Here is a 144,179-nt window from a genome sequence, read left to right as displayed (position 1 = left end):
AGATCACTGCTCGGGTTGGGCTGGGTATCGGTCAGCAGGTGGTGAGCAATTGTATCCTCTCCCCTTGTTATTTCACTAAACATTATTATCATTGGTGGTAGCAGTAGTGGTTTTGTATTATACCTTAGTTGCGGGACTGCTCTTATCTCAACCCGTGGGAGTTACATTCTTTTGATTCTCCTCCCCATCCCTCCGGGAGCGGGGGGAGGAAGAAAGGGGGGGAGTGAGCGAGCGGCTGCGTGGTTCCGAGTTACCGGCTGGGCTCAAACCACGACACCACCCTATGGTTTTACCTGCAGGATCACAGAGAAGACATGAGAAAGTGGGACAGAAAACCTACCTCAGTTCTGGAGCAACGGGTGCGTGAATTGAAAAGGAAAACAACGGTCAAGGACGATCCTCACACGAAAGTTCCTACTCCAGTCTTTGGTGAGCAGCTTCCCAGATGGAGTGGAAGAGCTGATTTTACTCCAACTCCTATGATAAGGTATTCTAATCCCTTTGTACAAAAAGTAAGTGGAGAATCTTATGATCGTGATTAGAGGGGCCCTGCCTCCAGCCAGGTGGAGGAGAGGGACAATCGGGTTTACTGGACTGTGTGGATCAGATGGCCTGGCACATCAGTCCCACAGGAGTATAAGTGGTGAGCAATTGTATTCTCTCCCCTTGTTATTTCCCTTATCATTAGTATTAGTGGTGGTAGGAGTAGTAGTTTTGTATTATACCTTAGTTACTGGACTGTTCTTATCTCAACCCATGGGAGTTACATTCTTTCGATTCTCCTCCCCATCCCTCTGGGAGCGGGGGAAGGAACAAGGTGGGGAGTGAGCGAGCAGCTGCATGGTTCTGAGTTACTGGCTGGGCTTAAACCATGACAACTAACTTCTTAATTAAACTCAACTGACTGTGCTCCTTAATTTTCTTAGCATAAAACATGGTTTCCAAACCCTTTACCTTCCCTCTCACCATCTTCTCCAAAGCTTTTCCCAAGTATCACCACCCTCTAAATTTTGAGCATCCATTAAGGACAGAGGACCCCAGCAACAGTCAGAAACTCACAATACTCTCTTTATACCTGACTGTCCATTTATAAATTCAAGAATCACAACAGTCTTTGGCTTCAGTTTCACCAGAGTAAGTGATTAAAATAAAGAAAATGCAAACTATTCAAGCCTTCCAAAACAAGCACAGTATATAAAGCCATTGTCTGCCGAATTTACCTTCCTAAAAAGAAAGGTTTATGTGCAGCTGTGTCCTTTTAAATTAGAACAGTAGGACTCTAACAGGCCTCCTAAGACTGCAGGTGTCGATTTAAAACCATTCTATTGTGGATCTGGAAATAAATCACACATGACAGTGATGGACCTTTAGCTTCCCTTTAACTAGAAATCACACCATGCCTCTACTATACAGACAGCAGAATGTATTACAGGCCCAGTTTTAATTCCAGCTATAGCAACAGCTTCCTTTCCTAGAACACTGCCTGGATTTGTCTTTTATAGCTCTTCGTAAGTGGTTTAATAGATAACTAAGCTTTTTAGTCCCAACTTGGGCAGCAGGGAGACCTTGGGTCTTTAAGGACAAAGGTCTGTAACATGTCCTTACTCTACCCTGAGCCCAGAAGGGACACAAGAAGACTAAGAAAACTCCTAAAGGCAACAATAACAGTACTTTTCTCCCTTCCAAGCAACCAAAATTTAACAGCGAGGCTCTTCTCTCAGTTCTTAAGCTAAGGAGCAACTCCCACACCTTTTATTCATCCCTCTGTACACCTATCTGCCCCATACTTTCCTTTAGGCACTGCAGCCCTGTTTGCCTGGGCACCCCCTTCTACCCTGCCATGCACTGTCTGGATACACACAGGTGCAAGTTACTTCATTGTGATTGTGTCAACACATTTGAGGAAACCTGTAGAAGACATTCTTTTGTTCAGAAGGCATGAAGAGCTTTGGACAGGGCCTTGACTTTTAGTCAAGCAATAGTTACTTTACTCAACCTGGTGAAAGGTTTGTAAATAAACAAAGCAAAAAAGACCAACCCATGCATAAAGACATTATTAAACTCTTAACTTTTGCAGTTCTAGCAGAATAGATACTGTGCCAAATAGTTAACTATTTAACTACACAATAAATTTGAACCAGAGAAACTTTACCATACACAACAGTTTCAGCTCCACCAGCAATTATAACAAACATTAGCTAGCAGTAATTTACCTTTGTCTCTGACATTTCTGCCACAATCTCATCTTCTTTAAACACCCAGATGTCAAAATTCTCAGAGTCAACAAGAAGCTAGGGGGGAAAAAAAAGTTTACCTTAAAAATAGTTATTCAAGCTAAGGAAATAAAAAGGACATACACCAGGGCCCAGGGGGCAAAGAAATATCCCAAATCATAAAATCATAGAATAGTTAGGGTTGGAAAGGACCTTAAGATCATCTAGTTCCAACCCCCCTGCCACAGGCAGGAACCAGCAACAGAGAGGTCTTAACAGCTATATGAAAAGTTGCCAGTGGAACAAAAGATACCCTTTGTCAAGACACCATTTCAGAAGTCTCCCATTGATCAAGTATTAGTTATACCTTGTTTTGTTAAGCTAGATTCTACAAAAGCATAGTGAAATATCTGGGGTAGGAATGAGAAAAGATACTTAGGTACACCAGGGCTATGCTCTTTTCTTACTGTAAAAGATTCGGCGTTCTAATTCCTAACTGCAATTTTACACATCAAAAATACTACATTGCCTGTGTTGAAACAGGAGACCTGCAGCTCAGTTCTGACTTGTACTACATGGGTTCAGAGAAACAGCAACTCAGTTACTAGCCTGAGCTGTTACTGAACAAACAGCTGGGAGGATTAAAAAAAAAAAAAAACAAAAACAAAAAAACAAAAAACAAAACAAAACAAAAAACCCAAAAACAAACACCAAAAAACTCCCACAAAAACAAAACCAAAAAACCCCCAAAAACCTCAAAACTAATGAATCCAAGTATCAAACCATCACTGCTCCTCCAACCAAAATGGTGACTGCACTACTGAAAGCATGGGTAAAATGTGCTTTAACTCAGCGTGAATGATTATACAAATAAGACATCAGCACTAAGTTAGGTCTTCTGCATTCTTATTCTTTATTGTTTCTTACATCTTTGTTCTTTTCCTGTCTCCTAGTTAAGCAGGTAGATGTTAACTGAAAAGGAGCTCCGTGGAAGAGCACTTTCTAAACATGGTGACAAGTCACGGCTTCTATTTTGCAAATTGAGAAACCAAGGAACAGATCTGCTTAGTGCCTTGCCCATAAAGTCAGCCATCAAATCAACAACAAGCAGAATTATAAATCAAAGTTTAAAACCTGGTGTCCTGGGTTCAGCTATAGCAGTCATTTTTCTCCTTCTTAGTAGCTGGTGCAGTGCTGTGTTTTTAACTTTCAGCCTGGGAACAACACTGATAACACTGATGTTTTTAGTTGTTGCTAAGTAATGTTTACTCCGACCAAGGACTTTCTTAGTCTCATGCTCTGCCAGGAAGGAGGGAAAGCCGGGAGGAAGCAGAGACAGGACACCTGACCCAAACTAGCCAAAGGGGTATTCCATACCATGGCACGTCATGGCCAGTACATAAACCGGGGGGAGTTACCCGGAAGGGCTAGATCACTGCTCGGGTCGGGCTGGGTATCGGTCGGTGGGTGGTGAGCAATTGTATCCTCTCCCCTTGTTATTTCCCTTATCATTAGTATTATTAGTGGTAGTAGTAGCGGTTTTGTATTATACCTTAGGCTTAGTTACTGGACTGCTCTTATCTCAACCTGTGGGAGTTACATTCTTCTGATTCTCCTCCCCATCCCTCCGGGAGCGGGGGGAGGAAGAAGGTGGGGGGAGTGAGCAAGGGGCTGTGTGGTTCTGAGTTACCGGCTGGGCTCAAACCATGACACCTGGAAGTACCTTTCCCCTCGGAACCGATGAGTCTTAAATCTTTACTTGGCAGAATAGACACAAATCCGTATCAAAGTGATTTTTTTAAAAGATTAAAGGCTTTTTGTTTCTTCCAAAGTAAAGATGCTTCAAATTATGACAAACTAAATTACACCAAGCTAAGGTTACTGTAGCTATTGAAATAATTTACAACAAATAACATATGTAAGAGGTACAGATTTCTTGACAGGTTGCAACCACCACCAAAAAGTGACCAGCTAAAAGCATGGAATCCTGAAACAGTTACTGGTGATTCTGCATTTCCCAGAGGCGCCTAGAAGATGGGTTTTAATTTAGTTTGATTCAACTCATCCACCTCAGTGCCTTTCATTCCACTGGACTGGAATTTGAAAAAGCAGGGAAAAAGTTTTTTCCCAAAAGTCTTTGGCAAGAGAGGAAGTAACCTGTATCAATCTAAAATCACAAGGAAGACAGTGACTACAACAAATTAGTTTTGTTTGCTACTAAATGACAGAAGTATATTCATGCAGTTTTAAAATCAGTCCATTTTAAATGTAGACATGTTTTTACTGGGACAGTAAGAACAGAAATGAAGCTAGCACACCCATTTATCAGATAACACACAAAGTGATAAACAACTTAATAAGATATTTCTGTGCATTTTCTCAGAGCTTCAATTTTAAACCACTTTAAACCAGAGGCATTTTCACCCAAAAAAAAAAAAAACCACAAAAAAAAAAACACCAAACCAAAAAACAAACAAAAAAACCCCACACCTAGATAATTAAGATTAAGATAATTAAGAACCCTAAAAAAAAAAATATCAGCAAATGCATGCTGGGCTTTCTGGCAGGGTACATTAGTTGGATAACACATCCAACTCTGCTTAGCTCAAAGCAGCATCACATTACACCAACCACTGAGAATGAACCTTTCTCAAGGAGAATAGAAAAACAAACAAACCACGCCACACTTAGAAGCACAAGTGCAAAACATCTACAATTAGTGCCACAGATCAGTTTCCTGGCTTCTGAATCTTTATACACTGTCTCCACTTTCTATAACCACCTCTCAGCACATTAAAAAAACAAAATACACCCTAAGACATGCAGAAATTGGTTGGAAAACCTGAAGTTTTTTCACTCTTTAAGACCCCAATCAAGCAAAGGGTCTGTATTAGTAACACATAAGAGATGCAGAGGCCCTTTACATGCCACTATAAATATTACACAGTCCAAGTAAACATTCAAAATGATTCTGGGGGAACTAAACAGAAAAGCTTAAGTAATTATGATTAAAATTGAAAGATGACAAGTAAGTATTTTTAGCATGGTGATTTAACATCATATTTACTTGTATCTGATATATACTAGGAAGCCATCACTTTCCTTGAAGATTCATATTTATAAGCACAATTCTTCAATTCACTCAGGACAGAAGAACATTTACAACAGAGAATGCCATACAAATTCACAACTTCATCCATCCCTTGCAGCCTGTGTGATCAGAATGGCAGCTGTTTCCTACTTACCAGCAAGATGCTTGTTACAAGTTATTTTCATTTTAAATCAGAAAAGCAAAGAATATTCTATGATTCTATATTTCATTTCTTCATGTCACTATGAAGAAAGAGAACTGGATGTGAAGATGGATTTCTTGATTTCACCAAAGCAAGGCAGTAATGCTGTAAAGACCCCAGCTATGCCTAGTTTTACACACCCTGAGTAGTGCCAGAGACCAGTGCTGCTCCCTAGACATGGGCTGAGCATTTGTGCATGTCTGCTGGACCAGAGGCTGAAAAAGGCACAATTTCCATGCAGGGATCACTTCAACTGGTAATGTAAGTCGGTCATATTGAAAAATCCATGGTTTTTTATTATCATTTCACAAGACCATGCAAACAGCTGAATTCACATATAACTGGTTACAAACCTGTTTTGCCATCACCATCAAAGTCACACAGTGCTAATGAATGAACGTTGTCTCCAGTAACCTAAAATAAGACAGTCCTTGATACTGATGATCAGTGTCAGAAGCTAAACTAATTTCATGATCTCAAAAGCAACAGAACAATTGACATAGCCAACATTCAAGCAACACCTGAATGCACTGAATACATGACCAAAATACAGTTTAAGGTCTGAGATAAATTAAGAAAGATGAACAGCCAAATTTTTATAATAATAAAAAATTCAAGAGAAATTAGTGCAATTGAAAGAATCTTGTAATAGCATCAAAAGCATTATGTGTAGCCTTACTGTCCAAAAAAAGGTCATTTCCTTCAAAAATCAAAGCCCTGCAGAGCAGTTTCCACCAATAATAGCAAGTGGAGAGGAAATATTTCCCAGCTTCCCAAGAACTATTGCATTGGCTTCATCTGAAACCTACAGAGAAATAGCAAAGGAAAAAGAAACAGCAGACAATGACACGTCAGAGTACACAAATCAAAGAGAGCTTTCAACATTATCACTATCAGTTTAGCTGAGGTCTGAATGCCTATTACATTTTCTAAATTTTGTTAGGCGATGTGACACATTATGAAAGTTTGCTCTTGCACACTGTTCTGCTGACAGACAGGGTACGCCACAAAGTGACCACACACTAGCTGTATAATATGCAGAGTTTATTAAACAAGCACACTAAAGCCAATAAGCACACTAAAAGCAAGTACACTAATGTGACTTAGGTAAATACCTCTATATATATAGTGGACGAGTACAATAAGGCAAATCAGAGATATATAAGTACCGAAGAAAGTTAGCAATGCATTAAATCATTACTGCATAGAAAGAACAGAGATTAAGAAGAAATACATCACTAATTACCACTGAATCATCATCTAGGCCCACACTTCCGGCTGGGAAGCCCCGTTGCAGCCGATGCCAGGAGTCTCAGGTAATTGGAAAAATTCCTACACGGTGCATCCACCCATAGGTGAGGCTTCTCTCATGGCCACAAGAGGGTCCCACTTTTATACCCTTAAAAAAACAACTGGCTTTATGCCAGATCTCTAATTGTTTACTCATGGGACCGTGCAGTTTGTCATGATCTCACCGTTGTCCACTCTGAGAGCATTGGCCAGGCGCCCCAGTGCGGCCAAGTATGAAGGTCATAGAACAGCTGCACACCTATGTTTTCCTGCCTCTTTCCGACAAACAGTCACAATGAACATAAATATATATACTCTGCCGAATACACTGTGGTGAACATTATGTCTCTCAGTCATGAGAGGGAATCGACTCTCAGCTAGGTTCCCATCCATTACACACATGCATATACAGACATACATCACATTCATACTTTTCTTTTGAAATATTCTAAAGGCAAAGTATTATCAATCATAGAAAGGTTTGGGTTGAAGGGACTTTTAAAGCTCATCTAGTCCCAACCCCCTGCCATGGGGGCAGGGGCACCTTCCACTAGACCAGGTATATAACTAACTCATGCAAAGAACAGAAGCATAATTCATTGACAAAATAATGTAAAAACTGTCATCTTTAGAATGGAAAGAAAAAAATCCAGACAGTTAAATTAACTTGCCTCTCTCTAAAACAGATTTGAGTTGTTATATACATCATAAGCTAACAAGTTTGTGTTCCAATCAGAAGACAATCATAACCAAGCTGAGGGTTCAGCACTCCCAAAGCAAGACAACTGATCCCTTGATTAATGTTGAGAAATGTCCGAGTCTTGGTTACTTTGCACCATTTGGTTTGTGCTTGTTCTCTGCCCACGGGCATGAGGATTATGAATAAAATCCTGTAGTAACAAAGATATAAATATTATCACAAAGCATGTATGTGTTTGTATACAAACACTAAAAACTACTGTTTGGGTAATAACTGTGAAGGGGAAGAAGGGCATTCACTCAAACAAAACAAGGACAAAAGATTGGGGGTTTTGCTGACAATACTGTTTCTGACAATTACGCTTCAGTTTTAAACTATACCAAAAAAAGGGAAATGGCAGGAAAAACTCTGCTCTGGCCAGCTGGGTTATGCCACCATCATTGTGCTTCTGAAAACAGCCACTGAGAACTCTTCAGAGGAAGGCAAAACAAGCAAACTAAAGGGAGCATCAACAAACTTAGCAAATTATGGCCAGCTAGTAACAGTGTTCCCAAAACCCCCCAGACATTTAAGACAAATTACCTGGTATCCATAACTTCCACCTGTTAGTGAACATGGTTAATATAAAGAGGGGCCTGTGATAAGTAAGTTTTTGTTCTCACTGACCAACATTCACTCACTGCAATTGTTTGGAGGGGATCACAGGATATCATTAAATACTTAACAGCCTTTGCTGGCTGTACAATCCATCTCTCAAACAAGCCCTTGTTTACACCATTCCTAAAGGCTCCAAAATAAAATTACTAATAACATCCCAGATGACCTATGCTTGTATTTACAGCAACTTAAATGCCGCTGTGGGTTTATGCTTCAGCCTATGTTTGGTTTTAGTTGGGCTGCATTAAACTGAACCCTCTGTTGTTTATATTTCAAACCCAAACAGAGCGCACACAACGTTTCCTGCTCCCGCAAGGTATCACCTACAGAACCTTCACACCTTGCCTTAAACCCATGGCTCCAAAACATCCCACTGTCCGGTAGAAAACGGGAGAGTTTCCCCAACAGCCTGGGTTACCCGTTATTAGCTGCTGCCACCACCCCGCTGCCACAGAGCGGAGCTCCGGGCACCGGTGCCTTGTGGGCAGCCCCAGCCCGGCGGACAGAGAAGGGAAGCAGGACGCCCCCCGGCCCGGCTCTACACAGGAGGCTGCAGGCCTCAACGCGGGTCTCTGCCGCGGCCAACACCGCGGCCGCCTTGCCTCGGCCGCACCCCGCACTCTCGCTCCGGGCGCCGTGCGGAGGGACCCCGCGGCCGAGCAACCCCCAAGAAGGGCCGGTCCCCCTCAGCTCGACTGGGCTGAGGAGCCCCCGTGCCGGGAGGGAGGGGAGGCAGGCCACGCCGTTACCTTGCCTGTTTGCGTGGTGGCTGCCAGGCAGGGATGTGTTACATCATACCGGCCCAGCACCACCATACGGGACAGAATCTTGTGGCTGAGCTTGAGCTTGAACTTGAACAGGAACACAAATGCCTAACTCGAGCTCCGCCGGGACCGCACACTGCACGCGCGCGCACGCCACCGCGGGGGGGCGCTGTGGTGTTAGGGGCAGTCGGGGATGAGGCAAATAGAGGGCGTTGGGGGGTAACTGGGGAAGGTGAGGTGGGACTGGGGGGCAGTTGGAAGTGCAGGCTGTCACTTGGGGGTGCAGGGGGGCAGTTGAGGGAGCTCGGGGTCAGTTGGGGGAGCTGGGGGGCAGTTGGAGGTGCAGGGGGACAGTTGGGGATGCAGGTGGTCAATTGGAGGTGTAGGACTGGGGGGGCAGTTGCAGAGGTCAAGGGAGCTGGGGGTCAATTGGGGAAGCTGGGGGTCAGTTGGAAGTGAAGGGGTCAGTTGGGGGAGCTGGGGGGCAGTTGGGGGTGCAGGGGGTCAGTTGGGGCTGCAGGGGGTCAGTTGGGGGAGCTGGGGGTCAGTTAGAGATGAAGGGGGTCAGCTGGGGGAGCTGGAGGTCAGTTGGGGGTGCAGGGGGTCAGTTGGGGGAGCTGGGGGGCAGTTGGGGCTGCAGGGGGTCAGTTGGGGGAGCTGGGGGTCAGTTAGAGATGAAGGGGGTCAGCTGGGGGAGCTGGAGGTCAGTTGGGGGTGCAGGGGGTCAGCTGGGGGAGCTGGGGGGCAGTTGGAGGTGCTGGGGGGCAGTTGGAGGTGTAGGACTGGGGGGTGGTTGCAGAGGTCAGGGGAGCTGGGGGGCAGCTGGGGGGTAGCGGGGGAGCTGGGGGCAGGAGGGCAGAGGCAATTGCCCCCTGGGCAGCCACAGCAGCCCTCAACACTGGCACCACCATCCCACAGGGTCAGCACCCAGCTGGGGCCATGGAGTGTCCCCTCCCTGTCCCCAGCCCCCTGCCCAGCCCTCGCTGCCCCCTGGCTGCTGTGCTCCCTGTTGCTCACACCTCCACTAGTAGCCCAGTGCTTGGTTGTAAACCAACAATATCTGGAACCAAGGAGCAGCAAGCCAGTACAACCAGACCCGGTGCCAGACCCCATCCCGGCATGGATTTCGGTACACAGACCCTTAAGGGTCTCCAGGGTTCCCTCTCCCTGTCCACAGGCTGGATAGGGAAACCCTGGCTCAGGGTCATGACTTTCAAAATTCTGAAATTATTTTGGGTTTAAGAAATAATTTTAACCTAATAACCTTCACGAGTGCCATAAATTCACTGCAATCTCTGACCAGTTACTGAATCCAGCACTTGCCATTCACTGGCACGTCATCACCCCCATCCCAGCAAGAGGCAGGTTTGGAGAAGGATGCGCTGGGACAACAGCCCTTCCCTGCAGAGGCCACTGGCTTGAGGCAATGATTCATTTGTTTCTAGGAAAGCTGGCAGACACATCCCAATTGGCATTTACTTGTGCATCAGCCAAGCCCTGGATGACAGCAGTGTCCCTGCCCTGTATATGAAGGAAGGTTCTCACAGACGGTGCTTGCGTGGAGATCATGTGACTCCAAATGTGACAACTACTTTTTTCTTCTTTTTTTTTTTAATTGTTTTTACCAAGTTTTCCTGGCAGCTCTATCAACATGCCATTATTGTGGATAACGAGGCAGCAATTGCATGTGGCATATTAAAGAGGGCTTTTTTTCCCTCTTTGTGAATCTGTTTTAGGCAAGCACAGGTCTCAGTGCAGCCTCCCCATGGGTATCTCCTGCTGGGTCCCAGTTTGGGTACCGGAGCACAAAGGCAAAGCAGCTGCGTGAACAACAAGGTGTTGCTCAAGCCCTTCCAGGGAATATCTCCAGCTGCCCTCCCAGAGCATCACTCTGCTGGGCTCTGCAATCCCAACCGAGCAAAATGGGGAAAAAACTGAGCTCAGAGCCCTATGACTAGTGTTTGCTCTTTTCTAGCTCCCAGGTGAATATAACTTTCTATATATCGTATCATTTAATATAATACAATATGATATAATAAATGATATCAATATAATCAAATATGCTTGGTACCGGTTGCTGGCTCTCTAGGCAGGTTGCATGGAGACTCTGGCCATGACAGCACAACAGGTAGGAGGATCATCACCCACTCAGGAGACTTCAAATCTAACCAAAAATTCATGATGCCTTTATCTGCCTGGCAGGGGAGTGCTGAGGAGCACTCAGATACTGCATTTGGGAAAATGTTGGCAAAAATAATCATCACCAGCCCTCCAGGAGGGGATAACATGGCTGGAAGGAGTAGGGAGGGATGAGAAATTGCATCTGCGCACCTAAATACTTCTGAAAATGAAGACTGAGCCCATCTGAGCAGCAGCAAACCAGCTTTGCTACCTGCAGGGGCTTTTCTCTTTCCCCATCCCAGGTTTGCTGCCTGAGCCAGAGCAGCATTTCTCCCCCCATCCCATGAACATCCCTTGGATGGGAGATGCTTTCCAATGGGGATGGGAAGAGCCACTACGTGAATCGTTCCCTGGATAGACAACCACAGTCTCTGGATCTGTCCTGGTTTCAGCTGTAACAGTTATTTTTCTCCTTCCTAGTAGCTGGTGCAGTGCTCTGTTTTGGCTTTAGTCTAAGAACAATGCTGATAACACACCGATGTTTCTAGTTGTTGCTAAGTAATGCTCATCCCAATCAAGGACTTCTCAGTCTCTCATGCTCTGCCAGTGAGGAGGGGCACGAGAAGCCGGGAGGAAGCAGAGACAGGACACCTGACCCAAACTAGCCAAAGGGGTATTCCATACCACAGCACGTCATGCCCAGTATAGAAACTGGGGGGAGTCACCTGGAAGGCCCAGATCGCTGCTCGGGTTGGGCTGGATATCGGTCGACAGGTGGTGAGCAATTGTATTGGGCATCACTTGGGTTTATTGATTTTGCCTTTCCCTTTTAGTTTTATATTCTCTCCCCTTGTTATTTCCCTTATCATTATTATTATTAGAGGTAGTAGTAGTGGTTTTGTATTATACTTTAGTTACTGGACTGTTCTTATCTCAACCCGTGGGATTTACATTCTTTTGATTCTCCTCTCCATCCTGCCTGGAGGGGGGGGGAAGGGGGGAGTGAGCAAGTGGCTGTGTGGTGCTGAGTTACCAGATGGGCTTAAACCATGACAGGATCTCAGGAGCAAGGCTATGAAGACATCAAGGAAAATATCACATCCTTTATTTCACACCTTTATACTAAGGGGGTTGGTGTTTTCTTTGCAAGCTTGGGCAAGTGTCTACTCAACATCCCAGGGGATTACTCATCCCCTCAACTCTTGGCTTCTAATTAGCAACTAAAGGGGAATAAAATAATTAAATACGCCCAAGGTAATGATACTTGGAAGCTTCAGGTCACGTTTCAGCCAGGGGAGGTGGCAGGTTGGAGCAGTCTGTTCGAAGTCCATGGGAACCTGAAAGATGCAAAAGGGAAGGGAAGATGGGGGGGGGGGAAGAAAAAAAAAGAAAAAGAAGAAAATCCAAATTGTAGACTGGGAAAGCATTAGAGTTGTGAGTTAAAATGATGCCTAGAGTTAAGGTGATGCTTAAAGCCTGTCTGTGCAGGTGCCAGCAGTGCTGGGCAAGGTGGGGGACATCTAAGGACCCCCTTTCCCCAGGAAGATCTGCAGGGATGCTGGGTAGCCCCTGGCCACCAGTGCTCTGCTCTCACAGGTGGGGGACAAGGTAAATTAGAGCACTTTTATTTCCCAGCCAAAGCTTGGTTGGTCCTCACCCCCTTCCTCCCCTTGGGGGCTGCAATTCTGCCCTCATTAGACCTTGAAGTAATTCCCATTAACATTTATGAGAATTTCATGATCAAAAGAGGAATCAGCCCTTTCATCTTCCAGACATGACTGAATACACATTACCCAGCCCCAAAACCCTGTACCGCTGAGCAGGAGCTCCTGCCTTGTGCTGGGGTCCCTCAGGATGCACACCCCAAAACCAGGGGGAGCGTGCAGGGTCAGACTCACCCTCCTGGACCCAATTGCAGAGTATTGGCTCAGCATTTCTTCCTTTCCCTTCCCCCTAAGAATAAATAACTAGCAAATCACTGCCTTCTCCATGCTGTTTTTTCAAGGGGAAGGTGATATTGATAGCTTATTTCCAGATTAGAAATATGGAATAAATTTCAAGCCCTTGCCCAGAGCCATAGGACGAGCCAGCGGCTGAACCCAGCTCAGAAACCTGGATTTGGGAGTCCCAGCCCTAGTGCAGCTGGCTGGGTTGCAAGGTGGCTCCCAAACAGCCCACATCAAAGCATGCTGCATGCAGGGTTGTGAAAGCGTTGCAGGATTGCATACAGTGCAACTCCTGCTTAATGAAAATCTGCTCATCCCCTTCCTGCTGCCAGCGAGCCCTGGCTGGAGGTGTGTTTCTATTGCTACAGATGTGATGGTGGGCCACCAAAGCCCACCAAGGAGGGCATTCACCCAGCTTAATGGAGACACACCATGTCTTTGCCGATGGCTGAGCATCTGGAGAAGCACCAGCTGGGATATATTTTCCCAGTGCTGCAACTGAGGTGGAGGCAGGGGTTTGGTAGGAAAGCAGGCAGCTTCCAGGGAAGGAGCAAGGAGGGAAAGCAGATGATGGGCTTAGCTCATGTCTGCCACTGAGTCCAGAACAAGTCTCTGCTCAGTTTTCTGGGAAGAAAAAAAAAAAAAAGAAGCCTCCACAGCATGAGGTCACCCCACTGATCTGGTTTCACTCTCAAATGGGTTCCAAGGCTTTGCCTATGTACATGGGGAGCAGTTGGGAATGGCTTCCCAGGGCAGGCAAGTGGTAATTCACCCTCTTCTTCCTCTGCCAAAGGGCTGGTAAGCACTGGCAAAAAAAAAAAAAAAAAAAAATTATGTCAGCACCTATTTCCTGTGTTTTAAACACTTGTTTATCATCAGCAAATAACAACCCTGGATACCTGTCAAGTCAAAGCTAAGCTGCTTTCTAAGCAGTGATTGCTCCTGTGGCTTCCTGCTGGCTTTCATCATTTGGGGTGAGCTGGGTGTTTGCTGGGTGCTAGAGTCATTAGCACCCTGCCCAGCAAGCAGCAGGCAATGTGAGGGGCAGTATACCCCCAGGGACTGTCCCCCAGGGTCTCCATGCTGTGCCCACCCTGGTTTCATAGCTCCCTGCCATCCCTGCCCATGGTCCATACCCACTGGAGCCATGGTGCTTTGCCACACAGCTGCAGGGGATGTTGTATCCAGGTGAAGGACAGGTCACCAAACCCAGCACTGCTTGAGAGGGGATGACAAGCATGGAGCAAGTACTTTGGGGAGACATGTGCCCTTAAAGAGGGGAAAGGGGGACCTGTAGTTGTCTGCAGGTTCCCCTGAAGGCAATGTGTTGTGGTGGCTGCAGAAAATCATGGGCAACCAGAGGCAGAAACAGGTTCATCACATGCCACTGCATGACCATGGGTGACTGGAGCCACACATCCTTCAGCAGGGAGTCAGGGCAGACCTGTGCCAGGTCACCTCCTCAGGAGCCTTCCTCCTCACCTACCTGGCACCAGCCTTGAGTCACTGTCAGTCACCGGCACCAACCCCAGCACCGTCCTGTGGCTTTCAGCAACTGGGTCTAGGCATCCCGGGTGTCGCAGGTGCCTGTCGCAGGGATAGGTACCTCCAACACATCTTCCTGAAGGTTGTCAGCCTCCTTCATTCCTTTCTGGGGAGCCCTGTCCCTGCCATGCTCTGCAGAGCCATCACCCTGGCTCAGCCATCACCACCCCACTGGCAAGCGTCACCTCTGGCTCTGCCTTGAGCACTGGAGTATCCTGCTGACTCACCCCAGTTAATTTGCCTGGCAGTCTCAGAGTGATTGCCACAGATGTGCTGGGGGACAGAGCCAGGAATCCCACACAGGGGACACAGCAGCCAAGGGGTTATAGCTCAGGCATGGCAAGGGCTGGCAGATGATTGCTGCACAAGGTAAATCATAGAATCACATAATAGTTTGGGTTGGAAGGGACCTTAAAGCTTATCCAGTTCCAACCCCCTGCCATGGGCAGGGACACCTTCCACTAGACCAGGTTGCTCCAAGCTGCATCCAACCTGGCCTTGAACACTGCCAGGGATGGGGCAGCCACAGCTTCTCTGGGCAATCTGTTCCAGTGCCTCACTACCCTCATAGTGAATGTATGTGAATAGTAAATGATGGGGAACCCCTAGGCTCTCCCAGCAAATGGAGGGCAGGAGCCAGATGGTGAACTGGGGCTTGCAGGGCCTTGTAACTGGGGGTATTTAAACAACGGGAAGGTCTCCCCAGGGTCCCAGCTCTGCAGCACATCATCTCAATTAACAGCTGCTCCTGGAGGTGGCCCGGCTGATGTGTGTCCAATTGACAACCCACTGCTCCAGCCCTATTCCAAATTAATTACAGAATGGACAAGGAGCAATACAAGACCCCCCCAGAGCCCTGACCTCAAGTCCCGCATTACCTGGAAGATGCATTTTTTCCTTTGTGCAAAGGAAGGAAGGAAAGAAGGGAAAAGGGGGTACGAGCTGAGAATAGGTGCCGGAGAGCTTTTCCTCCACCCCGTCCTTTCATGGCAGAGATTGCACAGTGCAGCCAACGTTGTTCTGTTCCCCCAGCGTGGACTTCTCCTTCCTCCCCCCAGGCTGGAGGAGAAGGACCGCTTTGAAGGGGCCACCTGTCCCTGCATCCCTGGGCCACCACCAGCTGGAGACAGGAGCAATCTGCCAGCACCATGGCTTTGCCTGGGTGCCAAGGGTGCCAGGCAGTGCTGGAAGACACAGCAGACAGTGGCATTGCTGTTCCCCATGCATCCATCACAACTCAGCTGGAAGCATTTCCCTGGGTATTTCCCACACTGTGGGAGTGCTCAGGTGGTTATTTCAGGAGCAGAGCACATGCAGGACCCCAAGGAGGTGTCCCACCTCTGCTGTGACATCTGCAGTACAGGGGGCTGTAGCTGGGGCTGGTGAGTGGCCACTTGCATGTGTTCTCCAGCAGGTTTGTGTTTCCCTGCTCCCATGGGGGCGACTGACACCCTTGGCACTCACCTGATCCCTGGCACCATCCCCTGCCATCACATCCCAATGCATCAGCAGCAGCGTGACCGCAGGGCTGGCATGCCAGGGCACCAAGGAGCTGCTGCCAGGGCGGAGGAGGCAAAGGAAGGGGCCCATTGGCTCTGCCTTCCTCAGGCTTTTACACACCGATTTCTCACCCTGGCCTGGCAGGGCTGGAAGAGACGCTGAGTCAGGGCACTGGCACTGCTCCCCACCAGGTCACCCAACAAGCTCCCGACATGCCAAGACATCTGGGTGGTAAAAATACTCCCTGGCCCTGTGTTTCTGCTGGATTAGCATTGCCTCCAACAAACTGCCTTAGCCAAGCACCACAGGCAAAAACCCAGCCAAGATAAAACCCCCAAAGCAAAGCAGTTTCTAAGCATGGGGCAGCTGGGATGGGGTACCACTAACACACAAAAACCCCAGGGGTGAGGAGGAAGGATGCTCCAGGGCTGGCAATGCTCCTGGCCATGGGGCAGACCCTCCCTGCACCCAAAATCTCAGAAAGCATAATCTTTTTCACACATTCCACCCCAAACCCTCACTGCTCTTTTGAGTGGGTGGGTAAAACCCGCTGGAGGAGTTGACCAGGGTGATGGCAGCTCGCCCACAACCCTCCTCCCTGCACACCCGGCTAATGGAGCATGGAAATTAATCCAGACGAGTGGGATGGAGTACCACAGCCGGGAAGGAAACAGGGCCCCGAGGTGCCACGCATGGCGCCGAGGGGACGTGGGTGCTGCTGTCCTGGGGCGCTGGGAGGGCATGGAGGCTCTGGCTGAGCCAGTCCAACTTGTTGCTGCTCCCGGGAAGGGTGTCAGAGCCATGGGATGGGATCTGGGGCAGAGACTGCATCCCTGTCACCCCACTGTGCCGGCTCCCCATCACCCCACTGTGAAGAGACGACTGAGAGCTCCTGGCAGTGGTGGCCACCCTGGGATCAATGCATCCCCTTGAGACATCTTGGGGCTTTGCAGATTGGTTTTGGCAAAGAGCTTCCTTGAGCGAACCCTCCCAGCCCGTGGGAGTGGAGCAGTGCTCCCAGGACAGGTGCCATCTGTGTAATGAGAGCTGGCCGTTCTCGGCACACACACCCACACACCCACCCCCCAACATCTCAGCATCTCGGTGGTCCCAGACATCCCTCCCTGCTGTCACCAGCACCCCGGGGAGGGGACACATGGGAGCCGCAGGTGCTACCCGGGGAGTGAATCGGCAACGCCCGGGGCAGGCGCGAGCTGAGCCGTGCGTAGGCTGCGAGGGGCGGAGGTTTTGCACTCGCTCTCACCGGCCACGGATAAATAGGAGGCGGCGGCGAGTCCTCCTAAAGCTGCTCTTTTCGTAGCCCAGCATTTCCGACAGCCAGCACCCAGCCCAGGCAGATATGGACTCCCAGGACTGCCCTTGTGCCACCGGTAAGCCAGCGCTTCCCTTCGCATCGGGCTGCTGGAGCATCCTGGTGGGACTACTGGTGCTCCAGCCTCCTCCTCCATCCCTATTGCTCTCATCCTGGCCAGGCTGGCTGCTGAAATCCTCTCCCAGCATTGCAGTGTCACACCTGGAGCATCTCATTGGGAATGCTGTGACCTCTCCAGAGAGATAGCAATGTTCTCCATGCATCCCTCAGCCAGAACATCCCTGCTGAGCCCTGGGGATGTGGGGATCCCTTCCCACCACAGCCTCTCAACCCCTTTTTTTTTTCTTTTTCTCTGTGTTTTAGGTGGCACCTGCACTTGCGGGGACAACTGCAAATGCGCATCCTGCAAAAAAGGTAAGGGGGATCCCTGAGCTATACGGGGGGGGGGGGGGGGGGCAGAAACACTCATGGGGGGTTTCATTACACATCCCAGGACACGCCGAATCAAATCGGGCTCAGCATTGCCAGGGTTGAGTATATTCCTCCTGCATTTTTTTGCCCCCAAAGGAGCACAGGCTGATATCTACACACACCCCAGGCAATACCAGCCACCTAGTATAACCCAAACATTGGTGTACCCCTCACTGGCACCTTGGGCTCAGCACAAGGGGATGCCCTGAGAGGAAATCAGCACTGGAATTTCTTCCAGCTGCTTCTGATGTTGTCACCTCTGAGCAGAGCCATGTGTGGAGGGTTTGCTCAGAGAGGGGCTGGGGGATCATGCACCCTCCTGGTGCAAAAATGCCCCAGGAGATGCTGCCAGGATGGGGATGCTGCTAAAAGGGGAGCACCCAAGGGTTGGTGGGAGGTCTCCAGATCAGCCATCCCCCACGGGACCCCCCCCAAATCTCACCCTGAGACCCACCCAACTTCTTCCCCTCCACAGGCTGCTGCTCCTGCTGCCCGGCGGGATGTGCCAAGTGCGTGCAGGGCTGCATCTGCAAGGGGCCCCCCTCAGCCAAGTGCAGCTGCTGCAAATGATGACCCCCAGCTACACATCTGGGGGGGCCAAAGAAGAATAACCTTATTGTGTATGGGGAGTGTGTGTTTATATATGTGTTTGTTTGTCACTGATGTGTAATAAGCTACCTAAATAAAGTGATGTGTATATAAAGGTCTATAAGGAAGCTGGTACTTCTGTTGGATGGGGTGTTTCCCTGGGGAGCAGGAGGGCAGTGTGTTTGGGGGGTCATGGCAAAGAGCCTGTGTTATCTTTTTGCTTTCTTCTAATTTTGGCTCTGCCCTCCCTAGCAGCAGCTCTGACTCTTGTTTTAATACTTTCCCTGCACAACAAGGTAATTTACAGTTTGGGGTTTTCTTCTCCACCCTGCTGTTGCCCGAAGGCAAATCCCATGCTCTCTCCTCCACCAGACATCCTCAGGGCTAATGAGCAGCTCCTTAATACAAGCCCTCACCAACAGCAGATGGGGTGGTGGAGAAGCAGGTTTATTTTTTCCTCCTGGCAGTTTAGTTGAACTGGCAGGGAAGAACCACCCTGCTCATCCCTCTGCCAGCCTGGCAGGGTGCTTCTGTGGGGAGCTGTGGGTGACCTGGATGCCCATGATGTGGTGCAATACCTGCAATAGGGTGCTGTGCCTATGATGAGGGGCAATATCTGTGGTGGAGTGTGATACCCACAATGGGGTGGGATGGGATGGGATGCCCACACCAGGGTGCAATGTCTGTGATGGGTTGCAATGCCCATGCCAGGGTGCAATGCCCATGTTGGGGTGTGATGTTTGCCCTGTCTAAGCCAGGACACTGCACCCCAGGAGCCATGTGGCACTATGCTGCTTCCTAGGACACATGAGGGGTTCTGCCTGTCCTCACACTCCCCAAGCACAGCCTTTCATAGCCTCTTTATAGCTGCAAAACCTTTCTTGACCTACCTAGCTACTGCTGCCAGGACTCAGCTGGGGTTTGGCACAGCCAAGGGCACCCCTGCCCACTGGCTGCTTGCAATGCCAATCCCTGGGGATACTCCTTTGCTCCAAGAGGGCTCTTCCCCCAGGGTGTCCCCTGAGATGTCACCATCACCTTGCACTTCTGATGGGTGTGAGGCATATCCCTATGTAGGGCATGGCAGGCATGTCCCAGGCAGGGTGCAGCACCGGCTCTGTAGCTTCAAACTAAACTCCGTTCTGTAAATAGCAGGGTTCTCTTTGTTCCTTCCTACCCAGAGAGATTTAAGTGCCAACCGTGCAAAAGCATAGTTGGTGAGTCCACAACAAGCCTGAAAGAGAGGTTGCTAATGGGATTTATCCCCAAACATGTGGTTTGACCAGTGGGGCTGACAGCATCCTTCCAGCCTCACTGTCCCAGATGAGTTTGCATTGGTCCTGCCTCATGGCAGTGTGATGGAGAACATCTATCAGATGCTGTCCGAGCCCTGAGACCTGTGCTGGGCAGCTTGGGTTCCTCTGCTTGCTTTACAACTGCTACAAAACCAGAGCTGGACCTTGCACCCCTCTTACATGGGCACAGCCTTGGGATTAACTACTACTCCCTGCCAGCCCTGGGAAATGGGAGCACCAGCAATGATATGGGGGGACCCCAAGGTCTCCTGATGTCCACTGATGTCCAGCATGTGCCCTGCATCCTGGCATTTCAGCAAGCCCACAGCTCGGGGGAGATGGCTCATCCCTCCCTGTCCTGCTGCAGAGTGAGTTTATTATTCAGTGGAAATGCCCTAATTGGGAAACAGGGCATTTTCCAGGCTCTTTTCCCATCCCAGCTCCATACACAAGGTCCTGGGGGGACCTTCCCACTTGCAGTAATGGGGGCTGTCCTGGATTCAGCTGTAACAGTCATTTTTCTCCTTAGTAGCTGGTTCAGTGCTGTGTTTTTGATTTTAGTCTGGGAACAATGCTGATAACACACCGATGTTTTTAGTTGTTGCCAAGTAATGCTGTTGTGGTTTGAGCCCAGCCGGTAACTCGGAACCATGCAGCCGCTTGCTCACTCCCCCCCTTCTTCCTCCCCCTGCTCCCGGAGGGATGGGGAGGAGAATCAAAAGAATGTAACTCCCACGGGTTGAGATAAGAACAGTCGAGTAACTAAGGTATAATACAAAACCACTACTGCTACCACCAATGATAATAATGATTAGTGAAATAACAAGGGGAGAGGATACAATTGCTCACCACCCACCAACCGATACCCAGCCCGACCCGAGCAGTGATCTGGGCCTTCCGGGTAACTCCCCCCGGTTTATATACTGGGCATGACGTGCTGTGGCATGGAATACCCCTTTGGCTAGTTTGGGTCAGGTGTCCTGTCTCTGCTTCCTCCTGGCTTCCCCTCCTCCCTGGCAAAGCATGAGACTGAGAAAGTCCTTGGTCGGAGTAAACATTACTTAGCAACAACTAAAAACATCGGTGTTATCAGCGTTGTTCCCAGGCTGAAATTTAAAAAACACAGCATTGTACCAGCTACTAAGAAGGAGAAAAATGACTGCTATAGCTGAACCCAGGACAAATGCTTACTCTGATCAAGGACTTTTCAGTCAGTGAGGAGGGGCACAAGAAGCCGGGAGGAAGCAGAGACAGGACACCTGCCCCAAACTAGCCAAAGGGGTATTCCATACCACAGCATGTCATGCCCAGTACATAAACTGGGGGGAGTTACCTGGAAGGCCCAGATTGCTGCTCAGGTCAGGCTGGGTATCGGTTGGCGGGTGGTGAGCAATTGCACTTGTGTTTATTGTTTCCTTTTCCCTTTTTAGTTTTATATTCTCTCCCCTTATTTCCATCATCATCATCATCATCATCATTATTATTATTATTATCATCATCGGTGGTAGCAGTAGTGGTTTTGTATTATACCTTAGTTACTGGACTGTTCTTATCTCAACCCATGGGATTTACATTCTTTTGATTCTCCTCCCCATCCCTCCGAGAGCGGGGGGAGGAAGAAGGGGAGGAGTGAGCGAGTGGCTGCGTGGTTCTGAGTTACTGGCTGGGGTTAAACCATGACGGGGCACTCCCCTCCATTGCTGACGTGTGGGATTCCCAGAAATCTGGGAATTCTGCTTCTCTCACAATGTTGCCCCTGCACAATCACCCCCCACTTTCAGTACATCCCCATGTCAGGGCACACGTCCCCATTTTGGGTGCTGGGGGGCTCTCATTTCTTCAAGCATGGGTGCAGCAGAGACGGTCCCTGCTAGAGGGGGTGCCAGGGGACAGCACCGTGCTGGGAGGGAGTCCGGGAAGAGATTTCACAGCACCTGTTTATGTGTAGTGTCATGGTTTAAGCCCAGCTGGTAACTCAGAACCGCGCAGCTGCTCGCTCACTCCCCCCCCTTCTTCCTCCCCCCGCTCCCGGAGGGATGGGGAGGAGAACCGAAAGACTGTAACTAACTCCCACGGGTTGAGATAAGAGCAGTCCAGTAACTAAGGTATAATACAAAACCACTACTGCTACCACCAATGATAATAATAATGATAAGGGAAATAACAAGGGGAGAGGATACAATTGCTCACCACCCGCCGACCGATACCCAGCCCGACCCGAGCAGTGATCTGGGCCTTCCGGGTGACTCCCCCCAGTTTATATAGTGGGCATGACGTGCTGTGGTATGGAATACCCCTTTGGCTACTTTGGGTCAGGTGTCCTGTCTCTGCTTCCTCCCGGCTTCCCCTCCTCCCTGGCAGAGCATGAGACTGAGAAAGTCCTTGATCGGAGTAAACACCACTCAGCAACAACTAAAAACATCAGTGTTATCAGCGTTGTTCCCAGGCTGAAAGTTGAAAACACAGCACTGCACCAGCTACTAAGAAGGAGAAAAATGACTGCTACAGCTGAACCCAGGACAACTGCAATTAAGCAAACAAACAGCTTCAGGCATTGGTGCCACAGGGTGGACAGGAACCCGGCCTTTCTTTACGGTTTAAAAATTGGCAAACAGATGTTGACCCATCAATTTCTTTCCATGCCTGAGTGCCCCGTGCTGTTATTCGATAGAGATATACTGAGTAAATTACATGCATAAATTACGTTTAAAGAAAGGAAATTCAGATACATATTCCTGATGAAAAGGCTGTGGAGGTCTGAGTTTTTATGTTACAGAAACCAGACACGGAGCCAGATATACCAGAGAAAGTGGAGAAAAAAGTCACTCCACTAGTATGGGCTGCTGGAGCACCGGGACGATCATGAAATGCAGAAGCAATAACTATTCATCTGAAACCAAACGTCACACTGGTAAGACAGAAACAATATCCTATAAAACTGGAAGCAAGAAAAGACTAGAGCCTCTAATAGAAAATTTTGTCAAATACTTTGGGACAAAATGGACTATATTTGTACTTCACATGGTAACAGCCATTCTGGAACAGAAAAGCAGTCATTGGCTTTCCCCAAGCAGGCTGTTAAAATATCAGGCTGTGCTTTTAGACCAAGAGGACATAGAATTGAAACTAACCTTTAGAACCAGCAGTGGTTTTGACAACAGATCCAGAAGCAGGAAAGCTGACTCACAACTGTTTACAGACTATTGAGCAGGTGTATTCCAGTCATACTGACCTGCAAGATACATCCCTGAAGGATGTGGACTACAAACTGTTTGTGGATGGTAGCAGCTTTTATGAAAATGGAAACCGGAAAGCAGGATACGCTGTGGTAACCAAACATAAGATAATAGAGGCTAAAGCCCTGCATTCCCCCCCCCCCCCAACACATCAGAACAGAAAGCCGAGCTGATGGTGCTATTGAGACTTCTGGAATTGTCAGAAAGTCAAAATTTGCTTTTAAGGCACATCAATTTGATAACACTCCAGTGAATATTTTTAATCATGTTGCTGACAAAGCAGCCAAAGAAGCTGTGGGTGGGGACCTTTTATTAATATTGCCTCATAAGTATCAGTGCTTGGATAATGAATCAATGACTGAGGCTTTAAAGCTCCAAGTTCTGACTATGCAAATGGCTGGAATTATAAAAGTGTTATAAAGAAGTGTGAACCTTGTTTACCATGCTAAGAGACCCCCACCTGGAACAACTAAGGCAATTGTCCAGGAGACTATTGGCAAGTGGACTTTACAGAATTGCCACAGCACAATGGGCTCAGGTATACGTATATATAGGTACTAATAGATATGTTTTCTGGTTAGATAGATGGACCACTCGGTGGATAAAAAACTGGCTCAATGGCCGCACGCAAAGAGTTGTGGTAAATGGCTCGATGTCCAGTTGGAAACTGTAACGAGTGGTGTCCCTCAGGGATCGGTGTTGGGACCGGTCCTGTTCAACATCTTTGTCGGTGACATGGACAGTGGGATTGAGTGCGCCCTCAGCAAGTTTGCCGATGACACCAAGCTGTGTGGTTCGGTTGATACGCTGGAGGGAAGGGATGCCATCCAGAGGGACCTTGACACGCTTGTGAGGTGGGCCGATGCCAACCTTATGAAGTTTAACCAAGCCAAGTGTAAGGTCCTACATCTGGGTCGGGGCAACCCCAGGCACTGCTACAGGCTGGGCAGAGAAGAGATTCAGAGCAGCCCTGCAGAGAAGGACTTGGGGGTGTTGGTTGACGAGAAGCTTAACATGAGCCGGCAGTGTGCGCTTGCAGCCCAGAAAGCCAACCGTATCCTGGGCTGCATCAAAAGAAGCGTGGCCAGCAGGTCAAAGGAGGTGATCCTGCCCCTCTACTCTGCTCTTGTGAGACCTCACTTGGAGTACTGCGTAGTTCTGGTGTCCTCAACATAAAAAGGACATGGAGCTGTAGGAGCAAGTCCAGAGGAGGGCCACGAGGATGATAAGAGGGCTGGAGCACCTCCCATATGAAGACAGGCTGAGAAAGTTGGGGCTGTTCAGCCTGGAGAAGAGAAGGCTGCGTGGTGACCTCATAGCAGCCTTCCAGTATCTGAAGGGGGTCTACAAGGATGCTGGGGAGGGACTCTTCCTTAGGGACTGTAGTGGTAGGACAAGGGGTAATGGGTTCAAACTTAAACAGAGGAAGTTTAGATTAGATATAAGGAAGAAGTTCTTTAGAGTGAGGGTGGTGAAGCACTGGAATGGGTTGCCCAGGGAGGTTGTGGATGCTCCATCCCTGGCGGTGTTCAAGGCCAGGTTGGACAGAGCCTTGAGCCACATGGTTTAGGGCAAGGTGTCCCTGCCCATGGCAGGGGGGTTGGAACTAGATGATCTTAAGGTCCTTTCCAACCCTTACGATTCTATGATTCTATGATTCTATGATTCTGTGGTTGGCTGGAAGCTTTTCCTTGTCGCACCAATATGGCTCATGAAGTAGTAAAACATTTATTGAATCAAATAATACCCCGATATGGTGTACCAGCAGGCTTGTCCTTGGACAGAGGTCTGCATTTTGTTGCAGAAGTAGTTAGGAAGGTGGGAGAGTGTTTGGGAATCAAGCGAGATCTGCATACCCTATATAGACCTCAGGCTAGTGGGAAAGTGAAATGTATGAATGAGACACTCAAGTTACAATTAAAATATACAGCCAGGAAGGAATCATGTGAGTCCATATGAACTGATGTATGGGCAGCCTTACCAACTGCCTTTTATTCCTGGTAAAACAGGATCTCAGTCAATACCTGCTGGCACTGGGTAAAACTCTTAGCTCTGGTAATATCTTGGTAGGACATTACCCAGACTGTAGCTGGACAACGCAACTCCGGATTAAGGGACCCCAAACTGGCTATTGGAATGCTCCAGAAGGGAAAGGGTGATATTGACTGTGCAATAATACTGCTAGAAAGGCCCTTTCCCCCAGGATGGACTGGAACATGTACATTGAGTGCTGTACTCCCAGGTGCTATACAGGCATTACAGATTGAGGTATCCAGCCTATCCCAGGTAACATTGCAGAACCGTATGGCTCTTGGCACATACATAGACCAGAGTGGCAGAATATCCACAGATCTAGCAGAAATCTGGAAGCAGACAAAGATCTTACATCAGGCCGTTAGAGATGATACTAACTGGGGATTTGAAGAATTATGGCATGGACTTACTTCTTGGCTACTAAATTGGATATTGTTAGAAAACTTGTTTGTGATCATTATAGTAATAATTTGTGTCTGTATCCTTGCATGTATCATGATTCAATTTTGTAGTTGCTGCTCACGATGGTCTATTAGAATCAAATATGGGTAAAGGGTATAGAATGAGACTTACAGGATATATGTATATCCTGTAAGTCTCAAAGGGGGGAAATGTAACCTTAAATCTTAAACTAACAATAGTGTGTGTGCTTTTAACATAGTAGAATAGGCCAAACTGTTCTAACTTACTAACACGTAGAGAGAAAGGAATGTTCAGCTGATGGGGGAAGGAACATCATGGGACTGATAACAACTAGGGAGACTTTAAATAAGACCAAGGATGCCAGCCTTCAAGATAACAGAGTGGCGCCCAGCGTGGAGCGAGACTGGAACAGAACAGAAGCAAGGACATACCAACTGCTAACTCAGCACTAGGACCTTGTGAGCGTGCGCAAGCACTGAGGTCATTCAGTAAACACAGTGAGGAAGACTATCGGCGACCACCAGCGACCCCCACTCAGCAAGAAAGCGCATGTGCAATTAGGATGCAAATATTATAATTAGTTCACAGAAATCTCATGAATATGTAAATAGGTTCCTGGGAAAGCTGTGAATATGCATGAGTATGCTAAATATATAGCTGCTGCCGGCAAGTATTGGGTGCGCTCACCTTTGCGAAACGATTCGCGTGTGCGCCCAGCGCTGCAATAAAGAATGCTGCTTTCTAAAACTCCAAATCAAGTCTTAGAGAGTTTCTCTGACTGACTTTTACGGTAACAGTTTAAGTAGCTGCTGTGCTTGGGGGTTGAGTAGCTGCATTGTCTGTTGCTCTCGGGGTTTGAGTAGCTGCTGTGCTTATCACAAATACGATTAGACACACTCCCATCAGATCTGTCTTTATCTCAACCCTTCGTGCCCCATTTGGCTTAAACCACGACACCTGTGCATTCAGAGGGGCCCTAGGAGATGGTTGGTGTCAGGAAGGTGGCAGAGAGGCCACCAAGCCCCCAGCTGCCTCGCCAAGGCTGCGTGCTGCAGAAGCACTTGCAAGTCTCATCGCCCAGCAGACAGCCACAGACAGGCTGCAGATTTCCTTTAGAGGCTTATGTAAAGCTGTTACATCTTACCTAAAAGAAGGGAGATGTGTAAACACGTCAGAGATGTGATGAGAGAGTTTCTAAGGTCCACATCCCTTAACTCCATTTGCTGCATGTCAAAATACTAATTCATTCCACATCTCCGCTTTCTCCAATTGTGTTAAAACTGCTTCTGGCCACATTTCATTACCAGGATATTTATATTCTTGATTTACATGCCTAAACATGTACATTAAGGGTCAAATCCTGAATGAAAGCAATGAGACAACCTGGGCAAAGAAGATTGCAGGGTTCGATACTAGCATGTGCTAGTAACGGAAGGAAGAAAAATGTCTTCTGAGAACCTTTGTAGAGAGATATTTTTGGAGCACAAGGTTTCTACAGCTTTTGAAAAATTCACAACTATGACCACAAATAATATTTTTCATTCAGACTGCAGCAATGCAAAGAAACCAACAGCTAATGACAAACCCTAAAAAAAAACCAAGGTAGAAGGTTGTCCTCTTGCATTCGCTGTCCTGGCTCTGCAGTGGTTAAAAGGTCCCCACAGCTGTGCTGGCATCATCGATTAGGGTGAACAAGGAAGTGACAGGAAAAATAAAGCCACCTTAATTTCAAGCTCCATTAGAACTGAAGGACTGGGGGTGGGGGGTGTGTGGACGTGTGTGGAAATCAATGTTTGGCAAATGGGAAAGGACAAAACCTGCAAAAGGAAAAATGCATTTTCAGGCTAAGCTAATGCGAACAACGGATGGTGAACAGCACTTGAGGTTGCCCCTTTAAGGTTGTGTCAGCATTTCCATTTATAAACTCCGATTTTAGTTACACAGAAGTAGATTACCACAGGCTTTGGCTTAATTCTAGCAGATACCACAAAGTATAATCACAAATGGCAATATAAAATAGCAGTAAGAGCTCACGGGTTGAGTAATGCACCCTTTTGGTACCTGATGTCAGAGTAAGTGTGTTTAAATTACGAGTCATACACTTATGTACACATGAACAGAACATAGCTGGAGCAAGCATCCTGGGACCCAGATTCTAACGCTGATGCAGAAGTCAAAGCTGCTTTTGATACAAACCCTGTTTACCGCACTCTGGAAAACTTGAAAATATCCCAGCTACTTAATTTCAGTCTGTCTCAGTTGCCACTTGGACAGATTTCAGTCTAGCCTTCTGCCCTCATTTAGATAAAAGCTCTTACTTCTGTATCTTGACCTCCAGGGAACTACTCAGTCAATACTCTGAACATCTACACCCAGAAATCAAAACCAAGCCCTGGTATGCAACCTTTAATTTCAGTTCTGCCTAGACCAGAAGGGCAAGGTGAAACTGTTGTACAAATGAGGTAATTCAACAAAATTTTCCTTCAGTGTAACAGAGCCAGGGCTTCACCTCCAAGCAGATCAGCAATGTATACAAGGAGAGCTCATTTCCAGCATTCATTTCACAGATCTGCACAGAGCTGGACCAAGCCTTAAAAATGACAGCAGCACCATTTCTTAAAATTACACCATGCCTTTGGGCTTAGGCATTTCAAAACAAGCATGCAGGGGGGCTAAATCTAGTATTAAGCCATTGTGACATGTTCAAAACACAAAGCACAACATATACTGTAAAGTATAACGTATACTGTAGTCAGTCCAACTATCTTAGTAGGTATAAATCAGGCCTTGATCCTGCAAATAACCCCTACCAGGTACCCCAAAGCAGTTTACTAGAGCAGCACCAATCCTTTTGCCAACATCCATACACATAAACCAAACAGCACACATGCAAGAGCCAAGTCCTAGCTCGCATTACAATAGTGCAGCCTTGCCATATACTGGGAATAATTCCTCCTTTGGCTGCTATTACCGTGACTTGAGAGAGGTCTGCTACAACAGTGCTCACTAGAAGAGGACATTGTAGTTTGCATCTTTGGAAGAGTGAAGAAACACCTTTCAGAATGCCAATATTCTGTTCATATACACATACCCCATTTGCAGGATACCAGCTTGCATAAACAACCCTTACCTGGGATTTTTAAAAAAGCTACAAAGAAACAAACAAAAATCCCAACGTGAATTTCTGTGCTAAATATGGCATCAAGAACATCAAGAACCACTTGACTACCATATTCAACTTTGAGATTTTGCCAAAATAGGGCTTTTTGACAACTTGATCTTTATGAACTCTTCACATGGGAATTGTTATGAACTGGATTTCCTGCAACAAGTGTTTGTTGTGTTGCATGCACTTTAAGACCACCATCTTTGAAATGAGAGGAAAAATACAAAGTCCTATAATTTAATGGCAAGCCTAGATACTTTTTCATAATCTTCCCCGCCTACTGCTCTAGTGGGAAACATTTCCTGGACTCACAACCCTTTTATGTGCAAGAAATCTACATTTTACAACTGATAAATAATTCAGGTAATTAATTGAGCTGCAATTTGGTGCACTTCTTTTTAGTCAGCACTATGGATGGAGTACCATTTAAAAGAGGCTCTGTACAGAAAGTCCCTCTTGCTTGTTAACCCAAGCTGAGGCTTCTATTAAGGTGAATTCCTAGATTCTCTTAACACTTTCTGAATCCCACATCAGCATCCTGGGACTTCATGCCCTAGAATGCTCCCCTCTGGTTTTTCTTGCTGTGTTTTAGTCTAAGAAACAGGATATTTCCTGGAGTTCTCCTTCTGCAGTGCTGACTGCCATCATTTGATATATTAGACTCTAGCATATCTCTCTATGCTGCCCACATACAGGCTGCTAGAATAGACTTCGGCATAAGAAGGAACAGAGACAATAAGTAAATACTTTAGGTAAGCGTCAGGAAAACCTGGTTTCGATAATAGAGTAGCTCGCGAGGCAGAGTGAGGTTTAAAGCTTTATTCAAATAAAGGGAGATCCCCACCAGACACACCTGGTTCAGGGTTCTCAAATTTCCTTAGCATTAACACTATATTTATACCTATCCTGTCCATGGGGTCCCTCCCCCTTTTTCCTTTGTCTTAGATACTCGGGGGTTACAGCTACCCGGTCCGCCTATAATATAATTTTTCTATTCCGCTTGCACAAGCTGCAGGCTACCAAAAAGCGGAAATCCAGCAATGCTTAGTAGTCATATTGCCACATTGTCTGCAGAAGTTATTTTCTGTGGGTAAAAGAGTTTCTCGTGCTTATTCACTATTCCTGATATTTTTGGCAAGGCTACAGCTTTTCTCCACAGTAAGAAAGCTGGAGAAGCTCAAGCAAACTGTCAGAGAAATCACTGGATGCAAAGGAGTGATGTGTGAGCACGTGGCAGGAAGACTAGGGAGTGTTTTCATGCTGTAAAAGCTTTGACAGAATTTAAAAGTCAGCAGAAACCTAAAATTCATACAGTAAAGATTTAATCATATTTGTAACCTTCATATAACTGCAACAGTCAAAGGCTAAGCATTAGGTCTGTGCCTCTGGCTGTAAAGTATTTATGAACTGATAACACTGCCTGTTCAAACTGAAGCTGAGGGACACCACACATATAAGAATAACTGAAGTGTTAAAGAATCTACAAACTACTATGTTTCAGACAGGATTTAAGTATGTGCACTGAGCATCAGGAGAAGACAGGATGAGAAAGGACAGCTGAACCTACAACAGTAATGATAAACTGTGAACCAAGTTCATTAAGAATTTGAGAAGAAGTTTTTGTTGGTTGAAGAAAAAAAAAAAAGCAATGGTAATATTGGAAAGTGCAGTCTGCAGGCTTGATGCAGAACAGCCCTTCCCAACCCACAGAATTAGAGCCTGCCAGTATGTCTGTGTAAATACTGAGTAACAGCAGAGGAATGGTGAAGTCCTGTAAAACAATAAAGCAGATCCCTTCCTTATATCATGCTGCACTTTGCCTTCCAGGCTACAATGGGAGCAACTTATTGGAGGGAGAACTCTCCACAGTGTAAAGGGATAGCTACCTCTGACCAGAAACAAACACAACAAGCCTAAAGAAGCCTAATGAAATTAGCTAGGAAGAATGAAAACAAATCCCAACTATCATCAGAAAGTATAAATAACATAGGAAGAAGCTTTTGTTGCATATCTTCATCTAAAGCATCAAATCATTTAAGACCTACTTGGTTAACAGGGCTAATTAGAGGGCAATCAGCAGTGTATAGCACAAAGGTCCTATTACATAATTAAGAACAAAAACTTAACAAAAACTACTCAGAAAGGACAAGATCCTGTGGTTGATGACTGCATACAAGTTACTTGCAGCTAAAAGACCATTGTTAACATCAGCTAGACAGCTTGAGATGTGACTGCAGATATCCTCAGACAGAGCAGAGGATGAAGTTCTGCAAAGCAGTACCAAAATCCTTTCACCTGTTAACTGCAGAACAAACAGGGACAAAACATTTAAAACGACTCGATCTAAAATGGAGCACCCTGCCATGCTTCCCACTGCAAATCGGTTTTAGCTACTTTACTATGAAGGTTTTCCACATGTGGCCTGCAGAGAAGTTTTATTCAAAGCACTCATGTATTAGGCCTCAGACATGAGCAGTTAGAGTTAAGCTAAAGTGATCACTGATTAAATCACCAGTGTTAATCATGATTCAAAAGAGCAAGCAGGGAACTTGGATTTAAATGATTGATATTAATCCCATTTTTCATTTGTACTTTTTAGCTGTTTTCCTAAAGGAAGGGTTGAATCTCATTGGCTGATTTGGCCATTTAAACACATTGATTTGCAATTAGCCACTGTTTTACATTAGATCTCAAGCTTTACCTAAACAGGATACAATTGTATCTATATTCACAATATTAACTTACTTTTAAAAGCACAGAATTTATTCAGAATCTTAAACATTTTTATTAAGCTTGAAAACAATGAATGAGAAATGTCTTATTTACTAGATGACACACATGCTCTTCTTACATGTGCTTCATGTCAAGCTCCACTAGGATGGACTAGAATCCTATGAGAAATAGACCATATTAAAATGTTCAGTCAATTAAAATACCTTATATAAAGAAAAAACTACCCAGCTTGTATTTCAAAATGTTTGCATTTCAAATTGTCTCTATGAGACCAAAGAAATAATTAACTTTAGTAGCAAAAAGACAGGTTGAAAATGATGGCTAGACACAGAGGCATTTCAACACTTAAAACATGAAAACAGACCAATATTTAAGAAACTTTCCAGAATGCCTACGCAAGGTAAGTACCCAGTTCCCACAGAAATCACCCGGAGTTGAAATCAATGGGTCATACCAAATTTGCTTAAGCATGGCTGAAAATCTCTTGATTTCAGGTGGCATGCACTCCACAGCCTGCACTGCCAGCTCCTGGATCTGCCTGCAACCAGTCTGACAACAGCAGTGCCTGACAGCCATAGACCCCCCAGCCTCGGCACCCTTTCCCAGGTGGGATTTGCGGGGAGGAAAGCCACAAGACCAGTGGGGATGGATGTAGGCGCCCATGGAAGGTGCTGGCCTGGGATGTAGTTTTGCCTGTATTTGCTCCCACAAGGTGGCTGGAGGCTTTCTGGAGTATTTTCTATGGAAAAAACCTACTTTCTATGGAAAAACCCTACATTTTATGGAAACAGGAGCTGCTCTCAGCCTGCACACCCAGCTCAGAATAGCAGGAGGGTGATGGGAATAAACCCACTGCGAGAAGAGGCTGATGTGCTTTATCCAGCCCCTTGAAGAAAAAGCACAGTTCAGTTTGCAGAGGTGGTTTGAGTGAATGTGTCTCCCCTGGGCGTGCTGGGGAGCCAGGGCAGAGGTGCTCTGGGTGCACCCCCAGTGGGGTGCAACACCCCGGGGGGGTGTGCTCAGCACCGCTCTGCCTCTGCATGAGACAGGCTGACCTGTCCCCACGGCCCTGGGTGGTGCTGGCATGCAGAGAGGACGTGCGTTGTGTGCAGAGGACATGCATCCTGTGCAAAGAGTAAATAACACCTGTGCAGTGGGGACATGCACCGTATGCAGCAGGGAAATAGCACCATATCCTCAGGAGACGGGCACCCAGTGCACCAAGGGCAGAGGGGACAAGCACAGAGTGCAGAAGGGAAATATACCGTGTGCAGAGGGGACAAGGGCCCGGTGCAGAGGGGACAGCACCCAGTGCAGAGGGGATTGCACCCAGTGCACCCCGTGCACCCCGTTCCGAGGGGACCGCCCCCCCCCCCCCGCCGCTCGCAGGATCGGACTCTACGGGCGCGCAGCTGCCGGCTCGGTGCATCCCAGCGCTTCCCGAAGGATCTGCTGCCACCTGCCTGTCCCAGTGTGCCCGGATGATCCCGTGTTCCCCATCCCCCGGGGCACCAGCACCGGTCCCCGGGCAGCTCAGGACCCTCCTCCCGCTGGAAACCTGCCCCTGGAGCATGGACAGGCTCAGGGAGAGCTGGGGTGGCACGGACGCCCTGCCAGGACACCCATCCCACCAGGACACCCATCCCGCCAGGTTATGCATCCCACAAGGTTATCCATCCCACCAGGACACCCATCCTGCCAGGACACCCATCCTGCCAGGACATCCATCCCACTTAGACATCCATCCCACTAAGACATCCATCTCACCAGGGCATCCTGCCGGGGACCAGTGCACCCCTTGGTGTCCCTGCCCCAAACTCCAGTGCCACAAGTGCTCTCCCCCTGCTAATTTTGGGGATGAAGCTCCATGGAGGGTGTAACTGGGCATGCTGGGGCCAAGCCCAAATGCAGCACACTCCGAGGCATGGATCAGCCCGTGGCACAGGGAAAACATGCTTTCTACATGCCAGGTCTCAGCATACAGTCCTAAATACAACAGAAAGAGTTTAAACTACAGATTTGGAAAGAGCGCAGGCTCCAGGAGCCAGGCAGGCACCCAGCATTGGGAAAACTGGGGGGTTTTTGGTGATATTAGGCAGCTGCTGAACAACCAGCGAGTGTCACAGCACAGGGAGAACAACCTAACCACCATGGAGGGGGCACATTGGGGACTTGCACAGGTTTTTTTGCTGGAGAAGATGGCTGAGCTGGAATGGCTGTGAATCACCTTTGCCTCCTTGGAGACCTGAAGCAGGGCTGGTGGATCAGGCTGAGAGAGCTGGGCTTGTTCAGCCTGGAGAAGAGAAGGCGCTGGGGAGACCTTAGAGCAGCTTCCAGTGCCTAAAGGGGCTACAAGAAATCTGGAGAGGGGCTTTTGACAAGGGCCTGTAGGGACAGGACAAGGGGGAATGGCTTTAAACTGACAGAGGGGAGATTGAGATGAGATCTTAGGAAGAAGTTCTTCTCTGTGAGGGTGGCGAGGCCCTGGCACAGGTTGCCCAGAGAAGCTGTGGCTGCCCCATCCCTGGCAGTGTTCAAGGCCAGGTTGGACGGGGCTTGGAGTAACCTGGTCTAGTGGAAGGCGTCCCTGCCCTTGGCAAGGGGTTGGAACTGGATAAGCTTTAAGATCCCTTCCAACTCAAACCATTCTAGTATTCTATGATTCTAGGATTCTATGATTCTAGGATTCTATGATCTGAGGCAGTCCCCGCAGGGCTGTAATTTATGGCAGAAGTGCTTATGGGCTGCCACGCACTCTGGTGGGGTCCTAAATCTCCGCCACACATTAGAAATGGTCCTGCCCTGGGGGCCAGGGCATGGGTAGTCCCAGGCATTGAGGCAGGCATCTCCCCAGCGTTTTAGAGCCAGCTTGGGTGTTGTCGTGGTTTAAGCCCAGACAGTAACTTAGAACCACGCAGCCGCTCGCTCACTCACTCCCTCCCTTCATCCCTTCCCCCCCCCCCGCTCCTGGAGGGATGGGGAGGAGAATCGAAAGAATGTAAATCCCACGGGTTGAGATAAGAACAATCCAGTAACTAAGGTATAATACAAAACTACTACTACCACCAGCAATAATAATAATATTGGTAAGGGAAATTAAAGGACATTCTCAAGGCCTATGTATGGACCTGTCAGAAGCGGGATGCAGATGCCATATGACAGTTCATATACTGCCTTGATATAAATGAGAATGAAAGCAGAGAAGTCCCTGTGAAGAATTTGGTGTTAATTTAGCTATAAACTACTTGTATACACACATATATAAGTAGTTTGGAGAGTTGGACTCAAGGATCCTTACGGATCCCTGCCATTCAAGATATTCTATGATTTTATATTTTTATATATTATAAATTTTAATAGCTTATAGCAAGCTTAGTCCATAATGTCAACTGCCATAGATTCAAACTTCCTTTGCTAAAGAAATAAATGCATTCTAATGAAAAACAAATATTGACACGGGTCATAAAAAAACATACTGGAGATGAGAAAATATACTGAGAAGATCACCAAATATACCAGAATCACCATATCAAATTATAAGGCCTTGGGATCTGGCATAATTAAGACAGAAGAAAGCCTTCACATTTTGCTTAGGTAACCAGTAAAATAAAATAAAATGTGAGTATTACACAGCCCTATCCATTTTTTCATATGCCACAAGTCTTAGACCCCTTCCAGAGAATCAAGAGTTCCATTGCTTCTGGGCTTCAGAATCTACAATATGATTGCTCTTAAAGCAGAAAGGAAAATACCACAGAAATCAAAGAATTAACAGCAATAGTAAGTCTAAAGAAAAAAAGGGAAGATATGTACCAAGTTTAACACCACCAATTAGAAATACAACATCAGAAATTGGAACAAAGGAATGAAATGAGAGAAGACAAAGTGAACAATGCCAGTGGTTTAGAGCTCTTACTCTACGATCATGCAATAGATAAAGTCTCCAGAGTGCACCAATTTTTGGCGAAAGAGAGGGGTAAAATCACCTGGGGAGGATGAGAGAAGATAGCCAGATATGCTAGGAATTGCCAGAAGGTGAAGAGGTGCAAAGGCACAAGAAGAAATCCCATCTTCGAGAAGCCCTTTAGCTGCTCTGAGTAAATCAGTCCTCACACACAGTCACCCCTCTGTGTTCCCAGCCCAAGAGGGCTGAAGGCAGCCCCAACACGGAGGAGTACTGCTTGCACTGCGAGGAAACATCTCCTTGCCACGGGTCCCAAAGCACACACGTAGCCTGCTGGAAAGCCTATGGGCCTTAGAGAACAGGGGATTAAGTAGATCTGCCTGAAGACAGGAGACCACAGGGCTCCTAACGCTAGGATGAGACTAGACCAAGGTCCCATCCACCCAAAATGGATGGCACCAAATGCTTAAATAAAGCATACCATTAGATAAAACGGGTTATCTTCACACTCTTCCCTCCCTTTCCCTTCTGAAGTAGTTTAGGGCATACTACTGCAAAAAAGAAGAGATTACAACTCTTTTGACCCTCCTAACTTAGCCATCTGCCAGTAAGGAGAGAGAACATAAGCTTCAAAATGATTAACCAGCAACTCAGATTTATCTTCAATGCAACCCACAACATCAATTCCATAACCAGCTCTTAACTGAGTAATGAATACCACAGATTTCTTCATCATTAAGATATTCTACAAGGGCAGGCAACTATCATAAAGCAAAAATAGATGGGTCATATTAATTTCTAAGACATCTAGGGAGATGAGCAACATGAAAATTTACAAGATTAAATCACACTGGTAAAGCATATGCAAAGTTGCAAAGCAAAAGAAACATGGCAAAGTCAGTCTACCACCAAGACAAGGTTGTGACATCTGAGATAGATAGAGTGAAAGAAAAAGCTACACTCATCTCTTGTATTTTGACTTAAGTGCCCCCATTCCAACACCTCCAAATTGACAAGTGGTTCTACGTGTGTTCTTCCAATCAGACATATAAAAAGGTCTCAAAACTATAAGGGGGAGGTATCCCTGTGCAGTTCAGGTTTGCAAAGCCAGACAGGTCCACAAAGTCAGACAGTACGTACCTAGTTCCTCTTGACTTCAGCAAGAGATTGGAACTTACAGTACGTCTGCAAATCTGGTACTTAAATGCTGTTTCTGATTGCTAACAAACATCTTCCATCATCAAAAGCAGAACATATCTCCTGTACTCCCTCTAGCCAGTGAATTAAACACAGAGCAAGACTATTTCCACAAGTGTCTTCAAAGAGCTTTGAACCACAACACAAAAACAACAGTGTAACTCAGAAATGCCCCTACCTGGATATGTCAGTGTCCTTCGCAGGTTCAGGAGGCTCAAATGCAGTGGCTGCACTTAGACTCTCTAGACACTGAGAAATGTGAGATATATCGAGCCCTCTAGACCCAAGAAGCACAGACCTATAAGGAAGAAATTGTACAGGTATGAAATTAATATTGAACAGACAGAACTCTAAACCCAAATTCATTGCCAATATTTAGGTCAGCAGCTAGCCATGTACAGACAGTGCTCCCAGCTGTGTTACGAAAACAGCACAAAACCCCCAAACTTTGAACAGCCCTACATGTATCTCTAGCCATCTCAGCCCTGCTGAACTCTTTCTGCTGTTCCACCGCAGTACTGCACAACTGCCAAGTCCTTCCAGAGAGAAAAATTCTATAGCATGTTGGTAAATGTCTTCAGCAGCAGCCAGAACAAGGTACTGCACTTTCTGGCTTTAGTGCCCTGAATTCAGAACAATAGCTCCTCAGATACATCCTCCAATTACTATAGTGGGTTTTGAAAGCAGGAGAAAGGTGGTGGTGGGGGGGAACCAGCTCTGCAGTCATTCTGTTTCTCCCGGGCATGTCCTCCTGCCCGCGTTAGAAAACAAACCCATAAACAGCTTCTGCCCTCTGCAGAGTTTCCCATGCCGGTGCTCCATACTTAGGCCTTGTCGTGGTTTGAGCCCAGCCGGTAACTCAGAACCACACAGCCGCTCGCTCACTCCCCCCCCCCCCCCTTCTTCCTCCCCCCGCTCCCGGAGGGATGGGGAGGAGAACGGGAAGAATGTAACTCCCACGGGTTGAGATAAGAGCAGTCCCGCAACTAAGGAATAACACAAAACCACTACTGCTACCACCAATGATAATAACGATTAGTGAAATAACAAGGGGAGAGGATACAATTGCTCACCACCCGCCGACCGATACCCAGCCCGACCCGAGCAGTGATCTGGGCCTTCCGGGTAACTCCCCCGGTTTATATACTGGGCATGACGTGCTGTGGTATGGAATACCCCTTTGGCTAGTTTGGGTCAGGTGTCCTGTCTCTGCTTCCTCCCGGCTTCCCCTCCTCCCTGGCAAAGCATGAGACTGAGAAAGTCCTTGGTTGGAATAAACATTACTTAGCAACAACTAAAAACATCGGTGTTATCAGCGTTGTTCCCAGGCTGAAAGTTAAAAAACACAGCACTGCACCAGCTACTAAGCAGGAGAAAAATGACTGCTATAGCTGAACCCAGGACAGTATCCACCCCTTATTCCATACCATTCACGTCATGCTCAGATCCCACATCTCTCAGCACACCATCACCCCTGTCCCATATATACACATATATATACACCCACACCCACACACAGAGAAAGATATCGTTCCCTAGTCCATGGACCAATCCCTGTAAAATTGCTGAACTCATCCAGTCCATGATGTCAGGCTCCATCTCTTGTAATAGTCTTTCAGGGCAGGAGGGACGGTACATAGTGTTGGGTTGTTGCCTGCTGATGATACCGCCAAACTCGCCTGGTCACTGCTGGGCTCGTCTGGTTTCCTCAAAATTCATTCTTTGTTGAGGTGATGATCGGAGGGAAGTCAGGGTCAATGGCTGGTGACCTGAAGATATCTAGCTGGTGGGCTATAAAAGTGTTATAGAGCAGGCAACAGCGTACAATTGAGTTCATTGGCTGTTTTCCCCCAAAATCAAATCCCCTTGAGGTACACATCGGACTTCCCCATCTTCCCGCATTACCCACCAAGTATATCCAGGTCCCTGAGCAAAAGCAACCCCACGAGTGGGTTTGCCTTTACCTGAAGCAGGAATAACCCAGACTGTCTTCCCCAACAAATTCTTTATGTGCACCACAGGAACTTTATCCCCCTCTACAGTACGTAAAAGTTCTGATTGGGCTGGGCCAGCCCTGTTGGCAGATCCCCTACTGTTGACCAACCAGGTGGCTTTTGGTAAATGTGTATCCCAGTGTTTGAAAGTCCCACCACCCATTGCTCTCAGGGTAGTTTTTAACAGCCCATTGTACCGTTCGATTTTCCCAGAGGCTGGTGCATGGTAGGGGATGTGGTATACCCACTCAATGCCATGCTCTTTGGCCCAAGTGTCTATGAGGTTGTTCCGGAAATGAGTCCCATTGTCTGACTCAGTTCTCTCTGGGGTGCCGTGTCGCCACAAGACTTGTTTCTCAAGGCCCAGGATAGTGTTCCGGGCAGTGGCATGGGACACAGCGTATGTTTCCAGCCAGCCGGTGGTTGCTTCCACCATGGTAAGCACATAGCGCTTGCCCTGGCGGGTTGGTGGGAGTGTGATATAGTCAATCTGCCAGGCCTCCCCATATTTGTACTTCAGCCATCGTCCTCCATACCAGAGAGGCTTTAACCCCTTGGATTGCTTAATTGCAGCACATGTTTCACATTCGTGAATAACCTGGGCAATAGTGTCCATCGTTAAGTCCACCCCTCGATCACGAGCCCATCTATATGTTGCATCTCTGCCTTGATGGCCTGAGGTGTCATGGGCCCACCGGGCTAAAAATAATTCACCCTTATGTTGCCAATCCAAGTCCATCTGAGCCACTTTAATCTTAGCAGCTTTATCCACTTGCTGGTTATTCTGGTGTTCCTCAGTGGCCCGACTCTTGGGTACATGAGCATCTACGTGGCGTACCTTCACCACCAGGTTCTGCACCCGAGCAGCGATATCCTGCCACAATGGAGCAGCCCAGATGGGTTTACTTCTGCGTTGCCAGTTGCTCTGCTTCCATTGCTGCAACCACCCCCACAGGGCATTTGCCACCATCCATGAGTCAGTATAGAGATAAAGTACTGGCCATTTTTTCTCGTTCAGCAATGTCCAAGGCCAGCTGGATGGCTTTCGCCTCTGCAAACTGACTCAATTCACCCTCTCCTTCAGCAGTTTCTGCAACTTGTCTCAGGGGACTCCACACAGCTGCCTTCCATCTCCGATGCTTTCCCACAATACAGCAGGACCCATCAGTAAACAAGGCATATTGCTTTTCACTCTCTGACAGTTCATTATATGGTGGGGCCTCTTCAGCACGCGTCACCTCCTCTTCTGGTGACATCCCAAAATCTTTGCCCTCTGGCCAGTCCATGATGACTTCTAGAATTCCTGGACGACTGGGATTTCCTATTCGAGCTCGTTGTGTAATTAGTGCGGCCCACTTACTCCATGTAGCATCAGTTGCATGATGTGTAGAGGAGACCCTGCCTTTGAACATCCAGCCCAGCACAGGCAACCGGGGTGCCAGGAGGAGCTGCGCTTCAGTTCCAATCACTTCTGAGGCAGCTCGAACCCCTTCATAGGCTGCCAGTATCTCTTTTTCAGTGGGAGTGTAGCTGGCCTCGGATCCTTTATATCCCCGACTCCAAAAGCCAAGGGGTCGACCTCGAGTCTCCCCTGGAGCTTTCTGCCAGAGGCTCCAGGTAGGACCATTCTCCCCAGCTGCGGTATAGAGCACGTTTTTCACATCTGGCCCGGCCCGGACTGGTCCAAGGGCTACTGCATGAACTATTTCTCGTTTAATTTGTTCAAAGGCTTGTTGTTGCTCAGGGCCCCATTTGAAATCATTCTTCTTCCGGGTCACGTGGTAGAGAGGGCTTACAATCAGACTGTAATTTGGGATGTGCATTCTCCAGAACCCCACAACACCTAAGAAAGCTTGTATTTTCTTTCTTGTTAGTTGGTGGAGACATTGCTGTTATCTTGTTGATCACGTCTGTGGGGATCTGGCGGCGTCCATCTTGCCATTTTATTCCCAAAAATTGAATCTCCTGTGCAGGTCCCTTGACCTTATTCCGTTTTATGGCAAAACCGGCCTTCAGCAGGATTTGGATTATTTTCCTGCCTTTCTCAAAAACTTCTTCCGCTGTATCACCCCACACGATGATGTCATCAATGTATTGCAGGTGTTCTGGAGCTTGCCCCTGTTCCAGTGCAGTCTGGATCAATCCATGGCAGATGGTAGGGCTGTGTTTCCACCCCTGGGGCAGTCGGTTCCAAGTGTACTGGACGCCCCTCCAAGTGAAAGCAAACTGTGGCCTGCATTCTGCTGCCAAAGGGATTGAGAAAAATGCATTGGCAATGTCAATTGTGGCATACCACTTGGCTGCCTTTGACTCCAGTTCATACTGAAGTTCTAACATGTCCGGTACGGCAGCACTCAATGGTGGTGTGACTTCGTTCAGGCCACGATAGTCTACTGTTAATCTCCACTCTCCATTAGACTTTTGCACTGGCCATATGGGGCTATTAAAGGGTGAGCGGGTCCTGCTGATCACTCCTTGGCTCTCCAGTCTGCGGATCAGCTTATGGATGGGAATCAAGGAGTCTCGGTTGGTGCGATATTGCCGCCGGTGCACTGTTGTGGTCGCAATTGGCACTTGTTGTTCTTCGACCTTCAGCAACCCCACAACAGAAGGATCCTCTGAGAGACCGGGTAAGGTGGACAGCTGCTTAATTTCCTCTGTCTCCAAGGCAGCGATACCAAAAGCCCATCTATACCCTTTTGGGTCTTTGAAATACCCTCTCCTGAGATAGCCTATGCCAAGGATGCATGGAGCCCCTGGACCAGTTACAATGGGGTGCTTTTGCCACTTCCTCCCAGTCAGGCTGATTTCAGCTTCCAGCATAGTTGTACGCTTGGGATCCTCCTGTCACTCCAGAAATAGAAATGGGTTTCACCCCTTGATACCTTGATGGCATCAGAGTACACTGTGCACCGGTATCTACTAGAGCCTTATACTTCTGTGGGACTGATGTGCCAGGCCATCTGATCCACACAGTCCAGTAAACCCGATTATCCCTCTCCTCCACCTGGCTGGAGGCAGGGCCCCTCTAATAGTGATCACAAAATTCTCCACTTCTGTCTTGTAGAAAGGGATTAGTATTCCTTATCACAGGAGCTGGAGTAAAATCAGCTCTTTCGCTCCATCTGGGAAACTGCTCGCCAGAGACTGGAGCAGCAGCTTTCCTGGGAGGATCATCCTTGACCATTGTTCTCCTCTTCAGTTCACGCACCCGTTGCTCCAGAGCTGAAGTAGGTTTTCCATCCCACTTTCTCATGTCTTCTCCATGATCCGCAGGTAAAACCATAGGGTGGCCCGTGGCGTGTACCTCGTATATTTTCTTTCTCGAGCAGTAGGGTGCCTTCTGTTGATAGCTGAGACATGGGTTGGTACGCGTGGAGAGCTGGATAGATCGGATAAATCGTCTCTCAATTGTTTGAACTCCTGGGACAGTTTTTCCACAGCTGAAATGATGGAAGGGGTGAGATTGTCTTCGAACTCTCGGAGTTGACGAATCAGGAAATCCACTGTTGGTGATACTCCGTCATTCCAGGTCATTGATGCCAATGTGTGGGCATATGATGATGGCGCACTCCGTGTAAGTTTCCGCCACATGGGTCGTGTACATTCGACTTCATCTGGGTCTACGGATGTGTTCCTGGAATCCGGCCTACGATAGATCATCTCTATAATGGCTGATTCCCTCAGGGACTGGATGCCTTTCTCCATCGTGGTCCAGTTGGCTGAGCGATTCGTGATATCGTCTTTGTAGGGAAACCTTTCCTTCACAGCTGCCAGGAGCCGCCTCCAAAGACTGAGGGCTCGCTTCTCTCTTGCAATCGCTTTGTCAATTCCTCCTTCCTTAGCAAGTGATCCCAGCTGCTTGGCTTCCCTACCTTCTAGTTCATGACCGTCGGCCCCATTGTCCCAGCACCGGAGCAACCAGGTGACAATGTGCTCCCCTGGAAGACGGGTGAAATCTTTTCGCATATTCCGTAGTTCGGTTGAGGTCCGGGTCGAGAAGTGACCTCTTCTTCTTCTTCCTCTTCCTCTGACCCACGTAGTAGTAACTCTTGTTCAGGTGCTGTTGCATATAGTAATGGCACTGGGTCTTCATCTTTCTTCGCTTCGCGGGTTGCTCTTTGTGCCTTTCGTTTGCTTTTGCTTACAGGGGCAACAGACATTGTCACAAACTGGCCATTTGGTTTAGCTGCAGTGTTTGCCACTGTGGTTGGAGTGGCTGCAGTGTCTGCCACTAGGATTGGAGTGGTTGCAATGTCTATTGCTGGGGTTGGTGCAGCTGTTGTGCTTGGGAGTTGAGTAACACCAACAGCTGCATTATCTGTTGCTGTCGGGGTTTGAGTAGCTACTGTGCTTGTCACTGGGGTTGGTGTAGCTGCAGTGCTTGGAGTAGCCATATTGTCTGTTGCTGTCGGGGTTTGAATAGCTACTGTGCATGTCACTGGGGTTGGTGTAGCTGTGGTGCTTGGAGTAGCTATATTGTCTGTTGCTGTCGGGGTTTGAGTAGCTACTGTGCTTGTCACTGGGGTTGGTGTGGCTGCGGTGCTTGGAGTAGCCACATTGTCTGTTGCTGTCGGAGTTTGAGTAGCTGTTGTGCTTGTCACTGGGGTTGGTGTAACTGCTGTATTTGAAGTTGGAGTAGTTGCGTTGTCTGTTGTGGTCAGGGTTTGAGTAGCTGTTGTGCTTGTCACTGGAGTTGATGTAGCTGCTGTACTTGGAGTAGCTGTGTTGACTGTTGTGGTCAGGGTCTGAGTAGCTGCTTGTGCTTGTAGTTGGCATAGCTGCGTTGTCTGTTGCTTTGCCATCAGATCCAGAGACATTTTTTTCCCTTTGAAGGTGCTGGATAGTGTTGAGCAGGGCTCTGTAGGCATAGGCCAAGCCCCAGCACGTTGCCAAGATTTGTCCCTCTCTGGTATAACCAGGACGACAGCACACCTCGTTTAAGTGTTTTACTAGTTTTTCCGGATGTTGCACTTGTTCAGTGGTGAAGTTCCAAAGCACTGGAGGGGCCCACTGGCCTAGGTACTTGCCCATACTATCCCACACACCCTGCCACTCATAACTGTCCAGCCTCAGGGAAAATCTCCTGGTGGTCCTCCTATATCGTCGTCTAACCCTAGACCAGATTCGAACCTGATACTGCTGAATTTTTGACATTAAACGAAATAGGATGTTCCTATGACAGGATGGCCGTGGGTAAAACACACTCCGTATGTTTGCCAACATGCTGATCCCCAGCACAATCAGCAGGCAGGTTTCAAGGGTACTCAAAGGCCATCTAAAACCTTCAGAACTCTCAATTGCTGTTGCAAATAGGCTGGTGGGGGAACGGGGGGTGAAAGAGAATGCTTCCTTCGTAAGTTTACCCCCCGAGGAGGAAAAAAAAGATATGCAATTGCTAAAATATTTCATTATATACCTCCCAATGTATAGTGGTGATGGCCACGCTGGAAGCACAAACCAGACCAGTTTCATGATCAATGAGTCTATTGTATTACAAGTCATTACCATGAAGTACAGTGAAACAAGAACCTTAGCCCAGGCCCCCCAGCCGATAAACGCTAAAAACAGCAAATAGTGGCTGTAAATAAGGTACAACATGCTGAAACTCTGAGATCAAGCGCAACACGTCTGAGAGCCAAATAATCACCATTGTGACGAGTAGTAACAATGAATGCTTATCACAAATATGATTAAACACACTCTGGTCAGATCTGTCGTTATCTCAACCTTTCGTGCCCCACGTTGGGCGCCAAAAAGAACTGTCGTGGTTTGAGCCCAGCCGGTAACTCAGAACCACACAGCCGCTCGCTCACTCCCCCCCCCCCCCCCCCTTCTTCCTCCCCCGCTCCCGGAGGGATGGGGAGGAGAATGGGAAGAATGTAACTCCCACGCGTTGAGATAAGAGCAGTCCCGCAACTAAGGTATAACACAAAACCACTACTGCTACCACCAATGATAATAACGATTAGTGAAATAACAAGGGGAGAGGATACAATTGCTCACCAACCCGCCGACCGATACCCAGCCCGACCCGAGCAGTGATCTGGGCCTTCCGGGTAACTCCCCCCGGTTTATATACTGGGCATGACGTGCTGTGGTATGGAATACCCCTTTGGCTAGTTTGGGTCAGGTGTCCTGTCTCTGCTTCCTCCCGGCTTCCCCTCCTCCCTGGCAAAGCATGAGACTGAGAAAGTCCTTGGTTGGAATAAACATTACTTAGCAACAACTAAAAACATCGGTGTTATCAGCGTTGTTCCCAGGCTGAAAGTAAAAAACACAGCACTGCACCAGCTACTAAGCAGGAGAAAAATGACTGCTATAGCTGAACCCAGGACAGGCCTTAACATAGGCAGTCTCCTGGGAAGTGCGGGAGCACAGGCGCTCCCCAGCCTGCTGGATCTCCTGCAGGTCGAGTTCTACACGAGGCAGCTCAGAGATACCTTCTGCCTTGGCTGCAAGTTGTTCTGCCTGCTGGAGAAGCTCTCCAAAGCCTTCAGTATCTATCTCACTCAAGATGCATGAAAACCTTCAGAAAAAGAGAAAAGATTCTTGCTCAACTATAAACAGTTTCTATACCTATGGGAAAAAACAGACCAGCAAGAGCAAGTTCTCTAGAACAGGATACTCCTCTGCCCATCCTCCCCAAGCACTAAACAACAAGGAAATACTTTCAAGTGGTCTTAGACAGATTTGCCTTGCAGGACTACATTCTCAAGGCCTATGTATGGACCTGTCAGAAGCAGGATGCAGATGCCATATGACGGTTCATATACTGCCTTGATATAAATGAGAATGAAAGCAGAGAAGTCCCTGTGAAGAATTTGGTGTTAATTTAGCTATAAACTACTTGTATACACACATATATAAGTAGTTTGGAGAGTTGGACTCAAGGATCCTTACGGATCCCTGCCATTCAAGATATTCTATGATTTTATATTTTTATATATTATAAATGGAGACACATACATGTGCACGCATAGATATATATGTATGAGGGCTGAAAACATAACTTAAACATGAGGTTAAATTAACAGCAAAACACACAAGCATATACATGTACATAGACAGCCATAACTAACCATCTACGAAAAATGTGTTAATCCATGTCATTAACAGCCACGGTCAAAAGAAATAAGTGCATGTTGTTCCAATGTAGAAGATGTGTGTCTAACTGATGCATGCAGAAAGCTTTACCAGTGTTTGCGAGAATTGCTTGCACAGACCAAATGAGAGAACAGTTAAAGAATCTATAAGCATAAGGCAACAGCTGGAAGAGATGAGGTCATGTCATGGTTTAAGCCCAGCCGGTAACTCAGAACCACGCAGCCGCTCGCGCACTCCCCCCCCTTCTTCCCCCCCCCCCCCCCACTCCTGGAGGGATGGAGAGAATTGAAAGAATGTAACTCCCACGGGTTGAGATAAGAACAGCCCAGTAACTAAGGTACAATACAAAACCAATAATAATAATGATAAGGGAAATAACAAGGGGAGAGAATACAATTGCTCACCACCTGCTGACCGATACCCAGCCCGACCCGAGCAGCGATCTGGGCCTTCCAGGTAACTCCCCACAGCTTATATAGTGGGCATGACGTGCTGTGGTATGGAATACCCCTTTGGCTACTTTGGGTCAGGTGTCCTGTCTCTGCTTCCTCCCGACTTCCCCTCCTCCCTGGCGGAGCATGAGACTGAAAAGTCCTTGATCGGAGTAAGCATTACTTAGCAACAACTAAAAACATCGGTGTGTTATCAGCACTGTTCTCAGACTAAAGTCAAAAACACAGCACTGCACCAGCTACTAAGAAGGAGAAAAATAACTGCTACAGCTGAACGCAGGACAATATCCACTCCCTTATTCCATACCATTCACGTCATGCTCAGATCCCACATTTTTCAATATACCATCACTTTTGTCTCATATATATACACACACATGAAGAGAGAGAGATATAGAATCATAGAATCATAGAATAGTTAGGGTTAGAAAGGACCTTAAGATCATCTAGTTCCAACCCCCCTGCCATGGGCAGGGATGCCTCACCCTAGACCATGTCGCCCAAGGCTCTGTCCAACCTGGCCTTGAACACCACCAGGGATGGAGCATTCACCACTTCCTTGGGCAACCCATTCCAGTGCCTCACCACCCTCACAGAGAAGAACTACTTCCTGATATCTAACCTAAACTTCCCCTGTTTAAGTTTGAACCTGTTACCCCTTGTCTTATCACTACAGTCCCTAATGAAGAGTCCCTCCCCAGCAGCCTTGTAGGCCCCCTTCAGATACCGGAAGGCTGCTATGAGGTCTCCACGCAGCCTTCTCTTCTCCAGGCTGAACAGCCCCAACTTTCTCAGCCTGTCTTCATACGGGAGGTGCTCCAGCCCCCTTACCATCCTCGTGGCCCTCCTCTGGACTTGCTCCAACAGCTCCATGTCCTTTTTATGTTGAGGACCACCAGAACCGTACACAATACTCCAAGTGAGGTCTCACAAGAGCAGAGTAGAGGGGCAGGATCACCTCTTTCGACCTGCTCTGAATCTCTTCTCCACCCAACCTGTAACTGTGCCTGGGATTGCCCTGACCCAGGTGTAGGACCTTGCACTTGGCTTGGTTGAACTTCATGAGGTTGGCATTGGCCCACCTCACAAGCGTGTCAAGGTCCCTCTGGATGACATCCCTTCCCTCCAGCGTATCAACCGAACCACACAGCTTGGTGTCATCAGCAAACTTGCTGAGGGTGCACTCGATCCCACTGTCCATGTTGCCGACAAAGATGTTGAACAAGATTGGTCCCAACACCGATTCCTGAGGAACACCACTCGTTACTGCTTTCCAACTGGACATTGAGCTGTTGACCACAACTCTTTGCGTGCGGCCATCGAGCCAATTCTTTATCCACCGAGTGGTCCATCCATCAAATTGATGTCTCTCCAATTTAGAGATAAGGATGTCGTGTGGGACAGTGTCGAACGCTTTACACAAGTCCAGGTAGATGACGTCAACTGCTTTGCCCCTATCTATCCATCGGTTCCGTAGCCCCATCATAGAAGGCCACCAAATTGATCAGACAGGATATCCCTTAGTGAAGCCATGTTGGCTGTCACCAACCACCTCGTCGTTTTTTCATGTGCCTTAGCATGCTTTCCAGGAGAATCTGCTCCAAGATTTTGCCAGGCACAGAGGTGAGACTGACTGGTCTATAGTTCCCTGGGTCTTGCTCCTTTAGTTCACCTGCAGTAGTTCAGTTCACTCCACTGTGTTTGGAGTGGCTGCAGTGTCTGTCACTGGAGCTGGAGTGGTTGCAGTGTCTTTCGCTGGGGTTGGAGTGGCTGCAGTGTCTGTTGTTGGGGTTTGAGTAGCTGCTGTGCTTGTTGCTGGAGTTGGGGGAGCTGCTGTGCTTGGGGTTTGAGTAGCTGCGCTGTCTGTTGCTTTGCCATCAGATCCAGAGACATCTTTCTCCTGCTCCTTACAGGGCTCTGTAGGCATAGGCCAATCCCCAGCACGTTGCAGCGAGTTGTCTTCTCTGGTATTGCCAGGCCGACAGCACACCTTGTCTAAGTGTTCTGCTAATTTTTCTGGATTCTGCATTTGTTCAGGAGTGAAATTCCAAAGCACTGGAGGGGCCCACTGGCTTAAGTGCTTGCCCATACAATCCCACACACCCTGCCACTCATGACTGTCCAGCCTCAGGGAAGATCTCTTGGTGGTCCTCTTAGATCGTTGTTTAACCTTAGACAAGACCCGAGCCCAACCGTGCTTAGCTTTCGAGATCAGACGAAAAAGGGCGTTCTCAGGGTGGGATGGCCATGGGTAAAGCACATGCGGTATTTGTGGCAACATGCTGATTCCCAGCAAAAGCAGCAGGCAGGTTTCAAGGGTATCCAAAAGATATCCAAAACCTTTAGAATTCTCAAATGCTGCTGTAAACAGCCTGGTGGGGGAGCGGGGGGTGTGAGGGAATATCTCCTTCATAGGTTGACCCCCCGAGGAAAGGAAAAAGAAAGATGCGTAATTGCTAAAAAATTCCATTATATACCTCCCAAAGTATAGTGGTGATGACCACTCTGAGAACGCATGCCACACCAGTTTCATGATCAACGAGTCTATTGTATTACAAGTCATTACCATGAAGTACAGCGAAACAATAACCTTAGCCCAGGCCCCCCAGCCGATAAACACTAAAACAGCAAATACTGGCTGCAAGTAAGGTGTGACACGCTGAAACTCTGAGACCAAGCGCAAGAACTCTGAGAGCAAATAAATCAACATTGTAACGAGTGACTATTAATCCGAAACAATGAATGCTTATCACAAATATGATTAGACACACTCTGGTCAGATCTGTCGTTATCTCAACCCTTCGTGCCCCACGTTGGGTGCCAAAAAGAACTGTCGTGGTTTAAGCCCAGCCAGTAACTCAGAACCACGCAGCCGCTCGCTCACTCCCCCCCATTCTTCCCCCCGCTCCCGGGGGGATGAGGATGAGTATCAAAAGAATGTAAATCCCATGGGTTGAGATAAGAACAGTCCAGTAACTAAGGTACAATACAAAACTACTGCTGCTACCACCAGCAATAATAATAATGATAAGGGAAAAAACAAGGGGAGAGAACATAAAACCAAAAGGGGAAAAGGAAAAGAAAACAATAAACACAAGTGATGCCCAATACAATTGCTCACCACCCGCCGACCGATACCCAGCCCGACCCGAGCAGCGATCTGGGCCTTCCGGGTAACTCCCCCCGGTTTCTATACTGGGCATGATGTGCTGTGGTATGGAATACCCCTTTGGCTACTTTGGGTCAGGTGTCCTGTCCCTGCTTCCTCCTGGCTTCCCGTGCCCCTCCTCACCTGCAGAGCATGAGACTGAAAAAGTCCCTGATCAGAGCAAACATTACTTAGCAACAATTAAACCATCGGTGTGTTATCAGCGTTGTTCTCAGACTGAAGCCGAAAACACAGCACTGCACCAGCTACTATAGAAGGAGAAAAATAACTGTTACAGCTGAACCTAGGACAGGTGGTTTTATGTGCCTTAAGTGATGCTTGTGACTGGGAAAAAATGAAGTATCAGGAGATGATTTATGACAGCTTGGAAAAAAACCTTGTAGTTACTGAGGAAAATAAAAGAAACCCCCAGGAGCATTTGAAGAAAGCCATTTTTTGATGCTTGTCATCCTGCGTGCAAGGGGACACCCTTAGGAAAATCTGGATTTCTGTGTCGGGACAGGCTGGGATGTAATTTGACCAAGCGCATCCCAGCGAGGACAGTTTTCCATGCAGCTGCTTGCTTGCTTGCTTGCTGGCTGGCTGGCAGGGCCATGGATCGATGGACAGGGATGCACCCTGACCTCTTAGCAATTAGGGGTAGCGACTGCCCCTGGGCTTCGAGCTGCCTTAGGCATGGGAACTGCTTTTTACATGATTTCCCATGTATTTGGAAATAGAGACTATATTAACAGGGAGATCCATTCAGCTTTGTAGGAAAATCTTGGTATTGTATCTGCTTCCCTTGCTGGGTATCCCAAAACGGGATCTGAGGGGGTTGCTGCAGCCAGATCGTGGTGCTAGGGATTTCCTCTGCAGGAATAACTCTTCAGGCAGTGGGATATGGGGAGAGCAGGGCAAAGGGGAGGAGGGAGGTGTTTCTTGCTGCTGCTTGTTAAAACAAGCCTCAAGAAAGACAAAATACATGACCACCGTTACGAGGAGGGACTTTGGAGGTTTGATGGGTGATGTTCTGGAGCAGTGACGAGGTCCAGCCACCACCTCTTACAGAAGCAGGCTGTTAGATGTGCCCTTTTGGGGTTTCTGAAATTCCCAGTTCCCAGATCCTGCCCTAACAAGTCCTGGGTCCTCGGCAGTAGCCGCTCCAAGGCTTGTGTTAATGTCCTGCCTCTGCTATTATGGACATGTTCCCATGAGGGGACCAAACGCAGTGTATCCCTATATGCCTTCAGGACGCAATTCCACTGGTGACGGAGAGAGTACCTGCTGGCTACGGGCTTGTTTGCTCGTGTATTCGGCCATAGAAGAGAAAAGTGAGGTGAATTCATTACCCTCATTTTATCTCCTGAGGTATCAGCTCTTGGAGGGGGTTTGTCAGCATGAGTTAGCAGTGACTATGAAGGGAGAGGGAGGACAGAGAGGAAAAAACCCACTTTCTTTCGGCATTTCTCTTTTTTTGGTCACTTCACCAGTGTGGCGTGTGCAGCACTAAGCACACGGAGCGAAGAGGCGGGGGGGGGCAGCCTCGAACCTGTGTCCTCCAGAGGAAGCCACCGCCCAGCGCAACGCCCCCCCTCCCCCGCAAGGCGCTGTCCGTGTCTGTCTCCGAGTGCCTCAATAAAGTTGTTGTCGCGAGGGGGCGAGCGGTGGCTGGGCCAATAGAAGCGCGTGACGCGGGGATACGTCGCGGCTCGCCCAATGGAAGCGCGGGGATGGGCGTGATGGCGGCCAATAGGGGCGTGCAGCGTGAGAACGGCTGCGTGGTGTGTGGGTTGAGAGTTTCTCTTGGGTGTGGCATAGCTGCTTCTTCCGTCGTCTCTTTCTCCTGCAGTGGGCGGTGCGGGTCTCCAGCCTCCCTCCCCTCCCCTCCCGCCGGGCTCTGAGCCCTCCGCAGCCTCCCTCCGCACGGGGCTCCCTCTGGCTCTCGGGTGGGCTCTGCAGCTTGGGGCTTCGGCGGGGCCTACCCTGAGGAGCCCACCCGAGAGCCAGAGTCTCCAGCCTCCCTCCCCTCCCCTCCCGCCGGGCTCTGAGCCCTCCGCAGCCTCCCTCCGCACGGGGCTCCCTCTGGCTCTCGGGTGGGCTCTGCAGCTTGGGGCTTCGGCGGGGCCTACCCTGAGGAGCCCACCCGAGAGCCAGAGTCTCCAGCCTCCCTCCCCTCCCCTCCCGCCGGGCTCTGAGCCCTCCGCAGCCTCCCTCCGCACGGGGCTCCCTCTGGCTCTCGGGGGGGCTCTGCAGCTTGGGGCTTCGGCGGGGCCTACCCTGAGGAGCCCACCCGAGAGCCAGAGTCTCCAGCCTCCCTCCCCACCCCTCCCGCCGGGCTCTGAGCCCTCCGCAGCCTCCCTCCGCACGGGGCTCCCTCTGGCTCTCGGGTGGGCTCTGCAGCGTGGGGCGTCGGCGGGGCCTACCCGGAGGAGCCCACCCGAGAGCCAGAGTCTCCAGCCTCCCTCCCCTCCCCTCCCGCCGGGCTCTGAGCCCTCCGCAGCCTCCCTCCGCACGGGGCTCCCTCTGGCTCTCGGGTGGGCTCTGCAGCTTGGGGCTTCGGCGGGGCCTACCCTGAGGAGCCCACCCGAGAGCCAGAGTCTCCAGCCTCCCTCCCCTCCCCTCCCGCCGGGCTCTGAGCCCTCCGCAGCCTCCCTCCGCACGGGGCTCCCTCTGGCTCTCGGGTGGGCTCCTCAGGGTAGGCCCCGCCGAAGCCCCAAGCTGCAGAGCCCACCCGAGAGCCAGAGGGAGCCCCGTGCGGAGGGAGGCTGCGGAGGGCTCAGAGCCCGGCGGGAGGGGAGGGGAGGGAGGCTGGAGACCCGCACCGCCCACTGCAGGAGAAAGAGACGACGGAAGAAGCAGCTATGCCACACCCAAGAGAAACTCTCAACCCACACACCACGCAGCCGTTCTCACGCTGCACGCCCCTATTGGCCGCCATCACGCCCATCCCCGCGCTTCCATTGGGCGAGCCGCGACGTATCCCCGCGTCACGCGCTTCTATTGGCCCAGCCACCGCTCGCCCCCTCGCGACAACAACTTTATTGAGGCACTCGGAGACAGACACGGACAGCGCCTTGCGGGGGGAGGGGGGGCGTTGCGCTGGGCGGTGGCTTCCTCTGGAGGACACAGGTTCGAGGCTGCCCCCCCCCGCCTCTTCGCTCCGTGTGCTTAGTGCTGCACACGCCACACTGGTGAAGTGACCAAAAAAAGAGAAATGCCGAAAGAAAGTGGGTTTTTTCCTCTCTGTCCTCCCTCTCCCTTCATAGTCACTGCTAACTCATGCTGACAAACCCCCTCCAAGAGCTGATACCTCAGGAGATAAAATGAGGGTAATGAATTCACCTCACTTTTCTCTTCTATGGCCGAATACACGAGCAAACAAGCCCGTAGCCAGCAGGTACTCTCTCCGTCACCAGTGGAATTGCGTCCTGAAGGCATATAGGGATACACTGCGTTTGGTCCCCTCATGGGAACATGTCCATAATAGCAGAGGCAGGACATTAACACAAGCCTTGGAGCGGCTACTGCCGAGGACCCAGGACTTGTAGGGCAGGATCTGGGAACTGGGAATTTCAGAAACCCCAAAAGGGCACATCTAACAGCCTGCTTCTGTAAGAGGTGGTGGCTGGACCTCGTCACTGCTCCAGAACATCACCCATCAAACCTCCAAAGTCCCTCCTCGTAACGGTGGTCATGTATTTTGTCTTTCTTGAGGCTTGTTTTAACAAGCAGCAGCAAGAAACACCTCCCTCCTCCCCTTTGCCCTGCTCTCCCCATATCCCACTGCCTGAAGAGTTATTCCTGCAGAGGAAATCCCTAGCACCACGATCTGGCTGCAGCAACCCCCTCAGATCCCGTTTTGGGATACCCAGCAAGGGAAGCAGATACAATACCAAGATTTTCCTACAAAGCTGAATGGATCTCCCTGTTAATATAGTCTCTATTTCCAAATACATGGGAAATCATGTAAAAAGCAGTTCCCATGCCTAAGGCAGCTCGAAGCCCAGGGGCAGTCGCTACCCCTAATTGCTAAGAGGTCAGGGTGCATCCCTGTCCATCGATCCATGGCCCTGCCAGCCAGCCAGCAAGCAAGCAAGCAAGCAGCTGCATGGAAAACTGTCCTCGCTGGGATGCGCTTGGTCAAATTACATCCCAGCCTGTCCCGACACAGAAATCCAGATTTTCCTAAGGGTGTCCCCTTGCACGCAGGATGACAAGCATCAAAAAATGGCTTTCTTCAAATGCTCCTGGGGGTTTCTTTTATTTTCCTCAGTAACTACAAGGTTTTTTTCCAAGCTGTCATAAATCATCTCCTGATACTTCATTTTTTCCCAGTCACAAGCATCACTTAAGGCACATAAAACCACCTGTCCTAGGTTCAGCTGTAACAGTTATTTTTCTCCTTCTATAGTAGCTGGTGCAGTGCTGTGTTTTCGGCTTCAGTCTGAGAACAACGCTGATAACACACCGATGGTTTAATTGTTGCTAAGTAATGTTTGCTCTGATCAGGGACTTTTTCAGTCTCATGCTCTGCAGGTGAGGAGGGGCACGGGAAGCCAGGAGGAAGCAGGGACAGGACACCTGACCCAAAGTAGCCAAAGGGGTATTCCATACCACAGCACATCATGCCCAGTATAGAAACCGGGGGGAGTTACCCGGAAGGCCCAGATCGCTGCTCGGGTCGGGCTGGGTATCGGTCGGCGGGTGGTGAGCAATTGTATTGGGCATCACTTGTGTTTATTGTTTTCTTTTCCTTTTCCCCTTTTGGTTTTATGTTCTCTCCCCTTGTTTTTTCCCTTATCATTATTATTATTGCTGGTGGTAGCAGCAGTAGTTTTGTATTGTACCTTAGTTACTGGACTGTTCTTATCTCAACCCATGGGATTTACATTCTTTTGATACTCATCCTCATCCCCCCGGGAGCGGGGGGAAGAATGGGGGGGAGTGAGCGAGCGGCTGCGTGGTTCTGAGTTACTGGCTGGGCTTAAACCACGACAGTTCTTTTTGGCACCCAACGTGGGGCACGAAGGGTTGAGATAACGACAGATCTGACCAGAGTGTGTCTAATCATATTTGTGATAAGCATTCATTGTTTCGGATTAATAGTCACTCGTTACAATGTTGATTTATTTGCTCTCAGAGTTCTTGCGCTTGGTCTCAGAGTTTCAGCGTGTCACACCTTACTTGCAGCCAGTATTTGCTGTTTTAGTGTTTATCGGCTGGGGGGCCTGGGCTAAGGTTATTGTTTCGCTGTACTTCATGGTAATGACTTGTAATACAATAGACTCGTTGATCATGAAACTGGTGTGGCATGCGTTCTCAGAGTGGTCATCACCACTATACTTTGGGAGGTATATAATGGAATTTTTTAGCAATTACGCATCTTTCTTTTTCCTTTCCTCGGGGGGTCAACCTATGAAGGAGATATTCCCTCACACCCCCCGCTCCCCCACCAGGCTGTTTACAGCAGCATTTGAGAATTCTAAAGGTTTTGGATATCTTTTGGATACCCTTGAAACCTGCCTGCTGCTTTTGCTGGGAATCAGCATGTTGCCACAAATACCGCATGTGCTTTACCCATGGCCATCCCACCCTGAGAACGCCCTTTTTCGTCTGATCTCGAAAGCTAAGCACGGTTGGGCTCGGGTCTTGTCTAAGGTTAAACAACGATCTAAGAGGACCACCAAGAGATCTTCCCTGAGGCTGGACAGTCATGAGTGGCAGGGTGTGTGGGATTGTATGGGCAAGCACTTAAGCCAGTGGGCCCCTCCAGTGCTTTGGAATTTCACTCCTGAACAAATGCAGAATCCAGAAAAATTAGCAGAACACTTAGACAAGGTGTGCTGTCGGCCTGGCAATACCAGAGAAGACAACTCGCTGCAACGTGCTGGGGATTGGCCTATGCCTACAGAGCCCTGTAAGGAGCAGGAGAAAGATGTCTCTGGATCTGATGGCAAAGCAACAGACAGCGCAGCTACTCAAACCCCAAGCACAGCAGCTCCCCCAACTCCAGCAACAAGCACAGCAGCTACTCAAACCCCAACAACAGACACTGCAGCCACTCCAACCCCAGCGAAAGACACTGCAACCACTCCAGCTCCAGTGACAGACACTGCAGCCACTCCAAACACAGTGGAGTGAACTGAACTACTGCAGGTGAACTAAAGGAGCAAGACCCAGGGAACTATAGACCAGTCAGTCTCACCTCTGTGCCTGGCAAAATCTTGGAGCAGATTCTCCTGGAAAGCATGCTAAGGCACATGAAAAACGACGAGGTGGTTGGTGACAGCCAACATGGCTTCACTAAGGGGATATCCTGTCTGATCAATTTGGTGGCCTTCTATGATGGGGCTACGGAACCGATGGATAGATAGGGGCAAAGCAGTTGACGTCATCTACCTGGACTTGTGTAAAGCGTTCGACACTGTCCCACACGACATCCTTATCTCTAAATTGGAGAGACATCAATTTGATGGATGGACCACTCGGTGGATAAAGAATTGGCTCGATGGCCGCACGCAAAGAGTTGTGGTCAACAGCTCAATGTCCAGTTGGAAAGCAGTAACGAGTGGTGTTCCTCAGGAATCGGTGTTGGGACCAATCTTGTTCAACATCTTTGTCGGCAACATGGACAGTGGGATCGAGTGCACCCTCAGCAAGTTTGCTGATGACACCAAGCTGTGTGGTTCGGTTGATACGCTGGAGGGAAGGGATGTCATCCAGAGGGACCTTGACACGCTTGTGAGGTGGGCCAATGCCAACCTCATGAAGTTCAACCAAGCCAAGTGCAAGGTCCTACACCTGGGTCAGGGCAATCCCAGGCACAGTTACAGGTTGGGTGGAGAAGAGATTCAGAGCAGGTCGAAAGAGGTGATCCTGCCCCTCTACTCTGCTCTTGTGAGACCTCACTTGGAGTATTGTGTACGGTTCTGGTGGTCCTCAACATAAAAAGGACATGGAGCTGTTGGAGCAAGTCCAGAGGAGGGCCACGAGGATGGTAAGGGGGCTGGAGCACCTCCCGTATGAAGACAGGCTGAGAAAGTTGGGGCTGTTCAGCCTGGAGAAGAGAAGGCTGCGTGGAGACCTCATAGCAGCCTTCCGGTATCTGAAGGGGGCCTACAAGGCTGCTGGGGAGGGACTCTTCATTAGGGACTGTAGTGATAAGACAAGGGGTAACAGGTTCAAACTTAAACAGGGGAAGTTTAGGTTAGATATCAGGAAGTAGTTCTTCTCTGTGAGGGTGGTGAGGCACTGGAATGGGTTGCCCAAGGAAGTGGTGAATGCTCCATCCCTGGTGGTGTTCAAGGCCAGGTTGGACAGAGCCTTGGGCGACATGGTCTAGGGTGAGGCATCCCTGCCCATGGCAGGGGGGTTGGAACTAGATGATCTTAAGGTCCTTTCTAACCCTAACTATTCTATGATTCTATGATTCTATATCTCTCTCTCTTCATGTGTGTGTATATATATGAGACAAAAGTGATGGTATATTGAAAAATGTGGGATCTGAGCATGACGTGAATGGTATGGAATAAGGGAGTGGATATTGTCCTGCGTTCAGCTGTAGCAGTTATTTTTCTCCTTCTTAGTAGCTGGTGCAGTGCTGTGTTTTTGACTTTAGTCTGAGAACAGTGCTGATAACACACCGATGTTTTTAGTTGTTGCTAAGTAATGCTTACTCCGATCAAGGACTTTTCAGTCTCATGCTCCGCCAGGGAGGAGGGGAAGTCGGGAGGAAGCAGAGACAGGACACCTGACCCAAAGTAGCCAAAGGGGTATTCCATACCACAGCACGTCATGCCCACTATATAAGCTGTGGGGAGTTACCTGGAAGGCCCAGATCGCTGCTCGGGTCGGGCTGGGTATCGGTCAGCAGGTGGTGAGCAATTGTATTCTCTCCCCTTGTTATTTCCCTTATCATTATTATTATTGGTTTTGTATTGTACCTTAGTTACTGGGCTGTTCTTATCTCAACCCGTGGGAGTTACATTCTTTCAATTCTCTCCATCCCTCCAGGAGTGGGGGGGGGGGGGGGAAGAAGGGGGGGGGAGTGCGCGAGCGGCTGCGTGGTTCTGAGTTACCGGCTGGGCTTAAACCATGACATGACCTCATCTCTTCCAGCTGTTGCCTTATGCTTTATAGATTCTTTAACTGTTCTCTCATTTGGTCTGTGCAAGCAATTCTCGCAAACACTGGTAAAGCTTTCTGCATGCATCAGTTAGACACACATCTTCTACATTGGAACAACATGCACTTATTTCTTTTGACCGTGGCTGTTAATGACATGGATTAACACATTTTTCGTAGATGGTTAGTTATGGCTGTCTATGTACATGTATATGCTTGTGTGTTTTGCTGTTAATTTAACCTCATGTTTAAGTTATGTTTTCAGCCCTCATACATATATATCTATGCGTGCACATGTATGTGTCTCCATTTATAATATATAAAAATATAAAATCATAGAATATCTTGAATGGCAGGGATCCGTAAGGATCCTTGAGTCCAACTCTCCAAACTACTTATATATGTGTGTATACAAGTAGTTTATAGCTAAATTAACACCAAATTCTTCACAGGGACTTCTCTGCTTTCATTCTCATTTATATCAAGGCAGTATATGAACCGTCATATGGCATCTGCATCCCGCTTCTGACAGGTCCATACATAGGCCTTGAGAATGTAGTCCTGCAAGGCAAATCTGTCTAAGACCACTTGAAAGTATTTCCTTGTTGTTTAGTGCTTGGGGAGGATGGGCAGAGGAGTATCCTGTTCTAGAAGACTTGCTCTTGCTGGTCTGTTTTTTCCCATAGGTATAGAAACTGTTTATAGTTGAGCAAGAATCTTTTCTCTTTTTCTGAAGGTTTTCATGCATCTTGAGTGAGATAGATACTGAAGGCTTTGGAGAGCTTCTCCAGCAGGCAGAACAACTTGCAGCCAAGGCAGAAGGTATCTCTGAGCTGCCTCGTGTAGAACTCGACCTGCAGGAGATCCAGCAGGCTGGGGAGCGCCTGTGCTCCCGCACTTCCCAGGAGACTGCCTATGTTAAGGCCTGTCCTGGGTTCAGCTATAGCAGTCATTTTTCTCCTGCTTAGTAGCTGGTGCAGTGCTGTGTTTTTTAACTTTCAGCCTGGGAACAACGCTGATAACACCGATGTTTTTAGTTGTTGCTAAGTAATGTTTATTCCAACCAAGGACTTTCTCAGTCTCATGCTTTGCCAGGGAGGAGGGGAAGCCGGGAGGAAGCAGAGACAGGACACCTGACCCAAACTAGCCAAAGGGGTATTCCATACCACAGCACGTCATGCCCAGTATATAAACCGGGGGGAGTTACCCGGAAGGCCCAGATCACTGCTCGGGTCGGGCTGGGTATCGGTCGGCGGGTGGTGAGCAATTGTATCCTCTCCCCTTGTTATTTCACTAATCGTTATTATCATTGGTGGTAGCAGTAGTGGTTTTGTGTTATACCTTAGTTGCGGGACTGCTCTTATCTCAACCCGTGGGAGTTACATTCTTCCCGTTCTCCTCCCCATCCCTCCGGGAGCGGGGGGAGGAAGAAGGGGGGGGGGGGGGGGGTGAGCGAGCGGCTGTGTGGTTCTGAGTTACCGGCTGGGCTCAAACCACGACAGTTCTTTTTGGCGCCCAACGTGGGGCACGAAAGGTTGAGATAACGACAGATCTGACCAGAGTGTGTTTAATCATATTTGTGATAAGCATTCATTGTTACTACTCGTCACAATGGTGATTATTTGGCTCTCAGACGTGTTGCGCTTGATCTCAGAGTTTCAGCATGTTGTACCTTATTTACAGCCACTATTTGCTGTTTTAGCGTTTATCGGCTGGGGGGCCTGGGCTAAGGTTCTTGTTTCACTGTACTTCATGGTAATGACTTGTAATACAATAGACTCATTGATCATGAAACTGGTCTGGTTTGTGCTTCCAGCGTGGCCATCACCACTATACATTGGGAGGTATATAATGAAATATTTTAGCAATTGCATATCTTTTTTTTCCTCCTCGGGGGGTAAACTTACGAAGGAAGCATTCTCTTTCACCCCCCGTTCCCCCACCAGCCTATTTGCAACAGCAATTGAGAGTTCTGAAGGTTTTAGATGGCCTTTGAGTACCCTTGAAACCTGCCTGCTGATTGTGCTGGGGATCAGCATGTTGGCAAACATACGGAGTGTGTTTTACCCACGGCCATCCTGTCATAGGAACATCCTATTTCGTTTAATGTCAAAAATTCAGCAGTATCAGGTTCGAATCTGGTCTAGGGTTAGACGACGATATAGGAGGACCACCAGGAGATTTTCCCTGAGGCTGGACAGTTATGAGTGGCAGGGTGTGTGGGATAGTATGGGCAAGTACCTAGGCCAGTGGGCCCCTCCAGTGCTTTGGAACTTCACCACTGAACAAGTGCAACATCCGGAAAAACTAGTAAAACACTTAAACGAGGTGTGCTGTCGTCCTGGTTATACCAGAGAGGGACAAATCTTGGCAACGTGCTGGGGCTTGGCCTATGCCTACAGAGCCCTGCTCAACACTATCCAGCACCTTCAAAGGGAAAAAAATGTCTCTGGATCTGATGGCAAAGCAACAGACAACGCAGCTATGCCAACTACAAGCACAGCAGCTACTCAGACCCTGACCACAACAGTCAACACAGCTACTCCAAGTACAGCAGCTACATCAACTCCAGTGACAAGCACAACAGCTACTCAAACCCTGACCACAACAGACAACGCAACTACTCCAACTTCAAATACAGCAGTTACACCAACCCCAGTGACAAGCACAACAGCTACTCAAACTCCGACAGCAACAGACAATGTGGCTACTCCAAGCACCGCAGCCACACCAACCCCAGTGACAAGCACAGTAGCTACTCAAACCCCGACAGCAACAGACAATATAGCTACTCCAAGCACCACAGCTACACCAACCCCAGTGACATGCACAGTAGCTATTCAAACCCCGACAGCAACAGACAATATGGCTACTCCAAGCACTGCAGCTACACCAACCCCAGTGACAAGCACAGTAGCTACTCAAACCCCGACAGCAACAGATAATGCAGCTGTTGGTGTTACTCAACTCCCAAGCACAACAGCTGCACCAACCCCAGCAATAGACATTGCAACCACTCCAATCCTAGTGGCAGACACTGCAGCCACTCCAACCACAGTGGCAAACACTGCAGCTAAACCAAATGGCCAGTTTGTGACAATGTCTGTTGCCCCTGTAAGCAAAAGCAAACGAAAGGCACAAAGAGCAACCCGCGAAGCGAAGAAAGATGAAGACCCAGTGCCATTACTATATGCAACAGCACCTGAACAAGAGTTACTACTACGTGGGTCAGAGGAAGAGGAAGAAGAAGAAGAGGTCACTTCTCGACCCCGGACCTCAACCGAACTACGGAATATGCGAAAAGATTTCACCCGTCTTCCAGGGGAGCACATTGTCACCTGGTTGCTCCGGTGCTGGGACAATGGGGCCGACGGTCATGAACTAGAAGGTAGGGAAGCCAAGCAGCTGGGATCACTTGCTAAGGAAGGAGGAATTGACAAAGCGATTGCAAGAGAGAAGCGAGCCCTCAGTCTTTGGAGGCGGCTCCTGGCAGCTGTGAAGGAAAGGTTTCCCTACAAAGACGATATCACGAATCGCTCAGCCAACTGGACCACGATGGAGAAAGGCATCCAGTCCCTGAGGGAATCAGCCATTATAGAGATGATCTATCGTAGGCCGGATTCCAGGAACACATCCGTAGACCCAGATGAAGTCGAATGTACACGACCCATGTGGCGGAAACTTACACGGAGTGCGCCATCATCATATGCCCACACAATGGCATCAATGACCTGGAATGACGGAGTATCACCAACAGTGGATTTCCTGATTCGTCAACTCCGAGAGTTCGAAGACAATCTCACCCCTTCCATCATTTCAGCTGTGGAAAAACTGTCCCAGGAGTTCAAACAATTGAGAGACGATTTATCCGATCTATCCAGCTCTCCACGCGTACCAACCCATGTCTCAGCTATCAACAGAAGGCACCCTACTGCTCGAGAAAGAAAATATACGAGGTACACGCCACGGGCCACCCTATGGTTTTACCTGCGGGATCATGGAGAAGACATGAGAAAGTGGGATGGAAAACCTACTTCAGCTCTGGAGCAACGGGTGCGTGAACTGAAGAGGAGAACAATGGTCAAGGATGATCCTCCCAGGAAAGCTGCTGCTCCAGTCTCTGGCGAGCAGTTTCCCAGATGGAGCGAAAGAGCTGATTTTACTCCAGCTCCTGTGATAAGGAATACTAATCCCTTTCTACAAGACAGAAGTGGAGAATTTTGTGATCACTATTAGAGGGGCCCTGCCTCCAGCCAGGTGGAGGAGAGGGATAATCGGGTTTACTGGACTGTGTGGATCAGATGGCCTGGCACATCAGTCCCACAGAAGTATAAGGCTCTAGTAGATACCGGTGCACAGTGTACTCTGATGCCATCAAGGTATCAAGGGGTGAAACCCATTTCTATTTCTGGAGTGACAGGAGGATCCCAAGCGTTAACTATGCTGGAAGCTGAAATCAGCCTGACTGGGAGGAAGTGGCAAAAGCACCCCATTGTAACTGGTCCAGGGGCTCCATGCATCCTTGGCATAGACTATCTCAGGAGAGGGTATTTCAAAGACCCAAAAGGGTATAGATGGGCTTTTGGTATCGCTGCCTTGGAGACAGAGGAAATTAAGCAGCTGTCCACCTTACCCGGTCTCTCAGAGGATCCTTCTGTTGTGGGGTTGCTGAAGGTCGAAGAACAACAAGTGCCAATTGCGACCACAACAGTGCACCGGCGGCAATATCGCACCAACCGAGACTCCTTGATTCCCATCCATAAGCTGATCCGCAGACTGGAGAGCCAAGGAGTGATCAGCAGGACCCGCTCACCCTTTAATAGCCCCATATGGCCAGTGCAAAAGTCTAATGGAGAGTGGAGATTAACAGTAGACTATCGTGGCCTGAACGAAGTCACACCACCATTGAGTGCTGCCGTACCGGACATGTTAGAACTTCAGTATGAACTGGAGTCAAAGGCAGCCAAGTGGTATGCCACAATTGACATTGCCAATGCATTTTTCTCAATCCCTTTGGCAGCAGAATGCAGGCCACAGTTTGCTTTCACTTGGAGGGGCGTCCAGTACACTTGGAACCGACTGCCCCAGGGGTGGAAACACAGCCCTACCATCTGCCATGGATTGATCCAGACTGCACTGGAACAGGGGCAAGCTCCAGAACACCTGCAATACATTGATGACATCATCGTGTGGGGTGATACAGCGGAAGAAGTTTTTGAGAAAGGCAGGAAAATAATCCAAATCCTGCTGAAGGCCGGTTTTGCCATAAAACGGAATAAGGTCAAGGGACCTGCACAGGAGATTCAATTTTTGGGAATAAAATGGCAAGATGGACGCCGCCAGATCCCCACAGACGTGATCAACAAGATAACAGCAATGTCTCCACCAACTAACAAGAAAGAAAATACAAGCTTTCTTAGGTGTTGTGGGGTTCTGGAGAATGCACATCCCAAATTACAGTCTGATTGTAAGCCCTCTCTACCACGTGACCCGGAAGAAGAATGATTTCAAATGGGGCCCTGAGCAACAACAAGCCTTTGAACAAATTAAACGAGAAATAGTTCATGCAGTAGCCCTTGGACCAGTCCGGGCCGGGCCAGATGTGAAAAACGTGCTCTATACCGCAGCTGGGGAGAATGGTCCTACCTGGAGCCTCTGGCAGAAAGCTCCAGGGGAGACTCGAGGTCGACCCCTTGGCTTTTGGAGTCGGGGATATAAAGGATCCGAGGCCAGCTACACTCCCACTGAAAAAGAGATACTGGCAGCCTATGAAGGGGTTCGAGCTGCCTCAGAAGTGATTGGAACTGAAGCGCAGCTCCTCCTGGCACCCCGGTTGCCTGTGCTGGGCTGGATGTTCAAAGGCAGGGTCTCCTCTACACATCATGCAACTGATGCTACATGGAGTAAGTGGGCCGCACTAATTACACAACGAGCTCGAATAGGAAATCCCAGTCGTCCAGGAATTCTAGAAGTCATCATGGACTGGCCAGAGGGCAAAGATTTTGGGATGTCACCAGAAGAGGAGGTGACGCGTGCTGAAGAGGCCCCACCATATAATGAACTGTCAGAGAGTGAAAAGCAATATGCCTTGTTTACTGATGGGTCCTGCTGTATTGTGGGAAAGCATCGGAGATGGAAGGCAGCTGTGTGGAGTCCCCTGAGACAAGTTGCAGAAACTGCTGAAGGAGAGGGTGAATTGAGTCAGTTTGCAGAGGTGAAAGCCATCCAGCTGGCCTTGGACATTGCTGAACGAGAAAAATGGCCAGTACTTTATCTCTATACTGACTCATGGATGGTGGCAAATGCCCTGTGGGGGTGGTTGCAGCAATGGAAGCAGAGCAACTGGCAACGCAGAAGTAAACCCATCTGGGCTGCTGCATTGTGGCAAGATATCGCTGCTCGGGTGCAGAACCTGGTGGTGAAGGTACGCCACGTAGATGCTCATGTACCCAAGAGTCGGGCCACTGAGGAACACCAGAATAACCAGCAAGTGGATAAAGCTGCTAAGATTAAAGTGGCTCAGATGGACTTGGATTGGCAACATAAGGGTGAATTATTTTTAGCCCGGTGGGCCCATGACACCTCAGGCCATCAAGGCAGAGATGCAACATATAGATGGGCTCGTGATCGAGGGGTGGACTTAACGATGGACACTATTGCCCAGGTTATTCACGAATGTGAAACATGTGCTGCAATTAAGCAATCCAAGGGGTTAAAGCCTCTCTGGTATGGAGGACGATGGCTGAAGTACAAATATGGGGAGGCCTGGCAGATTGACTATATCACACTCCCACCAACCCGCCAGGGCAAGCGCTATGTGCTTACCATGGTGGAAGCAACCACCGGCTGGCTGGAAACATACGCTGTGTCCCATGCCACTGCCCGGAACACTATCCTGGGCCTTGAGAAACAAGTCTTGTGGCGACACGGCACCCCAGAGAGAACTGAGTCAGACAATGGGACTCATTTCCGGAACAACCTCATAGACACTTGGGCCAAAGAGCATGGCATTGAGTGGGTATACCACATCCCCTACCATGCACCAGCCTCTGGGAAAATCGAACGGTACAATGGGCTGTTAAAAACTACCCTGAGAGCAATGGGTGGTGGGACTTTCAAACACTGGGATACACATTTACCAAAAGCCACCTGGTTGGTCAACAGTAGGGGATCTGCCAACAGGGCTGGCCCAGCCCAATCAGAACTTTTACGTACTGTAGAGGGGGATAAAGTTCCTGTGGTGCACATAAAGAATTTGTTGGGGAAGACAGTCTGGGTTATTCCTGCTTCAGGTAAAGGCAAACCCACTCGTGGGGTTGCTTTTGCTCAGGGACCTGGATATACTTGGTGGGTAATGCGGGAAGATGGGGAAGTCCGATGTGTACCTCAAGGGGATTTGATTTTGGGGGAAAACAGCCAATGAACTCAATTGTACGCTGTTGCCTGCTCTATAACACTTTTATAGCCCACCAGCTAGATATCTTCAGGTCACCAGCCATTGACCCTGACTTCCCTCCGATCATCACCTCAACAAAGAATGAATTTTGAGGAAACCAGACGAGCCCAGCAGTGACCAGGCGAGTTTGGCGGTATCATCAGCAGGCAACAACCCAACACTATGTACCGTCCCTCCTGCCCTGAAAGACTATTACAAGAGATGGAGCCTGACATCATGGACTGGATGAGTTCAGCAATTTTACAGGGATTGGTCCATGGACTAGGGAACGATATCTTTCTCTGTGTGTGGGTGTGGGTGTATATATATGTGTATATATGGGACAGGGGTGATGGTGTGCTGAGAGATGTGGGATCTGAGCATGACGTGAATGGTATGGAATAAGGGGTGGATACTGTCCTGGGTTCAGCTATAGCAGTCATTTTTCTCCTGCTTAGTAGCTGGTGCAGTGCTGTGTTTTTTAACTTTCAGCCTGGGAACAACGCTGATAACACCGATGTTTTTAGTTGTTGCTAAGTAATGTTTATTCCAACCAAGGACTTTCTCAGTCTCATGCTTTGCCAGGGAGGAGGGGAAGCCGGGAGGAAGCAGAGACAGGACACCTGACCCAAACTAGCCAAAGGGGTATTCCATACCACAGCACGTCATGCCCAGTATATAAACCGGGGGGAGTTACCCGGAAGGCCCAGATCACTGCTCGGGTCGGGCTGGGTATCGGTCGGCGGGTGGTGAGCAATTGTATCCTCTCCCCTTGTTATTTCACTAATCGTTATTATCATTGGTGGTAGCAGTAGTGGTTTTGTGTTATTCCTTAGTTGCGGGACTGCTCTTATCTCAACCCGTGGGAGTTACATTCTTCCCGTTCTCCTCCCCATCCCTCCGGGAGCGGGGGGAGGAAGAAGGGGGGGGGGGGGGGGTGTGCGAGCGGCTGTGTGGTTCTGAGTTACCGGCTGGGCTCAAACCACGACAAGGCCTAAGTATGGAGCACCGGCATGGGAAACTCTGCAGAGGGCAGAAGCTGTTTATGGGTTTGTTTTCTAACGCGGGCAGGAGGACATGCCCGGGAGAAACAGAATGACTGCAGAGCTGGTTCCCCCCCACCACCACCTTTCTCCTGCTTTCAAAACCCACTATAGTAATTGGAGGATGTATCTGAGGAGCTATTGTTCTGAATTCAGGGCACTAAAGCCAGAAAGTGCAGTACCTTGTTCTGGCTGCTGCTGAAGACATTTACCAACATGCTATAGAATTTTTCTCTCTGGAAGGACTTGGCAGTTGTGCAGTACTGCGGTGGAACAGCAGAAAGAGTTCAGCAGGGCTGAGATGGCTAGAGATACATGTAGGGCTGTTCAAAGTTTGGGGGTTTTGTGCTGTTTTCGTAACACAGCTGGGAGCACTGTCTGTACATGGCTAGCTGCTGACCTAAATATTGGCAATGAATTTGGGTTTAGAGTTCTGTCTGTTCAATATTAATTTCATACCTGTACAATTTCTTCCTTATAGGTCTGTGCTTCTTGGGTCTAGAGGGCTCGATATATCTCACATTTCTCAGTGTCTAGAGAGTCTAAGTGCAGCCACTGCATTTGAGCCTCCTGAACCTGCGAAGGACACTGACATATCCAGGTAGGGGCATTTCTGAGTTACACTGTTGTTTTTGTGTTGTGGTTCAAAGCTCTTTGAAGACACTTGTGGAAATAGTCTTGCTCTGTGTTTAATTCACTGGCTAGAGGGAGTACAGGAGATATGTTCTGCTTTTGATGATGGAAGATGTTTGTTAGCAATCAGAAACAGCATTTAAGTACCAGATTTGCAGACGTACTGTAAGTTCCAATCTCTTGCTGAAGTCAAGAGGAACTAGGTACGTACTGTCTGACTTTGTGGACCTGTCTGGCTTTGCAAACCTGAACTGCACAGGGATACCTCCCCCTTATAGTTTTGAGACCTTTTTATATGTCTGATTGGAAGAACACACGTAGAACCACTTGTCAATTTGGAGGTGTTGGAATGGGGGCACTTAAGTCAAAATACAAGAGATGAGTGTAGCTTTTTCTTTCACTCTATCTATCTCAGATGTCACAACCTTGTCTTGGTGGTAGACTGACTTTGCCATGTTTCTTTTGCTTTGCAACTTTGCATATGCTTTACCAGTGTGATTTAATCTTGTAAATTTTCATGTTGCTCATCTCCCTAGATGTCTTAGAAATTAATATGACCCATCTATTTTTGCTTTATGATAGTTGCCTGCCCTTGTAGAATATCTTAATGATGAAGAAATCTGTGGTATTCATTACTCAGTTAAGAGCTGGTTATGGAATTGATGTTGTGGGTTGCATTGAAGATAAATCTGAGTTGCTGGTTAATCATTTTGAAGCTTATGTTCTCTCTCCTTACTGGCAGATGGCTAAGTTAGGAGGGTCAAAAGAGTTGTAATCTCTTCTTTTTTGCAGTAGTATGCCCTAAACTACTTCAGAAGGGAAAGGGAGGGAAGAGTGTGAAGATAACCCGTTTTATCTAATGGTATGCTTTATTTAAGCATTTGGTGCCATCCATTTTGGGTGGATGGGACCTTGGTCTAGTCTCATCCTAGCGTTAGGAGCCCTGTGGTCTCCTGTCTTCAGGCAGATCTACTTAATCCCCTGTTCTCTAAGGCCCATAGGCTTTCCAGCAGGCTACGTGTGTGCTTTGGGACCCGTGGCAAGGAGATGTTTCCTCGCAGTGCAAGCAGTACTCCTCCGTGTTGGGGCTGCCTTCAGCCCTCTTGGGCTGGGAACACAGAGGGGTGACTGTGTGTGAGGACTGATTTACTCAGAGCAGCTAAAGGGCTTCTCGAAGATGGGATTTCTTCTTGTGCCTTTGCACCTCTTCACCTTCTGGCAATTCCTAGCATATCTGGCTATCTTCTCTCATCCTCCCCAGGTGATTTTACCCCTCTCTTTCGCCAAAAATTGGTGCACTCTGGAGACTTTATCTATTGCATGATCGTAGAGTAAGAGCTCTAAACCACTGGCATTGTTCACTTTGTCTTCTCTCATTTCATTCCTTTGTTCCAATTTCTGATGTTGTATTTCTAATTGGTGGTGTTAAACTTGGTACATATCTTCCCTTTTTTTCTTTAGACTTACTATTGCTGTTAATTCTTTGATTTCTGTGGTATTTTCCTTTCTGCTTTAAGAGCAATCATATTGTAGATTCTGAAGCCCAGAAGCAATGGAACTCTTGATTCTCTGGAAGGGGTCTAAGACTTGTGGCATATGAAAAAATGGATAGGGCTGTGTAATACTCACATTTTATTTTATTTTACTGGTTACCTAAGCAAAATGTGAAGGCTTTCTTCTGTCTTAATTATGCCAGATCCCAAGGCCTTATAATTTGATATGGTGATTCTGGTATATTTGGTGATCTTCTCAGTATATTTTCTCATCTCCAGTATGTTTTTTTATGACCCGTGTCAATATTTGTTTTTCATTAGAATGCATTTATTTCTTTAGCAAAGGAAGTTTGAATCTATGGCAGTTGACATTATGGACTAAGCTTGCTATAAGCTATTAAAATTTATAATATATAAAAATATAAAATCATAGAATATCTTGAATGGCAGGGATCCGTAAGGATCCTTGAGTCCAACTCTCCAAACTACTTATATATGTGTGTATACAAGTAGTTTATAGCTAAATTAACACCAAATTCTTCACAGGGACTTCTCTGCTTTCATTCTCATTTATATCAAGGCAGTATATGAACTGTCATATGGCATCTGCATCCCGCTTCTGACAGGTCCATACATAGGCCTTGAGAATGTCCTTTAATTTCCCTTACCAATATTATTATTATTGCTGGTGGTAGTAGTAGTTTTGTATTATACCTTAGTTACTGGATTGTTCTTATCTCAACCCGTGGGATTTACATTCTTTCGATTCTCCTCCCATCCCTCCAGGAGCGGGGGGGGGGAAGGGATGAAGGGAGGGAGTGAGTGAGCGAGCGGCTGCGTGGTTCTAAGTTACTGTCTGGGCTTAAACCACGACAACACCCAAGCTGGCTCTAAAACGCTGGGGAGATGCCTGCCTCAATGCCTGGGACTACCCATGCCCTGGCCCCCAGGGCAGGACCATTTCTAATGTGTGGCGGAGATTTAGGACCCCACCAGAGTGCGTGGCAGCCCATAAGCACTTCTGCCATAAATTACAGCCCTGCGGGGACTGCCTCAGATCATAGAATCCTAGAATCATAGAATCCTAGAATCATAGAATACTAGAATGGTTTGAGTTGGAAGGGATCTTAAAGCTTATCCAGTTCCAACCCCTTGCCAAGGGCAGGGACGCCTTCCACTAGACCAGGTTACTCCAAGCCCCGTCCAACCTGGCCTTGAACACTGCCAGGGATGGGGCAGCCACAGCTTCTCTGGGCAACCTGTGCCAGGGCCTCGCCACCCTCACAGAGAAGAACTTCTTCCTAAGATCTCATCTCAATCTCCCCTCTGTCAGTTTAAAGCCATTCCCCCTTGTCCTGTCCCTACAGGCCCTTGTCAAAAGCCCCTCTCCAGATTTCTTGTAGCCCCTTTAGGCACTGGAAGCTGCTCTAAGGTCTCCCCAGCGCCTTCTCTTCTCCAGGCTGAACAAGCCCAGCTCTCTCAGCCTGATCCACCAGCCCTGCTTCAGGTCTCCAAGGAGGCAAAGGTGATTCACAGCCATTCCAGCTCAGCCATCTTCTCCAGCAAAAAAACCTGTGCAAGTCCCCAATGTGCCCCCTCCATGGTGGTTAGGTTGTTCTCCCTGTGCTGTGACACTCGCTGGTTGTTCAGCAGCTGCCTAATATCACCAAAAACCCCCAGTTTTCCCAATGCTGGGTGCCTGCCTGGCTCCTGGAGCCTGCGCTCTTTCCAAATCTGTAGTTTAAACTCTTTCTGTTGTATTTAGGACTGTATGCTGAGACCTGGCATGTAGAAAGCATGTTTTCCCTGTGCCACGGGCTGATCCATGCCTCGGAGTGTGCTGCATTTGGGCTTGGCCCCAGCATGCCCAGTTACACCCTCCATGGAGCTTCATCCCCAAAATTAGCAGGGGGAGAGCACTTGTGGCACTGGAGTTTGGGGCAGGGACACCAAGGGGTGCACTGGTCCCCGGCAGGATGCCCTGGTGAGATGGATGTCTTAGTGGGATGGATGTCTAAGTGGGATGGATGTCCTGGCAGGATGGGTGTCCTGGCAGGATGGGTGTCCTGGTGGGATGGATAACCTTGTGGGATGCATAACCTGGCGGGATGGGTGTCCTGGTGGGATGGGTGTCCTGGCAGGGCGTCCGTGCCACCCCAGCTCTCCCTGAGCCTGTCCATGCTCCAGGGGCAGGTTTCCAGCGGGAGGAGGGTCCTGAGCTGCCCGGGGACCGGTGCTGGTGCCCCGGGGGATGGGGAACACGGGATCATCCGGGCACACTGGGACAGGCAGGTGGCAGCAGATCCTTCGGGAAGCGCTGGGATGCACCGAGCCGGCAGCTGCGCGCCCGTAGAGTCCGATCCTGCGAGCGGCGGGGGGGGGGGGCGGTCCCCTCGGAACGGGGTGCACGGGGTGCACTGGGTGCAATCCCCTCTGCACTGGGTGCTGTCCCCTCTGCACCGGGCCCTTGTCCCCTCTGCACACGGTATATTTCCCTTCTGCACTCTGTGCTTGTCCCCTCTGCCCTTGGTGCACTGGGTGCCCGTCTCCTGAGGATATGGTGCTATTTCCCTGCTGCATACGGTGCATGTCCCCACTGCACAGGTGTTATTTACTCTTTGCACAGGATGCATGTCCTCTGCACACAACGCACGTCCTCTCTGCATGCCAGCACCACCCAGGGCCGTGGGGACAGGTCAGCCTGTCTCATGCAGAGGCAGAGCGGTGCTGAGCACACCCCCCCGGGGTGTTGCACCCCACTGGGGGTGCACCCAGAGCACCTCTGCCCTGGCTCCCCAGCACGCCCAGGGGAGACACATTCACTCAAACCACCTCTGCAAACTGAACTGTGCTTTTTCTTCAAGGGGCTGGATAAAGCACATCAGCCTCTTCTCGCAGTGGGTTTATTCCCATCACCCTCCTGCTATTCTGAGCTGGGTGTGCAGGCTGAGAGCAGCTCCTGTTTCCATAAAATGTAGGGTTTTTCCATAGAAAGTAGGTTTTTTCCATAGAAAATACTCCAGAAAGCCTCCAGCCACCTTGTGGGAGCAAATACAGGCAAAACTACATCCCAGGCCAGCACCTTCCATGGGCGCCTACATCCATCCCCACTGGTCTTGTGGCTTTCCTCCCCGCAAATCCCACCTGGGAAAGGGTGCCGAGGCTGGGGGGTCTATGGCTGTCAGGCACTGCTGTTGTCAGACTGGTTGCAGGCAGATCCAGGAGCTGGCAGTGCAGGCTGTGGAGTGCATGCCACCTGAAATCAAGAGATTTTCAGCCATGCTTAAGCAAATTTGGTATGACCCATTGATTTCAACTCCGGGTGATTTCTGTGGGAACTGGGTACTTACCTTGCGTAGGCATTCTGGAAAGTTTCTTAAATATTGGTCTGTTTTCATGTTTTAAGTGTTGAAATGCCTCTGTGTCTAGCCATCATTTTCAACCTGTCTTTTTGCTACTAAAGTTAATTATTTCTTTGGTCTCATAGAGACAATTTGAAATGCAAACATTTTGAAATACAAGCTGGGTAGTTTTTTCTTTATATAAGGTATTTAATTGACTGAACATTTTAATATGGTCTATTTCTCATAGGATTCTAGTCCATCCTAGTGGAGCTTGACATGAAGCACATGTAAGAAGAGCATGTGTGTCATCTAGTAAATAAGACATTTCTCATTCATTGTTTTCAAGCTTAATAAAAATGTTTAAGATTCTGAATAAATTCTGTGCTTTAAAAGTAAGTTAATATTGTGAATATAGATACAATTGTATCCTGTTTAGGTAAAGCTTGAGATCTAATGTAAAACAGTGGCTAATTGCAAATCAATGTGTTTAAATGGCCAAATCAGCCAATGAGATTCAACCCTTCCTTTAGGAAAACAGCTAAAAAGTACAAATGAAAAATGGGATTAATATCAATCATTTAAATCCAAGTTCCCTGCTTGCTCTTTTGAATCATGATTAACACTGGTGATTTAATCAGTGATCACTTTAGCTTAACTCTAACTGCTCATGTCTGAGGCCTAATACATGAGTGCTTTGAATAAAACTTCTCTGCAGGCCACATGTGGAAAACCTTCATAGTAAAGTAGCTAAAACCGATTTGCAGTGGGAAGCATGGCAGGGTGCTCCATTTTAGATCGAGTCGTTTTAAATGTTTTGTCCCTGTTTGTTCTGCAGTTAACAGGTGAAAGGATTTTGGTACTGCTTTGCAGAACTTCATCCTCTGCTCTGTCTGAGGATATCTGCAGTCACATCTCAAGCTGTCTAGCTGATGTTAACAATGGTCTTTTAGCTGCAAGTAACTTGTATGCAGTCATCAACCACAGGATCTTGTCCTTTCTGAGTAGTTTTTGTTAAGTTTTTGTTCTTAATTATGTAATAGGACCTTTGTGCTATACACTGCTGATTGCCCTCTAATTAGCCCTGTTAACCAAGTAGGTCTTAAATGATTTGATGCTTTAGATGAAGATATGCAACAAAAGCTTCTTCCTATGTTATTTATACTTTCTGATGATAGTTGGGATTTGTTTTCATTCTTCCTAGCTAATTTCATTAGGCTTCTTTAGGCTTGTTGTGTTTGTTTCTGGTCAGAGGTAGCTATCCCTTTACACTGTGGAGAGTTCTCCCTCCAATAAGTTGCTCCCATTGTAGCCTGGAAGGCAAAGTGCAGCATGATATAAGGAAGGGATCTGCTTTATTGTTTTACAGGACTTCACCATTCCTCTGCTGTTACTCAGTATTTACACAGACATACTGGCAGGCTCTAATTCTGTGGGTTGGGAAGGGCTGTTCTGCATCAAGCCTGCAGACTGCACTTTCCAATATTACCATTGCTTTTTTTTTTTTCTTCAACCAACAAAAACTTCTTCTCAAATTCTTAATGAACTTGGTTCACAGTTTATCATTACTGTTGTAGGTTCAGCTGTCCTTTCTCATCCTGTCTTCTCCTGATGCTCAGTGCACATACTTAAATCCTGTCTGAAACATAGTAGTTTGTAGATTCTTTAACACTTCAGTTATTCTTATATGTGTGGTGTCCCTCAGCTTCAGTTTGAACAGGCAGTGTTATCAGTTCATAAATACTTTACAGCCAGAGGCACAGACCTAATGCTTAGCCTTTGGACTGTTGCAGTTATATGAAGGTTACAAATATGATTAAATCTTTACTGTATGAATTTTAGGTTTCTGCTGACTTTTAAATTCTGTCAAAGCTTTTACAGCATGAAAACACTCCCTAGTCTTCCTGCCACGTGCTCACACATCACTCCTTTGCATCCAGTGATTTCTCTGACAGTTTGCTTGAGCTTCTCCAGCTTTCTTACTGTGGAGAAAAGCTGTAGCCTTGCCAAAAATATCAGGAATAGTGAATAAGCACGAGAAACTCTTTTACCCACAGAAAATAACTTCTGCAGACAATGTGGCAATATGACTACTAAGCATTGCTGGATTTCCGCTTTTTGGTAGCCTGCAGCTTGTGCAAGCGGAATAGAAAAATTATATTATAGGCGGACCGGGTAGCTGTAACCCCCGAGTATCTAAGACAAAGGAAAAAGGGGGAGGGACCCCATGGACAGGATAGGTATAAATATAGTGTTAATGCTAAGGAAATTTGAGAACCCTGAACCAGGTGTGTCTGGTGGGGATCTCCCTTTATTTGAATAAAGCTTTAAACCTCACTCTGCCTCGCGAGCTACTCTATTATCGAAACCAGGTTTTCCTGACGCTTACCTAAAGTATTTACTTATTGTCTCTGTTCCTTCTTATGCCGAAGTCTATTCTAGCAGCCTGTATGTGGGCAGCATAGAGAGATATGCTAGAGTCTAATATATCAAATGATGGCAGTCAGCACTGCAGAAGGAGAACTCCAGGAAATATCCTGTTTCTTAGACTAAAACACAGCAAGAAAAACCAGAGGGGAGCATTCTAGGGCATGAAGTCCCAGGATGCTGATGTGGGATTCAGAAAGTGTTAAGAGAATCTAGGAATTCACCTTAATAGAAGCCTCAGCTTGGGTTAACAAGCAAGAGGGACTTTCTGTACAGAGCCTCTTTTAAATGGTACTCCATCCATAGTGCTGACTAAAAAGAAGTGCACCAAATTGCAGCTCAATTAATTACCTGAATTATTTATCAGTTGTAAAATGTAGATTTCTTGCACATAAAAGGGTTGTGAGTCCAGGAAATGTTTCCCACTAGAGCAGTAGGCGGGGAAGATTATGAAAAAGTATCTAGGCTTGCCATTAAATTATAGGACTTTGTATTTTTCCTCTCATTTCAAAGATGGTGGTCTTAAAGTGCATGCAACACAACAAACACTTGTTGCAGGAAATCCAGTTCATAACAATTCCCATGTGAAGAGTTCATAAAGATCAAGTTGTCAAAAAGCCCTATTTTGGCAAAATCTCAAAGTTGAATATGGTAGTCAAGTGGTTCTTGATGTTCTTGATGCCATATTTAGCACAGAAATTCACGTTGGGATTTTTGTTTGTTTCTTTGTAGCTTTTTTAAAAATCCCAGGTAAGGGTTGTTTATGCAAGCTGGTATCCTGCAAATGGGGTATGTGTATATGAACAGAATATTGGCATTCTGAAAGGTGTTTCTTCACTCTTCCAAAGATGCAAACTACAATGTCCTCTTCTAGTGAGCACTGTTGTAGCAGACCTCTCTCAAGTCACGGTAATAGCAGCCAAAGGAGGAATTATTCCCAGTATATGGCAAGGCTGCACTATTGTAATGCGAGCTAGGACTTGGCTCTTGCATGTGTGCTGTTTGGTTTATGTGTATGGATGTTGGCAAAAGGATTGGTGCTGCTCTAGTAAACTGCTTTGGGGTACCTGGTAGGGGTTATTTGCAGGATCAAGGCCTGATTTATACCTACTAAGATAGTTGGACTGACTACAGTATACGTTATACTTTACAGTATATGTTGTGCTTTGTGTTTTGAACATGTCACAATGGCTTAATACTAGATTTAGCCCCCCTGCATGCTTGTTTTGAAATGCCTAAGCCCAAAGGCATGGTGTAATTTTAAGAAAATGGTGCTGCTGTCATTTTTAAGGCTTGGTCCAGCTCTGTGCAGATCTGTGAAATGAATGCTGGAAATGAGCTCTCCTTGTATACATTGCTGATCTGCTTGGAGGTGAAGCCCTGGCTCTGTTACACTGAAGGAAAATTTTGTTGAATTACCTCATTTGTACAACAGTTTCACCTTGCCCTTCTGGTCTAGGCAGAACTGAAATTAAAGGTTGCATACCAGGGCTTGGTTTTGATTTCTGGGTGTAGATGTTCAGAGTATTGACTGAGTAGTTCCCTGGAGGTCAAGATACAGAAGTAAGAGCTTTTATCTAAATGAGGGCAGAAGGCTAGACTGAAATCTGTCCAAGTGGCAACTGAGACAGACTGAAATTAAGTAGCTGGGATATTTTCAAGTTTTCCAGAGTGCGGTAAACAGGGTTTGTATCAAAAGCAGCTTTGACTTCTGCATCAGCGTTAGAATCTGGGTCCCAGGATGCTTGCTCCAGCTATGTTCTGTTCATGTGTACATAAGTGTATGACTCGTAATTTAAACACACTTACTCTGACATCAGGTACCAAAAGGGTGCATTACTCAACCCGTGAGCTCTTACTGCTATTTTATATTGCCATTTGTGATTATACTTTGTGGTATCTGCTAGAATTAAGCCAAAGCCTGTGGTAATCTACTTCTGTGTAACTAAAATCGGAGTTTATAAATGGAAATGCTGACACAACCTTAAAGGGGCAACCTCAAGTGCTGTTCACCATCCGTTGTTCGCATTAGCTTAGCCTGAAAATGCATTTTTCCTTTTGCAGGTTTTGTCCTTTCCCATTTGCCAAACATTGATTTCCACACACGTCCACACACCCCCACCCCAGTCCTTCAGTTCTAATGGAGCTTGAAATTAAGGTGGCTTTATTTTTCCTGTCACTTCCTTGTTCACCCTAATCGATGATGCCAGCACAGCTGTGGGGACCTTTTAACCACTGCAGAGCCAGGACAGCGAATGCAAGAGGACAACCTTCTACCTTGGTTTTTTTTAGGGTTTGTCATTAGCTGTTGGTTTCTTTGCATTGCTGCAGTCTGAATGAAAAATATTATTTGTGGTCATAGTTTGTGAATTTTTCAAAAGCTGTAGAAACCTTGTGCTCCAAAAATATCTCTCTACAAAGGTTCTCAGAAGACATTTTTCTTCCTTCCGTTACTAGCACATGCTAGTATCGAACCCTGCAATCTTCTTTGCCCAGGTTGTCTCATTGCTTTCATTCAGGATTTGACCCTTAATGTACATGTTTAGGCATGTAAATCAAGAATATAAATATCCTGGTAATGAAATGTGGCCAGAAGCAGTTTTAACACAATTGGAGAAAGCGGAGATGTGGAATGAATTAGTATTTTGACATGCAGCAAATGGAGTTAAGGGATGTGGACCTTAGAAACTCTCTCATCACATCTCTGACGTGTTTACACATCTCCCTTCTTTTAGGTAAGATGTAACAGCTTTACATAAGCCTCTAAAGGAAATCTGCAGCCTGTCTGTGGCTGTCTGCTGGGCGATGAGACTTGCAAGTGCTTCTGCAGCACGCAGCCTTGGCGAGGCAGCTGGGGGCTTGGTGGCCTCTCTGCCACCTTCCTGACACCAACCATCTCCTAGGGCCCCTCTGAATGCACAGGTGTCGTGGTTTAAGCCAAATGGGGCACGAAGGGTTGAGATAAAGACAGATCTGATGGGAGTGTGTCTAATCGTATTTGTGATAAGCACAGCAGCTACTCAAACCCCGAGAGCAACAGACAATGCAGCTACTCAACCCCCAAGCACAGCAGCTACTTAAACTGTTACCGTAAAAGTCAGTCAGAGAAACTCTCTAAGACTTGATTTGGAGTTTTAGAAAGCAGCATTCTTTATTGCAGCGCTGGGCGCACACGCGAATCGTTTCGCAAAGGTGAGCGCACCCAATACTTGCCGGCAGCAGCTATATATTTAGCATACTCATGCATATTCACAGCTTTCCCAGGAACCTATTTACATATTCATGAGATTTCTGTGAACTAATTATAATATTTGCATCCTAATTGCACATGCGCTTTCTTGCTGAGTGGGGGTCGCTGGTGGTCGCCGATAGTCTTCCTCACTGTGTTTACTGAATGACCTCAGTGCTTGCGCACGCTCACAAGGTCCTAGTGCTGAGTTAGCAGTTGGTATGTCCTTGCTTCTGTTCTGTTCCAGTCTCGCTCCACGCTGGGCGCCACTCTGTTATCTTGAAGGCTGGCATCCTTGGTCTTATTTAAAGTCTCCCTAGTTGTTATCAGTCCCATGATGTTCCTTCCCCCATCAGCTGAACATTCCTTTCTCTCTACGTGTTAGTAAGTTAGAACAGTTTGGCCTATTCTACTATGTTAAAGGCACACACACTGTTGTTAGTTTAAGATTTAAGGTTACAAAACCACGATGAGGGTGTAGGGCTAGAAGCTAGGGAAAACAGGGATGATGCTCTGGGCTCAGTGATTCTGTCAGAAAGCTGCTGTTGTTTATTTAGGATTTAAACCCCAGTATTTCTTTACTTGACAACTTGTTTCTGAACTTTTTGGAGTCTGGGTGAGAATCTGGATCTGTGGGATCTTATTCTGATACCAGCATCCTGGGCAACAGGTGCCAAAGGGAAATGAGGTGTCTTAAACTTTCTCCCTTTCTTTGCATCAGGCACAGGTTGACATGGAAGGACTTATGTTAGACTGGGATTGACAGCTCTGCAGCCTTTTCTGGAGTTCAGCATCTGTACTGTTCATTCCCCAAATGGAGGCAAATGTATATATGTGTGTGTGTGTGTTTGTTTTAAATAGAGCAGGAGCTTCAGCTGTTCCCACACTCTCACCCCTTCATACAGACCACTAGTGCTTGTGTCTCTTATTGAAAGCCTCCCACATGAACATTTCCCACTTTCCAGGAAAGTCTGGGTGCCTGGCTATCAGCTGTTCCAGGAAGGGCACTCTCCGGCCCTCCTGGCAGATATCCAGCTGGGCAGGACATGGATCAGATCCACAGGGAAGGAGAAGGAGAAGGGAAAAATAAGGAGGAAGAGTGAGTGCGACTCTATAGCTCGGTGGGTAGGACATGCCTCTGGGGACGTGGGCAACTGATCATAGTGAAATTGCTGAGGAAGGCATTTGGGTTTGCCCCAATGCTTGTGCTGATCAAAGAATGCCCTGGGAAATGCCACTGTGTGCGTAGACTAGGATGTGAGTGGGGTTCAAGAGAGCAGGCTTCTCTATTTCATAGCCAGTGTGGGGTTTGTTTGTGTTTAAAAAAAACAAACCCAAAACACCAAACAAAAGCCCCTAAAAGCTGATTTTGGCATCAGGTAGGTGAGTGAATAAGACTCTATCAAGGAGAGGGTGAGGGAAGCCCGAAACATTGGGGAATGTATTTGGGGTTTGGGTTTGGGTTTTTTTTATGTGTGTTTTTGTTTGGGTTTGGTGGGTTTTTGTTGGGTTTTTTTTTTCTTTCTCACATGATTACTTTACATCTAAGTGCAGTTTTTTCTGGATTTCGTTACTGGTTTAATAGCATGATTTAGTATTGCAGTTTCAAATTGCTCTCGCCTGATAATCCTTAAAAAAAACCCCACGCATCCCCCAAAACCCCAAACCGCAGCACACTTCATGTAGAATACTCTATGGTGTTTCGTTAGTTGGCCAGATTACAGCCACTCAGTAAATGCTGTGATACTGATTTATTTCAGATTTGTTTGCTTGGTTGCATGCTAACTGGAGTAATTATGTAGTGATCTTCCAGTTTGTCATGGTTCTGATCGTGGATTCCTAACCCTAGAGGGTTAGGAACAGGGAGAGATGTGATCTGCCTTTCTCTTTCATCATGGGTGAACGAGAGAGTATGAAAGGGAGAAAGGGAGGAAGATAATCCAACTCCTGCTGAAGGCTGGTTTTGCCATAAAACGGAATAGGGTCAAGGGGCCTGCACAGGAGATTCAATTTTGGGGAATAAAATGGCAAGATGGACGCCGCCAGATCCCCACAGATGTGATCAACAAGATAACAGCAATGTCTCCACCAACTAACAAGAAAGAAACACAAGCTTTCTTAGGTGTTGTGGGGTTCTGGAGAATGCACATCCCAAATTACAGTCTGATTGTAAGCCCTCTCTATCATGTGACCCGGAAGAAGAATGATTTCAAACAGGGCCCTGAGCAACAGCAAGCCTTTGAACAAATTAAACGAGAAATAGTTCATGCAGTAGCCCTTGGACCAGTCCGGGCCAGGCCAGATGTGAAAAATGTGCTCTATACTGCAGTTGGGGAGAATGGTCCTACCTGGAGCCTCTGGCAGAAAGCTCCAGGGGAGACTCGAGGTCGACCCCTTGGCTTTTGGAGTCGGGGATATAAAGGATCCGAGGCCAGCTACACTCCCACTGAAAAAGAGATACTGGCAGCCTATGAAGGGGTTCGAGCTGCCTCAGAAGTGATTGGAACTGAAGCGCAGCTCCTCCTGGCACCCCGGTTGCCTGTGCTGGGCTGGATGTTCAAAGGCAGGGTCTCCTCTACACATCATGCAACTGATGCTACATGGAGTAAGTGGGCCGCACTAATAACACAACGAGCTCGAATAGGAAATCCCAGTCGTCCAGGAATTCTAGAAGTCATCATGGACTGGCCAGAGGGCAAAGATTTTGGGATGTCACCAGAAGAGGAGGTGACGCGTGCTGAAGAGGCCCCACCATATAATGAACTGTCAGAGAGTGAAAAGCAATATGCCTTGTTTACTGATGGGTCCTGCTGTATTGTGGGAAAGCATCGGAGATGGAAGGCAGCTGTGTGGAGTCCCCTGTGACAAGTTGCAGAAACTGCTGAAGGAGAGGGTGAATTGAGTCAGTTTGCAGAGGTGAAAGCCATCCAGCTGGCCTTGGACATTGCTGAACAAGAAAAATGGCCAGTACTTTATCTCTATACTGACTCATGGATGGTGGCAAATGCCCTGTGGGGGTGGTTGCAGCAATGGAAGCAGAGCAACTGGCAATGCAGAGGTAAACCCATCTGGGCTGCTGCATTGTGGCAAGATATCGCTGCTCGGGTGCAGAACCTGGTGGTGAAGGTACGCCACGTAGATGCTCATGTACCCAAGAGTCGGGCCACTGAGGAACACCGGAACAACCAGCAAGTGGATAAAGCTGCTAGGATTGAAGTGCCTCAGATGGACTTAGATTGGCAACATAAGGGTGAATTATTTTTAGCCCGGTGGGCCCATGACACCTCAGGCCATCGAGGCAGAGATGCAACATATAGATGGGCTCCTGATCAAGAGGTGGACTTAACAGTGGACACTATTGCCCAGGTTATTCACAAATGTGAAACATATGCTGCAATTAAGCAAGCCGAACGGTTAAAACCTCTCTGGTATGGAGGACGATGGCTGAAGTACAAGTATGGGGAGGCCTGGCAGATTGACTATATCACACTCCCACCAACCCGCCAGGGCAAGCGCTATGTGCTTACCATGGTGGAAGCAGCCACCAGATGGCTGGAAACATACGCTGTGCCCCACGCCACTGCCCAGAACACTATCCTGGGCCTTGAGAAACAAGTCTTGTGGCGACACGGCACCCCAGAGAGAACTGAGTCAGACAATGGGACTCATTTCCGGAACAACCTCATAGACACTTGGGCCAAAGAGCATGGCATTGAGTGGGTATATCACATCCCCTAACATGCACCAGCCTCTGGGAAAACTGAACGGTACAATGGGCTGTTAAAAACTACCCTGAGAGCAATGGGTGGTGGGACTTTCAAACACTGGGATACACATTTACCAAAAGCCACCTGGTTGGTCAACAGTAGGGGATCCGCCAACAGGGCTGGCCCAGCCCAATCAGAACTTTTACATACTGTAGAGGGGGATAAAGTTCCTGTGGTGCACATAAAGAATTTGTTGGGGAAGACAGTCTGGGTTATTCCTGCTTCAGGTAAAGGCAAGCCCACTCGTGGGGTTGCTTTTGCTCAGGGACCTGGATATACTTGGTGGGTCATGCGGGAAGATGGGCAAGTCCCATGTGTACCTCAAGGGGATTTAATTTTGGGGGAAAACAGCCAATGAACTCAATTGTATGCTGTTGCCTGCTCTATAACACTTTTATAGCCCACCAGCTAGATGTCTTCAGGTCACCAGCGACTGACCCTGACTTCCCTCTGATCATTACCTCAACAAAGAATGAATTTTGAGGAAACCAGACGAGCTCAGCAGTGACCAGATGAGTTCAGCGGTGTCATCAGCAGGCAACAACCCAACACTACACACCGTCCCTCCTGCCCTGAAAGACTATTTCAAGAGATGGAGCCTGACATCATGGACTGGATGAATTCAGCAATTTTATAGGGATTGGTCCATGGAGTAGGGAATGATATCTTTCTCTTTGTGTGTTGGTGTGGGTGTTTATATACGTGTATATATAGGACAGGGGCGATGGTGTGTTGAGAGATGTGGGATCTGAGCATGACATGAATGGTATGGAATAAGGGGTGGATACTGTCCTGGGTTCAGCTATAGCAGTCATTTTTCTCCTTCTTAGTAGCTGGGGCAGTGCTGTGTTTTTTAACTTTCAGCCTGGGAACAACACTGATAACACCGATGTTTTTAGTTGTTGCTAAGTAATGTTTATTCCAACCAAGGACTTTCTCAGTCTCGTGCTTTGCCAGGGAGGAGGGGAAGCCGGGAGGAAGCAGAGACAGGACACCTGACCCAAACTAGCCAAAGGGGTATTCCATACCACAGCACGTCATGCCCAGTATATAAACCGGGGGGAGTTACCCAGAAGGCCCAGATCACTGCTCGGGTCGGGCTGGGTATCGGTCGGTGGGTGGTGAGCAATTGTATCCTCTCCCCTTGTTATTTCCCTGATCATTATTATTATTAGTGGTAGTAGTAGCGATTTTGTATTATACCTTAGGCTTAGTTACTGGACTGCTCTTATCTCAACCTGTGGGAGTTACATTCTTCCGATTCTCCTCCCCATCCCTCCGGGAGCAGGGTTAGGATGAAGGTGGGGGGAGTGAGTGAGCGGCTGTGTGGTTCCAAGTTATCGACTGGGCTTAAACCACTACAACTATCCCTGGAGACATTCAAGGCCAGGCTGGATGTGTTTCTTAGCAACCTGATCTAGTTGAAGGTGTCCCTTGTCCCTGCAGGGGGTTGGACTAGATGAGCTTTGAAGGTCCCTTTCATCCCAAACCATTCTGTGATTCTATGAAGAGGTGCACGTGGAATATCAAAATGCATTTGTCACTGTGCTTTGACTTCTTGAGATATTATATTCAGACCTAAGCAAATATTTTGTTCTCCATTTTGTAAGTGTCTAAAGACAAATTCCATCATACATTATTTTATAGCACACATTGTGAGAAAAGCTGAAATATGTTCCAAGAGTATTTTGGGGCAGGAATGCCAGTTTTTAAATAGTTATGCAGTGTTTTATTGAACTGATTCAAATACTGAATAGTACCTGACCCTTCAAGTTTTGGATCTTTGCCTGACTGACACCCCACGATGGGTATATTTACTTAGGAAACAACCTTCTGTGGTAGCTGGTTTTCAGCGCAGGAAATCGGGAAAACTGGATTTTGATCCAATTTTTATCATTATTTTTATGCTTGACTTTGAGTTCGCAAAATGCCTTCCCATGCATCAATTTCTTCACCTGAGAAACAAAAGCTGCAAGACTGTGAGATTCTGTAGTGGAAGCTTATACAGATGTTTTCCTTTTTACTGTTTCCTCAGATGTCTTTATTGTTCACAGCCCTGATCAGTACACAACAGCATTTAACTCGCCTCCACGTTCCTTCCTTTACATACCAGACATTGTAAGAAATGAGGCTGTTTATCCCTGTCAGTAGCTTTCTGGTTTGGAAGTGCTGAGAAGCAGAGCCCTTGGCTGCTTCTGTGCTACAATGACTGTCAGCATCGCTCCTTTCCCCACCTGAAACAAGAAATAGAAGCTGTGTTGCAAACACTCATCTACCAGCAGCTCTGCTGAAACCATCCTTATGGCATAAAGACACCTGCAGTGGCTCTCACCAGTCGGGGCTGGAGATCTTCAACTTCTCTGAGATGAAGTTGTGCTAAGACTGCTGTTAGTTGCTGTCCTGTGCTGGAGTTGTGGCCATGCAAAAGCCCTTTAAGCTGGCAGTTGATTTCAGGCTACAGTACAATCAACTCTTGGGATCCTCCTGTCACTCCAGAAATATAAATGGATTCCACCCCTTGATAGCTTGATGGCATCAGGGTACACTGTGCATCGGTATCTACTAGAGCCTTATACTCCTGTGGGACTGATGTGCCAGGCCATCTGACCCACACAGTCCAGTAAACCTGATTGTCCCTCTCCTCCACCTGGCTGGAGGCAGGGCCCCTCTAATAGTGATCATGAGATTCTCCACTTATGTCCTGTAGAAAGGGATTAGTATTCCTTATCACAGGAGCTGGAGTAAAATCAGCTCTTCCACTCCATCTTGGGAGGAACATCAGGTTCGAGACCATCTTAAAAACCTGAATGTGCACAAGTCCATGGGACCTGATGAAATCCACCTGCGGGTCCTGAGGGAGCTGGCGAATGAAGTTGCTAAGCCACTGTCCATCATATTTGAAAAATCATGGCAGTCAGGTGAAGTTCCTGATAAATGGAAGAAGGGTAATATAACCCCCATTTTCAAGAAGGGGAAGGTGGAAGACCCGGGGAACTACAGACCAGTCAGCCTCACCTCTGTGCCTGGCAAAATCTTGGAACAGTTTCTCCTGGAAAACATGCTAAGGCACATGAGAAACAACAAGGTGGTTGGTGACAGCCAACATGGCTTCACTAAGGGGAAATCCTGCCTGACCAATTTGGTGGCCTTCTATGATGGAACCACGGAACTGATGGACAGGGGCAGAGCAGTTGATGTCATCTACCTGGACATGTGCAAAGCGTTCGACACTGTCCCGCACGACATCCTTGTCTCTAAATTGGAAAGACATCAATTTGATAGATGGACCACTCGGTGGATAAAGAACTGGCTCGATGGCCGCACACAAAGAGTTGTGGTAAATGGCTCGATGTCCAGTTGGAAACCTGTAACGAGTGGTGTCCCTCAGGGATCGGTGTTGGGACCGGTCCTGTTCAACATCTTTGTCGGCGACATGGACAGTGGGATTGAGTGCGCCCTCAGCAAGTTTGCCGACGACACCAAGCTGTGTGGTTCGGTTGACACGCTGGAGGGAAGGGATGCCATCCAGAGGGACCTTGACAAGCTTGTGAGGTGGGCTGATGCCAACCTTATGAAGTTTAACCAAGCCAAGTGTAAGGTCCTACACCTGGGTGGGGGCAATCCCAGGCACTGCTACAGGTTGGGTGGAGAAGAGATTCAGAGCAGCCCTGCAGAGAAGGACTTGGGGGTGTTGGTTGATGAGAAGCTTAACATGAGCTGGCAGTGTGCGCTCGCAGCCCAGAAAGCCAACCGTATCCTGGGCTGCATCAAAAGAAGCGTGACCAGCAGGTCAAAGGAGGTGATCCTGCCCCTCTACTCTGCTCTCGTGAGACCTCACTTGGAGTATTGTGTACAGTTCTGGTGTCCTCAACATAAAAAGGACATGGAGCTGTTGGAGCAAGTCCAGAGGAGGGCCACGAGGATGATCAGGGGGCTGGAGCACCTCCCGTATGAAGACAGGCTGAGAGAGTTGGGGCTGTTCAGCCTGGAGAAGAGAAGGCTGCATGGAGACCTCATAGCAGCCTTCCAGTATCTGAAGGGGGCCTCTAAGGCTGCTGGGGAGGGACTCTTCCTTAGGGACTGTAGTGGTAGGACAAGGGGTAATGGCTTCAAACTTAAATAGAGGAAGTTTAGATTAGATATAAGGATATAAGGAAGTTCTTTACAGTGAGGGTGGTGAAGCACTGGAATGGGTTGCCCAGGGAGGTTGTGGATGCTCCATCCCTGGCAGTGTTCAAGGCCAGGTTGGACAGAGGCTTGGGCGACATTGTTTAGTGCGAGGTGTCCCTGCCCATGGCAGGGGGGTTGGAACTCGACGATCTTAAGGACCTTTCCAACCCTTACTATTCTATGATTCTAACATTCTTAACCATTGTTTTCCTTTTCAATTTACGTACCGGTTCCTCCAGATCTGAGGTAGGTTTTCCATCCCGCTTTCTCATGTCTTCTTCGTGGTCCCGCAGGTAAAACCATAGGGTGGCCCATGGTGTGTATCATCTCCTATATCTTCTCTCTCAGGCAAGAGGACGCTTTCTGTTAATAGCTGAGATGCAGGTTGGTACACGTGGGGAGATGGATAGATCAGATAGATCGTCTCTCAATTATTTGAAGTCCTGGGTCAGGAGGTTTTCCACAGCTGAAATGATGGAAGGGGTGAGATTGTCTTCTAACTCTCAGAGTTGATGAGTCAGTTCATCCACTGTTGTTGCTGTTGCCTCACTCCAGGTCATTGATGCCAATGAGTGGGCATATGATGATTCTGCACTCCATGTAAGTTTCTGCCACATGGGTTGTGTACATTTGACTTTATCTGGATCTACAGGTGCATTCCCAGCATCCGGCCTACGATACATCATCTCTAGAATGGCTGATTCCCTCAGGGACTGGATGCCTCTCTCTATCGTGGTCCACTTGGCTGAGCGACACATAACATCGTCCTCATAGGGAAACCTTTCTTTCACAGCTTCCAAGAGTCACCTCCAGAGGCTGAGGGCTCATTTCTCTCTTGCAATCGCTTTGTCAATTCCTCCTTCCCTAGCAAGCGATCCCAGCTGCTTGGCTTCCCTATCTTCTAGTTCGTGACTGTCAGCCCCATTGTCCCAGCATTGGAGCAACCAGGTGACAATGTGCTCCCCTGGAAGATGGCTGAAATCTTTTCATATATTCCACAGCTTGGTTGAGGTCCGGGATCAAGACATTACCTCTTCCTCTTCCCCTGATTCCTTTAGTAATAACTCTCGTTCAGATGCTGTCCCCTGTAGTAAGTGCATTGGGTCTTCATCTTCCTTCATTTCAAGAGCTGCACTTCGTGGCTCATTTGCTTTTCCCCTTGCTATTAGGGGCAACCGATATTGGCACAGATTGGTACTTTGGTTTAGCTGCAGTGTCTGTCGCCAGGATTGGAGTGGCTGCAGTGTCTGTAACTAGGGTTGAAGCAGCTGCAGCGTCTGCCACTAGGATTGGAGTGGCTTCAGTGTCTGTAACTAGGGTTGAAGCAGCTGCAGCGTCTGCCATTAGGGTTGGAGCGGCTGCAGTGTCTGTTGTCGGGGTTGGTGTAGCTGCCGTGCTTGGGGGTTGACTAGCTGCGTTGTCTGTTGCTTTGCCATCAGATCCAGAGACATATTTTTCCCCATGAAGGTGCTGGATAGTGTTGAGCAGGGCTCTGCAGGCATAGGCCAATCCCCAGCATGTTGCCATGATTTGTCCCTCTCTGGTGTTGCCCGGATGACAGAACACCTTGTCTAAGTGTTCTGCTAATTTTTCCGGATTCTGCATTTGTTCAATGGTGAAATTCCAAAGCACTGGAGGTGCCAACTGGCTTAAGTGCTTGTCCATACAATCCCACACACCCTGCCACTCATGACTGTCCAGCCTCAGGGAAGATCTCTTGGTGGTCCTCTTAGATCGTTGTTTAACCTTAGACAAGACCCGAGCCCGACCCTGCTTATCATTCAATATCAGATGAAATAGGGCATTCTCAAGGTGGTATAGCCGTGGGTAAAGCACATGCAGTATTTGTGGCAACATGCTGATTCCCAGCACAAACAGCAGGCAGGTCTCAAGGGTATTCAAAGGCCATCCAAACCCAGCTGTGTTATTGGATGTACCTCCTGAGTGCTAAACATTGTGTGTTTGCAGCTTTTCATTAGTGAAATGTATGCCTTGGAATCTTGTCTGCCCTCTTTGGGCATCTCCTGGAAGGATCTTCTGCAGTAAGGCATCTTGTAATGAAGGTGTCTGAGCCTGCAGTGCTGCAAGGGGTCTAGTGATAATTGGAGCCTCTTCTGATCAGTGTTGGGGATGAGGATAAATAATATTTGGTGGGTCTATTTTTCCTCAACATGTAAGTTATATGACATTAATGAATCAGCAAAATAATTTTACAGGAAAATTCAGAGACAAAATGATGCCCTCGAAACCTGCAATGTGATCTTTATGATTGTTTATAGCTGCTAAGTGGATCTCCAAGGGCAGTAGCTGATTACATGTATCCAGCAACAAACTGGTGAGCACGCCAAGGTAGAGAGTCGTTGCTGGAAGAACTAACTTACTCGTTTTGAGCAAGTGGAACAGTGCAGCCTTCCTGCTTCTGCAGTGACTGTGGGGACAGGCACTTGGGCTCTGGGTGCCCACCTCATCCCTGGCTGTTCCCGCGGGGCTGGGATGGAAAGTTCTGTGTCACTTTCTGCAGGGAACCTGCAATATGGGCACTTTAGCAGGAGCTGAAGGAAGATTAATAACATGGTTTTGTTTAAACCACTAATCAGGCTTTAGATGCTTTAGTCTTGGCCACTACTGACACAGTTCATGTTTGAACTAGTGACCTCTATTTGAGAGTCACTTTATCCTTTTAATAGTTTTCTGAGTCAGCTCCTGTCCCTTCCTGAGAATCTCTGTCTATACACTTGAAAAGGTGGTTCTTTTTTTTGGGGAAAGACTAATCCCTGTTTTGTATGGCTATGCACACCACATTAAATGAAAGCGATGTGTGTTCCCCTCACTCAGCTTGAATAAGTCCTTGCTTCTAATCTTAACAGTTTGTAACTCAGTTTTCAGTGGGCTTCTATTATCTTCAGTTTTGGAGGGTTTGGACGGACAAATAGGGAGAAGGTGATGGTGAGGGTCTCCTCCACTGCAGCTCATTGTTTCCAAATCTCTACCAAGTTTATGGTCTGGAGTTTGACCTTTCTCCAGACGTTTGTTTCTACTAGAAGTGTCTGCCTAATCACAGTTAGCCGACCTTCAGACATGTAGCACTGTCAATCCTTCATTGTCTTGATTGAACTCTAAGATTTGATCCCTCCCAGTTCTTTTCCTTCTGGCTCTTCCCATTCCCTAGCTATGTCAATACTTGCTACTGTCTTTGCAAAGAATGACTGGGTGATAACTCAGAATCAAGGTGATGTAAGTACTTCTCAACATAAAAAGGATAGATATGTACAGATGGAGGATCATTGGGAAAAGTGAAAGGCATGTGAGCACAAAAGAAATAAAATCACTGACTTCAGTCTTCTAGTTTCGACATTCCAGGTGAAACCTCTGTACCTTTAAGATGTGGCATGTTTTGGAAGGGATTTAAGGGCAGGATAAGCTGTTCATGCCTTCGTCTTCCTTTTTAGTCAAACTCGAGATGGATGCTTTTACTTCCTCTGCTGGAAGTATCCTCAGTATTGGCTAATGTAAGATGATGTCCTGGGTTCAGCTATAGCAGTCATTTTTCTCCTTCTTAGTAGCTGGTGCAGTGCTGTGTTTTTTAACTTTCAGCCTGGGAACAACGCTGATAACACTGATGTTTTTAGTTGTTGCTAAGTAATGTTTATTCCAACCAAGGAGTTTCTCAGTCTCATGCTTTGCCAGGGAGGAGGGGAAGCCGGGAGGAAGCAGGGACAGGACACCTGACCCAAACTAGCCAAAGGGGTATTCCATACCACAGCACGTCATGCCCAGTATATAAATGGGGGGGAGTTACCCGGAAGGCCCTGATCACTGCTTGGGTCAGGCTGGGTATCGGTCGGCGGGTGGTGAGCAATTGTATCCTCTCCCCTTGTTATTTCACTAATCGTTATTATCATTGGTGGTAGCAGTAGTGGTTTTGTATTATACCTTAGTTGCGGGACTGCTCTTATCTCAACCCGTGGGAGTTACATTCTTCCCATTCTCCTCCCCATCCCCCCGGGAGCGGGGGGAGGAAGAAGGGGGGGGGGGAGTGAGCGAGCGGCTGTGTGGTTCTGAGTTACCGGCTGGGCTCAAACCACGACAGATGATAAGGCAAGAAGATTCAGGCAGAGAAACTAAGTGATAAAACACCAGATGACTTGGTCTGAAAAGGACAGATTTTTGTTTGTCTTCCAATTCTGTCAGTCTTGCATAGAAATGTTACTGGGAGGAAGCTTGGTGCTAACACATCTTTTAATATGTGTAGCTTCCTAATCATTACAGTGGTGATGTTGATGATATTAAACCATTGACCAGGCAGGCATGGCCAGCATGTGCTTTGTGTGAGGAGGCTGAACCAGGGCTGGAGGAATCTCCCTTCCCAGTTGTTAGCTGTTCCATGAGTCCCTTGAATGCTGTGTTTCCATTCCCCCAGGAAAGGGAGAAGAGAACAAACAACATGTGACAGATGTTAGTCATGTCACTTAATGCAGGACTGGAAGGTGCTTGGATATTAATGTAATGAGCACAGTAGAAAGACCTGAATAGAGTAGACCTGACTTCTAATTAAGCCCACTGAGCTGCCAATACTGATTTCAGTTGTACTTTAACTATGAAAAATACAAGGATGGTTTGAGAAAGCAGGCATGTGCTGCTGTGGTTGATTTGAACCATTGTGCTTGTGGGTGTTCATTTCCCATGCAGGTCAATACTTCTAGTGCTGCTTTCTTCAGAGGTGGCAGCTTTAATTAAAGGAAACACACACATTTAGCTTCTTTGCTAAGGAAAACTTAAAATGCTGTCCTCACCCTGTCTCTTTGCTGCTAATTGTGGAACTGCATGGCATCCCATCCCAAGCAAACATCTCTGTGCATCTTAGGATTCAGCAGGTCATCTTAGGATTCAGCAGGTTATCTTAAGTCTATCACTAGTGTTTGTTGCCTCTTGGCACCTTTTGGTTTAATATGGGGAGTTGACTGGATTCCTTTGTCAGAGAGCTGAGCAAGTTGTTCTTCCTGTGTGTTGGGATGCTGCTAGAGGCCCCCAGGTTACATCCATCTCGCAGGGTGGCCCCCTCTGCCTGCCTTTCAGAGAAAGGCTGGGGACGTGCTTTTGGGCAGCACTCATCATAGTAAGAACTGAATGCATCTCTCTTCATCTGTCTACTGTTGGTGAAGAAGCTGGGAGCCACAGCCCAGTCGGGCTCTGGGCTGGAAACAGGATCTGCTACAGGATGTAATGTGGGAAAGGATGGTTCTGAAACTGCTGGCAGGTTTCTGTGGCTGCATGAATTGAATTGCTGTGGAAATTAAGAATATGGGTTTGAATCTGCATATCTATGACTCTGTCACTCTTCCAGCGATGCAAGTCAGTGTATAATTCCTGTACTGCAGGGGGGAAGACAGAGCTTTCTTAGACCATTCACAATTGATAATATACCCCTGAAGAAACAAGGTAGAAGCACAGGATTGTTTCTGCTTTCATGTGCATGGCTGCACGATGCGTTTTGGGCTTTGTGTGTTGGAGAATTTGGAGACATTTTGTGAGAAGCAAAAGCATCAGTAATTGCAGTCTGGTTAATCATCATAGAAGGATCATGATTGCTACTAGCTGTTGCTTTACAGCTTCCACCGGAGTTAATAATTCATCACTGGACTGTGTCAAAGCATGCTCTTAAGTCAGGTCCCTCCATGGACTGCTGGCATCAGTAGGAGTCAGATGAGATGAAAGATGGGCTTAGTGTTTGACAGCCATTCACTTGGTGTGGGCCTCTAGGCAGTGTTAGGTTAACTTCTTAATCCTGCACTTCCCTGTGTTTGGGAATGTGAGGGACGTGGGAATTCAGCTTCTTGTGAAGTTGTGTGAAGAAATTCAGCTAGACAGATGAATGCTGAAATGAAGGTGTGAATATCAGTGACCATCCAGTTCTAGTTTAATAGGCTGTGGGGTTGAAAGGATTTTGCCTGCCACAATACTGAGGCAACAGCTTTATAAAAGAGTTATTTTCCTATGGAGTTGAGTTGCTTTCCAACACACAGTGCCTCTAACCTCCCAAGGGGAGCTGCTTTCCCCACCAAGAGTTGAATTTGGTGCTGTTGGTGCTTGCAGTCATCTGTGAGAGGCATTGACATTCAGGGTTTGTATATAAAAAAAGAGGTTAGCATTCTGAATTAAAAATTAACATGTTCTCTGCATAATTACAGACTTACAGCATGCACTAATGCTGTACAATAGAGGGCTTTCCAGGCAGAGTTTAATGGCCCAAAAGCAGAGCCATCACTTCTTTACCCCCCCCATCTCCTTTTAAATTAGCATGGACATGTTTAAAACACTCCTCAAATTCTACTGCAAAATAGCTGTTTGGCTTCCAGTTGTGTTTTATGGTTGGTTTTGGGTTTTGAGGTTTTTTTGGGGGGGTGGTGTGTTTCTTTTTTAAAAGGTGATTTTTCTTTTTAATGCTAAAAATGGAAATGGTTTGCATATTCATGGCACATTATAATTTTGAAAATAATCTAATAGATATTTAACAATGGCTGTGGGTAAATGGACACTTGTTGCGCTTTGTTTAAACCATTACATCTCAGTTATTGCTTGATGGTGAGAGCATGGGTAATACCCTCAGTTCTTTGTTAAAAAGGCTCTAATTAAAGCTGGTTCCTGCTCTCTCCTCTTGGATAAATATGGATGTGAGGTAGTTCAGTGACACTGTCAAATTGCCAAATGGAGTGCTAGTTCCCCATTCATCTTGACAAATGATACCCTTAATTGGGGTGTGGGGCATGGATGACAGGAATAGCACTGCCAGTGTTGGTGCTAATCCCCTCTGCTTGGCTGCACTTCCCCCTTCTCCCCTGCTTGGACCAGTGCTTGTCTCATTTTACAGGATTTGTGTTCCTCTCTCCACCTGGTCACAAAAAGCAGTGCTGTCAGGGGTGCTTCCCACTCTGTGCAGCCTTTGCATCCTGCCTCTTGCTTGGTGCAGATCCAGCCCTTGAAAGCTGTGTCGAAACTCGGGTCTCCTTTGAGCTCTGTAATAAGCCAGCAACTCCCTCCCAGTCTGAGCAAGCTGGTGTTTTTTCCCCTGCAAGAGGACAGCTTCCTGTGATGATGGTACTGGATGTTACTGGATCTGGTCACTTCCCAGTTCTAGTTTTGGGGTTTTTTTTGCTTTGACTCTGGACAACTCATGTTCTCTTAGTCTATGAAAGTTAGCCCTTTGCCACAAAGCCCAAATTCCCTGACAGATAGGCCAGTAGCATAACACCACACTCAGCCCACCCGACTCTGCTCTGCATTGTTTGTATGTGAATTTAACTGTATCAATGTGAAAGCATTAGCCTGAATTTTCTTCCTCTCCACCACAACCTGCTTGAATTGGACTCCTGAACCCCTTGGCTCCCCTTTCAGCATCCCTCTGAAGGGAGAGGATGAGTGTGCAGAGCTGAAACCAGAGGCAGCATGCTGGGTCTGACAGCCCTCCTTCTGAAGAGCCCTAGTGTGTCATTAATGCTGGATCATCACTCTGCCTGCCTTGCAGAGGAAGGGAGCTAAAGCTTTAAGGCACTCTCCAGACCCAGTATGACAGTGCAGTATTTGCTGCTGCTACAGCATTGGATTAAGCAGAGAAGAAAAGGGTTTTGGGAAAGAGCTACCTATCGCTGTTTTAACTTGCTGCCAGCGATGTCTTTCACTTTTGCTTGGCTAATGCTTACTGTTGATAGCAGTTGTTGCAGCTGTAGGACTTCAAAAAGGAGCTAATACAGGAGCAGATCCAGGGAGGCTGTTGTTTTTCCCCTTACCCTTGCCCAGTGCAAGACTGGGAAAGAAAGGGAGATTACGGTGATTGTAGACCAGCATGTTCTATGGGGTTTTCTTGAATTTAAAGTAGGGATGGATGATAGCATCTTTGTTTTTTGTAGTTATGGTGAAGGAATCTCCTCCACTCTGGAGATGCACCCCTACCTAAGAGGGAAGGAGATCATTGTGGACACCCAGGGAGGGAACAATCCTGACACAGAGGAAGATGTTCATATTCCAGCATCTTCTGCATGATCTTTGCATCATCATTCTCTGAGGAATATGATGCTTTCTACTCAGAAGAACTTTCACAGTTTTCCCTAGCTGTGGCCCAGCAGCCCTGAATAATAGTTTTTTTCCTTCTTCTCCCACAGTCACATTTGAGCACAGAAGTGATTGATGTGTGAGCTGACTGAACACTCCACTAAATTGATTACCAGTGAACCAGACAGCAGTTCTGACATCTGGGTTACCACTCAGGGTTGTTTACACTAACAGCCATTTGGGGTGAGTAGTTTCTGTTCATAGCCCTCAAAGCTGTTGCTTTAAGAAATCTATAGCTAAGGGGAGACAGTTCTGTGCTGAGCCACGCTGAGAAAGCTTTCCTTGCGATATCCTGAGCTGGCAATGCAATACGTAAAACATTAAATATATAAACTGATCCATAATGTGTAGTTCTGCAGTTGGGAGTAGCTTCTTGCAGTAACGTTACATGGCCAGAAAATAACAGAGAATGTCTGTTGATAAAAGCAGCATCTTTAAAGTTGTGGTTAGCAGCTCCAAAAGGATCATTACACTCCTGAAATAGCTGACAAGGCTACAGCCTGTCCCAAAGACCTGACTTTCTCTCCAGGTACCTTTACCTGTTTTAAGGTTTGGCTAGAAAGCAAAAGCTTTGTGTATCCTCTATGCTTCTGGCTCTGCACCACTAGTGATTTATGCAAACTAGAGCTAAGTAGGGGGAGAAACTGACTGAAAACAGAATGTGAGGTGATCAGGAAGGGACTTTGCTTGGGTGTAGCTGGTCGTGATCAGTGGTTTTCCCTGTAATGCAACTGACTGCAGCTTTCCTCTAAGAACATCAGTGGGTTTGGACCTGTCCTCTCCACTCACGAGACTCCTGGTACAAGGATTCGGGTATTTAATACAGTGTTTGTTCAGTCACAAGGAGGGAGGGTTCACTCCCTGCAGTGGTTTGAGGAAAATCACCCTTAGGATCAAGTTTGCTAGTTTCAGAGCCAACATACACTGTATTTGGGAGACCACTCTGCCACCTGTGAAGCTCTGAACTGTGCAAGGTGCCCAGTGGTGCCTTTGGGGTAGATAAGCCCGAGCCACAGAGCACCATCTACAGACACAACTCTGTTAATGGAATTGCTCCCAAACCAGGGAGTACAATGTTAATTCAGAGGCTCAGTTTTTTTCCTCTATGTAAAATATCCTGCACCATTTTTACTGATAATTCGTGTCCAGCTGATACCCCTGAAGTGTTGTTTTAATTAAAACAGAAGTGGAAATAATGAATTGGTGGCATTGTTGGTGATTCTGCAGCTCCATCAATGTTAATGCACAGTAAAGCGCTCTCCTGATAGCTTTATGTGTTTCATTAAATTAAATGTAGACATCTCAAGTCTGGATATTTTTGTGTATGTGTTTTTGCAAATACAAGCTGTTCAGTTGGTAAGCAGAATTATGGAATTGTGATATGCAGGACTATTGCACCAGGGATTTAAAAAGAAACCACTTTGAATTTGGGAGTGTCACCAGCAATTTGCAGAGGGACAGGAGCTGTGTTGGCACGGTGGGTTAAATGTTCACTTGGGGACCGTGGAAGCAACCGCCCAATAGCGTTACTCTTGCCTTTTGTGAAATGCTTCTTCATGGTTGTATGGTTTGCATATTAGCAAATGCACTCATTTCTTCAGTGCTTCTAATTTTTTTCTTTAAGATAGGGGTGGTCTGTTTCTCGATTTTTCTCTGGCTTTCTGCACTGTAATGATGGCAAACACCATCACCTGACTGCTGGAATACACTGGCCTGACTTTAATCATCGGGTGACTGGCTCTTAGCATGGTTTCATCTCTGCTATTTTACATCTCCTCTTGTAATTACACGGTTGCTGGTAGCATTGTTTTTCTGTTGGTGACAATGAAGGCACATGTTAGTATTTTACGTAACCTTATACTTTTGGGGTTTTGTCTAAAGGGTAGGTGAAGTACTTTCCAAATAAAATCCTCTTTATTTGTATGTAAGCAGCATATTTTCACCCCTTGTGCTATTATGTGTAAGACAGACAGGGTTATATATAAAACCACGTTTGTAAGTATCATATGGAGGAAAAAGTAGTTGGGGGAAGCCTGTGTTAATAACGGGGCTGCATTTCTGTAGTGCAGTTTCATTGAGGTAGATATGCGTACAATTAAATAACCTGTTCAAAGCCACAAAAAGGAGCGATGTTTAATGTAAATAGTGTCTAAGTATTTTAACTGCTAAATAACCAAACCCAGAAAAACAATAGAGAATCAAAGCTCCCCTCTAAAGAACATTGACACCAATTAATATGCAGTAAAATTATCTGCCTGTACAAGTTTCAACAGCTCCGCAGGTCTAAAATGGCAGACGCTTTCTGTTGCTGTATAAAAATCAAACTCCCATTTATTTCCACCTCATGGTATGTGCAAATTCATGCAGCTCAGTTAAGGGAATAGCTTCACAACTGGTGTTCCAATCTGTGGCTGGAGTGCTGCATCACAATGCAGCAAATGCATTTTCCACATTAACCAAACATGACAGCTGAAACAATTATTAACCATGCAGTATGTTGGAAGTCATCAAAAATTCACATCAGAGTAATTGCAGTGGATCGGGCGGGGGGGGGGAATAGTAGCATCTCTCTCCTCCTGCTGCCTCACCCCCTCCTAATTCCTACATGGTACAGTCCGTTAACAATAAAATATCCTTCTGTAACCTATAAACTGTTACTCCCATCAGTTACTGGTTTCAGACTGATGCTTTCCCTAGAATTTGAATAAAGCACCACTGGAAAAAAGAAATATATCTATAGATGCTTTACAGACAGTGGTGTTCAGCCGTGGAAAGCAGCTGCTTTCTTATTGTCTTGCTGGACTCTTGACTGTCTCAGCCATTTCAGGACTTGCAGGTTTGATTTATAATTTATTTTTAAGAGATGAGAAAACTTGAGTGTTAATACAGAAAGATACAGCTGTGTAAGCGTAAATCCCAAGGGAACTGAAGTGTGGCAGTTACAGCCAGCATTAGCAGGTTCGTAACTCCTCAGTACTGAGATCTACAGGTAGGAATGTATGTATTTTAAAATCTATAAAATGAAGCTAACAAGCTTGCTTTGCTATGAGAGAGTTTGCCTTCAGATGTCTTCTCTGGCGGTTTTTTGTGCTCTTGCTACAGGTCAGTTCAATTTGTAGGTGAGTAATTCAAGAGAGCAGGTGGGTAGATGTGGAGAAATCCTCCTTTGCTCCCAGAAAAGCAACCTTACTGTATATGCCTTTACCTTCTAAACCTTCTAATCTCCTTGGCTAGAGCAGCCGTTGGGTGGGGCAGCCCGGGCTCTGCTCCGGGCTTCGGTTGGGTTGCCTCTTTACAGACTCTCTTGACATTGCTGACTTTGCTTTTCCTTTAAGCATAAATACGGGAGCTTAACTTTCTGAATGCCTTGATTCCTGTTGTTCTCTTCCCTAGGCTCTGAAATGTTTATGGAAGTATTTGAAACAAAAAATAAAAGATGCTACTCGATGACATGATTTTTCTCTTAGTTTTCATTGTGGTGCAAAGGTCTGGGTTCACTCTGTTTCCTCTGTTCCTCCAGATGCACTTAGGATTTATTTAGGAGACACGCTAAACTTTCTCTAATTTTATTTTGAAGTAAGGATTTCAGATGGGGGATGAAAATGAAAATAAGATAGAAAATACTTCTACTTTCCCAAAGTAAATGGAGACACTTGGATATTTGCTTTTTTTGGCTAGTTTCTTTAAATGGGGTGGTGAAGTGTATTTGCTTAGTCAACTGGAGCTTGCAGCCTAGACCCCACCTCTCTTTCAAGTGAATAGGATACGTTATGAAAGGGGTTAAGCCAGTAAAATCATACTAAAGGGAAGCAGTCAGGGAATTAACATTTATATAAATGTGGTGGCTGTGACGAGCTGGGTGGGTGGCAGCTGATTTAATACTGTCAGCTCTCAAGCATGCAAACTGGGGGCTCTGCCTGCCTTTGATATGGGGACAGGGGTATAGGGTGGGCTGCTTTTCCTCCTTTCCTTTCAATTTTGTTCCTCTATATGGAGAAAAATAGGTTAATGAAACGTGCTGTGCCAGGACAGCGCCTGGACTCTTGAAGCAGAGAATGACTTGCCTCCCTCCTTCGTGGCTTCCTCCCAAATATTGAGGTGCCTATATGCCACCTTCTGCACTCCTCCTATTGTCAACTGCCAAATGCTTAGAAGGGGAGGCAGGGGAACAGTGGCATAGCATGGCCAGAAAGTTGCCTCTTTTAAACAAGATTACCTGTGCAAAGGGGGGGGGTGGGGGGGGTGGTGTCTTGCCACAAAAGCAGCTCAGCCAGAAATCAAGTAAAAGACAATGAAATGTGTGGTTCGCATGTGTAAAAAGATGGAGGAAGGCATCTTCACTGACCCCGTATGGGAGATGGCTCAATTACCCCTGCAGTTGGTACAGTGTGGCAAATTATTTTCCTTTGTCTGAAGTGGGTGGGAGACAGAGTTCAACTAAGCTCTGTAAATTAATGTATGGAAAAAGGACTGAGCCACCATAATTAATAATTAGCTGTAGGTCTCTTCTAGCAGGGTTTTTCTGTGATATCTGCTGGCATTTCATGTACATTAAAGTTCGAAAGCTTGTGTGTCTTCTTAATGCAACGCGCAAATAAAGGCATGCACTGCTAGAGAGTTCCTTAGCAAGGGTGGAGTACAGCTGGAGGAGAAAAATAGAAACCTTTTGTCTCCGGTGTATCCTCAGCACACTGGGCTCGTGCCCCAAGTCTGGAAAGTTTAAACCTCAGGTTTATTACACAATAGGAGAAATAAGCTGAAAAAGAGGAAAGTGCTTATTATAACATATTATTTGTCGCAGCAGAGAATTTTAATGCACACCTTTCTCTCCGAGCTTTATAATGTCTAACATTTAAAAATACAAATTGTATCATTATAACAGGCATATTCCAGAATTTTGTTTTTATTTTAATCATCTGTAATTAATAATTCATAGGTAATTTAAATAATTAACTTTGTGAAATGTATCAGTAATGTAGTAAGGAAACGTAATTTCTGAAGACCACGGCATGTTTAAATCGAGGATTTAAAGATGTCATGACATGTATGAACTCCAAATTGCTTGTTTTCACTGTCAGTAAAATATTGATATTTATTCCAAGGGACACCCTGCCATGCTGAAAATACCTGTTAGGTGAATAAAGTAGCTATGATTTATGTCCAAATATTTAGGAAGTATGGGCTAGCTAATGTGGGCTTATTTTTCTAACTCAGGTGGATGATTTTGCTAAATCATCCCATGTTATTTAAAAGGACAGAACTTCAAATTTGCTCGTTTTCTTACACAATTTTCTTAAAATTTTATTTTCTTTTAAAAAAAGAAAGAATCTTATACCTTTCACACTACAATGCATCTAATCTTGTCTCTTTCTTTGTAGTGTTAGCCAGCCACTATCAGTGAGATAAAGTAGATTTAACTTTGGAAAGGTTTTCTTTCCCTATGTGGGTTTTTCTGGGAGACTTCAGATTGCAATAGGAATGTTAGGGAAAACCCCATTGTGGAGGTGTGGCTCTAAGGAAAGCCATCTCTGCTGGGGTTTAGGGTTTGCATCCTGGTTTAACTTGGTTATCACATTTACAGAGCTGACAGGATTTTGGTGTCTCTGAACCAGGTGTTGTCCCTTCAAGGCAGTGAGTGTCTGCTGCATGCATCGCTTTGTGTCTGAAATACAGTTGGAGGCTGGAAGGTTGTTGCTTGGCTTTTTTTTTTTTCTTTTTTAACCAAAGCAGAAAGATAACTACTGCTCCCAAGGAACATTCAGGAAGGTGGTACCATGGGTATTCAGCTGTGGGATGGGGGCACAGCAGCTGAAATCCTTCTGCTTGAGTCAGCCTGAGTACAGGGAGAGTGTGAGGCTCAGCGCTGCCAGGCTCGCTACTTGCATCCAGAGAAGGTAAAGACAACTGATTTTTTTCATTACTATATTTTTGCATACAGTTTAAGACTAATTTGAAGGCATTTCACTGTTTTTATGCACCTGAAATCGTGAAGGAAGAGATGTGTAAATAGCGATGTTTTCCTGCTTCACAAAAAAGCCTGAGAACATCCCTGTTTCTCGCAAACAGCAAGGTTATGTGCTCTGAGACAGACAGAAGGATAAAGCACTTACAGGGGTGTGGGAGACGACAGAAGGATTGCACTAAAATGTGCAGAAGTAGGTTAGAGGAGGCTGGGAGTTAGTGACTAGCAGGTTTGTTTAATAATTTGTCCTTCTTGCTAGTGTTCTATCAGAAATGTGCTGCTTCAGGCTGGGAAATACTTCAACTGATAGGGACGGCAGTTTGGCTTTCAGATGCGATCCTGAGAAATTAATTTTCTGTGACCAAGTGGGTTATTGTAGCTGCTTATATGTTGATGCTAATGTACAATTAGCCCAGCGACACTGCAAGAGTGTCACTATGCTTCCTTTATGTCTTTTCTTTTCAAACTACTCCCTTGTTAGCTAGTGTTTTCTGTGCTATCCGGAGAGAAGCCTATTCTTCCATAACAGGGCTGGACACTCCTCATTCCTCAGCTTTATCAATTTTTTGTGTGGTGCTGACAGATTTCCAGTGGCTGGTTTCTCAGCTTGCACCATCTCAGGAGACTCCTCACCAGCTTTCGGTACGGTAAATCGAGGTGTGGTCCACAATGACAACGGTGTGCTCCATCCCCACCATGCAAGGACATGACACAGACAGGAATTCCATGTAGAGGTTGTATTTGTGGCTGCATTATTTGAGCATGATTTCCTCTTAGAAGAGGAAGAGCACGTAGCTACCTCTGGGAAAATGTGGAAGAACCACAGTGCTAAAATGGCAGCAGAAGAAATGAGAAAATGGCGTCATCAGTGAAATTAGTTTTGACGGCTTGATTCGAGGTTTGTCCTGCCTGATGCGAGGATGTGTTCAGCAAGAGGTGTTACAGGCTTAGTTATGACAATGAATGTTTTAAAATCATTTAAATATGTAGATTTTCCTCAGTATTCCCTTAAAAAGCATGATAACAGAGAGGCAAATGTAAGAGCTTATTCCAGTGGATGATCAGAAGTTATCTTTGTTTGCATGTTATAAATACTCTTAATACAGGACTGCATTATGGATCTCAAACCTATCGGCATCACCTCAATTTATTTAAACTGAACTCCATAAAAGAGCCAAAGCCCTGAGTTTTGCTTTGATTGTGAATCTCTTGATGCGTGTATGATTTTTGTAGGGTTGTATTTCTTAAACAGGATGCTAATACAAGGATATTTATAGTGCAGGGGAGAGACTGTAGCCACTCATCATAGGGCTGAGCAAAGCCCCACACCAAGGGTATCCCTCTGCATTTAAAAATCTTCAGGAAAAACATAGCCATGTATTTGGAAACCTGCAGAGAGCACTTTTAGTCAATATTTGCCTACAGCTTGCTCTGCAACACAGATTAAAGGCTGTACTCAAACCGAGCCTTACATCAGTGGCCTGCTGATGGGGCAGGGAAGCCCTGCCCCTGACCCAGGATCTGTCTCCAGCGAAGGTTGCTGTTGTGCATCTTCCACAATGCACACAACCTGTGGAAGGCAGCTGGTGGGTAAATGGTGGTGCCCCTTCTGCAGGGTGTGCACGGGGAGTTGCATGCATTGCATGGAGTTGTGCTCTAGCACAGTGGGCATCTGTTCTTGCTGCTGCCAGAGTGAGGTCCATCATGAAAGGAGACCACACGCAGAAGGTATTGGGTAGTTGTGAATGCTCCATCCCTGGCAGTGTTCAAGGCAGGTTGGACAGAGCTTGGAGCAACCTGGTCTAGTGGAAGGTGTCCCTGCCTGTGGCAGGGGATTGGAACTGGATGAGCTTTAAGGTCCCTTCCAACCCAAACCATTCTATGATTGCCTACAAGCGTGGAGCACAGTCACGGTGCGTGGGGGGAAGGTGGTTCAAGACCCCTGTGAAGGCAGGTAGTAGAGCAGCGGATCTTCCCCAAGCCCAGTGTTTGGCTGTATTAGTACAGTTTTGTGTTACAGCTATTAGTCTGCATGGTTTTCCCTCTAGAAAGCTTCAACATGGCTGTTGCTTTCAAAGCCTCTGATGCGACAACAGGCTCTTGGGTCTTAGCAAACTATAAACCCTTCTGTGTTTTCCTGATTTTTCTCCTGTTTAGTCAACAGTGAATTTTTTTTATTTTTTTATTTTTTTTTTTAGAAAAATGTAGGATTTCCCATTCTAAACATGGTGGTAAGGAACTTGAGTATTGTAGTTGGACAAGCTCTGCTGTCTTAGGCTAGGAAAATCTTGTATTGCTAAATCCTTAAACACTGGGATGAGCCTTGTCAGACCTTCCTTTTCAGTGGACCTTTGCATCCGTGTACAACAACTCATTCCTTGTCTCTCATGCAGCTTTGAAGTGATGCTGGTTGGTAAATCAACCTTTCTTAGGTTCTCTTCTTCTCTGAGGATCTGGGCCCTCAGTCTGCTTTGGCCCCATAGCAATTTTGCCATCTGAAGTCCTCCAAGGAGAAAGCCAATTTCACAAATGCCCTTAGCTCATTGCATTTGGTCACTGGTCTTTGGGCAGCTTCCTTGCTGCTTTGAAGGACACTGTATTGCACAGGCCAAGGTATGTCATGAAGCTGCTTATCTGTGTCGTTTTAGCAAAAGCTGATGCTTTCTATAAAACAAATCTTAGGAGACCTATAGAAGCTTCCTAGAGATGCTGGTGTGATGCATGCAGAAGAAGAGTGCGGATAGAGACAAATACTGCCTGTGCTGCACTGGCATGTCCCCATCCTCAGGAATACATTAGTTGGCCACACCATTGCTTGTGGGCCCATCTGATCAAAGCCAGCCAGCAAGTTTTGATACTTGTGTCAGTATAAACAATAATTTGGATTAAAATATAGTAAGGTCTGTTATTGTGGCAGTGGGTTCCAAGTTTTGCTTCATTTTCTCCCAAGAGAACATGGCCAGGAGAGCTGTGCTGGGGCGCAGCACCCTGGGAATGTGCTCAGACTTGTGCACCTCTGCAGTAGGATTGTATTTAGCAATTAGTTTCTTAAAATTCCTAGTAGAGATCATAAGATCAGGTGCTTCATTTGGAACACTGGTCCCAAACCATTGCCGAAGAGTGATTTTTTTGTTAACCATATAGTCATCATCCCTACTGGTCCTTTGCAGCATTCACTGGATCTACTGGAAATCCATCACTTCTTAGAAATATTTTAATCAAAGAGCAATTGACTTGAAAAGGCCCCGAATTGTTCATTTCATTTTCTCCTTTCTTCCCCTGCCAATGAAAAAGTAACCATTGCTGTCAACATCCAAGGCCTCGGTATACTACTTGGCAACATTTGCCTTCTCTATGACAGCTTGAATACTAAGATCAAGTATTAAAAGTATGGCCTGGCTGACAGAAGTAATTAAGAGACTTCTATCAGCCAGCAGAGAGTTTACTAACCTCATTTACTGCAGTAAATGGAAGAAACTTTCCATCTCCCATCAAAAGGAGACCATCAGTGCACACATGCCCTTTCATACCGATAATGAATTAGTTACTGGAACACCTCCTTGCTGGAATTCAGTCTGGAGCAAGGCAGGTGCCAGTTCCTGTCACATCAGCCTGCATCAGGCAGTAGTTGCCCGAGATGAGAAATGACAGTGGAGCACAGTGTGAACTGGGAAGTGGCATGGCCTCCTGGGGGTCCTGCCCCTCCACTGGTAGGGCCATGCTTACAAACCATCCTTGAGTGAGGCACAGTGGGGCTGGATTTCAACAGAGAGGGAGAATGTGAGGAGATCCGAATGGAATCCAAGGGGTAAGAGATTCAAGAGGAACTGGAATGCACTGGGGAAAGATGCTGAGAGGTAGTAGACATCTAAGAATAAGTTGGACTAGCTGGAAAATGGGAACCTGAAGGTGCGAGAGTGGGTGTATTTCTATGCCTGTGTCCCTGTTTTGCAAACACCATCTCATCAGATATTGTACAAACTGTGTGTGGAAAACATTTAGCAGTGAGTGTTGCGGAGAACCTGTGATGGAGAAGGGTTGTGCTGCTTCCCCTCCAAACTCGACACAGGAAGAATGTGTGAGAGTCCCACAGTAAGAGAGAGGAAAATTAAATGCCACTTTGGGTATGGAATATGAAGCGCTGTCTTGTTGCTCCTTGTACAATCAGTAGCATCTCCCCTGAGAGGGCAGCTCCTGCGCTGTGGGTTGTATACTCCCCATGCATGCTGAATGCTGTGCCTCTGTATCCTTGTTACAGCCTGCAAGCATTTGTGGCAAAGTCAAACCTTGCCTCTGGGACTGCAGAAAGCTTTTAGGGCAGATGTAACTCGGTGAGCACAACCAGTGCTGCTGTTCAAGGCCCAGACTTAAGAGATACTGAACCCTTAAAGCTGTTATGTGGCCTGAGATTTTTGAGAAGCAAAATTCTCTAGCATAAAGCATATCTCTCCCATCTTTCTGCCCACCCTTGTTCCAGAGAGCTCTGCTTTTTCTTATGGCAGATGGACATTTGTGTGCATTTATATACATCTGTGAAATCTAAATGTCCAGTGACCAAAGCATAGTGCACCACTAGGTGGCAATGCAATAAACCCAGGGAAGAAATAGTGTTACAGCAGCCGGACACTCCTCACTTCCTCGACATGTGAAATTTGGGCCACCAAAGCCTAGAGTGACAACCCCAGGAGCTCTTGGCCTATCGAAGCAGAAGCAGTCTTGTGAGCAGTAGCAGGAGCCCCAGCATCAGCTACTGAAACTCCCTCTTCTGAGGTTTGACAAGTGGCCTGTAATTAACTGAAGCAGCAGTTGTCATGCTACAGTCATAATGTTTAGCACAAGGCATAGGGTAACCTTTTTAAAATGTACCTCTCCTCAGTGAGGCATTACAGATATTATTTGGAATGTGTAAGGATTTTAATTTCCTAAAGGAGTAGGTTTTGAGATTGAAAAAGACAGTTGTCATCCCCTAATTGGCATTCAATGTAATGTAATCCCTTAAACAGACCTGGTGAACTCTCTCATTGAGAAAGATACTCAGCCTGGATTTACTGACTTCAAGGGAAGTTCAAGCACATCTTAATTTACTCTGCTGATTACCATCATAGCTGTGTACCTTTCTAGGCAGGTACGTGCTCAGCACAGGGCACAAGTCCCTCCAAGGAGAGAGGGAAGGACCGTAGGCAGTAAAGTAGGACCTGTATCTCTCAGGGCTCTCAGGAACCCAGTGCTGACAGTGTGCTCAGCACCTTCCATCACATCCAGAAAGCTGTAGATCTTCGTCTTGGAGATGGTGGGCTTTTCTTGCCTGTAAAATTAGCAGTGTTGTTTGTTAAGATATGGCAAACACGGTATTCTCTGCAGCATCAGATCCCTACCATCAGAAGTGAGGCTGTGTCTTCTGCTCATATGTTGGTGTGTGCTTTGAAGGTCTAGAATTGTTATAATTCCAGACAATTTTTCTCCAATTTAGGTTGGAAGTAGGGAAATAAATACTTATTGCCCTCCCAAAGTCCTTCCACCCATGCAGACATAGACAAACCTTACAAAGCCACATCTCCATCCAGGATGGAGCCAAGATCAGGTGACTGCAGCAGTCCTTGCCTTGGTGACAGCTGCTGTAATAGATGGTCCCCAGACATGCTCAAGGACCTGGATTTCACTTCCTTTTTTCAGATTGTAACTGCACTTTCTCTGTGGGCATTGTCTAAAAATAAAGCAGGATGTGACGGACAATGAGATGAAGAATAGGCTGTGTAGAAGTGGCTGCTCTCTCCCGTATGTAATTCAAGGGCTGTTTCTGGGGGGACTGTGTCACACGTCTGTCTTGGAGGACAGCAGTTGGTTCTCTATCTGATATACAGAAAGGGGTCATGTCCCTATTTCCAGCTCAAGGTGGAGTCACAGACTGTCCTGTACCCCAAATGCTTATTCTACATATATCAGAAGGAAAGTGTGCAGCACCCTTTATTTTGCACGCTGGTGCTGGGGAGCAGAAAGGCAGACAGCACACCTATGTGGTGGTTTCCTGCCAGATTTCTTCCATGTGGGGAGATTTCAAACCCTCCTCACCTCCCAGAGCTAAAAGTAGCAATCTGTGATTCCCACAGTTGCACAAAGTACCGCTGCAGGACTGTTTCTAACACCTACAGTCAACACATTTTCCCCAAGGTCCAAACCCCTATGACAGCAGGTTTCTGTCCTGCCACAGGATCCATGCTCCTCTGGAGATCCCGAGATCTACCCAGGTTGTATGGATCAAGACCTATATCATCAGATTGTTGGGGCAGGAAGCATTTATTTGCAGGAAGATGTGGGGAACGAAGGGCACAAATGCCTCCTGATTCCCGATAAGTTTGGTTGGACACTGCTGCAATTATGGATCCTCATAAAAGCATAAGGCATGGTACATTGGATTTCCACTGCCTGTGTTTCTTGGAGGCTCTGAAGTTTGGAGCTGTGGAGTTGAGCATATAGACTCTTAAGGTATTAGCACTTAATGGAGTTGATAATGTTCTAGTTGATGACTTCAGAGGAGACAAAGGCTTCTTTTCCTTTTTTATGATCTGAATAATGAATAAGTTGAGGTCTGAGAGTGCAAATCAACTTGGTGGTTGGTGATATAATTGGTGATATAACAGTGAAATGCAAAAAGAAGATATTCAAGTTAAGGTGTAATAAACATTTCCTGTCGTTGTCTGTGCATGTTACTGCACTCTATTTGTTTAAAATTCAAAGTATGGTATATGTCCTAGTATGGGTCATGAAAGTAACCTTTGGGATAAGGAGCTAACAGCTCATCTGAATCCATCTGTTCATGTACACCAGACCTCTTTGAGATTTACCGATACACTGAAAATTAAAACTAAAATTCTTATGTATTATTTTTTACCCACTCCAGCTGTATGCATGGAGAGAGGCTGTGCAGTAAACATTTCCTGTATGCTTTCCAATTGTTTAGTTATTTCCATCCTTCCCCAACTGACTATTTTTAAGGCTCTTTTTTTCACAGTTCCTATCAGGCCGCCAAGAGCTCCACTTCTGCCTGAAGCTGCCAAGTGAAAACACATTTTATTTTTTTGTTAACATACTCAAGTCCAACAATCTTATCTTGGCTTATTGCTCCTACCAGCTTTCATCCTAGCTCCCTCAAATGGAGAGCAAGAGGAAGCAGTTGCTGGGACACAGAGATAAAAGAGAATAGAAGCAGGACATTTCACTAGAATTTAATGTGTATTAAACCAGGGGGTTAATGCATTTTCATTTTCACATTGCTCTGTATGGGCATCTTACTGTACATCTGGTGAAGTAAAATGACCTTTAAACTTCTCAGGAGTGGATTGGGGAGAGAGCTCTGAGCACTGCTCAGAGTTGGCAGAGCTGAGTACTACAGCATGTATCTGATGTTAGTGCAAGGCTGATTTTGTTTGACTGAAGCTCCATTTCTCCTTTTCTGCAGGGATTCCTGAAGAATGAAAAAGATAATGCATTGCTGTCAGCCATTGAGGAGTCAAGGAAGAGCGTAAGTTGGAGGCAAGCAGCACTTTTTCCTTTAAAAAAGGGGGGGGGTGTAAGGAATTAATAAATTAGACATTTAATAAACTAGTGGAATTTAAGAGGTACTGAGACTATAAAAAAAATAATTAGGAAATACTTGCTCAGAATTTCCAAAAGAAATACTTGTCAGTTGTATTTCAACTGCAGTGTTTAGTATGGTCAGGAGTCCAAATGGAGAATCCATTGTTCATAAGGCACAGCACCCTCGCTCCAACCCTCTCCTCATGGTTGCTGCCTTTTGTAGAGGTGATAATGCCTAGGACCTGGGCTTTATTTCCTTATTTTGCTCTGAGAAGTGCCTTGTACACTGACTTTCCATACAGCAATGACACTCAGTGTGTTTATTGTAGCTGTTTCTCCAGGTTACAGGAGTTGTTGAAGTACATACAACCACATTTAGGCCTTTGCAGCAAAAGTGCTGCACAATTTAATTCTCATGTCTGTGGAAGAGCCAGAACACCATACTGCATCACGTTGTCCAAAGAAAATCTCTCATGTAAGAATAAAAAAAAGGGGTTTTTAAGCAGTACAAAGAAAAAAGCTACAATAAGAAAGTAAGAGTTGTCACTTAAGTTAAGGCTTGCTGAGTTCAGTTTTCTTCTCTTGAAAGGGACCAGTACTTAGTCTGTAAGCAAAAAAGGCAGTTAACCTTCCCCTATTCATCTCCTGTCTCTTCACCTCCAAGCAAATAGATTTCAAAGATTTTCTGAGCTAGAAGTTGTTTTCTGATGTTCAATCTATCTGATCCTGTTTCTGAATCTATTTATGCTTTTGGTATCTGTCATGTTCTGAGGCAATGATTTCCACAATTGCATTATGCAGTATGGAAATACGCTTCCTGTTGTTTGTCTTAAAGCTGCTGCTTGGAAATGTCATTGCATGCTTCCTAGTGCTCATGTTACGATTGTTTCCCGCCATGTACACTTGGGCATCAGGTTTAGAGCTGTGCCCATGTTTCTTTCAAATGATAAGAAATAGTACTTAAGCATTATTAAATGATTTTAATTACATATAATTATACTGTAATTATCGAAGCATACTTAAAACCCTGTTGAAATTATTATAGTGAAGGTAAGGGTAAGACCTATATTCTACCATGAAAGTATAAAGTGAATTTATATAATACAACAAAGAAACACAAATCTCATGCCCTAGTTGCATGCATGCACTATAATTCAATGTTGCTGCCTCTTATCAATTTGTTTATCCTGGGGAATGTTTTGCCCCTTGATTGACAATATCCTAACAGTGGGCTGTAATGAGGTGAAAAACTTGTTTGGCCAACCAAGACATTTAGTTATGTACACTGCAGCACAAAGATGTGAAAGACAGAGGAGGTCATAAAGGGAAAAAAGTAGAAGATCCAATATAGCTTATTCTCTATTTAGAATTAGCAGAAATATTCTTTATTTCCTGTCCTGGATTACTCAAGGCTGCTAGTTAGCATCACCCCACCAATGACAGGAAAGGTAGTGAAGCATTGTCTCTATCCCAATGCTATTGCAAGAATATGGCATATTGAGGGGAAAAGCTGTTTCCTTCCACAAATTCCTCAATTGGATCTGAAGACAATGTAGTACATCAGCCATTTTAAAAGTGAAAGGATGTTTTTGATTTTCCTATGTGTTTTCCTTAGTTATGTTTCTGATGAAAGAGACTTTCTGATTCTTTGGCACTGGTTAATTCTTTAATACTTTTATTTTTATTTTATCCTATTTCCCATTTAAAAGAAGAACATACTGGTAAAAACCTGAAAATGAAATATGGGCAATAAACACACATCTCTTACTGCATTCTTAACAGAGATGTAACTTCTCAAGTTTTGTGTGTACTGCAGTACCATGGAAGAGACACAGATTCCCTGTTTTACCAGCTGGGAAAATGTGAGAGTTGTCTTAATTCCACACACACGCCCCACACACACTTTCTGAATCCCCTCGTACCTGAACAGGAAGCCTCTTAAAATAATATGTAGCACATCATTAGCTTGAGGGCTGACCTAGCAGATTTATCTAATTACTATTTTCTGTTTCCTTTTTGAGCTGGTCTATTAATAGCAGAGCTGGGCTGTTTGGTGTTTCTGGATGTTCCTTAGCTCTTGTTCTTCACCAACAGACTTTTGCTATGGCTGAGGAGTATCACCGACAATCAATGCTGGTTGAATGGGAAGAGGTAAAACAAAGGATTCTTCATACTCTGCTTGCATCAGGGGAAGATGCTCTCAATTTCACCCAGGAAAATGAGGTAACCCCATCTTTCTAAACACTGTCATGCACAGCATGTACACAGCTGGCACTCCAGCACTGCTGAAACCACCTCTGGATTATTCTGTAGCTACAACTGTGTGAAAATGAGAAATATCAAATCTCTATTTAATTCGAGAACAGCTGTGACTAGCAGAATGCATTGTCTATGATTGTTTTTATTGACCGATGATTACAGGCGGTGGAGCTCCTATTGCTGAAGCTCTGTTTTAGGCAACATCTGTGCAAGCTGGAAACTTAGGAACACATATTAGGTCAATATACCCAGGGGGCAGAAAACATGTTGGGGTGAACTTCACCTTCAGGAAACCTCTGAAACGCTAATGAGACCACACAGTTTCTGAGGTGCAACATAGGTCTTAGAGTGTCTCTTTCCCTTATCACTCTGTGCTAGCCAGGATTTATGGCTTTCCTTAGGAGGCAAAACCAAATGAATATTCAAAAAAAGAAAAAAAGGTGTATGCTTTCCTTTTCACCTTGTTTTCTCATGCAGTGCAGATTAGAGGCTTTGGCAGCACAAAATTTTAGTGTTCAGCAATTCAAGGTTAATCCAGCAGTGACCAAATCCTTTGGGCAAGACTGACCCTGTGTTTAACATGAAAAGGTATTCACTAGCAACTTCAAGCATTCCTTATCTTCTGTTGCAACTTGAAACTTTATAGTTTATTCTCAAAGAAAATGGTCCAGTTACATGAGTGGAGTAAAGCACAGTTCCGTGCAGAGTTGTGGGAACTCTACCTCTCTGAGCTAGAGGCATCGGACATGAGCTGAGACCCCTGGAGCATGAAGTTACATCAGAGCCCCCTGCACAATCCTTCATGAAAACTGTAACCTTGAGAGGAGAGGCGATAGAGGGTAGGGGAATGCAAGTTGCTGTGCTTTCAGGCCAGGAAACAGGCCCAGTTTTTTATAACAATGTTCCCCACCTTTGTTCATTGGAATGACTTACAGAGCTGCAAAGTATATTAAAATAAAAAAAGCCCTTGGTGTATGACTTGTATAGGGATTTGGAAATAATTAAAGTTGTTAATGAAATGTCCCTTTCTGATTACTGTTCTTTTAAATATAGGTTAATCCCAGTTAGCATACATCTTTTTATAGAAGCTGTCTTCCCCAGAAAGTACTTTACTGATACTTTTCTGTGACTTCTCAGAAGGTTGTCCAGCTTTCCAATATTAGAAATACTAAAGAATGCAGGCTGAATTCATTAAAACTAGGAACAGCTATCCCATTATTTTAGGATGTGAGTCTGAAGACTTGGCAGCTATTCTGATAGCTTCTAACATCTTTGATTTGTGTGTGAGTTACTGGTGCGGGGTTTTCCTTTCGAAGTGTAGATATTAACTGATAGGAGAAGCAATTTAATAACCTTTAAAAGGTAAACCCCCTTTTCTGATGTTTCAGTGTCAAATGGACACTACCCCCAGTCCTTGGCACTCAAAATGGCAAACATGAAATTGGAGGGAGGGAGGAGGGGGAAAAAAAACCTGTAATGCTTTTCATGAATGAGTTTAAAGATTCAGTATACGCTATCAGTCAGTAATACTCCACTCTCCATTTCAAAGCACTCATAGTATCAGTATGTCATTTCAAGAGCATTTAAAATCCTTGATATATTCTAGTCTTAGCCTCAAGAAGTCAAAGGTCTCGAGGTCTGAGAGGTTTGAAGTGCATCTACTGTGTTAAAAACATGTTATCTAAACTCCCCACAGCAGGTTGTTCTTCTAAAGCCCTGTTCCAGTCAAGTAAGTTTTTTTTTTGTGTGACACAAACAGACACAGTCTGTAGAATATACTAGAGGTTTAATTGATATCTTCTGGAGATGGAGAATCAACTGAAAAGGCACAGATCCAAACGCAGCAGGGGGCCAGTCTGTCTGCGAGCCAATTCTCAAGCTTTGGGCAAGCTAATTTGGGCAGAGTGAAATACCAACACATTATTCATAGAAATAAGACCAATTAACAGGCAAAGCTCATAGTTCAAAGAACCTAGCACAGGACTTGCCATTAGAGTTTTCTGGTCCCCATTGTCCTCCAGCCTGGCCTTCTCCCTGTAAGGGAAAACCAAAGCTAATAAAAAGATGCTTCTTACAGGTAAAGGGAGGAAAGCCTGAGTTTTGTTTTCAAGGTATCAAAAACCTGTGCTCTCAAGGGGTGTGTTCTGAGTCTTGTTCCACTAGGCGTTTCTTTTCTCCTTTTATTCCAGGTTTTTCTTTTGTCCTTTTATTCCAGGTTTTTCTTTCTTCCATTCCTGCTGTCAAGCATCACGCTCCTGCAGTGACAGAGAGACACTGTCTCTCAGTTTCTGTTCTGTCCCTCTGTATCATGTCTTCATATCCCTTAAATCCCAAGGACTGCAAGATGCTTTCCACTCCCCTGCTGCACTGTGGTGTATTTTGATGGGGTTTCTCCAGCTCAGTTTAATCACCGCATCTACTGGCCAAGCCATTTGTAATGCTGACAAAATGTCTGCCCAGACTTCTGCTGAGGAATGTGCATATGCATACGAGGGTGATGAATAATGTATCTTTATAGCATGGGGTTTGGTGTGCAAGTGATCATAGAATCATAGAACAGTAAGGGTTGGAAAGGGCCTTAGGATCATCTAGTTCCAACCCTCCTGCCATGGGAAGGGACACCACACACTAAACCATGTCACCCAAGACTCCGTCCAACCTGGCCTTAAACACTGCCAGGGATGGAGCGTTCACAACTTCCTTGGGCAACCTGTTCCAGTGCCTCACCACCCTCACTGTAAAGTACTTCTTCCTTATATCTAACCTGAACTTCCCCTGTTTAAGTTTGAAGCCATTACCCCTTGTCCTATCACTACAGTCCCTAAGGAAGAGTCCCTCCCCAACATCTTTGTAGGCCCCCTTCAGATACTGGAAGGCTGCTATGAGGTCTCCACACAGCCTTCTCTTCTCCAGGCTGAACAGCCCCCTCTTCTCCAGGCTGAACAGCCCCAACTTTCTCAGCCTGCCTTCATACGGGAGGTGCTCGAGCCCCCTTATCATCCTTGTGGCCTCCTCTGGACTTGCTCCAACAGCTCCATGTCCTTCTTATGTTGAGGACACCAGAACTGTACACAGTACTCCAAGTGAGGTCTCACAAGAGCAGAGTAGAGGGGCAGGATCACCTCCTTTGACCTGCTGGTCACGCTTCTTTTGATGCAGCCCAGGATACAGTTGGTTTCTGGGCTGCGAGCGCACACTGAAGCCGGCTCATGTGAAGACTGAGGCAAAGAAGTCATTGAGAACCTCAGCCTTCTCCAAATCCAGGGTAGCCAGTTCTCCCTATGATGAACACTTGGCTGAGTGCAAATGAAGGAGGACTCCTTCGACAAGCAGCATCATTAGGCTAAAAGAATTTAAAAGCTAAAAACATGGTGGTAGTGCAGTATAGCTGCAGCTTTCACAAATGGATAATATTCAGAATAAATATTACAGTTCTGAAGAGTGTTTTGGAAAGACCTGAATTCAGGGCAGGGAGAAGCAAATGTGGTTGAAAAAAACAGCCCAAGCTGTTTAAGAAGTATCAGAGTAGAGATGCAGAAAGATCCATTTGCGTGTGTGTGCGCACTTGCACTTCTGCAGTCCTTTGTGCATTACCCACTCTTCTGTTTTTCCTTGTGCTGCTCCAGTTAAGCTTAAGAACCTGACCTGAAACATGATTCTTCTTGTATGCACCTAGCTGCTCTTTTCAACACATTTTTCATAATCTTTTCCTTGCTTGAAATCTTGGTAAGTTCTGACTTGCCACCAAGGGATATCCTCTCCCTTTCCCAAATCCCCCTCTTAGCTTGCAGGAAAAGCCTCTTCAAATGCCAGTTACCAGCTGCAGGATGATCACTCGTGCAGTGCTCTGTTTCTGCAGTTCAGGATGAAGAGTGGAAATGGCCTTCCCCACCCTGACTCACTGCTTTAGTTTTCCTTTGGAAATTTCCTTTTAGCACAGCCATGAGATAGTTTGGTGAGCTAGTGCTTTTTTAAAGTTGAATAATTCAAAGATGAATCCAGAATACAAGTATGAGATGGAAAAAAATAGGACATAAGTTTGCTTCCATGGCTTCTGGCATAGGAAAGAAAAGCAAGACAAATTTTGGGGTTCCTGAGTTTTTCTTTGCTGAAGTGCCAAGTTGGTAGTGGGCATTTAAAGAATTGAATTTCAGTGTGGCAGTTCTCAGCTGTGGCAGCTTGTTAATAAGTGAACCTCAAAGCATAATGGCTAGGGTAAAATTAAATTGGAGAAAGGAAAATCCAAACCCCTCAGCAGTTACTTCTTAGTTTCAGGCATGCACTTTTGAATTTGGATCCTTACCTGCAGGTTTTAACCTGTCAATCACACACCATGCTCCAGAGCAGCAGCCACGTGGATGCTCTTTGGTGCTGCAAAGCCACAGCAGGAGACAAGGGAACCAGATTCACAAAACAAAGCCCCAGTCCTTATGTTTCTGGTGTTTGGGCACTGGTTAAAAAGTGACACTAAGTCATGATGTACCCTTCTTCCCTTGCTGTAAAAGATGAAACCTCATCAGTAATTAATGACAACGTCCAGAGTTTAATGTTACTTTAAATAATGCTGCAACTTATCTGGCACAGCACAGGGGAAGGCTGTGAAGCGCTATTTATGCCATTGTGTCTGTTTCCCAGGAAACCTGCTTTAACAGCTTCTTTGTTCTTTAGAAAAAAGAATTTGTCAGGTTTTAGGTGGGTTTAAAGGAATTTGTCAGATGATTTGGCACTGAAAGAAAAATGCAAATGCAAATATCAGTATCCATTAAGAATGACTGTGAAGAATATTTTTAGTGTAAGTAAGTTCAGTAGCAAAAAGCAAAAATGGGATTTCTTTGGGGGGTTTTTTTGTAAGGCATTTTTATACTGCCTAAGGTCTAAATGCATCTGCCTGATCTTATAATCAAGTTGGACACAATTTAAATGGCACTATTATTGAGAAATTAATGCAGTGATAAAATAATTCCAGCGGTTTTAAAGGATCATAGAATCATAGAATAGAATAGAATCATAGAATAGTTAGGGTTGGAAAGGACCTTAAGATCATCTAGTTCCAACACCCCTGCCATGGGCAGGGACACCTCACACTAAACAATGTGGCCCAAGGCTCTGTCCAAACTGGCCTTGAACACTGCCAGGGATGGAGCATCCACAACCTCCCTGGGCAACCCATTCCAGTGCTTCACCACCCACACTGTAAAGAAATTCTTCCTTATATCCTTATATCTAATCTAAACTTCCCCTGTTTAAGTTTGAAGCCATTACCCCTTGTCCTACCACAGTCAGTAACCTGACTGTGCAGCCGGTGGAGCCACGCGTACACCAGGGTAGCAGTGTGGGCACCGTGGTGAAAATAGTTAGAATTAATGCTGTGGGGATAAAAAAAAAACCCAAAATCAAAACCCCCAAAGACACCAATCTGAGAAGACAAGACCCACCGACACCAGCTCTGCAGCAGAGTTTAGGAGGGGTCCTTGAGGCACTTTTCATCAGTTTCCTGCTTGTTGGCAGAAAACCTGTTAATTCTCACATAGAATCATAGAATCAGAGAATAGTTAGGGTTGGAAAGGACCTTAAGATCATCTAGTTCCAACCCCCCTGCCATGGGCAGGGACACCTCACACTAAATCATGTCGCCCAAGGCTCTGTCCAACCTGGCCTTGAACACCGCCAGGGATGGAGCATTCACAACTTCCTTGGGCAACCCATTCCAGTGCTTCACCACCCTCACTGTGAAGAACTTCTTCCTTATATCTAATCTAAACTTCCCCTGTCTAAGTTTGAAGCCACTGCCTCTTGTCCTACCACTACAGTCCCTAACGAAGAGTCCCTCCCCAGCATCCTTATAGGCTCCCTTCAGATACTGGAAGGCTGCTATGAGGTCTCCACACAGCCTTCTCTTCTCCAGGCTGAACAGCCCCAACTCTCTCAGCCTGTCTTCATACGGGAGGTGCTCCAGCCCCCTGATCATCCTCGTGGCCCTCCTCTGGACTTGCTCCTACAGCTCCATGTCCTTCTTATGTTGAGGACACCAGAACTGTACACAATACTCCAAGTGAGGTGTCACGAGAGCAGAGTAGAGGGGCAGGATCACCTCCTTTGACCTGCTGGTCACGCTTCTTTTGATGCAGCCCAGGATACGGTTGGCTTTCTGGGCTGCAAGCGCACACTGCTGGCTCATGTTAAGCTTCTCATCAACCAACACCCCCAAGTCCTTCTCTGCAGGGCTGCTCTGAATCTCTTCTCCACCCAACCTGTAGCTGTGCCTGGGATTGCCCCCACCCAGGTGTAGGATCTTGCACTTGGCTTGGTTGAACTTCATAAGGTTGGCATCAGCCCACCTCACAAGCGTGTCAAGGTCCCTCTGGATGGCATCCCTTCCCTCCAGCGTATCAACCGAACCACACAGCTTGGTGTCGTCGGCAAACTTGCTGAGGGCTCACTCAATCCCACTGTCCATGTCGCCGACAAAGATGTTGAACAGGACCAGTCCCAACACCGATCCCTGAGGGACACCACTCGTTACAGTTTTCCAACGGGACATCGAGCCATTTACCACGACTCTTTGCGTGCGGCCATCGAGCCAGTTTTTGATCCACCGAGTGGTCCATCTATCAAATTGATGTCTCTCCAATTTAGAGACAAGGATGTCGTGCGGGACAGTGTCGAATGCTTTGCACACGTCCAGGTAGATGACGTCAACTGCTTTGCCCCTGTCCATCAATTCCGTGGCTCCATCATAGAAGGCCACCAAATTGGTCAGGCAGGATTTCCCCTTAGTGAAGCCATGTTGGCTGTCACCAACCACCTTGTTGTTTCTCATGTGCCTTAGCATGCTTTCCAGGAGAATCTGCTCCAAGATTTTGCCAGGCACAGAGGTGAGACTGACTGGTCTGTAGTTCCCCGGGTCTTCCACCTTCCCCTTCTTGAAAATGGGGGTTACATTACCCTTCTTCCAGTCATCAGGAACTTCACCTGACTGCCATGATTTTTCAAATATGATGGACAGTGGCTTAGCAACTTCATTCGCCAGCTCCCTCAGGACCTGTGGATGGATTTCATCAGGTCCCATGGACTTGTGCACGTTCAGGTTCTTAAGATGGTCTCGAACCTGATCCTCTCCTACAGTGGGCCTAAGGTCTTCATTCTCACAGCCCCTGCATCTGCTTTCCAAGACTTGGGTGGTGTGGTCAGAGCATTCGCTAGTGAAGACTGAGGCAAGGAAGTCATTAAGAACCTCAGCCTTCTCCAAATCCACGGTAGCCAGTTCTCCTGATAGCTTCCGGAGAGGGCCCATGTTGCCTGCAGAGAGTAGTAATCACAAATATCACAAAGCTCTTATAAAATTTCTCAATAGAGGTCGTTGCTCTTATCTTCACATAAATTCCTGGCTAACTCAGAACAGCTTCTTGGCCATTGTAGTTGTGTCACTTTATTTGTCTTTAAATTTTAAATTGTGAAATTTTTCCTGATCAAAACTCCTGGACTGGGGCAGTGGATAGCTGTTGTCTGCAAGAACACATGCTCATGAGTGTAAGGGAGGTCCTACACAGTAGAAGATAACCTGGGTTAAACTGATATCAAATTAAGTTGATAAGCATTTGGGAATGACTGAGAGACTGTTCAGTGCATAGACTGACAAGAACATGTCTGGAAGTTCATATGTTTGTATTATTTAATTTCAAAGTTGGGATACAGTTTCCAAAAAAGAGAGATTCTTTTGAAGACCCTGTCAGCATTTCATCCTCATTTGAAACAAGAAATGGAATGATGATACCATCTGGAGAAAAGCTCCCACTTCTCAGCTCTTTTCCTGGAATCCACACAAGCCAGGACATGGCAGGAACATTGGTCCTGCTGTGCTGTGACCTGACAGCATCAGCAAAGCTGAACTGTAAAGCTGATTAAACTGAAAGTGAAAACAATGATTTTTCCATTGCATTTGTGCTTTCTGTTGTTTGTCCAGGCAGCAAGTTGGTCACATTTAACTGAGCTCTTCCAATACTCGAAGGTGATCCTGTCTACCCAGTAAAGTACTGACATTCTGGGTAGCTGATGCTACCCTAGCAAAGCTATCTGCCAGTATTGCTGAGGTACAGTGTAACAGCTAATGAGGGTGTGCAGCCAGCTGTAACAGACTTGGATGGTAAAAAGCTTAATTTGAAAACTGCAGATGTACCTGCTTTTTCTTGGAAAAAGTTACTGATTCCAGTTTAGAGGAATATCAGTAGGCTTGAGTTATACAGTAACAAACCTGAAAACATGCTTGCTTTTCTGAAATCTTCTCTATTTCTCTTTGCCCCAACTATGTCGGTTGGCTTCATAATAAATATTATGCTTTTATACCAAGCTTGTCTTTTATCTTCAGACCATCAGGGCTGTAGCAGTGCTTATGAAGCAGCTGATATTAAAGGGCTGCTTACCTCAAAGGGGTCTGTCTTTTCAAACCCAAGACTTGCAAAGCTGATGCTGAAATGAAGAATTCCATTTTTAGGAAATAGGAAACATTGGAGAGCATTGCTTACTTAATTGGGAGTATTCTTTCCTCCGCAGTGTTGAACATCCATGTTCAGTGGTGGCTACACTGAAAACACCTGTGATTTGTAGTAAACACAAGAACAGCTTTATGCAATATTAGACTATTATGGCATGTTAAGTTTTATAAAAGAGTACAATTTTTCCATGCCATGACTCCATCAGCTGTCCCTCCCCATCTTCACTGAAAATACCTCAATCCTAGCATTGTCTCTGTGGGTAGAATGATGATTTTTTTCAGGTCGAGATATTACCAGCATCCTTCCTCCTGCAGCAGACCAGCAATGGGGTGCTTCTCAGCGCATAACTGAATGCTGCAGTCCCATTTTGTATATGTATGTGCCATGGTGCTGGCACAAAACCGGAGTGGGTGTCAGATTTACTAGACTGGATCCATTTGAGCTGGTCCATTGAATTCTGTGTCCTTGCTGTGATGGAGGTTCAAGAAAGACTGATGTGACAATAAGCAACCTTTCAAGAAACAAAAGGAAAGAATTAAAATTACAAGATGCTATCAAGAGACACCAATGTCCTAATTCTAGAGAGCTAATGGTTGGTTTGTGCACTGAATAAGGAGGATTTCTGTCACTTCAGAAAGTTTAAGCTATATTGGGAAGATAATGGGGTATTGCAGTGAGACTGTGCATTTTGCTCTGTAGATAGTTCAAAACCCTGTCCTTAGTTCTGTCAGGAACATGGTTTTGCTGTTGGTCTTTAGGAGTAGATATACTGGTAAAATACGTTGCAGTAATTTTATACCTCCTTATGCGCTTCCCATTAAACAGCCTAGCTACACCGGTGAGTTGGGTCCTCCAGGTCACAGCTCTTTGGACAGTGTGGAGATGGCGTATGCTCATCAGGTGAGTAGAAATAAAAAATAAACATAGTTAAATATTGTTTTCTACAGAGAGGTGGGGAAAATACAGATCTATGAGTGCAGTGCATAAGAAGATACAGTAGGTAAAGCCTGAAAATATCTGCCTGGAGTTAAAAAGCAATTGGAAAATACAGAAATTTAGCCTGGCTTCTTAGAAGTGTACTCACTTGTCTGCTACAGGGATTTTTTTGTCAAAAAGAGATCCTGAACACCATCTATGACTGTAGAAATCACTTATGCATGTAATTAATAGTAAACTGAAACTCTTTTCACCTTTCAAAAAAAAAAGTTTTTTAGAATTCATGTCAATGTGTACAGTGGGCCTAAGGTCTTCATTCTCACAGTCCCTGCATCTGCTTTCCAAGACTTGGGTGGTGTGGTCAGAGCATTTGCTAGTGAAGACTGAGGCAAAGAAGTCATTAAGAACCTCAGCCTTCTCCAAATCCACGGTAGCCAGTTCTCCTGATAGCGTCCGGAGAGGGCCCATGTTGTCCCTAGTCTGTCTTTTATTTGCTACATACCTATAGAAGCCTTTCCTGTTATCTTTCACATCTCTTGCCAGATTTAATTCTAACTGGGCCTTAGCTTTCCTAACCTGGTCCCTAGCTTCCCAGACAATGTTCCTATATTCTTCCCAGGCCGCCTGTCCTCGCTTCCACCTTCTATAAGCTTCTTTTTTCCCCTCTAAGTCAACATGAACTGGTTGTCTTCCCTTAGCTCAGTTGATTTGTTACAAGTAGCTCATGGTTAACCCCTGGGCAGAGCTTTTCACCTTTCAAAAAAGTAAGTTTTTTAGAATTCATGTCAATGTGTACTTGTACACAAATGAAGACTTTATAGGGACAGGACAATGGGGAATGGCTTTAAACCAACAGAGGGGAGATTGAGATGAGATTTTAGGAGGAAGTTCTTCCCTGTGAGGGTGGCAAGGCCCTGGCACATGTTGCCCAGAGAAGCTATGGCTGCCCCATCCCTGGCAGTGTTCAAGGCCAGGTTGGATGGGGCTTGGAGTAACCTGGTCTAGTGGAAGGTGTCCCTGCCCGTGGTAGGGGGTTGGAACTGGATGAGCTTTAAGGTCCCTTCCCACCCAAACCATTATATGATTAATTAGTTTCATATCTCCTGTAATATACCTGCATTAAGGGTCTTCCTTATAGCATAATTATGTCTGTACTTTGAGACTCTCAACATTATTCTTTGATGTTTTGTGAATATGGGAAGCCCAACCTCTCTAGCAGTGCCAGTTTCAGGGGTGCTGGAGTCCTGGAGATCAGGCAGTCCATGCTGTTTCAGTTTATCAGCAGCCATGAAATGTGTTTTAATTACACTGAAATGATTAATTGTTCTTCATGGATAGTTCAGGCTGTTTCACAGAAACATGGTGAAGTCCGCATATGTGATTTCACTGATGCTAGATTCTGGTTGCATTGCATCTTGTTTGCACACTGGGCATGTTGAAGAAGTAGCAAGTGCAAAAGGGACTTAAAGTACAACAGCACTACCTTTCTAATATTGAGAATTATTATTTTCAGATGTAGCTGGAAGATCTTTAGGCTGAGAGTAGAATAAACAATAGTAGAAGCAGCTAAATGAAGACCAAGATTTAAATCAAAATGGAAGTGTGTATGTATGTTGAAGGGCCAGGTTTCTGTTCCCATTTCCCTGTGTCAGATTTCCCTGAATACTGACAGAAACAGCAAAATCCAGTTTCTTTTATGTCAGCAGGTAGGAGGTTGCCATGCAGGGGAATATCACAGCCATCCAGTGGTTGGGTCTCTTCTGTATCTTTGTCCTCCAACAATTAGCTGCAGTTAGTCCAACAGGGCATTCATCTTGTCATGTAGAACCCCAAACAGCTGGATTGCTGCCTGCCTTCAGGCTTCAGTGTGTTGTGGAAGGGTGGTTGGTGCTGATGCCCATTCCTCTTGCGTTGGATTAGAGGGGACTAATGTGGTAGGGAAGCAGAAGGGACACTGTTTTTGAAGCCTGGTTCAGATTTTGCTGCTGCAGCTGGGGAGGAAGAAGGGGAGCAATATGTACTGTTCAACTTGCTTACTTTCAATATGTTTCAGATTTATATTTAGAATGAGAAGATAGTGAATGGACATCTGCAGCCTAACCTGGTGGACCTTTGTGCTGCTGTTGCAGAACTGGATGATAAGGTACTGCCAGTGAGTTAACATAAGGAAATGCACTTAATCTGGTTTCAGCTGTGATTAACAGCCTGCTGACATCAGTGGAAAAATACTGATATTGCCAAAAAAAATTGCATGGCTTCACAGAAAACACAGAGCCAATACCGGAATTGTCTCTAGTACAGCAGGACCCACCTATGATGTACTTGGTCATGGAGAAAATTTCTTAACACAGTGAAAAAGAAAAGATCCTGGTTTCACTGCAGTGTCCCATCATGAGCGATGAGCTGTTGGGAAAAAAAAAAAAATATTGCTTTTCATTTTAAATGGGTTCTGTTGTATTTGGTTTTCAAAATGTGATCTCTTAATACCTTTTGAATGTATTTTAGTTGTAGGTGAAGGGTCTTCAATTAGACCCTGCTAGAGCTGAAATAGGCTCCCTTATCAAAGTGTAAAGCCCCTAGGATTGACTTTAAACCAATGATCTGCCCGCTTTTTTCCACTCCTTTAATTGCATTGTTTTGATCCACTCCAAAACAAACCCCAAAATGCACAAACCTGGCCACCTTTGACAAATGTCTGGAGGAGAATACTGCAGGAGGGTCAAGTCATGAAAAAACTTAGCAAATGTGGAAAGCAAAAAGCTGTTCAGAAGCTGAGGGGAAAATGCTTCAATCAGATCTGAATTACAGATGTGCATCTTTGCTTTGAACAGCTGTGTTCATTTTTCTGGGGACAAGATGGTGAGTTTGAGTGTTCTTGCTGCTTTGAAGCACTGAGATCAAACACCTGCCCTTGCTGAAGCTAACAGTGCTACTTGTCAGTTTTGCTGTTGCAGCAGGGATGCCCTAGTCCTGCAGACACTGATAAGATCTTGTCCTTGTAAATGAGCAGACCTGGATGGCTTTCAACCTTTTTTCAAAACTGAGTCTTTTCCCAAGTGATCAGTGTCCTTTAGATATTTCTTTGTGCACTTAATAGCACAGCTTTCCAATGGCAGCCAGAGAAATTGCTTACTTGAAAAGCTGATGCTACTGTGGTATTTATTGAGTAGGAATTCTGAACTGGAAATGGGCAAGGAGGCTGAGCACCAAGTACACAGCCTAGGTTTGGAAATCAGTGTTGATCCTGGGTGACAGTGGCAGGTTGACGTGGTTTAAACCCAGCCGGTAACTCAGAACCACGCAGCCGCTCGCTCACTCCCCTTCTTCTTCCCCCCTGCCCCGCTCCTAGAGGGATGCAGAGGAAAATTGAAAGAATGTAACTCTCATGGGTTGAGATAAGAACAGTCCAATAAATAAAGTATAATACAAAACTGCTACTACTACCACTAATAATAACAAGGGAAAAAACAAGGGGAGAGAATATAAAACTAAAAGGGGAACAGAAAAAACCAAGAATAAACACAAGTGATGCACAATACAATTGCTCACCACCCACCGACCAATACCCAGCCCGACCCGAACAGCAATCTGGGCCTTACAGCTAACTCCCCCCATTTGATATACTGGTCATGACGTACTGTGGTATGGAATACCCCTTTGGCTAGTTTGGGTCAGGTGTCCTGTCTCTGCTTCCTCCTGGCTTCCCGTGCCCCTCCTCACTGGCAGAGCATGAGACTAAAAGTCCTTGATTGGAGTAAACTTTACTTAGCAACAACTAAAAACATCTGTGTGTTATCAGCATTGTTCTCAGACTAAAGACAAAAACACAACACTGCACCAGCTACTAAGAAGGAGAAAAATAACTGTTATACCTGAACCCAGGACAGTATCTACCCCTCATTCACGTCATGCTCAGATCCCATATTTTCTTCAATATACGCATGACATCCTAGTCTCTAAATTGGAGAGACATCAATTTGATAGATGGACCACTCGGTGGATCAAGAACTGGCTCGATGGCCGCACACAAAGAGTTGTGGTAAATGGCTCGATGTCCAGTTGGAAACCTGTAACGAGTGGTGTCCCTCAGGGATCGGTGTTGGGACCGGTCCTGTTCAACATCTTTGTCGGCGACATGGACAGTGGGATTGAGTGCGCCCTCAGCAAGTTTGCCGACGACACCAAGCTGTGTGGTTCGGTTGATACGCTGGAGGGAAGGGATGCCATCCAGAGGGACCTTGACACGCTTGTGAGGTGGGCTGATGCCAACCTTATGAAGTTCAACCAAGCCAACTGCAAGGTCCTACACCTGGGTGGGGGCAATCCCAGGCACAGCTACAGGTTGGGTGGAGAAGAGATTCAGAGCAGCCCTGCAGAGAAGGACTTGGGGGTGTTGGTTGACGAGAAGCTTAACATGAGCCAGCAGTGTGCGCTTGCAGCCCAGAAAGCCAACCGTATCCTGGGCTGCATCAAAAGAAGCATGACCAGCAGGTCAAAGGAGGTGATCCTGCCCCTCTACTCTGCTCTTGTGAGACCTCACTTGGAGTACTGCGTACAGTTCTGGTGTCCTCAACATAAAAAGGACATGGAGCTGTAGGAGCAAGTCCAGAGGAGGGCCATGAGGATGATAAGGGGGCTGGAGCACCTCCCTTATGAAGACAGGCTGAGAGAGTTGGGGCTGTTCAGCCTGGAGAAGAGAAGGCTGCATGGAGACCTCATAGCAGCCTTCCAGTATCTGAAGGGGGCCTACAAGGATGCTGGGGAGGGACTCTTCCTTAGGGACTGTAGTGGTAGGACAAGGGGTAATGGCTTCAAACTTCAACAGGGGAAGTTTAGATTAGATATAAGGATATAAGGAAGAAGTTCTTTACAGTGAGGGTGGTGAAGCACTGGAATGGGTTGCCCAGGGAGGTTGTGGATGCTCCATCCCTGGCGGTGTTCAGGGCCAGGTTGGACAGAGCCTCGGGCGACATGGTTTAGTGTGAGGTGTCCCTGCCCATGGCAGGGGTGTTGGAACTAGATGATCTTAAGGTCCTTTCCAACCCTTAATATTCAATGATTCTACACCATCACTTTTTGTCTCATATATATATATATACGCACGCACACAAACACATGAAGAGACAAATGTCATTCCTTAGTCCATGGACCATCCCTATAAAGTTTGCTGAGTTCAGTATGTAGTGTCAGGCTTCATCTGTTGTAACAGTCTTTCAGGGCAGGAGAGATGGTGTCTAGTGCTGGATCGTTACCTGCTCACGCCACCGCTGAACTCGTCTGGTCACTGCTGAGCTCATCTGGTTTCATCAAAGTTCATTCTTTGCTGGGGCAATGATCGGAAGGAAGTCAGTGTCAGTCGATGGCGACCTGAGGACAGTTCTGCTGCTGCTGGCTTTTCCCATGACTTTATTCTCTGATGATGATCATGACAGCACATATCTTCTTTTCAAAGCCCAGAGTGGTAGAGATGGGCATCTAGCTGATGGCTATAGAAGTGTTACACAGCAGGCAACAGCATATAATTGAGTTCATTGGCTGATGGTAGGGCTGTTTTTCCACCCCTGAGGCAGTCAGTTCCAAGTGTACTGGACGCCCCTCCAAGTGAAAGCGAACTCTGGCCTGTGCTCTACTGCCAAATGAGAAAAATGCATTGGCAATATCATTTGTGGCATCCCACTTGGCTGCCTTTGACTCCAGTTCATATTGAAGTTCTAGCTTGTCTAGTACGGCAGCACTCAGTGGTCATGTGACTTCATTCAGGCCACAATAGTCTACTGTTAGTCTCCACTCTCCATTAGACTTTTGCACTGGCCATATGGGGCTATTAAAGGGAGAGTGGGTCCTGCTGATCACTCCTTGGCTCTCCAGTCTACGGATCAGCTTATGGATGGGAATCAAGGAGTCTCGGTTGGTGCGATATTGCCACAGGTGCACTGTTGTGGTCACGATTGGCACTTGCTGTCCTTCGACCTTCAGCAACCCCACAACAGAAAGATCCTCTGAGAGACCAGGCAAGGTGGACAGGTGCTTCATTTCCTCTGTCTCCAAGGCAGCGATACCCAAAGCCCATTGGTACCCTTTTGGGTCTTTGAAGTACCCTCTCCTGAGACAGTCTATGCCAAGGATGCATGGAGACTCTGAACCAGTCACAATAGGTTGCTTTTGCCACTCCTTCCCAGTCAGGCTGATTTCAGCCTCCAGTACAGTTAACTCTTGGGATCCTCCTGTCACTCCAGAAATACAAATGGATTACACCCCTTGATACCTTGATGGCATCAGGGTACACTGTGCACCAGTATCTACTCAAGCCTTATACTTCTGTGGGACTGATGTGCCAGGCCATCTGATCCACACAGTGCAGTAAACCTAATTGTCCCTCTCCTCCACCTGGCTGGAGGCAGGGCCCCTCTAATAGTGATCATAAGATTGTCCTCTTATGTGTTGTAGAAAGGGATTAATATTCCTTATCACAGGAGCTGGAGTAAAATCAGCTCTTCCACTCCATCTGGGAAGCTGCTCCACCAAAGACTGGAGCAGCAGCTTTCATGGGAGGATCATCCTTGACCATTGTTCTCCTCTTCAATTCACACACCCTTTCCTCCAGAACTGCGGTAGGTTTTCTATCTCACCTTCTCATGTCTTGTCTGTGATCCTGCAGGTAAAACCATAGGGTGGCCCATGTTGTCTACCTCCTATATCTTCTCTCTCAAGCAATAGGGTGCCTTCTGTTAATAGCTGAGACGCGGGTTGGTACACGTGAGTAGCTGGATAGATCGTCTCTCAATTGTTTGAACTCCTGGGACAGTTTTTCCACAGCTGAAATGATGGAAGGGGTGAGATTTTCTTCAAACTCTCGGAGTTGATGAGTCAGTTCATCCACTGTTGGTGCTGCTGCCTCACTCCAGGTCATTGATGCCAATGAGTGGGCATATGATGATGGTGCACTCCGTGTAAGTTTCCGCCACATGGGTCGTGTACATTCGACTTCATCTGGATCTACAGGTGCATTCCCGGCTTCTGGCCTGTGACAGATCATCTCTAGAATGGCTGATTCCCTCAGGAACTGGATGCCTCTCTCTATCGTGGTCCACTTGGCTGAGCGACACATAATATCATCCTTTTAGGGACGCCTTTTCTTCACAGCTGCCAAGATCCACCTCCAAAGGCTGAGGGCTTGTTTCTCTTTTGCAGTCGCTTTGTCAATTCCTCCTTCCCTAGCAAGTGATCCCAGCTGCTTGGCTTCCCTACCTTCTAGTGTCCCAGCATTGGAGCAACCAGGTGATGATGTGCTCCCCTGGAAGATGGCAGAAATCTTTTCCCTTGTTCTGCAGCTCGGTCAAGGTATGGAGTCGAGAAGTCACCTCTTCTTCTTCCTCTTCCCCTGATTCCTTTAGTAATAACTCTCGTTCAGATGCTGTCCCCTGTAGTACACGCGTTGGGTCTTCATCGTCCCTCATTACAGGAGTTGTTCCTTGTGCCTCTCGTTTGCTTTTCCCCTTGCTTTTAGGGGCAACCGATATTGGCACAGATTGGTCCTTTGGATCAGCTTCAGTGTCTATCACTGTGGTTGGAGTTGCTGCAGTGTTTGTCACTGGAGTTGGTGTGGGTGCAGTGTCTTTTAGCGGGGTTTGAGTAGCTGCTGTGCTTGTCACTGGGGTTGGGGTAGCTGCTGTGCTTGTTTCTTTGGATCTATCTGCTGCGTTGTCTGTTGCTTTGCCATCAGATCCAGAGACATCTTTCTCCTGCTCCTTATAGATCAAGGCTCTGTAGGCATAGGCCAAACCCCAGCATGTTGCAGTCAGTTGTCCGTCTCTGGTATTGCCCAGATGACAGCACACCTTGTCTAAGTGTTCTACTAATTTTTCCCGATTTTGCACTTGTTAAGGGATTAAGTTCCAAAGCACTGGAGGGGCTCACTGGCTTAAGTGCTTGCCCATACAATCCCACACACCCTGCCACTCATGACTGTCCAGCCTCAGGGAAAATCTCTTGGTGGTTCTCTTAGATCGTCTTTTAACCTTAGACAAGACCTGAGCCCGACCCTGCTTAGCTTCCAAGATCAGATGAGATCAGGCAATCTCAGGGTGGTACGGCCATGGGTAAAGCACATGCAGTATATGCGGCAACATGCTGATTCCCAGCAAAAGGAGCAGGCAGGTTTGAAGGCTATCCAAAGGATATTCGAAACCTTTAGAATTCTCAAATGCTGCTGTAAATAGCCTGGTGGGGGAGCGGAGGGTGTGAGGGGATGTCCCCTTCCTAGGTTGACCCTCAGAGGGGGGAAAAAAGTGTAATTGTTAACAGTTCCCATTACATGCCCTCAAAGTATAGAGGTGATGACCATGCTGAGAATGCATACCAGACCGGTTTCAAGATCAATGAGTCAATTGTATTACAAGTCAATACCATAAAGCACAATGAAACAAGAACCTTAGTCCAGGCCCCGAAGTTGATAAACAATAAAACAGCAAATACTGGCTGCAAGTAAGGTGTGACATGCTGAAACTCCGATATCAAGCACAACAACTCTGAGAGCAAATAAATCAACATTGTGATGAGTGACCGTTAATCTGAAACAATGAGTGCTTATCACAAATATGATTAGACACACTCTGGTCAGATCTGTCATTATCTCACTGTCATGTTTTAAGCCCAGCCAGCAACTCAGAATCACACAGCCACTCATTCACTCCCCCTCTTCTTCCTCCCCACTCCTGAGGAATGGGGAGTAGAATTGAAAGAATGTAAATCCCACGGGTTGAGATAAAAACAGTCCAATAACTAAAGTACAATACAAAACTACTACTACTATCACTAATAATAATGATGATAAGGGAAATATCAAGGGGAGAGAATATAAAACTACAAGGGGAAAGGGAAAAAAAAAAATAAATCCAAGTGATGCTCAATACAATTGTTCACCACCTGCCGACCAATATCCATCCCAACCCGAGCAGCGATCTGGGCCTTCCGGGTAATTCCCCACAGTTTCTATACTGGGCATGACGTGCTGTGGTATGGAATACCCCTTTGGCTACTTTGGGTCAGGTGTCCTGTCTTTGCTTCCTCCCAGCTTCTTGTGCCCCTCCTAACTGGCAGAGCATGAGAGACTGAAAAGTCCTTGTTTGGGGTAAGCATTACTTAGCAACAACTAAAATATTGGTGTGTTGTGAGCTTTGTTCTTAGACTAAGGTCGAAAACGCAGCACTGCGCCAGCTACTAGGAAGGAGAAAAATAACTGTTACAGCTGAACCTAGGACATTATTATAACAAGATTGTTCCAGAAACTTTAGTGAAGGCACTGTCATTTTCATTACAAACATTTTAATGATACACAGTATAATTGACTTATGTGGGTTTTATTACAGCTGTTAAAAGGTACTGTGCCTGCAGATTTGACAAACAATGTGAAAAAAACAAAGTCTAGGAGAATGCTTTATTGATTCAGTTCTGTAAAATTCTCTACAAGAGGGTACAAGAAATAGAATGACAGATAACATTATAACAGTACTTCATGATAAAGATGAAAGTGTCTATCCTGAAAGACTCCATGGTACAACAACCTGCTCACTTTTTAGTTATTCACCCAAAGTGTTCCTAAGACTTTGTGAGCTCTCTTTTTCTGAAGTGAAGAAGTAGCAGTCAGACAAAAATGGCTCATCTACCACAGTATTTACACACCCCTAAAGAGGCTGTCATCCTGCACTTTAATTACACGTTTAAATTCACGTGTGCAAAATCTTGACCTAGAGATGTAAATAGAAAGTGCAAGAAATATCAGCCAGTGCTTACTGTCACTATGCTTTTACTGTGAATGTGCACCTATTTAAATTGATTTGTGTCCAGCTTTCCTCATGCAGGTTTCATGTCTTTTCTGTCAATGTTTTTTTTACTTTTTTTTCCCCTTAGACTGTCTCCTGCTGTTACCATAAAAGTCGGTCGGAGAAACTCTCTAAGACTCAATTTGGAGTTTTAGAAAGCAGCATTCTTTATTGCAGCGCTGGGCGCACACACAAATCATTTCGCAAAGCTGAGCGCACCCACTCCTTGCCGGCAGCAGCTGTATATTTAGCATACTCATGCATATTCACAGCTTTTCCAGGAAACTATTTACATATTCATGAGATTTCTGTGAACTAAATATAATATTTGCATTCTAATTACGTATGTGCTTTCTTGCTGAGTGGGGTTCTCTGGTGGTCGCCGATAGTCTTCCTCACTGTGTTTACTGAATGACCTCAGTGCTTGTGCATGCTCGCAAGGTCCTAGTGCTGAGTTAGCAGTTGTCCTTGCTTCTATTCTGTTCCAGTCTCTGCTATCTTGAAGGCTGGCATCCTTGGTCTTATTTACTGTCTCCTTAGTTGTTATCAGTCCTGTGATATTCCTTCCCCCATCAGCCAAACATTCCTTTCTCTCTACGTGTTAGCAAGTTAGAACAGTTTGCTGTATTCTATGTTAGTTTAAAGCCACACACACTATTGTTAGTTAAAACCTATGATTTAAGCCTACACCGTCACAGAAAATAAACTGCATCTTCACCACAGATGAGCTCTGAGAAATAACAGACCCCTACAAAAGGGCTGTTTACTGTATTATTTGCCGTTGTGACATTACAGATAACCAGAGTGAATTTGCTGATAAAACAGAAGATTATCTTTGGCTAAAATTAAGTGTGGTGTTGGGGTTGTGTTGGTGTTTGTTATTTTCTTTAAGAACAGGTCTAAATGGTATTGCATTTCTGCAGTGCTCTGCTAACCTCCCTGCTTCTAGGTGGGGTGTTCTGCATCAGTGTAATGCATACAACTTGACCTTGGGGATAGTGAAAAGCTGGGAACCTGAGTCCCAGGGCTGCTCCATTGCCCTCTGTGCTCTCAGGTGTTAATTTGGGGACATTTGTCTTTGGAAGTGTCATGTTCTACATTTGACACTGATCTTTGTCAGCTGTTTTTACAAGTAGTGGTATCTTACTGAGTTGAGGATCCTTTTGAATTTTCTTTTCTGGATGGATTATGGCTGAAATGTTGGTGTCCATTGGAAGAAAACACTGTCAATGTCTACTGCAGTCCAAAGTCCTTACAGTTTTGGTGGGGGCATGATAGGTACTGGTCAGTACCCATTTCTCCCCTTTATCCGAAAGAGGGAGTAGAATGATGTATTTGTTAAGACTGGGTAAAAAAAAATGCTGCTTTTAATTACTGCTTGAGTATTCAGAGTCCCAGCATCGGAGTTTGATGGCATGGACAGATAGAGAAGGACCCCTGGGTTATATCTGCATGGATTTCTGCTCTTGCTACGTTAGAGATCTTTGCTTCCCAGCAGTGGATCAACCTGATGTTGTGACTAGAAGTAGTTTCTGACTAGTTGGTCAAATCTTAGGAGGGGCTTCAGATGGAACAAATATCTTCCAAGTGCATCCCTTGTGCAGGGTGAAGTTGAAATATCTGTGCTTTTTTTTTTTTTTATGGCTTTTTTAGCTGAATCAGGTGTGTTTTGATGATGATGGTGCAAGTTCTCCACAAGACTGACTAACATTATCACAGTTCCAGAAGCAGCTGCTAGAAGACTATGGTAAGAAACCAGAGAGATGTATTACTTGGGGCTCTGCTTTTCTGCTTAGGGCTCTTTCCAATTTCTTGCTTCCCTAAAGCAATGGCAGATTTCAGGAAGACATGATGAATGAGTTCTGTCTGTTCCCAGCAATCCAGAGTGAATATTCATCTGTGAACAACACTGCTGCTGTTTGTACTTTATCTGTACTAAATTATGGATTGATTTCTCTCACCATAAATATGCTAAGGTCTTTTAGGAAAACTCCCAGCTTCTGGAATACAGAATGGAAAAGCAATCATTACCTAATGTAGGCATTTCCAAGGCTTTTCTCCATGTGCATCTTGTTCATTGTTTCCCTTAAATTCAAGTAATTTTGGGGGGACCCAAATCTCAGTTCCTTCCACTTCAGAAAGTTTTAGGAACATCCACAGCCCAAGAGAGTACCTTTTCCCATAATCATCTTCTAATTAATCAAAATGAGCTCACTTGGACTATCCAAAACATACAGAATTTGATTCCCCACAGACTTCTAGTTTGGAGCATCACTCACACCCAGATAAAAAAGTGTGGAAAAGAAATACAATAAGCTACTATTGATGTCACTGAATAGGAAAATCCAGGTTTTTAACATTATTTGTACCTCTTGGCATAAGTATAAATGAAGATAAAAACTTGTGGTCTTTAGAGAATCTATTGCATCTATCAGAGTTGATGGTTTGTTGTCTTAAAGAACAAAGGAGCTTTTTTGAGTAACTGTTTATTCTCTTTCACTTCCTCAGTATGTCTTTATGCTGTGGTCTTTCATGATCTATTTGCAGTGGAACAGTTATAGATAAGGCACTGGTGTGTGATTAAATATTCACTTTTGTCTAGGGTGTTTATTTCAGTTGGCACTAAATAAACAATAATGATGCACCATGACAGGAAGCATTCCCTGTCAGTGATCTCTTATTGCAAAATCATTTTCACTTATGCTCTGTGTGTATTGTGGGATTGTTTTGGGTTTTTTTTCAGGTGAATCACATTTTGCAGTGAACCAGCAGCCTTTTCTCTACTTCCAAGTATTGTTCTTGACAGCATAGTTTGAAGCTGCAATTGCTTTTCTCTTCTGGATGGAGTGCTTGCATTGTCATGCTGTTCATGTTGCCTTGGTCCTGTTTGAGTTAAAATTGCTCCTGAAATCTTCTGGGCAGAGCACGCAGCTATGTAAGTCCTGCATGTTTACTTGACAATAAAGGAATATTTTCTGAGCCATTAGAGTACCCTGTAGACACTGCAGGTCTATATAATTGATCAAACAAACAGTGTTTATCAGCACAATCTCCTAAAAGTTAATTGTTTTAGTTGCATTAGAGCTCTGGATCATGGCTCTGGCTAATTTGAGGTGAAGATAAGAGAAATGATACCTGGCATTAGATTCTCTGATGGTGTTGTTTCTGACATTGCAGTAAGCCACAAAGCTGGTGACCCTCCTGGTGTCAGGCGTCTGAATTTTGTGCAGCTTTTGATGCTTTACACCTGTAAGTTTGATTCAAAGGATCCAAGGGAAGCTCTGCAGTATTTTTACTTTCTCAGGTAGGAGCTAATATATGTCTCTAGATTTTCTCCTAGCTATTGAGAATAATTAAATATCTGAGAAGTCCTCCAAAACAGGAGTACCTTCCTCCTTCCCTTTCTTTTATAGGAATGAGAAGGACAACCAAGGAGAGAACATGTTCTTGCGTTGCGTTAGTGAAATAGTAATTGAAAGCAGAGAGGTATGTTTGGCCATGTTTTGCCTTCCTCACTTAAACTGGCATTCATTTCTTCATTGAAATCTTTATCAGGCAGGACAGTCTGAAACAGATTTTACTCTTTCTGCCTGATGCAGATGTAGATGATGGGAGATCTCACAATGACCATGTGTTTAAGATATTTAATAACTTTCTTTTTCCTGTTGTTAATATATAAATAGTCTTGACATCAATCACTTTTTTATTCATCCATGACTGCATCTTTGTACTTAGTAAATATATTGTGAAATATGTGCAATTCATTCCTCTGTTTTTGTTTCCTTTTTCTTTACATCTGTGTGGATATAGTTTGATATGATTCTTGGAAAGCTGGAAAATGATGGGAGTAAGAAGGTGAGTTGACAATTTAAATTTTATATAAAAAGTACAAACTGTGTGTGATTTCCAAGGTAGTCATGAGGCTATCTTGCTTTTATTTTTCACTAGCCAAATTATTACTGTGTTTGAATACATACAAGTTCTCCAAGAATGAGAACCTTTTACAGGATAATCTATGACCTGCCCAACAGAAGGCAGATCAGGAACTGCAGGGCAAAGAGTGTCCCTGCAGACAGCCAGTGTAACTAAAGAAACAAATGGCATCAGGTAACTTCAGCGAGGTCAGAATTTAATTTTTACAGTAGGAAATGGAATTTAGTACACAGTAGTAAAAAGTAATTAGTAAAAATGGCTTGCTTGCGGGTGGGAGATTGTTCTGTTAACTGAGGTGTGCATATGAAAACTATCTATGTGACATTATCCTTATTCACCTCAGAGGAGAAATGTACTGCATCTCATTACAAATTCTTGTAGGGAAGGGAGCAAGGGCTAACAGACTCCAGACATAGCCACAACTGATCTGTCCTCTCCATATAGATGAGGGCGAGTATTGGATCAAATAGCAGCCATTTTTAGCAGTGATGGGCTTTACTTCTGCTGTAAAAGCAGTAATCTAAAAGTAAAATATAAGCTTACATGGTCAGAAGATAAAGGAAACCTTAAGGTTTCACCTGAAAAGAGGAGAGCACGTGAATTTTAGATAATCAGTGAAGGCTTCCTGTTTGCTGTGGCAACTTTGGGAGCTTTCTGTGTAAAGCAGACTCCAGAATTGTTTAAATCTTAATTTTAAGATTAGGGCTCATGCTGCAAACATTGTGACTGTCAAAAAAAAAAAAAAAAAGGGATACACACACGAAAGTTATTTATGGCACAATTTTCTTTTAGATGTTTTTGTTGTGTCAGTTTAAAAGCAGTGAGATTGCACACATGAGAGCAAGGTAACTCGGTCGTCTTTATAAATATTTTTTCATTTTACAGTTCTTTGTAAAGTAGTTTTTAGATTATACCATTCACTAACGAATCCTGTTTTCTTGACTTTACTCAATTCCCTTTAAATGTAAATGTATTCTTGTGGTATGAAACCAGCAATCTTAGTTATAAAATAAATTCTTCTAGATGATATAGTCTTATTTTTACATCCTCGACTACAGGAAAATCCTTTCCAGATATCCTTGACTCTTTCTTTTATTCTACTTGTGCTTATTGTTTCTTTTAAAATTCTTGTCACCCTTTCATTTATCCATGTAAGATTTCACTTACAACCTGTCTTGCCGATATACACAAGCAGCATCCCTGGAGACCCTGGCACATTATATACTGAAGTCTTTTGTGCTTTCTTCTCCTCTTAATGTGTCATCAGCAATTAAAGTAATTTAGAATTTGACCCATTATCAGGGTCATTTTGAATGAATGAGAATCTGCAGATGTCTCAGTGCTGACTCTGGGAGAAAGTCTCTCACAAGAGCTCTTTCTGTTTTTGACATGTCCCTTTTGCGTGTTCCCATGGAAATGTACAGGCCATTCTAATCATAATCCAACATGTAAAATATTCATTGCCTTGACAGAATATTAAGGAGGTTTTAGACATTCTGATTTCTCTTCTCTCCTTTTGTTTTTGTCTCACCTCTTTAGCCTGGAGCGATAGGCAAGTTTACAAGTGACACAAACCCCATTATCAACAAAGTGGCTTCTGTAGCAGAAAATAAAGGATTGTTTGAAGATGCTGCAAAACTCTATGACCTTGCAAAGGTAAATATCTTCTGTGTGCTGCCTTAAATATGTACCTGGTTCACAATTTTTTTCCCAAACATTTTCCCTGTGATTAGGAGGTTAAATTTAATCTCAGAGATTGAATTGCCTTTACTCCATCCCTGGCAATGTTCAAGGCCAGGTTAGACAGGGCTTTGAGCAACCTGGTCTAGTGGAAGGTGTCCCTGCCCATGGCAGGGGGGATGGAACTAGATGATCTTAAGGTCCTTTCCAACCCAAACCATTCTATGATTCAAGCAGATTTTTTCTGCTGCTGTTAAAGCAGAGCCATTGGCTGCATGGAGCAGGGTTTTGGTGAGCAATCCCAGATGGTTTGCGCTCCAACCTATTCTGATTTAAGACATCCTGGTTCTTGAAAGTTGTGGCCTTTTGAAGAGATTGCCCCATGCATGATTTTATTCTGGCTAGTGAAGTTATTTACCTGGAGTGTGCTTTTCCAATTTCATAGATGTTGAATTGAAGTCTAAAATAGCTGGGCTTTATAGTGAGTACTCTTCTTTCCTTTTGAAATATATTTGAAATAAAAATGGATACAACCATAGCTACTGTTTTAGAGGAAAATTAGGGGAAAACACTTTTCCACATGGGCCAGCAGCATTATGTTGCTCATAGCTAGTATGATCTTGACCCTTTATGGGAGGGAGTCATCTCTGAGCTTGCACTAGGCACCGCTGGCATGAGACCTTTCTGCTTTTTCAGTGAGATTAAAACACCAAGTCCCATCATGTTCCTTTTATCTGTGTGTAACTTTGATACCAACAGAACCCTGACAAAGTTTTAGAACTGATGAACAAGCTCCTCAATCCCATCATTCCCCAGATCAGCACTCCCCAGTTGAACAAGGAGCGGTTGAAGAACATGGCCCATTCCATTGCTGAGAGGTAAGACAAGGTGGGGGTATTAGTTCCTGACTTTTTGCTGCCAGGACTGTTGCATCCCCAGCCATGTATTTGGGAAGACAGAGAAGAGGTCAGAATTTACCCTGTCCTGCTCATTACAGCTTGCAGTACTGAAACCAGAAACATAATCTTCAGGGCCAGGGTAGGTAAATTCAGCAAGAAGCTTTATCTGTAGGTGAATCAGGAAAAGGGAATTGCAGGATTGCCAGCTGGAGACAGTCTATTAAGGAGCCATAAATATAGTGAATTGTATGTTTCAGATTATTTTTAAAGTTAAATATCATAACAGTTGCAGAATCATGGCACACAATTCACTTGTTTGAAATAGTATTAAGAAAGAGCTACAAAGTTCTGATCTACAACAGCAGAGCGGTGAGTTCAGTAGATGAACTTTATTTCAGTGCTGCTTTAATGAAAGCTAAAACAGGAATCTTAGAATCATAAAAAAGGACCTTAAGATCATTTAGTTCCAACCCTCCTGCCATGGGCAGGGACACCTCACACTAGACTATGTTACCCAAGGCTCTGTCCAACCTGGCCTTGAACACCGCCAGGGATGGAGCGTTCACCACTTATTTGGCCAACCTGTTCCAGTGCCTCACCACCCTCACAATAAAGAACTTCTACCTTATATCTAACCTGAACTTGCCCTGTTTAAGTTTAAACCCATTACCCCTTGTCCTATCGCTACAGGCCCTGATGAAAAGTCCTTCTCTGGTACCCTTGTAGGCCCCCTTCAGATACTGGAAGGCTGCTACGAGGTCTCCATGCAGCCTTCTCCAGGCTGAACAGCCCCAGCTTTCTCAGCCTGTCTTCATATAGGAGGTGCTTCAGCCCCCTGATCATCTTCGTGGCCCTCCTCTGGACTTGCTCCAATAAATGTTTAAACTGAGCTGGGTGTATGGCTAGTGTAACCAGTGGACCTCATTTCCACAGCCTGTTACTTCAGGAAAGTGCCATGTGGTGTTTAGAAAAGAGAGAGGAATGGAAGTGACCAAAAGGAATGTCACCTGCAGTGTCTGTGTGCTAATTAGGATATGTGTTTGAGACACACCAGTGCTGAAGATTCATTAGCAGCTAAAAGTTAAGAACAACCTGTTTTTAAAAGGATGTAATTGCAAAATAGCTTTGGGATTTTTAAAATCATCATCTTTTGGTGCAGTGACTGCCATGGACAATTCCTATATTTTACTAGAGCAAAATGTGGATATCTGTGGAAAATGTCTTACAGCTTTCCCTCAACCGTTCTGGTGTGAGAGAATAAAAATAAACCAAGCAGGCTTGCTGGCCCTTCAAAATTAGGAAGGCAAATACAGAAATGTATTGATTTCAGTCAAAGGCCTTTGCCTTTCTTCTTTTGACGAGTGGCATTTGCCAGTCATTCAGTCAGCCCTTGGTTCATATAGTCAGGCTGCTGACTGAGTGAAAAGTGGTGCCTTATTGACTTAGCAAGAACCTCATTTGGTAGCAGACATTAAGGAGAATTAAACCTATGGCTTGAGGTTAAGCTTCAGCAAAGGCTGTAATGGGCTTCATTTTGCTACTTGCTTTGATCTTGATGAGAGAGCTAAATATTACTGTTCAATAATGCCACTTTACAGCTGCAAACCTTCATGATTCTATGATTGCAAAGCTGGAACGGTTCTGATTAGCTCATCTTCTTGCCAATAAAATGCAATACAGGGCTCCTCATGTACTGTAGTACAGCACTGTAGCAGTGCAGCTTTCCTTCTGTGATGATTTTGGAATAGGGGAGACACCCAATAGAAAAGGCCAAGAGGCTGTGGCTTCCTCCTCTGTGTACTTGACCACTCTTGCCATTACCTTGAGGAAGGAGCTCCTTGTTGACCTTGTGCTGTCAGGAGTGAGAGCAGACAGCCCTCCATTTCATCCCCTAGCAAGTGCAGCTCAAGAGAGCACGCAGAAGCATCTAATCCAGTTTTAAGTCTTAACTTCTTGCCTGAAGCAGGTAGTTCTACTGGGGAATTGTCTGCTGTAAACCGGCATGTTAAATATGCTTGTACAGCGCTTGCCTTGCAGGTCTCTGGTTCCTGTTGCTGTTTTCCCCATGAATATGGAAAGTGTAAACATTTAAAAGGAAACAAATGCTGGATTAGATGGAAAACTAAAGTGAGTAAAAGTATTTTTTAAAAGCCACAGCCTGTGAAAATTCTGCCTCCTGGTTAAGGAACATTAAAGCTGTCCTTTGTTAGATGCCTTCTGTCCTTGTGCTGTATGTCTCTGCTTCCAGGAATTGCACGAGCACATTTATAAATTGTTGCCATGTTGCACAATAAAATTGTAAACCAATTTCTTTCAGGTACAAAGTTCAGGGGATAAGTGCAAAGAAATCCATTGACTCCACATTCTACCTTCTGCTAGGCTTAATCACGTTTTTTGATGAATACCATGCTGGTCACATTGACAGGACCTTTGATGTAAGTTTCAAGAGTTTTGTTTGAAGTGCAGCCTTCCTAATGCCCTTGAAAGCCCAGAATGTCTCAAATAAATAACATCACTTACTTAAAAGAAAAAACTATATTTAATGAGTGTCCACGACAATGAGTTAGAAGGTGCTGCAGTGCTATAGGAATTTAAAAAATGTGTTTCTCTCCTGTTGCTTAATAATCAGGAAGATCTTTCTGGAGCTATTTTGTAGATATTGAACAAAATATTCCTGCTGCTCAACAAAGTAAGGAGATAATAAATAACATTGAAATTATTTCTCTTGAATGGAATCAGGAACATTTCATTAACACTTCAAAACCATACTTCATTAATGTATGGTACATAGAACATTGATTATCTACCCTGATTCCTGCTTTTATTTTTGAAGATTATTGAACACCTAAAGCTCGTACCTCTTAGCCAAGATTGTGTAGAGGAGAGAGTTGCTGCCTTCTGGAATTTCAGCGATGAAGTAAGTAATGTCTCTTGGTTTTAGCTTCCAAAAACCTTTTGCTTTGTTAAAAGGATCTTAAAACCTGGTCAACCTTGTCATCTCATCATTCTTACGCTTTAGCAGGGACATAGGATGGGAATAATCTGCATTCATACAAGTTGGCTTGCAACTTTTTCTCCTTAGTGCTGCTTTTTGGAGCACTAGAATTCCCTACCCAGAAATCCTGTCTCCATTTGGCAGAAGGCATCCACAAATCTGAATCTCTCTAAACTTGCTGAGTTTGATTCAAGAATTTGGCATATTAAAAACTTTCAACTGTGCTGCTGACTTAGTTTTCTGTGCTCTTAATGGTCATCGAGCATTTGTATAGGGTCTGTGCTTCCTTCCCTCCAAATTTGAGCAATTCATGTATCTGGGTATTAGCAGATGTCTCAAAACTCTGGGTAACTTTTTTTACTAGGTGGTGCAGTCACAGCAGGGGTAACTATTAAATGTATGGATGTTCTATGAATAAATATCAACCATAGTTATCAGTGCTTGGTTTTCTGATGTTGTGTAGCAGAGGTAATGATTCTGTCAACCTACTCTTCATTACAATATGTCTTTATTTTTCTGCTTCCTTGTGAAGATCATGCACAATTTATCTGAGGTCCTGCTTGCAACCATGAATATTTTATTCACCCAGTATAAGAGGATGAAAGGCACAAGCCCAGCTACTCCTGCCAGACCCCAGCGGGTAATGGAAGACAGAGATTCAGTAAGATTATAATCCTCACTGTCTGACAAGTTTTCTACTTCCTTTTTCCCCTGGTTTCAAGGGATTGGGCTTCAAATAACTGTGAATCTCTAATGGTCTTGAATTTTTACTTGCTCAGTTACTTAGTCTTTGACTACTCAGTTTGCTTGGTTATTTATGAAAGAGTAGTCTCGAGACTAACTTCGGCTTTGTGTTAAGACAGGATATTGCTCTAAATGGCAGTGAGCTAATTAAGATATATTACACTATATATCCATCTCCTAGCAAGAGAAAACACGCATTCAGTTTGCTTCTTGGTGGGATCTTAAATGGTTAATGGATGTGGACAGTGCAGGGTCTCTAGGATGGTTGGTATTGTTGCCTTGACAACTGAACTGCTGTTTTTCCAGAACCTGGTTTCCACTCCTTTCACTTGAGTTAGTGCCTTGATCGTGCATAACTGATTTGTGGTGGAAAGGCTTCTTTGACTCCTCTCCTTGGCTTGCTTCTGTAGTGATGTGGGCTGATATTTTCAGAGTGTCCTTGGGCAATACACCCAGATGCTCAAGTACAGTCACTTGATGTGAATGGCTGTAGCAGTTTGCCTGTGGTGGTCTGCTGCTCTGCAGCTTCCAGGTGCAATGGTGTGTGATCCAGCTGCCTGGTTTAAATGGCTGACAACAGTGAGTTTGATGACACTAGCGCTAGAGTGCTGAAGCATCTCCCCCACCCACTGATAGGAGCCTGTGCCTTCATCAAGCCTCAAAATAGGCATCACTTAAAAGGCACAGCCAGATTTGCAGGCACTGGCTTGTCAACATGCTGTGTTGAGCAGAAGGGTTCTCAGCTTAGCTGCCCTCAGGTTTGGGCTTGTAGCTCTTGTTCAGTTGAAGCTGCCACAGGCACTTGAACACCAAGGCCAAACCACTCATCCCATTTTACAGATTAGGAAATAAATATCAACTTTTGAGAATGAAAACCAACTTGGGCCACAGACAGCTTTATTCCAGGCTTTGGTCATCTGCAAAAGTGCCTTTGATCTGTATATTGCAATATTGGTAAAAGTCTTAGCAGCATTTGTAAATTATATCAGAAAATGAAAGGCTCAAGTAATGATGCAGCTTTTGTCTTTGGGGTACAGTCTGTGTGAGAGCTACCGGATCCTGCCTGGCAACTGTGCTGGTACTCTAGATCAGCAACATTGGAGAGGGATGCATGCTGCTTGGGCTTCTCCCACCTTAAATTGTGCACGTGTGAAGAAGTCCCAGGCTAATGCAGCCTGTTACCTGCTCAGTGTGTTCACAAGGTTGGCGCTGAGCAAACAGCCTTAGCTCCCTGCTTTCCAAGTGAGCTGTTTATTTTGGTTTGGTGATTTCAGTCTTGTGCCTTACATAGAAGCATTTACCATCTCCATAGGGGTGGAATGCTGTCAGTTGTCATCTTGGTAGGAATACCAGGACCAAAGATTGCTGAGCTGATTTGCGATGGGATCAGCAGTGTTGCTGGCAGGAGTTTGTGTAGAAGGAAGCCACCATGGCATAGTATCATATCAACAGTGTGCCTGTCACCAGCATGCTCAGTGTGAGCGTGCTTCATAAACATGCTCTGTGCTCTCATGCTGTACATTTGTGGAGCTCAGCTGATGATGTGGCTTGCTAAAAACCCTTGAAAGTTTTCTTTTTTCAGGCTTCATGTTTTGTTAATCAAGCTTCTAACCTTGTGGTGGGATCTCATGGCAGCAAGGTATCAGTGGTGCTGGAGGCACAGGGCTTCTGAGTTGTGGGTCTCTGGTTGCCACGTGCAATAAAAGCTGCGCTTAACCGTCGAGAGGGGATAAGCACCTGCTGTCTGCAGCCAGGGGGGTGATAAGAGAATAGTGATGTGGCTGTAATGTCAGAAGGGAGCATAAATCTGCTAATGTAGAGTGTAGGGTTAGCTGGAGAGAAAAAATCTACAGCCCTGTAGCTCCCTGCTGCCTAAAGATTTTTAAATACCAGGCATGGGCACATGGAAGGTAGGGTAAGAATAGCTTTAGCATGTTCCCCTTTTTTCTTACCCTGAAGAATTTCCCCCAAGACTGCAGGAGCAGGGAATCTAGATCACTTCAGTGTCCCTGTCTGAGAAGCAAGTCAGGGGATTTTAGTGGTGGGACAAAATGAGGGCATTTTGAGTGTGAGAAGAGAGGTATTTTGTGGAGTATTGAAGGCACGGACTCAGGTCGGTGAGGATGCTGAGACAAACTTTATTACAATCAAACCCCTTTCATACCCTCATTTGGTACTTTCCTAACATGCCTGGGCATGCCACACTTAATCCCATTGGATTCTGTGAAAATCCCATAGATTAAACACGCGTACAATAGTCCAATCACAATGCTGATCACGCGCTGTTCACACGGCGACAGTTCAGTCTTCTTTCTTCACATCTGGCCTTCAATTAAAATTCCTTGTTACACTCCCTATTTTCAACATCCTGGCTTATCTGTTTCCCAAGGCTTATTTGGTATCAGGGCCTCATAGCTTGTATTCAGAGTGTTACTCAAGCTCATCATGCAGATCCCGTTGCCTTCACCTCCCACAGTATTTCTTCAACAAAATCTCCTCATTCACCTCAAGCAGATCCAAGCTTCTGCAGGCTGTGCTTGGTAAGAATTTTTCTTTAGACCTTCCCTGGAACACAAAGGCAGCTTTTCCTTTTTCCATTGGGAAGCAAATTTTAGGGGAAATTGGGCTCTTCCAGAAGTTTAACAATCATCTCAGCACATTGCCCAGTAGGCAGTGCAAGTGAAAAATGACCTTTTCTTGAATAGGTCTTTGAAATCCTGGGTTTTCTCTAGATCCATTGGAGAAGAGAGATTCAAATCCCTCTGTTCATCAGAAGAATTTGAAAAAATGAGGTAGTAGCTGTTTCTGAGTTTGAGGCTTATTCCATGTAGCAGGTAAGAGTCCCCCAGATTAGGAATACACGGCTCTCAAGTTTGCCCTCTGGAGTGAAGCACTGGTCTGCTGACCACCCTAAGAAGTGGGATCCTACTGTGATGGGCAGGGACTAGAGGAGCTTCAGCAGGAGCAGTGTGGACCCAGCACCAAGGGCAGGATGGAGAGGAATAGTACTGCTGGAGCCCCCTGAACCAGTAATGCTCTCTGCTAGAACAACTCCTGTCCCACTTCAGAGATGAAATGGGATTTATTTAGAAATGATCAGGCTTGGAGTCAGAGCTGGCATTTGATGCATTTTGTTTATTTCAAAATGAAGTTGCCTAAGCTATACTTTGAGTCTTTTTTTTTTTTTTTTTAATGTATATACATTAATTAGTTTTGGGAATGAGGGAGCAAAGTCCTGTCCCACTTGGCCTGATCCATTTTGTCATATTTCATATATCATATCTCATTTGTCCATATTTCAAGCAGAGATAGCAGCGAGCCCAGATTGCAGTGCTGGAAACCATGGCTGCAGCGACAGCCCTGACCCAGATGCCGTGAGTGCTTGACAGCAATGTCATCTGCTCCCTGCCCCGATCCGGGGTGGCAAACTCTCTGGAGCAGCCCAAGGGCATTATCTGAGTGGCAAAATTAGGTCATGAAAGGAATGAAATTCTTTTTATTTGTGGTTTTATTTTAAATCACAAGGGATTCAAACATTCATGAAGTAATTACAGCCAATAGAACATCTAGACCTCCAGGCCACTCTTAACCTCGGCAAACCTCTGTTTGTTCTTTCTCAAGTATTGTTTTGATTTTTAGTATCTTTGCTTTAGTATCATTGCTGCCACAAAGATAAAGGGAATGGTAACTCGGGCTGCTCCTGAGCCTGCCTTAGTCACAGTGGGAGGTTTTGCCTCTTAACATTTTAATTCCAAAGAGCTGGACACCTTGACATTTCTTTTTTTCCCCATCTACTACCTGTTTGACCTTGTTAACTAGGTGGTAATTTGCAGCTGGGAAACTGTCCTGGGAGCTTTGAGCAATTGGGTCAGTCTCAGGTTTGCTGCTTACTCCAGAGGCACTGCTGGTGTGCTATGCTGCCTCCTGGCATTCCTCAGCTGCAGCGCTTAAGGAAGGGAGGAGTGTCTCCCACTGCATTGCTCCTCTGCAGCTCCAGGTATCCATCCCTCCATCCACCCATCTTTGGCCAGACAGGAATACAGTGCAAGATGGGAACTCTGCTCTGTATTTCAGCCAGGCCACTGGGCTTTGTAGACAGTCACAGCTTTCCTTCAGATAGATAACGAAAATGGAACATTAAATGGCTGTGAGCTCAGTGATAAAGAAAACTTAATTTCTTGCCCCATGTGTGAAGTTGAAGGTTTTTTGCCTAGCTGAAGCAGTTGCATTTAGACAGTGTCTTGAAACAAGCAGATGAGCATCCCAGTTTTTCCACTGTCAGCCTCCAAAGCTCCTCCGTTGCTATTGCATAACCGACTGGTTTAACATCACCCTGGAAAAGGAGTAGAATTGCCCAGATGGGCCTCAGGGATGGTGTTTATAACTGTGGCCAACCATGTCATGGGCTTTGGTCACTTCTCAGTTTGTAAACTCCTGCTGTCAGATTTACCATCCGCACGCCTGTAGCACCCAAAGCTGCTCTAGCTTTCCCTGCAGTCGGTAGATTAAAGGAAGGTTTGACCAGCAGGATCTTCTAGTGCAGTAATTTAGAGATGCTTAATATTTAAGAAGAAAACACTGTGAGCAATCAAAACAGTCTGCACAGTTTTCCTTAGGGATGCAGGCTTTTTGTGTTCTCCTGACCTCTACCAGTTACAGGAATTATTTTCCTTTTAATTTACTAATGGTTTTAACAAACTAACCAATTATCCCTGAATTCCTTCAGCTGTTACATAGCCTTCTCAAGAAGGGATTTGGTTACTTTAGGCAAAGGTCTTTGGGTGTACTTGGTACATCTGCTTTCATCATGTTCTGGAATGAAGAGCCTTTAAAGATGTTGGCATGTTGTTGGGATGCTGGAGACCTCTGGGCACATGTGGAACCACTGGTTTGTTTCTAGCTTCTGTTTTGAGAGTGTTAATGCTGCCTTTCAGCAGGGTCAGCTTTAGACTTTGCAAGGTGGGAAGGAGTCCTCTTGCCTTGGGAAAGCCCACTTCATACAGAAATGACAAGATTGCTGTAGTACAGCAATGCCCCACATTGTCAAAATGTTTTTTCCTGGGTAATTTTAAATCCAAACGTGGAGGTACATTATCCAGAGAGCAGCTCTAAGAAATAAAGATTACATTTGCTTGTTTGAAAAGGCAAGTGTTTAACTCATGTCTAACTCAGCTTTCCTTGTGGGTTTTTGATGCTAAAGTAACCAGACTATTTTTCTGGTTTTTAGCAACTTCGATCTCAAGCCTGCACACTGATCACATTTGCTGGAATGATCCCTTACAGGGTGTCAGGAGACACAAACGTGAGACTGGTGCAAATGGAGGTCCTTATGAATTAGCAGAGAAGCTTTTGCTCAGGGTTGCAGCAGCCTGTGCCTGTCTTTAGTACTGGTGGGACCAGTATCATTTTGTATTCTGTATTTTTTTGATGGAAATAAATTTCTTTGATTTATATTTGGTTTTGACATTTTCATTTTCACTGATTTTTTTGTGTGTGTGTGGTTTTATGCTTTTATTAATTTTATTTTAGATTGGTTTCTATTTAGAAAATTATTCTTGCTTATTAATGGACTATGCAGAGGAAGAAGTCATAGATCTGCAGCAAGGAGTTGAAAGAGCAATTTTGTAGCAGAAGAGAAAGTCGAGAAGAAAACTTTGATTTAATGCTTGCTGAACATACGGCTTGGAAATTAGGGGGGTTTTGTTCTTTTAATGCATGTTAAATGTTGAAAACCTGTTTCTGATACACCACATGCTGTCAGTCCATGACATTGTCGTGTGGTGTATGTGTTCATGTGGTGCAGATGAGCTCTGTGTGCTGCAGAAATCCTTTATGCTTAACAGAGTTTAAACTCTCAGGTCAGTGTCTCAGATGTGCACAGCTCTGTGTATCCTGGAGCTCAGCCAAAGCTTTTCATAGAATCATAGAATCAACTAGGTTGGAAAATACCTTTAAGATCATCAAGTCCAACCATTAAAGTTAGACCTTAAACCATGAAGTCC

General features: G+C 45.9%; 1 pseudogene; it reads left to right on the top strand.

The window, feature by feature from the left end:
* The first annotated feature begins 50,852 nt into the window (after positions 1 to 50,852).
* Positions 50,853 to 143,618, top strand: LOC115619015 (annotated as a pseudogene).
* Positions 143,619 to 144,179: the final 561 nt, after the last annotated feature.

The sequence above is a fragment of the Strigops habroptila genome, chromosome W (assembly GCF_004027225.2).
Source record: "Strigops habroptila isolate Jane chromosome W, bStrHab1.2.pri, whole genome shotgun sequence".
Taxonomy (NCBI): Eukaryota; Metazoa; Chordata; class Aves; order Psittaciformes; family Psittacidae; genus Strigops; species Strigops habroptila.
Note: the sequence above shows the minus strand (reverse complement) of the source record. Positions and strands in the feature narration are given on the sequence as shown.